We start from the raw sequence: 141785 nt of genomic DNA, 5'->3' as shown, positions 1-141785 counted from the left end.
AAAACGTTGTTGAGTGAATCTGGTTCTAAAACTAAACATAATCCTTCATACCATTATGATAATGATGAAAAAAGGTAATTTGCTTGATAGAAACAGTGTAAGCTAAAGCATTCTTCATACAGTCCGTTTTAGCTGTTTACTCCTTCTGGAAAAGCTTTGAAAGTAACAAAAATGGTCAAAACGTTGTTGAGTGAATCTGGTTCAAAAACTAAACATAATCCTTCATACCATTATGATAATGATGAAAAAAGGTAATTTGCTTGATAGAAACAGTGTAAGCTAAAGCATTCTTCATACAGTCCGTTTTAGCTGTTTACTCCTTCTGGAAAAGCTTTGAAAGTAACAAAAATGGTCAAAACGTTGTTGAGTGAATCTGGTTCTAAAAGTAAACATAATCCTTCATACCATTATGATAATGATGAAAAAAGGTAATTTGCTTGATAGAAACAGTGTAAGCTAAAGCATTCTTCATACAGTCCGTTTTAGCTGTTTACTCCTTCTGCAAAAGCTTTGAAAGTAACAAAAATGGTCAAAACGTTGTTGAGTGAATCTGGTTCTAAAAGTAAACATAATCCTTCATACCATTATGATAATGATGAAAAAAGGTCATTTGCTTGATAGAAACAGTGTAAGCTAAAGCATTCCTCTTACATTCTGTTTTAGCTGTTTACTCCTTCTGCAAAAGCTTTAAAAGTAACAATAATGGTCAAAACGTTGTTGAGTGAATCTGGTTCTAAAACTAAACATAATCCTTCATACCATTATGATAATGATGAAAAAAGGTAATTTGCTTGATAGAAACAGTGTAAGCTAAAGCATTCCTCTTACTGTCCGTTTTAGCTGTTTACTTCTCCTGCAAAAGCTTTAAAAGTAACAATAATGGTCAAAACGTTGTTGAGTGAATCTGGTTCTAAAACTAAACATAATCCTTCATACCATTATGATAATGATGAAAAAAGGTAATTTGCTTGATAGAAACAGTGTAAGCTAAAGCATTCCTCTTACAGTCCGTTTTAGCTGTTTACTCCTTCTGGAAAGGCTTTGAAAGTAACAATAATGGTCAAAACGTTGTTGAGTGAATCTGGTTCTAAAACTAAACATAATCCTTCATACCATTATGATAATGATGAAAAAAGGTAATTTGCTTGATAGAAACAGTGTAAGCTAAAGCATTCTTCATACAGTCCGTTTTAGCTGTTTACTCCTTCTGGAAAAGCTTTGAAAGTAACAAAAATGGTCAAAACGTTGTTTAGTGAATCTGGTTCTAAAACTAAACATAATCCTTCATACCATTATGATAATGATGAAAAAAGGTAATTTGCTTGATAGAAACAGTGTAAGCTAAAGCATTCCTCTTACATTCTGTTTTAGCTGTTTACTCCTTCTGCAAAAGCTTTAAAAGTAACAATAATGGTCAAAACGTTGTTGAGTGAATAAGGTTCTAAAACTAAACATAATCCTTCATACCATTATGATAATGATGAAAAAAGGTAATTTGCTTGATAGAAACAGTGTAAGCTAAAGCATTCCTCTTACTGTCCGTTTTAGCTGTTTACTCCTCCTGCAAAAGCTTTAAAAGTAACAATAATGGTCAAAACGTTGTTGAGTGAATCTGGTTCTAAAACTAAACATAATCCTTCATACCATTATGATAATGATGAAAAAGGTAATTTGTTTAATAGAAACAGTGTAAGCTAAAGCATTCTTCATACAGTCCGTTTTAGCTGTTTACTCCTTCTGGAAAAGCTTTGAAAGTAACAAAAATGGTCAAAACGTTGTTTAGTGAATCTGGTTCTAAAACTAAACATAATCCTTCATACCATTATGATAATGATGAAAAAAGGTAATTTGCTTGATAGAAACAGTGTAAGCTAAAGCATTCTTCATACAGTCCGTTTTAGCTGTTTACTCCTTCTGGAAAAGCTTTGAAAGTAACAAAAATGGTCAAAACGTTGTTGAGTGAATCTGGTTCAAAAACTAAACATAATCCTTCATACCATTATGATAATGATGAAAAAAGGTAATTTGCTTGATAGAAACAGTGTAAGCTAAAGCATTCTTCATACAGTCCGTTTTAGCTGTTTACTCCTTCTGGAAAAGCTTTGAAAGTAACAAAAATGGTCAAAACGTTGTTGAGTGAATCTGGTTCTAAAAGTAAACATAATCCTTCATACCATTATGATAATGATGAAAAAAGGTCATTTGCTTGATAGAAACAGTGTAAGCTAAAGCATTCCTCTTACATTCTGTTTTAGCTGTTTACTCCTTCTGCAAAAGCTTTAAAAGTAACAATAATGGTCAAAACGTTGTTGAGTGAATCTGGTTCTAAAAGTAAACATAATCCTTCATACCATAATGATAATGATGAATAAAGGTAATTTTCTTGATAGAAACAGTGTAAGCTAAAGCATTCTTCATACAGTCCGTTTTAGCTGTTTACTCCTTCTGGAAAAGCTTTGAAAGTAACAAAAATGGTCAAAACGTTGTTGAGTGAATCTGGTTCTAAAAGTAAACATAATCCTTCATACCATTATGATAATGATGAAAAAAGGTCATTTGCTTGATAGAAACAGTGTAAGCTAAAGCATTCCTCTTACATTCTGTTTTAGCTGTTTACTCCTTCTGGAAAAGCTTTGAAAGTAAAAATAATGGTCAAAACGTTGTTTAGTGAATCTGGTTCTAAAACTAAACATAATCCTTCATACCATTATGATAATGATGAAAAAAGGTAATTTGCTTGATAGAAACAGTGTAAGCTAAAGCATTCTTCATACAGTCCGTTTTAGCTGTTTACTCCTTCTGGAAAAGCTTTGAAAGTAACAAAAATGGTCAAAACGTTGTTGAGTGAATCTGGTTCTAAAACTAAACATAATCCTTCATACCATTATGATAATGATGAAAAAAGGTAATTTGCTTGATAGAAACAGTGTAAGCTAAAGCATTCCTCTTACTGTCCGTTTTAGCTGTTTACTCCTCCTGCAAAAGCTTTAAAAGTAACAATAATGGTCAAAACGTTGTTGAGTGAATCTGGTTCTAAAACTAAACATAATCCTTCATACCATTATGATAATGATGAAAAAAGGTAATTTGCTTGATAGAAACAGTGTAAGCTAAAGCATTCCTCTTACTGTCCGTTTTAGCTGTTTACTCCTCCTGCAAAAGCTTTAAAAGTAACAATAATGGTCAAAACGTTGTTGAGTGAATCTGGTTCTAAAACTAAACATAATCCTTCATACCATTATGATAATGATGAAAAAAGGTAATTTGCTTGATAGAAACAGTGTAAGCTAAAGCATTCCTCTTACAGTCCGTTTTAGCTGTTTACTCCTTCTGGAAAGGCTTTGAAAGTAACAATAATGGTCAAAACGTTGTTGAGTGAATCTGGTTCTAAAACTAAACATAATCCTTCATACCATTATGATAATGATGAAAAAAGGTAATTTGCTTGATAGAAACAGTGTAAGCTAAAGCATTCTTCATACAGTCCGTTTTAGCTGTTTACTCCTTCTGAAAAAGCTTTGAAAGTAACAAAAATGGTCAAAACGTTGTTGAGTGAATCTGGTTCTAAAAGTAAACATAATCCTTCATACCATTATGATAATGATGAAAAAAGGTAATTTGCTTGATAGAAACAGTGTAAGCTAAAGCATTCCTCTTACAGTCCGTTTTAGCTGTTTACTCCTTCTGGAAAGGCTTTGAAAGTAACAATAATGGTCAAAACGTTGTTGAGTGAATCTGGTTCTAAAAGTAAACATAATCCTTCATACCATAATGATAATGATGAAAAAAGGTAATTTGCTTGATAGAAGCAGTGTAAGCTAAAGCATTCTTCATACATTCCGTTTTAGCCGTTTACTCCTTCTGCAAAAGCTTTGAAAGTAACAATAATGGTCAAAACGTTGTTGAGTGAATAAGGTTCTAAAACTAAACATAATCCTTCATACCATTATGATAATGATGAAAAAAGGTCATTTGCTTGATAGAAACAGTGTAAGCTAAAGCATTCCTCTTACATTCTGTTTTAGCTGTTTACTCCTTCTGGAAAAGCTTTGAAAGTAAAAATAATGGTCAAAACGTTGTTGAGTGAATCTGGTTCCAAAACTAAACATAATCCTTCATACCATTATGATAATGATGAAAAAAGGTCATTTGCTTGATAGAAACAGTGTAAGCTAAAGCATTCTTCATACAGTCCGTTTTAGCTGTTTACTCCTTCTGGAAAAGCTTTGAAAGTAACAAAAATGGTCAAAACGTTGTTGAGTGAATCTGGTTCTAAAACTAAACATAATCCTTCATACCATTATGATAATGATGAAAAAAGGTCATTTGCTTGATAGAAACAGTGTAAGCTAAAGCATTCCTCTTACAGTCCGTTTTAGCTGTTTACTCCTTCTGGAAAAGCTTTGAAAGTAACAAAAATGGTCAAAACGTTGTTTAGTGAATCTGGTTCAAAAACTAAACATAATCCTTCATACCATTATGATAATGATGAAAAAAGGTAATTTGCTTGATAGAAACAGTGTAAGCTAAAGCATTCTTCATACAGTCCGTTTTAGCTGTTTACTCCTTCTGGAAAAGCTTTGAAAGTAACAAAAATGGTCAAAACGTTGTTGAGTGAATCTGGTTCTAAAACTAAACATAATCCTTCATACCATTATGATAATGATGAAAAAAGGTAATTTGCTTGATAGAAACAGTGTAAGCTAAAGCATTCCTCTTACTGTCCGTTTTAGCTGTTTACTTCTCCTGCAAAAGCTTTAAAAGTAACAATAATGGTCAAAACGTTGTTGAGTGAATCTGGTTCTAAAACTAAACATAATCCTTCATACCATTATGATAATGATGAAAAAAGGTAATTTGCTTGATAGAAACAGTGTAAGCTAAAGCATTCCTCTTACAGTCCGTTTTAGCTGTTTACTCCTTCTGGAAAGGCTTTGAAAGTAACAATAATGGTCAAAACGTTGTTGAGTGAATCTGGTTCTAAAACTAAACATAATCCTTCATACCATTATGATAATGATGAAAAAAGGTAATTTGCTTGATAGAAACAGTGTAAGCTAAAGCATTCCTCTTACTGTCCGTTTTAGCTGTTTACTTCTCCTGCAAAAGCTTTAAAAGTAACAATAATGGTCAAAACGTTGTTGAGTGAATCTGGTTCTAAAAGTAAACATAATCCTTCATACCATTATGATAATGATGAAAAAAGGTAATTTGCTTGATAGAAACAGTGTAAGCTAAAGCATTCCTCTTACAGTCCGTTTTAGCTGTTTACTCCTTCTGGAAAGGCTTTGAAAGTAACAATAATGGTCAAAACGTTGTTGAGTGAATCTGGTTCTAAAACTAAACATAATCCTTCATACCATTATGATAATGATGAAAAAAGGTAATTTGCTTGATAGAAACAGTGTAAGCTAAAGCATTCTTCATACAGTCCGTTTTAGCTGTTTACTCCTTCTGGAAAAGCTTTGAAAGTAACAAAAATGGTCAAAACGTTGTTTAGTGAATCTGGTTCTAAAACTAAACATAATCCTTCATACCATTATGATAATGATGAAAAAAGGTAATTTGCTTGATAGAAACAGTGTAAGCTAAAGCATTCCTCTTACATTCTGTTTTAGCTGTTTACTCCTTCTGCAAAAGCTTTAAAAGTAACAATAATGGTCAAAACGTTGTTGAGTGAATAAGGTTCTAAAACTAAACATAATCCTTCATACCATTATGATAATGATGAAAAAAGGTAATTTGCTTGATAGAAACAGTGTAAGCTAAAGCATTCCTCTTACTGTCCGTTTTAGCTGTTTACTCCTCCTGCAAAAGCTTTAAAAGTAACAATAATGGTCAAAACGTTGTTGAGTGAATCTGGTTCTAAAACTAAACATAATCCTTCATACCATTATGATAATGATGAAAAAGGTAATTTGCTTGATAGAAACAGTGTAAGCTAAAGCATTCTTCATACAGTCCGTTTTAGCTGTTTACTCCTTCTGCAAAAGCTTTGAAAGTAACAAAAATGGTCAAAACGTTGTTGAGTGAATCTGGTTCTAAAAGTAAACATAATCCTTCATACCATTATGATAATGATGAAAAAAGGTCATTTGCTTGATAGAAACAGTGTAAGCTAAAGCATTCCTCTTACATTCTGTTTTAGCTGTTTACTCCTTCTGCAAAAGCTTTAAAAGTAACAATAATGGTCAAAACGTTGTTGAGTGAATCTGGTTCTAAAAGTAAACATAATCCTTCATACCATAATGATAATGATGAATAAAGGTAATTTTCTTGATAGAAACAGTGTAAGCTAAAGCATTCTTCATACAGTCCGTTTTAGCTGTTTACTCCTTCTGGAAAAGCTTTGAAAGTAACAAAAATGGTCAAAACGTTGTTGAGTGAATCTGGTTCTAAAAGTAAACATAATCCTTCATACCATTATGATAATGATGAAAAAAGGTCATTTGCTTGATAGAAACAGTGTAAGCTAAAGCATTCCTCTTACATTCTGTTTTAGCTGTTTACTCCTTCTGGAAAAGCTTTGAAAGTAAAAATAATGGTCAAAACGTTGTTTAGTGAATCTGGTTCTAAAACTAAACATAATCCTTCATACCATTATGATAATGATGAAAAAAGGTAATTTGCTTGATAGAAACAGTGTAAGCTAAAGCATTCTTCATACAGTCCGTTTTAGCTGTTTACTCCTTCTGGAAAAGCTTTGAAAGTAACAAAAATGGTCAAAACGTTGTTGAGTGAATCTGGTTCTAAAACTAAACATAATCCTTCATACCATAATGATAATGATGAAAAAAGGTAATTTGCTTGATAGAAACAGTGTAAGCTAAAGCATTCCTCTTACTGTCCGTTTTAGCTGTTTACTCCTCCTGCAAAAGCTTTAAAAGTAACAAAAATGGTCAAAACGTTGTTGAGTGAATCTGGTTCTAAAAGTAAACATAATCCTTCATACCATTATGATAATGATGAAAAAAGGTAATTTGCTTGATAGAAACAGTGTAAGCTAAAGCATTCCTCTTACAGTCCGTTTTAGCTGTTTACTCCTTCTGGAAAGGCTTTGAAAGTAACAATAATGGTCAAAACGTTGTTGAGTGAATCTGGTTCTAAAAGTAAACATAATCCTTCATACCATAATGATAATGATGAAAAAAGGTAATTTGCTTGATAGAAGCAGTGTAAGCTAAAGCATTCTTCATACATTCCGTTTTAGCCGTTTACTCCTTCTGCAAAAGCTTTGAAAGTAACAATAATGGTCAAAACGTTGTTGAGTGAATAAGGTTCTAAAACTAAACATAATCCTTCATACCATTATGATAATGATGAAAAAAGGTCATTTGCTTGATAGAAACAGTGTAAGCTAAAGCATTCCTCTTACATTCTGTTTTAGCTGTTTACTCCTTCTGGAAAAGCTTTGAAAGTAAAAATAATGGTCAAAACGTTGTTGAGTGAATCTGGTTCCAAAACTAAACATAATCCTTCATACCATTATGATAATGATGAAAAAAGGTCATTTGCTTGATAGAAACAGTGTAAGCTAAAGCATTCTTCATACAGTCCGTTTTAGCTGTTTACTCCTTCTGGAAAAGCTTTGAAAGTAACAAAAATGGTCAAAACGTTGTTGAGTGAATCTGGTTCTAAAACTAAACATAATCCTTCATACCATTATGATAATGATGAAAAAAGGTCATTTGCTTGATAGAAACAGTGTAAGCTAAAGCATTCCTCTTACAGTCCGTTTTAGCTGTTTACTCCTTCTGGAAAAGCTTTGAAAGTAACAAAAATGGTCAAAACGTTGTTTAGTGAATCTGGTTCAAAAACTAAACATAATCCTTCATACCATTATGATAATGATGAAAAAAGGTAATTTGCTTGATAGAAACAGTGTAAGCTAAAGCATTCTTCATACAGTCCGTTTTAGCTGTTTACTCCTTCTGGAAAAGCTTTGAAAGTAACAAAAATGGTCAAAACGTTGTTGAGTGAATCTGGTTCTAAAACTAAACATAATCCTTCATACCATTATGATAATGATGAAAAAAGGTAATTTGCTTGATAGAAACAGTGTAAGCTAAAGCATTCCTCTTACTGTCCGTTTTAGCTGTTTACTTCTCCTGCAAAAGCTTTAAAAGTAACAATAATGGTCAAAACGTTGTTGAGTGAATCTGGTTCTAAAACTAAACATAATCCTTCATACCATTATGATAATGATGAAAAAAGGTAATTTGCTTGATAGAAACAGTGTAAGCTAAAGCATTCCTCTTACAGTCCGTTTTAGCTGTTTACTCCTTCTGGAAAGGCTTTGAAAGTAACAATAATGGTCAAAACGTTGTTGAGTGAATCTGGTTCTAAAACTAAACATAATCCTTCATACCATTATGATAATGATGAAAAAAGGTAATTTGCTTGATAGAAACAGTGTAAGCTAAAGCATTCCTCTTACTGTCCGTTTTAGCTGTTTACTTCTCCTGCAAAAGCTTTAAAAGTAACAATAATGGTCAAAACGTTGTTGAGTGAATCTGGTTCTAAAAGTAAACATAATCCTTCATACCATTATGATAATGATGAAAAAAGGTAATTTGCTTGATAGAAACAGTGTAAGCTAAAGCATTCCTCTTACAGTCCGTTTTAGCTGTTTACTCCTTCTGGAAAGGCTTTGAAAGTAACAATAATGGTCAAAACGTTGTTGAGTGAATCTGGTTCTAAAACTAAACATAATCCTTCATACCATTATGATAATGATGAAAAAAGGTAATTTGCTTGATAGAAACAGTGTAAGCTAAAGCATTCTTCATACAGTCCGTTTTAGCTGTTTACTCCTTCTGGAAAAGCTTTGAAAGTAACAAAAATGGTCAAAACGTTGTTTAGTGAATCTGGTTCTAAAACTAAACATAATCCTTCATACCATTATGATAATGATGAAAAAAGGTAATTTGCTTGATAGAAACAGTGTAAGCTAAAGCATTCCTCTTACATTCTGTTTTAGCTGTTTACTCCTTCTGCAAAAGCTTTAAAAGTAACAATAATGGTCAAAACGTTGTTGAGTGAATAAGGTTCTAAAACTAAACATAATCCTTCATACCATTATGATAATGATGAAAAAAGGTAATTTGCTTGATAGAAACAGTGTAAGCTAAAGCATTCCTCTTACTGTCCGTTTTAGCTGTTTACTCCTCCTGCAAAAGCTTTAAAAGTAACAATAATGGTCAAAACGTTGTTGAGTGAATCTGGTTCTAAAACTAAACATAATCCTTCATACCATTATGATAATGATGAAAAAGGTAATTTGCTTGATAGAAACAGTGTAAGCTAAAGCATTCTTCATACAGTCCGTTTTAGCTGTTTACTCCATCTGCAAAAGCTTTGAAAGTAACAAAAATGGTCAAAACGTTGTTGAGTGAATCTGGTTCTAAAAGTAAACATAATCCTTCATACCATTATGATAATGATGAAAAAAGGTCATTTGCTTGATAGAAACAGTGTAAGCTAAAGCATTCCTCTTACATTCTGTTTTAGCTGTTTACTCCTTCTGCAAAAGCTTTAAAAGTAACAATAATGGTCAAAACGTTGTTGAGTGAATCTGGTTCTAAAAGTAAACATAATCCTTCATACCATAATGATAATGATGAATAAAGGTAATTTTCTTGATAGAAACAGTGTAAGCTAAAGCATTCTTCATACAGTCCGTTTTAGCTGTTTACTCCTTCTGGAAAAGCTTTGAAAGTAACAAAAATGGTCAAAACGTTGTTGAGTGAATCTGGTTCTAAAAGTAAACATAATCCTTCATACCATTATGATAATGATGAAAAAAGGTCATTTGCTTGATAGAAACAGTGTAAGCTAAAGCATTCCTCTTACATTCTGTTTTAGCTGTTTACTCCTTCTGGAAAAGCTTTGAAAGTAAAAATAATGGTCAAAACGTTGTTTAGTGAATCTGGTTCTAAAACTAAACATAATCCTTCATACCATTATGATAATGATGAAAAAAGGTAATTTGCTTGATAGAAACAGTGTAAGCTAAAGCATTCTTCATACAGTCCGTTTTAGCTGTTTACTCCTTCTGGAAAAGCTTTGAAAGTAACAAAAATGGTCAAAACGTTGTTGAGTGAATCTGGTTCTAAAACTAAACATAATCCTTCATACCATTATGATAATGATGAAAAAAGGTAATTTGCTTGATAGAAACAGTGTAAGCTAAAGCATTCCTCTTACTGTCCGTTTTAGCTGTTTACTCCTCCTGCAAAAGCTTTAAAAGTAACAATAATGGTCAAAACGTTGTTGAGTGAATCTGGTTCTAAAACTAAACATAATCCTTCATACCATTATGATAATGATGAAAAAAGGTAATTTGCTTGATAGAAACAGTGTAAGCTAAAGCATTCCTCTTACTGTCCGTTTTAGCTGTTTACTCCTCCTGCAAAAGCTTTAAAAGTAACAATAATGGTCAAAACGTTGTTGAGTGAATCTGGTTCTAAAACTAAACATAATCCTTCATACCATTATGATAATGATGAAAAAAGGTAATTTGCTTGATAGAAACAGTGTAAGCTAAAGCATTCCTCTTACAGTCCGTTTTAGCTGTTTACTCCTTCTGGAAAGGCTTTGAAAGTAACAATAATGGTCAAAACGTTGTTGAGTGAATCTGGTTCTAAAACTAAACATAATCCTTCATACCATTATGATAATGATGAAAAAAGGTAATTTGCTTGATAGAAACAGTGTAAGCTAAGGCATTCTTCATACAGTCCGTTTTAGCTGTTTACTCCTTCTGAAAAAGCTTTGAAAGTAACAAAAATGGTCAAAACGTTGTTGAGTGAATCTGGTTCTAAAAGTAAACATAATCCTTCATACCATTATGATAATGATGAAAAAAGGTAATTTGCTTGATAGAAACAGTGTAAGCTAAAGCATTCCTCTTACAGTCCGTTTTAGCTGTTTACTCCTTCTGGAAAGGCTTTGAAAGTAACAATAATGGTCAAAACGTTGTTGAGTGAATCTGGTTCTAAAAGTAAACATAATCCTTCATACCATTATGATAATGATGAAAAAAGGTAATTTGCTTGATAGAAACAGTGTAAGCTAAAGCATTCCTCTTACTGTCCGTTTTAGCTGTTTACTCCTCCTGCAAAAGCTTTAAAAGTAACAATAATGGTCAAAACGTTGTTGAGTGAATCTGGTTCTAAAACTAAACATAATCCTTCATACCATTATGATAATGATGAAAAAAGGTAATTTGCTTGATAGAAACAGTGTAAGCTAAAGCATTCCTCTTACAGTCCGTTTTAGCTGTTTACTCCTTCTGGAAAGGCTTTGAAAGTAACAATAATGGTCAAAACGTTGTTGAGTGAATCTGGTTCTAAAACTAAACATAATCCTTCATACCATTATGATAATGATGAAAAAAGGTAATTTGCTTGATAGAAACAGTGTAAGCTAAGGCATTCTTCATACAGTCCGTTTTAGCTGTTTACTCCTTCTGAAAAAGCTTTGAAAGTAACAAAAATGGTCAAAACGTTGTTGAGTGAATCTGGTTCTAAAAGTAAACATAATCCTTCATACCATTATGATAATGATGAAAAAAGGTAATTTGCTTGATAGAAACAGTGTAAGCTAAAGCATTCCTCTTACAGTCCGTTTTAGCTGTTTACTCCTTCTGGAAAGGCTTTGAAAGTAACAATAATGGTCAAAACGTTGTTGAGTGAATCTGGTTCTAAAAGTAAACATAATCCTTCATACCATAATGATAATGATGAAAAAAGGTAATTTGCTTGATAGAAGCAGTGTAAGCTAAAGCATTCTTCATACATTCCGTTTTAGCCGTTTACTCCTTCTGCAAAAGCTTTGAAAGTAACAATAATGGTCAAAACGTTGTTGAGTGAATAAGGTTCTAAAACTAAACATAATCCTTCATACCATTATGATAATGATGAAAAAAGGTCATTTGCTTGATAGAAACAGTGTAAGCTAAAGCATTCCTCTTACATTCTGTTTTAGCTGTTTACTCCTTCTGGAAAAGCTTTGAAAGTAAAAATAATGGTCAAAACGTTGTTGAGTGAATCTGGTTCCAAAACTAAACATAATCCTTCATACCATTATGATAATGATGAAAAAAGGTCATTTGCTTGATAGAAACAGTGTAAGCTAAAGCATTCTTCATACAGTCCGTTTTAGCTGTTTACTCCTTCTGGAAAAGCTTTGAAAGTAACAAAAATGGTCAAAACGTTGTTGAGTGAATCTGGTTCTAAAACTAAACATAATCCTTCATACCATTATGATAATGATGAAAAAAGGTCATTTGCTTGATAGAAACAGTGTAAGCTAAAGCATTCTTCTTACAGTCCGTTTTAGCTGTTTACTCCTTCTGGAAAAGCTTTGAAAGTAACAAAAATGGTCAAAACGTTGTTTAGTGAATCTGGTTCAAAAACTAAACATAATCCTTCATACCATTATGATAATGATGAAAAAAGGTAATTTGCTTGATAGAAACAGTGTAAGCTAAAGCATTCTTCATACAGTCCGTTTTAGCTGTTTACTCCTTCTGGAAAAGCTTTGAAAGTAACAAAAATGGTCAAAACGTTGTTGAGTGAATCTGGTTCTAAAACTAAACATAATCCTTCATACCATTATGATAATGATGAAAAAAGGTAATTTGCTTGATAGAAACAGTGTAAGCTAAAGCATTCCTCTTACTGTCCGTTTTAGCTGTTTACTTCTCCTGCAAAAGCTTTAAAAGTAACAATAATGGTCAAAACGTTGTTGAGTGAATCTGGTTCTAAAACTAAACATAATCCTTCATACCATTATGATAATGATGAAAAAAGGTAATTTGCTTGATAGAAACAGTGTAAGCTAAAGCATTCCTCTTACAGTCCGTTTTAGCTGTTTACTCCTTCTGGAAAGGCTTTGAAAGTAACAATAATGGTCAAAACGTTGTTGAGTGAATCTGGTTCTAAAACTAAACATAATCCTTCATACCATTATGATAATGATGAAAAAGGTAATTTGCTTGATAGAAACAGTGTAAGCTAAAGCATTCTTCATACAGTCCGTTTTAGCTGTTTACTCCTTCTGCAAAAGCTTTGAAAGTAACAAAAATGGTCAAAACGTTGTTGAGTGAATCTGGTTCTAAAAGTAAACATAATCCTTCATACCATTATGATAATGATGAAAAAAGGTCATTTGCTTGATAGAAACAGTGTAAGCTAAAGCATTCCTCTTACATTCTGTTTTAGCTGTTTACTCCTTCTGCAAAAGCTTTAAAAGTAACAATAATGGTCAAAACGTTGTTGAGTGAATCTGGTTCTAAAAGTAAACATAATCCTTCATACCATAATGATAATGATGAATAAAGGTAATTTTCTTGATAGAAACAGTGTAAGCTAAAGCATTCTTCATACAGTCCGTTTTAGCTGTTTACTCCTTCTGGAAAAGCTTTGAAAGTAACAAAAATGGTCAAAACGTTGTTGAGTGAATCTGGTTCTAAAAGTAAACATAATCCTTCATACCATTATGATAATGATGAAAAAAGGTCATTTGCTTGATAGAAACAGTGTAAGCTAAAGCATTCCTCTTACATTCTGTTTTAGCTGTTTACTCCTTCTGGAAAAGCTTTGAAAGTAAAAATAATGGTCAAAACGTTGTTTAGTGAATCTGGTTCTAAAACTAAACATAATCCTTCATACCATTATGATAATGATGAAAAAAGGTAATTTGCTTGATAGAAACAGTGTAAGCTAAAGCATTCTTCATACAGTCCGTTTTAGCTGTTTACTCCTTCTGGAAAAGCTTTGAAAGTAACAAAAATGGTCAAAACGTTGTTGAGTGAATCTGGTTCTAAAACTAAACATAATCCTTCATACCATTATGATAATGATGAAAAAAGGTAATTTGCTTGATAGAAACAGTGTAAGCTAAAGCATTCCTCTTACTGTCCGTTTTAGCTGTTTACTCCTCCTGCAAAAGCTTTAAAAGTAACAATAATGGTCAAAACGTTGTTGAGTGAATCTGGTTCTAAAACTAAACATAATCCTTCATACCATTATGATAATGATGAAAAAAGGTAATTTGCTTGATAGAAACAGTGTAAGCTAAAGCATTCCTCTTACTGTCCGTTTTAGCTGTTTACTCCTCCTGCAAAAGCTTTAAAAGTAACAATAATGGTCAAAACGTTGTTGAGTGAATCTGGTTCTAAAACTAAACATAATCCTTCATACCATTATGATAATGATGAAAAAAGGTAATTTGCTTGATAGAAACAGTGTAAGCTAAAGCATTCCTCTTACAGTCCGTTTTAGCTGTTTACTCCTTCTGGAAAGGCTTTGAAAGTAACAATAATGGTCAAAACGTTGTTGAGTGAATCTGGTTCTAAAACTAAACATAATCCTTCATACCATTATGATAATGATGAAAAAAGGTAATTTGCTTGATAGAAACAGTGTAAGCTAAGGCATTCTTCATACAGTCCGTTTTAGCTGTTTACTCCTTCTGAAAAAGCTTTGAAAGTAACAAAAATGGTCAAAACGTTGTTGAGTGAATCTGGTTCTAAAAGTAAACATAATCCTTCATACCATTATGATAATGATGAAAAAAGGTAATTTGCTTGATAGAAACAGTGTAAGCTAAAGCATTCCTCTTACAGTCCGTTTTAGCTGTTTACTCCTTCTGGAAAGGCTTTGAAAGTAACAATAATGGTCAAAACGTTGTTGAGTGAATCTGGTTCTAAAAGTAAACATAATCCTTCATACCATAATGATAATGATGAAAAAAGGTAATTTGCTTGATAGAAGCAGTGTAAGCTAAAGCATTCTTCATACATTCCGTTTTAGCCGTTTACTCCTTCTGCAAAAGCTTTGAAAGTAACAATAATGGTCAAAACGTTGTTGAGTGAATAAGGTTCTAAAACTAAACATAATCCTTCATACCATTATGATAATGATGAAAAAAGGTCATTTGCTTGATAGAAACAGTGTAAGCTAAAGCATTCCTCTTACATTCTGTTTTAGCTGTTTACTCCTTCTGGAAAAGCTTTGAAAGTAAAAATAATGGTCAAAACGTTGTTGAGTGAATCTGGTTCCAAAACTAAACATAATCCTTCATACCATTATGATAATGATGAAAAAAGGTCATTTGCTTGATAGAAACAGTGTAAGCTAAAGCATTCTTCATACAGTCCGTTTTAGCTGTTTACTCCTTCTGGAAAAGCTTTGAAAGTAACAAAAATGGTCAAAACGTTGTTGAGTGAATCTGGTTCTAAAACTAAACATAATCCTTCATACCATTATGATAATGATGAAAAAAGGTCATTTGCTTGATAGAAACAGTGTAAGCTAAAGCATTCCTCTTACAGTCCGTTTTAGCTGTTTACTCCTTCTGGAAAAGCTTTGAAAGTAACAAAAATGGTCAAAACGTTGTTTAGTGAATCTGGTTCAAAAACTAAACATAATCCTTCATACCATTATGATAATGATGAAAAAAGGTAATTTGCTTGATAGAAACAGTGTAAGCTAAAGCATTCTTCATACAGTCCGTTTTAGCTGTTTACTCCTTCTGGAAAAGCTTTGAAAGTAACAAAAATGGTCAAAACGTTGTTGAGTGAATCTGGTTCTAAAACTAAACATAATCCTTCATACCATTATGATAATGATGAAAAAAGGTAATTTGCTTGATAGAAACAGTGTAAGCTAAAGCATTCCTCTTACTGTCCGTTTTAGCTGTTTACTTCTCCTGCAAAAGCTTTAAAAGTAACAATAATGGTCAAAACGTTGTTGAGTGAATCTGGTTCTAAAACTAAACATAATCCTTCATACCATTATGATAATGATGAAAAAAGGTAATTTGCTTGATAGAAACAGTGTAAGCTAAAGCATTCCTCTTACAGTCCGTTTTAGCTGTTTACTCCTTCTGGAAAGGCTTTGAAAGTAACAATAATGGTCAAAACGTTGTTGAGTGAATCTGGTTCTAAAACTAAACATAATCCTTCATACCATTATGATAATGATGAAAAAAGGTAATTTGCTTGATAGAAACAGTGTAAGCTAAAGCATTCCTCTTACTGTCCGTTTTAGCTGTTTACTTCTCCTGCAAAAGCTTTAAAAGTAACAATAATGGTCAAAACGTTGTTGAGTGAATCTGGTTCTAAAAGTAAACATAATCCTTCATACCATTATGATAATGATGAAAAAAGGTAATTTGCTTGATAGAAACAGTGTAAGCTAAAGCATTCCTCTTACAGTCCGTTTTAGCTGTTTACTCCTTCTGGAAAGGCTTTGAAAGTAACAATAATGGTCAAAACGTTGTTGAGTGAATCTGGTTCTAAAACTAAACATAATCCTTCATACCATTATGATAATGATGAAAAAAGGTAATTTGCTTGATAGAAACAGTGTAAGCTAAAGCATTCTTCATACAGTCCGTTTTAGCTGTTTACTCCTTCTGGAAAAGCTTTGAAAGTAACAAAAATGGTCAAAACGTTGTTTAGTGAATCTGGTTCTAAAACTAAACATAATCCTTCATACCATTATGATAATGATGAAAAAAGGTAATTTGCTTGATAGAAACAGTGTAAGCTAAAGCATTCCTCTTACATTCTGTTTTAGCTGTTTACTCCTTCTGCAAAAGCTTTAAAAGTAACAATAATGGTCAAAACGTTGTTGAGTGAATAAGGTTCTAAAACTAAACATAATCCTTCATACCATTATGATAATGATGAAAAAAGGTAATTTGCTTGATAGAAACAGTGTAAGCTAAAGCATTCCTCTTACTGTCCGTTTTAGCTGTTTACTCCTCCTGCAAAAGCTTTAAAAGTAACAATAATGGTCAAAACGTTGTTGAGTGAATCTGGTTCTAAAACTAAACATAATCCTTCATACCATTATGATAATGATGAAAAAGGTAATTTGCTTGATAGAAACAGTGTAAGCTAAAGCATTCTTCATACAGTCCGTTTTAGCTGTTTACTCCTTCTGCAAAAGCTTTAAAAGTAACAATAATGGTCAAAACGTTGTTGAGTGAATCTGGTTCAAAAACTAAACATAATCCTTCATACCATTATGATAATGATGAAAAAAGGTCATTTGCTTGATAGAAACAGTGTAAGATAAAGCATTCTTCATACAGTCCGTTTTAGCTGTTTACTCCTTCTGGAAAAGCTTTGAAAGTAACAAAAATGGTCAAAACGTTGTTGAGTGAATAAGGTTCTAAAACTAAACATAATCCTTCATACCATTATGATAATGATGAAAAAAGGTAATTTGCTTGATAGAAACAGTGTAAGCTAAAGCATTCCTCTTACTGTCCGTTTTAGCTGTTTACTCCTCCTGCAAAAGCTTTAAAAGTAACAATAATGGTCAAAACGTTGTTGAGTGAATCTGGTTCTAAATCTAAACATAATCCTTCATACCATTATGATAATGATGAAAAAGGTAATTTGCTTGATAGAAACAGTGTAAGCTAAAGCATTCTTCATACAGTCCGTTTTAGCTGTTTACTCCTTCTGCAAAAGCTTTAAAAGTAACAATAATGGTCAAAACGTTGTTGAGTGAATCTGGTTCAAAAACTAAACATAATCCTTCATACCATTATGATAATGATGAAAAAAGGTCATTTGCTTGATAGAAACAGTGTAAGCTAAAGCATTCCTCTTACAGTCCGTTTTAGCTGTTTACTCCTTCTGGAAAGGCTTTGAAAGTAACAATAATGGTCAAAACGTTGTTGAGTGAATCTGGTTCTAAAACTAAACATAATCCTTCATACCATTATGATAATGATGAAAAAAGGTAATTTGCTTGATAGAAACAGTGTAAGCTAAAGCATTCCTCTTACTGTCCGTTTTAGCTGTTTACTTCTCCTGCAAAAGCTTTAAAAGTAACAATAATGGTCAAAACGTTGTTGAGTGAATCTGGTTCTAAAACTAAACATAATCCTTCATACCATTATGATAATGATGAAAAAAGGTAATTTGCTTGATAGAAACAGTGTAAGCTAAAGCATTCCTCTTACAGTCCGTTTTAGCTGTTTACTCCTTCTGGAAAGGCTTTGAAAGTAACAATAATGGTCAAAACGTTGTTGAGTGAATCTGGTTCTAAAACTAAACATAATCCTTCATACCATTATGATAATGATGAAAAAAGGTAATTTGCTTGATAGAAACAGTGTAAGCTAAAGCATTCTTCATACAGTCCGTTTTAGCTGTTTACTCCTTCTGGAAAAGCTTTGAAAGTAACAAAAATGGTCAAAACGTTGTTTAGTGAATCTGGTTCTAAAACTAAACATAATCCTTCATACCATTATGATAATAATGAAAAAAGGTAATTTGCTTGATAGAAACAGTGTAAGCTAAAGCATTCCTCTTACAGTCCGTTTTAGCTGTTTACTCCTTCTGGAAAGGCTTTGAAAGTAACAATAATGGTCAAAACGTTGTTGAGTGAATCTGGTTCTAAAAGTAAACATAATCCTTCATACCATAATGATAATGATGAAAAAAGGTAATTTGCTTGATAGAAGCAGTGTAAGCTAAAGCATTCTTCATACATTCCGTTTTAGCCGTTTACTCCTTCTGCAAAAGCTTTGAAAGTAACAATAATGGTCAAAACGTTGTTGAGTGAATAAGGTTCTAAAACTAAACATAATCCTTCATACCATTATGATAATGATGAAAAAAGGTCATTTGCTTGATAGAAACAGTGTAAGCTAAAGCATTCCTCTTACATTCTGTTTTAGCTGTTTACTCCTTCTGGAAAAGCTTTGAAAGTAAAAATAATGGTCAAAACGTTGTTGAGTGAATCTGGTTCCAAAACTAAACATAATCCTTCATACCATTATGATAATGATGAAAAAAGGTCATTTGCTTGATAGAAACAGTGTAAGCTAAAGCATTCTTCATACAGTCCGTTTTAGCTGTTTACTCCTTCTGGAAAAGCTTTGAAAGTAACAAAAATGGTCAAAACGTTGTTGAGTGAATCTGGTTCTAAAACTAAACATAATCCTTCATACCATTATGATAATGATGAAAAAAGGTCATTTGCTTGATAGAAACAGTGTAAGCTAAAGCATTCCTCTTACAGTCCGTTTTAGCTGTTTACTCCTTCTGGAAAAGCTTTGAAAGTAACAAAAATGGTCAAAACGTTGTTTAGTGAATCTGGTTCTAAAACTAAACATAATCCTTCATACCATTATGATAATGATGAAAAAAGGTAATTTGCTTGATAGAAACAGTGTAAGCTAAAGCATTCCTCTTACAGTCCGTTTTAGCTGTTTACTCCTTCTGGAAAGGCTTTGAAAGTAACAATAATGGTCAAAACGTTGTTGAGTGAATCTGGTTCTAAAAGTAAACATAATCCTTCATACCATAATGATAATGATGAAAAAAGGTAATTTGCTTGATAGAAGCAGTGTAAGCTAAAGCATTCTTCATACATTCCGTTTTAGCCGTTTACTCCTTCTGCAAAAGCTTTGAAAATAACAATAATGGTCAAAACGTTGTTGAGTGAATAAGGTTCTAAAACTAAACATAATCCTTCATACCATTATGATAATGATGAAAAAAGGTCATTTGCTTGATAGAAACAGTGTAAGCTAAAGCATTCCTCTTACATTCTGTTTTAGCTGTTTACTCCTTCTGGAAAAGCTTTGAAAGTAAAAATAATGGTCAAAACGTTGTTGAGTGAATCTGGTTCCAAAACTAAACATAATCCTTCATACCATTATGATAATGATGAAAAAAGGTCATTTGCTTGATAGAAACAGTGTAAGCTAAAGCATTCTTCATACAGTCCGTTTTAGCTGTTTACTCCTTCTGGAAAAGCTTTGAAAGTAACAAAAATGGTCAAAACGTTGTTGAGTGAATCTGGTTCTAAAACTAAACATAATCCTTCATACCATTATGATAATGATGAAAAAAGGTCATTTGCTTGATAGAAACAGTGTAAGCTAAAGCATTCCTCTTACAGTCCGTTTTAGCTGTTTACTCCTTCTGGAAAAGCTTTGAAAGTAACAAAAATGGTCAAAACGTTGTTTAGTGAATCTGGTTCAAAAACTAAACATAATCCTTCATACCATTATGATAATGATGAAAAAAGGTAATTTGCTTGATAGAAACAGTGTAAGCTAAAGCATTCTTCATACAGTCCGTTTTAGCTGTTTACTCCTTCTGGAAAAGCTTTGAAAGTAACAAAAATGGTCAAAACGTTGTTGAGTGAATCTGGTTCTAAAACTAAACATAATCCTTCATACCATTATGATAATGATGAAAAAAGGTAATTTGCTTGATAGAAACAGTGTAAGCTAAAGCATTCCTCTTACTGTCCGTTTTAGCTGTTTACTTCTCCTGCAAAAGCTTTAAAAGTAACAATAATGGTCAAAACGTTGTTGAGTGAATCTGGTTCTAAAACTAAACATAATCCTTCATACCATTATGATAATGATGAAAAAAGGTAATTTGCTTGATAGAAACAGTGTAAGCTAAAGCATTCCTCTTACAGTCCGTTTTAGCTGTTTACTCCTTCTGGAAAGGCTTTGAAAGTAACAATAATGGTCAAAACGTTGTTGAGTGAATCTGGTTCTAAAACTAAACATAATCCTTCATACCATTATGATAATGATGAAAAAAGGTAATTTGCTTGATAGAAACAGTGTAAGCTAAAGCATTCCTCTTACTGTCCGTTTTAGCTGTTTACTTCTCCTGCAAAAGCTTTAAAAGTAACAATAATGGTCAAAACGTTGTTGAGTGAATCTGGTTCTAAAAGTAAACATAATCCTTCATACCATTATGATAATGATGAAAAAAGGTAATTTGCTTGATAGAAACAGTGTAAGCTAAAGCATTCCTCTTACAGTCCGTTTTAGCTGTTTACTCCTTCTGGAAAGGCTTTGAAAGTAACAATAATGGTCAAAACGTTGTTGAGTGAATCTGGTTCTAAAACTAAACATAATCCTTCATACCATTATGATAATGATGAAAAAAGGTAATTTGCTTGATAGAAACAGTGTAAGCTAAAGCATTCTTCATACAGTCCGTTTTAGCTGTTTACTCCTTCTGGAAAAGCTTTGAAAGTAACAAAAATGGTCAAAACGTTGTTTAGTGAATCTGGTTCTAAAACTAAACATAATCCTTCATACCATTATGATAATGATGAAAAAAGGTAATTTGCTTGATAGAAACAGTGTAAGCTAAAGCATTCCTCTTACATTCTGTTTTAGCTGTTTACTCCTTCTGCAAAAGCTTTAAAAGTAACAATAATGGTCAAAACGTTGTTGAGTGAATAAGGTTCTAAAACTAAACATAATCCTTCATACCATTATGATAATGATGAAAAAAGGTAATTTGCTTGATAGAAACAGTGTAAGCTAAAGCATTCCTCTTACTGTCCGTTTTAGCTGTTTACTCCTCCTGCAAAAGCTTTAAAAGTAACAATAATGGTCAAAACGTTGTTGAGTGAATCTGGTTCTAAAACTAAACATAATCCTTCATACCATTATGATAATGATGAAAAAGGTAATTTGCTTGATAGAAACAGTGTAAGCTAAAGCATTCTTCATACAGTCCGTTTTAGCTGTTTACTCCTTCTGCAAAAGCTTTAAAAGTAACAATAATGGTCAAAACGTTGTTGAGTGAATCTGGTTCAAAAACTAAACATAATCCTTCATACCATTATGATAATGATGAAAAAAGGTCATTTGCTTGATAGAAACAGTGTAAGATAAAGCATTCTTCATACAGTCCGTTTTAGCTGTTTACTCCTTCTGGAAAAGCTTTGAAAGTAACAAAAATGGTCAAAACGTTGTTGAGTGAATAAGGTTCTAAAACTAAACATAATCCTTCATACCATTATGATAATGATGAAAAAAGGTAATTTGCTTGATAGAAACAGTGTAAGCTAAAGCATTCCTCTTACTGTCCGTTTTAGCTGTTTACTCCTCCTGCAAAAGCTTTAAAAGTAACAATAATGGTCAAAACGTTGTTGAGTGAATCTGGTTCTAAATCTAAACATAATCCTTCATACCATTATGATAATGATGAAAAAGGTAATTTGCTTGATAGAAACAGTGTAAGCTAAAGCATTCTTCATACAGTCCGTTTTAGCTGTTTACTCCTTCTGCAAAAGCTTTAAAAGTAACAATAATGGTCAAAACGTTGTTGAGTGAATCTGGTTCAAAAACTAAACATAATCCTTCATACCATTATGATAATGATGAAAAAAGGTCATTTGCTTGATAGAAACAGTGTAAGCTAAAGCATTCCTCTTACAGTCCGTTTTAGCTGTTTACTCCTTCTGGAAAGGCTTTGAAAGTAACAATAATGGTCAAAACGTTGTTGAGTGAATCTGGTTCTAAAACTAAACATAATCCTTCATACCATTATGATAATGATGAAAAAAGGTAATTTGCTTGATAGAAACAGTGTAAGCTAAAGCATTCCTCTTACTGTCCGTTTTAGCTGTTTACTTCTCCTGCAAAAGCTTTAAAAGTAACAATAATGGTCAAAACGTTGTTGAGTGAATCTGGTTCTAAAACTAAACATAATCCTTCATACCATTATGATAATGATGAAAAAAGGTAATTTGCTTGATAGAAACAGTGTAAGCTAAAGCATTCCTCTTACAGTCCGTTTTAGCTGTTTACTCCTTCTGGAAAGGCTTTGAAAGTAACAATAATGGTCAAAACGTTGTTGAGTGAATCTGGTTCTAAAACTAAACATAATCCTTCATACCATTATGATAATGATGAAAAAAGGTAATTTGCTTGATAGAAACAGTGTAAGCTAAAGCATTCTTCATACAGTCCGTTTTAGCTGTTTACTCCTTCTGGAAAAGCTTTGAAAGTAACAAAAATGGTCAAAACGTTGTTTAGTGAATCTGGTTCTAAAACTAAACATAATCCTTCATACCATTATGATAATGATGAAAAAAGGTAATTTGCTTGATAGAAACAGTGTAAGCTAAAGCATTCCTCTTACATTCTGTTTTAGCTGTTTACTCCTTCTGCAAAAGCTTTAAAAGTAACAATAATGGTCAAAACGTTGTTGAGTGAATAAGGTTCTAAAACTAAACATAATCCTTCATACCATTATGATAATGATGAAAAAAGGTAATTTGCTTGATAGAAACAGTGTAAGCTAAAGCATTCCTCTTACTGTCCGTTTTAGCTGTTTACTCCTCCTGCAAAAGCTTTAAAAGTAACAATAATGGTCAAAACGTTGTTGAGTGAATCTGGTTCTAAAACTAAACATAATCCTTCATACCATTATGATAATGATGAAAAAGGTAATTTGTTTAATAGAAACAGTGTAAGCTAAAGCATTCTTCATACAGTCCGTTTTAGCTGTTTACTCCTTCTGGAAAAGCTTTGAAAGTAACAAAAATGGTCAAAACGTTGTTTAGTGAATCTGGTTCTAAAACTAAACATAATCCTTCATACCATTATGATAATGATGAAAAAAGGTAATTTGCTTGATAGAAACAGTGTAAGCTAAAGCATTCTTCATACAGTCCGTTTTAGCTGTTTACTCCTTCTGGAAAAGCTTTGAAAGTAACAAAAATGGTCAAAACGTTGTTGAGTGAATCTGGTTCAAAAACTAAACATAATCCTTCATACCATTATGATAATGATGAAAAAAGGTAATTTGCTTGATAGAAACAGTGTAAGCTAAAGCATTCTTCATACAGTCCGTTTTAGCTGTTTACTCCTTCTGGAAAAGCTTTGAAAGTAACAAAAATGGTCAAAACGTTGTTGAGTGAATCTGGTTCTAAAAGTAAACATAATCCTTCATACCATTATGATAATGATGAAAAAAGGTCATTTGCTTGATAGAAACAGTGTAAGCTAAAGCATTCCTCTTACATTCTGTTTTAGCTGTTTACTCCTTCTGCAAAAGCTTTAAAAGTAACAATAATGGTCAAAACGTTGTTGAGTGAATCTGGTTCTAAAAGTAAACATAATCCTTCATACCATAATGATAATGATGAATAAAGGTAATTTTCTTGATAGAAACAGTGTAAGCTAAAGCATTCTTCATACAGTCCGTTTTAGCTGTTTACTCCTTCTGGAAAAGCTTTGAAAGTAACAAAAATGGTCAAAACGTTGTTGAGTGAATCTGGTTCTAAAAGTAAACATAATCCTTCATACCATTATGATAATGATGAAAAAAGGTCATTTGCTTGATAGAAACAGTGTAAGCTAAAGCATTCCTCTTACATTCTGTTTTAGCTGTTTACTCCTTCTGGAAAAGCTTTGAAAGTAAAAATAATGGTCAAAACGTTGTTTAGTGAATCTGGTTCTAAAACTAAACATAATCCTTCATACCATTATGATAATGATGAAAAAAGGTAATTTGCTTGATAGAAACAGTGTAAGCTAAAGCATTCTTCATACAGTCCGTTTTAGCTGTTTACTCCTTCTGGAAAAGCTTTGAAAGTAACAAAAATGGTCAAAACGTTGTTGAGTGAATCTGGTTCTAAAACTAAACATAATCCTTCATACCATTATGATAATGATGAAAAAAGGTAATTTGCTTGATAGAAACAGTGTAAGCTAAAGCATTCCTCTTACTGTCCGTTTTAGCTGTTTACTCCTCCTGCAAAAGCTTTAAAAGTAACAATAATGGTCAAAACGTTGTTGAGTGAATCTGGTTCTAAAACTAAACATAATCCTTCATACCATTATGATAATGATGAAAAAAGGTAATTTGCTTGATAGAAACAGTGTAAGCTAAAGCATTCCTCTTACTGTCCGTTTTAGCTGTTTACTCCTCCTGCAAAAGCTTTAAAAGTAACAATAATGGTCAAAACGTTGTTGAGTGAATCTGGTTCTAAAACTAAACATAATCCTTCATACCATTATGATAATGATGAAAAAAGGTAATTTGCTTGATAGAAACAGTGTAAGCTAAAGCATTCCTCTTACAGTCCGTTTTAGCTGTTTACTCCTTCTGGAAAGGCTTTGAAAGTAACAATAATGGTCAAAACGTTGTTGAGTGAATCTGGTTCTAAAACTAAACATAATCCTTCATACCATTATGATAATGATGAAAAAAGGTAATTTGCTTGATAGAAACAGTGTAAGCTAAAGCATTCTTCATACAGTCCGTTTTAGCTGTTTACTCCTTCTGAAAAAGCTTTGAAAGTAACAAAAATGGTCAAAACGTTGTTGAGTGAATCTGGTTCTAAAAGTAAACATAATCCTTCATACCATTATGATAATGATGAAAAAAGGTAATTTGCTTGATAGAAACAGTGTAAGCTAAAGCATTCCTCTTACAGTCCGTTTTAGCTGTTTACTCCTTCTGGAAAGGCTTTGAAAGTAACAATAATGGTCAAAACGTTGTTGAGTGAATCTGGTTCTAAAAGTAAACATAATCCTTCATACCATAATGATAATGATGAAAAAAGGTAATTTGCTTGATAGAAGCAGTGTAAGCTAAAGCATTCTTTATACATTCCGTTTTAGCCGTTTACTCCTTCTGCAAAAGCTTTGAAAGTAACAATAATGGTCAAAACGTTGTTGAGTGAATAAGGTTCTAAAACTAAACATAATCCTTCATACCATTATGATAATGATGAAAAAAGGTCATTTGCTTGATAGAAACAGTGTAAGCTAAAGCATTCCTCTTACATTCTGTTTTAGCTGTTTACTCCTTCTGGAAAAGCTTTGAAAGTAAAAATAATGGTCAAAACGTTGTTGAGTGAATCTGGTTCCAAAACTAAACATAATCCTTCATACCATTATGATAATGATGAAAAAAGGTCATTTGCTTGATAGAAACAGTGTAAGCTAAAGCATTCTTCATACAGTCCGTTTTAGCTGTTTACTCCTTCTGGAAAAGCTTTGAAAGTAACAAAAATGGTCAAAACGTTGTTGAGTGAATCTGGTTCTAAAACTAAACATAATCCTTCATACCATTATGATAATGATGAAAAAAGGTCATTTGCTTGATAGAAACAGTGTAAGCTAAAGCATTCCTCTTACAGTCCGTTTTAGCTGTTTACTCCTTCTGGAAAAGCTTTGAAAGTAACAATAATGGTCAAAACGTTGTTGAGTGAATCTGGTTCCAAAACTAAACATAATCCTTCATACCATTATGATAATGATGAAAAAAGGTCATTTGCTTGATAGAAACAGTGTAAGCTAAAGCATTCTTCATACAGTCCGTTTTAGCTGTTTACTCCTTCTGGAAAAGCTTTGAAAGTAAAAATAATGGTCAAAACGTTGTTGAGTGAATCTGGTTCCAAAACTAAACATAATCCTTCATACCATTATGATAATGATGAAAAAAGGTCATTTGCTTGATAGAAACAGTGTAAGCTAAAGCATTCTTCATACAGTCCGTTTTAGCTGTTTACTCCTTCTGGAAAAGCTTTGAAAGTAACAAAAATGGTCAAAACGTTGTTGAGTGAATCTGGTTCTAAAACTAAACATAATCCTTCATACCATTATGATAATGATGAAAAAAGGTCATTTGCTTGATAGAAACAGTGTAAGCTAAAGCATTCCTCTTACAGTCCGTTTTAGCTGTTTACTCCTTCTGGAAAAGCTTTGAAAGTAACAAAAATGGTCAAAACGTTGTTTAGTGAATCTGGTTCAAAAACTAAACATAATCCTTCATACCATTATGACAATGATGAAAAAAGGTAATTTGCTTGATAGAAACAGTGTAAGCTAAAGCATTCTTCATACAGTCCGTTTTAGCTGTTTACTCCTTCTGGAAAAGCTTTGAAAGTAACAAAAATGGTCAAAACGTTGTTGAGTGAATCTGGTTCTAAAACTAAACATAATCCTTCATACCATTATGATAATGATGAAAAAAGGTAATTTGCTTGATAGAAACAGTGTAAGCTAAAGCATTCCTCTTACTGTCCGTTTTAGCTGTTTACTTCTCCTGCAAAAGCTTTAAAAGTAACAATAATGGTCAAAACGTTGTTGAGTGAATCTGGTTCTAAAACTAAACATAATCCTTCATACCATTATGATAATGATGAAAAAAGGTAATTTGCTTGATAGAAACAGTGTAAGCTAAAGCATTCCTCTTACAGTCCGTTTTAGCTGTTTACTCCTTCTGGAAAGGCTTTGAAAGTAACAATAATGGTCAAAACGTTGTTGAGTGAATCTGGTTCTAAAACTAAACATAATCCTTCATACCATTATGATAATGATGAAAAAAGGTAATTTGCTTGATAGAAACAGTGTAAGCTAAAGCATTCCTCTTACTGTCCGTTTTAGCTGTTTACTTCTCCTGCAAAAGCTTTAAAAGTAACAATAATGGTCAAAACGTTGTTGAGTGAATCTGGTTCTAAAAGTAAACATAATCCTTCATACCATTATGATAATGATGAAAAAAGGTAATTTGCTTGATAGAAACAGTGTAAGCTAAAGCATTCCTCTTACAGTCCGTTTTAGCTGTTTACTCCTTCTGGAAAGGCTTTGAAAGTAACAATAATGGTCAAAACGTTGTTGAGTGAATCTGGTTCTAAAACTAAACATAATCCTTCATACCATTATGATAATGATGAAAAAAGGTAATTTGCTTGATAGAAACAGTGTAAGCTAAAGCATTCTTCATACAGTCCGTTTTAGCTGTTTACTCCTTCTGGAAAAGCTTTGAAAGTAACAAAAATGGTCAAAACGTTGTTTAGTGAATCTGGTTCTAAAACTAAACATAATCCTTCATACCATTATGATAATGATGAAAAAAGGTAATTTGCTTGATAGAAACAGTGTAAGCTAAAGCATTCCTCTTACATTCTGTTTTAGCTGTTTACTCCTTCTGCAAAAGCTTTAAAAGTAACAATAATGGTCAAAACGTTGTTGAGTGAATAAGGTTCTAAAACTAAACATAATCCTTCATACCATTATGATAATGATGAAAAAAGGTAATTTGCTTGATAGAAACAGTGTAAGCTAAAGCATTCCTCTTACTGTCCGTTTTAGCTGTTTACTCCTCCTGCAAAAGCTTTAAAAGTAACAATAATGGTCAAAACGTTGTTGAGTGAATCTGGTTCTAAAACTAAACATAATCCTTCATACCATTATGATAATGATGAAAAAGGTAATTTGCTTGATAGAAACAGTGTAAGCTAAAGCATTCTTCATACAGTCCGTTTTAGCTGTTTACTCCTTCTGCAAAAGCTTTAAAAGTAACAATAATGGTCAAAACGTTGTTGAGTGAATCTGGTTCAAAAACTAAACATAATCCTTCATACCATTATGATAATGATGAAAAAAGGTCATTTGCTTGATAGAAACAGTGTAAGATAAAGCATTCTTCATACAGTCCGTTTTAGCTGTTTACTCCTTCTGGAAAAGCTTTGAAAGTAACAAAAATGGTCAAAACGTTGTTGAGTGAATAAGGTTCTAAAACTAAACATAATCCTTCATACCATTATGATAATGATGAAAAAAGGTAATTTGCTTGATAGAAACAGTGTAAGCTAAAGCATTCCTCTTACTGTCCGTTTTAGCTGTTTACTCCTCCTGCAAAAGCTTTAAAAGTAACAATAATGGTCAAAACGTTGTTGAGTGAATCTGGTTCTAAATCTAAACATAATCCTTCATACCATTATGATAATGATGAAAAAGGTAATTTGCTTGATAGAAACAGTGTAAGCTAAAGCATTCTTCATACAGTCCGTTTTAGCTGTTTACTCCTTCTGCAAAAGCTTTAAAAGTAACAATAATGGTCAAAACGTTGTTGAGTGAATCTGGTTCAAAAACTAAACATAATCCTTCATACCATTATGATAATGATGAAAAAAGGTCATTTGCTTGATAGAAACAGTGTAAGCTAAAGCATTCCTCTTACAGTCCGTTTTAGCTGTTTACTCCTTCTGGAAAGGCTTTGAAAGTAACAATAATGGTCAAAACGTTGTTGAGTGAATCTGGTTCTAAAACTAAACATAATCCTTCATACCATTATGATAATGATGAAAAAAGGTAATTTGCTTGATAGAAACAGTGTAAGCTAAAGCATTCCTCTTACTGTCCGTTTTAGCTGTTTACTTCTCCTGCAAAAGCTTTAAAAGTAACAATAATGGTCAAAACGTTGTTGAGTGAATCTGGTTCTAAAACTAAACATAATCCTTCATACCATTATGATAATGATGAAAAAAGGTAATTTGCTTGATAGAAACAGTGTAAGCTAAAGCATTCCTCTTACAGTCCGTTTTAGCTGTTTACTCCTTCTGGAAAGGCTTTGAAAGTAACAATAATGGTCAAAACGTTGTTGAGTGAATCTGGTTCTAAAACTAAACATAATCCTTCATACCATTATGATAATGATGAAAAAAGGTAATTTGCTTGATAGAAACAGTGTAAGCTAAAGCATTCTTCATACAGTCCGTTTTAGCTGTTTACTCCTTCTGGAAAAGCTTTGAAAGTAACAAAAATGGTCAAAACGTTGTTTAGTGAATCTGGTTCTAAAACTAAACATAATCCTTCATACCATTATGATAATGATGAAAAAAGGTAATTTGCTTGATAGAAACAGTGTAAGCTAAAGCATTCCTCTTACATTCTGTTTTAGCTGTTTACTCCTTCTGCAAAAGCTTTAAAAGTAACAATAATGGTCAAAACGTTGTTGAGTGAATAAGGTTCTAAAACTAAACATAATCCTTCATACCATTATGATAATGATGAAAAAAGGTAATTTGCTTGATAGAAACAGTGTAAGCTAAAGCATTCCTCTTACTGTCCGTTTTAGCTGTTTACTCCTCCTGCAAAAGCTTTAAAAGTAACAATAATGGTCAAAACGTTGTTGAGTGAATCTGGTTCTAAAACTAAACATAATCCTTCATACCATTATGATAATGATGAAAAAGGTAATTTGTTTAATAGAAACAGTGTAAGCTAAAGCATTCTTCATACAGTCCGTTTTAGCTGTTTACTCCTTCTGGAAAAGCTTTGAAAGTAACAAAAATGGTCAAAACGTTGTTTAGTGAATCTGGTTCTAAAACTAAACATAATCCTTCATACCATTATGATAATGATGAAAAAAGGTAATTTGCTTGATAGAAACAGTGTAAGCTAAAGCATTCTTCATACAGTCCGTTTTAGCTGTTTACTCCTTCTGGAAAAGCTTTGAAAGTAACAAAAATGGTCAAAACGTTGTTGAGTGAATCTGGTTCAAAAACTAAACATAATCCTTCATACCATTATGATAATGATGAAAAAAGGTAATTTGCTTGATAGAAACAGTGTAAGCTAAAGCATTCTTCATACAGTCCGTTTTAGCTGTTTACTCCTTCTGGAAAAGCTTTGAAAGTAACAAAAATGGTCAAAACGTTGTTGAGTGAATCTGGTTCTAAAAGTAAACATAATCCTTCATACCATTATGATAATGATGAAAAAAGGTCATTTGCTTGATAGAAACAGTGTAAGCTAAAGCATTCCTCTTACATTCTGTTTTAGCTGTTTACTCCTTCTGCAAAAGCTTTAAAAGTAACAATAATGGTCAAAACGTTGTTGAGTGAATCTGGTTCTAAAAGTAAACATAATCCTTCATACCATAATGATAATGATGAATAAAGGTAATTTTCTTGATAGAAACAGTGTAAGCTAAAGCATTCTTCATACAGTCCGTTTTAGCTGTTTACTCCTTCTGGAAAAGCTTTGAAAGTAACAAAAATGGTCAAAACGTTGTTGAGTGAATCTGGTTCTAAAAGTAAACATAATCCTTCATACCATTATGATAATGATGAAAAAAGGTCATTTGCTTGATAGAAACAGTGTAAGCTAAAGCATTCCTCTTACATTCTGTTTTAGCTGTTTACTCCTTCTGGAAAAGCTTTGAAAGTAAAAATAATGGTCAAAACGTTGTTTAGTGAATCTGGTTCTAAAACTAAACATAATCCTTCATACCATTATGATAATGATGAAAAAAGGTAATTTGCTTGATAGAAACAGTGTAAGCTAAAGCATTCTTCATACAGTCCGTTTTAGCTGTTTACTCCTTCTGGAAAAGCTTTGAAAGTAACAAAAATGGTCAAAACGTTGTTGAGTGAATCTGGTTCTAAAACTAAACATAATCCTTCATACCATTATGATAATGATGAAAAAAGGTAATTTGCTTGATAGAAACAGTGTAAGCTAAAGCATTCCTCTTACTGTCCGTTTTAGCTGTTTACTCCTCCTGCAAAAGCTTTAAAAGTAACAATAATGGTCAAAACGTTGTTGAGTGAATCTGGTTCTAAAACTAAACATAATCCTTCATACCATTATGATAATGATGAAAAAAGGTAATTTGCTTGATAGAAACAGTGTAAGCTAAAGCATTCCTCTTACTGTCCGTTTTAGCTGTTTACTCCTCCTGCAAAAGCTTTAAAAGTAACAATAATGGTCAAAACGTTGTTGAGTGAATCTGGTTCTAAAACTAAACATAATCCTTCATACCATTATGATAATGATGAAAAAAGGTAATTTGCTTGATAGAAACAGTGTAAGCTAAAGCATTCCTCTTACAGTCCGTTTTAGCTGTTTACTCCTTCTGGAAAGGCTTTGAAAGTAACAATAATGGTCAAAACGTTGTTGAGTGAATCTGGTTCTAAAACTAAACATAATCCTTCATACCATTATGATAATGATGAAAAAAGGTAATTTGCTTGATAGAAACAGTGTAAGCTAAAGCATTCTTCATACAGTCCGTTTTAGCTGTTTACTCCTTCTGAAAAAGCTTTGAAAGTAACAAAAATGGTCAAAACGTTGTTGAGTGAATCTGGTTCTAAAAGTAAACATAATCCTTCATACCATTATGATAATGATGAAAAAAGGTAATTTGCTTGATAGAAACAGTGTAAGCTAAAGCATTCCTCTTACAGTCCGTTTTAGCTGTTTACTCCTTCTGGAAAGGCTTTGAAAGTAACAATAATGGTCAAAACGTTGTTGAGTGAATCTGGTTCTAAAAGTAAACATAATCCTTCATACCATAATGATAATGATGAAAAAAGGTAATTTGCTTGATAGAAGCAGTGTAAGCTAAAGCATTCTTCATACATTCCGTTTTAGCCGTTTACTCCTTCTGCAAAAGCTTTGAAAGTAACAATAATGGTCAAAACGTTGTTGAGTGAATAAGGTTCTAAAACTAAACATAATCCTTCATACCATTATGATAATGATGAAAAAAGGTCATTTGCTTGATAGAAACAGTGTAAGCTAAAGCATTCCTCTTACATTCTGTTTTAGCTGTTTACTCCTTCTGGAAAAGCTTTGAAAGTAAAAATAATGGTCAAAACGTTGTTGAGTGAATCTGGTTCCAAAACTAAACATAATCCTTCATACCATTATGATAATGATGAAAAAAGGTCATTTGCTTGATAGAAACAGTGTAAGCTAAAGCATTCTTCATACAGTCCGTTTTAGCTGTTTACTCCTTCTGGAAAAGCTTTGAAAGTAACAAAAATGGTCAAAACGTTGTTGAGTGAATCTGGTTCTAAAACTAAACATAATCCTTCATACCATTATGATAATGATGAAAAAAGGTCATTTGCTTGATAGAAACAGTGTAAGCTAAAGCATTCCTCTTACAGTCCGTTTTAGCTGTTTACTCCTTCTGGAAAAGCTTTGAAAGTAACAATAATGGTCAAAACGTTGTTGAGTGAATCTGGTTCTAAAAGTAAACATAATCCTTCATACCATTATGATAATGATGAAAAAAGGTAATTTGCTTGATAGAAACAGTGTAAGCTAAAGCATTCCTCTTACAGTCCGTATTAGCTGTTTACTCCTTCTGGAAAGGCTTTGAAAGTAACAATAATGGTCAAAACGTTGTTGAGTGAATCTGGTTCTAAAAGTAAACATAATCCTTCATACCATTATGTTAATGATGAAAAAAGGTAATTTGCTTGATAGAAACAGTGTAAGCTGAAGCATTCCTCTTACAGTCCGTTTTAGCTGTTTACTCCTTCTGGAAAGGCTTTGAAAGTAACAATAATGGTCAAAACGTTGTTGAGTGAATCTGGTTCTAAAAGTAAACATAATCCTTCATACCATTATGATAATGATGAAAAAAGGTCATTTGCTTGATAGAAACAGTGTAAGCTAAAGCATTCCTCTTACATTCTGTTTTAGCTGTTTACTCCTTCTGCAAAAGCTTTAAAAGTAACAATAATGGTCAAAACGTTGTTGAGTGAATCTGGTTCTAAAAGTAAACATAATCCTTCATACCATAATGATAATGATGAAAAAAGGTAATTTGCTTGATAGAAACAGTGTAAGCTAAAGCATTCTTCATACAGTCCGTTTTAGCTGTTTACTCCTTCTGGAAAAGCTTTGAAAGTAACAAAAATGGTCAAAACGTTGTTGAGTGAATCTGGTTCTAAAAGTAAACATAATCCTTCATACCATTATGATAATGATGAAAAAAGGTCATTTGCTTGATAGAAACAGTGTAAGCTAAAGCATTCCTCTTACATTCTGTTTTAGCTGTTTACTCCTTCTGGAAAAGCTTTGAAAGTAAAAATAATGGTCAAAACGTTGTTGAGTGAATCTGGTTCCAAAACTAAACATAATCCTTCATACCATTATGATAATGATGAAAAAAGGTCATTTGCTTGATAGAAACAGTGTAAGCTAAAGCATTCCTCTTACATTCTGTTTTAGCTGTTTACTCCTTCTGGAAAAGCTTTAAAAGTAACAATAATGGTCAAAACGTTGTTGAGTGAATCTGGTTCTAAAAGTAAACATAATCCTTCATACCATTATGATAATGATGAAAAAAGGTCATTTGCTTGATAGAAACAGTGTAAGCTAAAGCATTCCTCTTACAGTCCGTTTTAGCTGTTTACTCCTTCTGGAAAAGCTTTGAAAGTAACAAAAATGGTCAAAACGTTGTTGAGTGAATCTGGTTCTAAAAGTAAACATAATCCTTCATACCATTATGATAATGATGAAAAAAGGTAATTTGCTTGATAGAAACAGTGTAAGCTGAAGCATTCGTCATACAGTCCGTTTTAGCTGTTTACTCCTTCTGGAAAAGCTTTGAAAGTAACAAAAATGGTCAAAACGTTGTTGAGTGAATCTGGTTCTAAAAATAAACATAATCCTTCATACCATTATGATAATGATGAAAAAAGGTAATTTGCTTGATAGAAACAGTGTAAGCTAAAGCATTCCTCTTACAGTCCGTTTTAGCTGTTTACTCCTTCTGGAAAGGCTTTGAAAGTAACAATAATGGTCAAAACGTTGTTGAGTGAATCTGGTTCTAAAAGTAAACATAATCCTTCATACCATTATGATAATGATGAAAAAAGGTCATTTGCTTGATAGAAACAGTGTAAGCTAAAGCATTCCTCTTACATTCTGTTTTAGCTGTTTACTCCTTCTGCAAAAGCTTTAAAAGTAACAATAATGGTCAAAACGTTGTTGAGTGAATCTGGTTCTAAAACTAAACATAATCCTTCATACTATAATGATAATGATGAAAAAAGGTAATTTGCTTGATAGAAACAGTGTAAGCTAAAGCATTCTTCATACAGTCCGTTTTAGCTGTTTACTCCTTCTGGAAAAGCTTTGAAAGTAACAAAAATGGTCAAAACGTTGTTGAGTGAATCTGGTTCTAAAAGTAAACATAATCCTTCATACCATTATGATAATGATGAAAAAAGGTAATTTGCTTGATAGAAACAGTGTAAGCTAAAGCATTCCTCTTACAGTCCGTTTTAGCTGTTTACTCCTTCTGGAAAGGCTTTGAAAGTAACAATAATGGTCAAAACGTTGTTTAGTGAATCTGGTTCTAAAAGTAAACATAATCCTTCATACCATTATGATAATGATGAAAAAAGGTAATTTGCTTGATAGAAACAGTGTAAGCTAAAGCATTCCTCTTACAGTCCGTTTTAGCTGTTTACTCCTTCTGGAAAGGCTTTGAAAGTAACAATAATGGACTGGTCAAAACGTTGTTGAGTGAATCTGGTTCTAAAAGTAAACATAATCCTTCATACCATTATGATAATGATGAAAAAAGGTCATTTGCTTGATAGAAACAGTGTAAGCTGAAGCATTCGTCATACAGTCCGTTTTAGCTGTTTACTCCTTCTGGAAAAGCTTTGAAAGTAACAAAAATGGTCAAAACGTTGTTGAGTGAATCTGGTTCTAAAAGTAAACATAATCCTTCATACCATTATGATAATGATGAAAAAAGGTCATTTGCTTGATAGAAACAGTGTAAGCTAAAGCATTCCTCTTACATTCTGTTTTAGCTGTTTACTCCTTCTGGAAAAGCTTTGAAAGTAACAATAATGGTCAAAACGTTGTTGAGTGAATCTGGTTCTAAAACTAAACATAATCCTTCATACCATTATGATAATGATGAAAAAAGGTAATTTGCTTGATAGAAACAGTGTAAGCTAAAGCATTCCTCTTACTGTCCGTTTTAGCTGTTTACTCCTCCTGCAAAAGCTTTAAAAGTAACAATAATGGTCAAAACGTTGTTGAGTGAATCTGGTTCTAAAACTAAACATAATCCTTCATACCATTATGATAATGATGAAAAAAGGTAATTTGCTTGATAGAAACAGTGTAAGCTAAAGCATTCCTCTTACAGTCCGTTTTAGCTGTTTACTCCTTCTGGAAAGGCTTTGAAAGTAACAATAATGGTCAAAACGTTGTTGAGTGAATCTGGTTCTAAAACTAAACATAATCCTTCATACCATTATGATAATGATGAAAAAAGGTAATTTGCTTGATAGAAACAGTGTAAGCTAAAGCATTCTTCATACAGTCCGTTTTAGCTGTTTACTCCTTCTGAAAAAGCTTTGAAAGTAACAAAAATGGTCAAAACGTTGTTGAGTGAATCTGGTTCTAAAAGTAAACATAATCCTTCATACCATTATGATAATGATGAAAAAAGGTAATTTGCTTGATAGAAACAGTGTAAGCTAAAGCATTCCTCTTACAGTCCGTTTTAGCTGTTTACTCCTTCTGGAAAGGCTTTGAAAGTAACAATAATGGTCAAAACGTTGTTGAGTGAATCTGGTTCTAAAAGTAAACATAATCCTTCATACCATAATGATAATGATGAAAAAAGGTAATTTGCTTGATAGAAGCAGTGTAAGCTAAAGCATTCTTCATACATTCCGTTTTAGCCGTTTACTCCTTCTGCAAAAGCTTTGAAAGTAACAATAATGGTCAAAACGTTGTTGAGTGAATAAGGTTCTAAAACTAAACATAATCCTTCATACCATTATGATAATGATGAAAAAAGGTCATTTGCTTGATAGAAACAGTGTAAGCTAAAGCATTCCTCTTACATTCTGTTTTAGCTGTTTACTCCTTCTGGAAAAGCTTTGAAAGTAAAAATAATGGTCAAAACGTTGTTGAGTGAATCTGGTTCCAAAACTAAACATAATCCTTCATACCATTATGATAATGATGAAAAAAGGTCATTTGCTTGATAGAAACAGTGTAAGCTAAAGCATTCTTCATACAGTCCGTTTTAGCTGTTTACTCCTTCTGGAAAAGCTTTGAAAGTAACAAAAATGGTCAAAACGTTGTTGAGTGAATCTGGTTCTAAAACTAAACATAATCCTTCATACCATTATGATAATGATGAAAAAAGGTCATTTGCTTGATAGAAACAGTGTAAGCTAAAGCATTCCTCTTACAGTCCGTTTTAGCTGTTTACTCCTTCTGGAAAAGCTTTGAAAGTAACAATAATGGTCAAAACGTTGTTGAGTGAATCTGGTTCTAAAAGTAAACATAATCCTTCATACCATTATGATAATGATGAAAAAAGGTAATTTGCTTGATAGAAACAGTGTAAGCTAAAGCATTCCTCTTACAGTCCGTATTAGCTGTTTACTCCTTCTGGAAAGGCTTTGAAAGTAACAATAATGGTCAAAACGTTGTTGAGTGAATCTGGTTCTAAAAGTAAACATAATCCTTCATACCATTATGTTAATGATGAAAAAAGGTAATTTGCTTGATAGAAACAGTGTAAGCTGAAGCATTCCTCTTACAGTCCGTTTTAGCTGTTTACTCCTTCTGGAAAGGCTTTGAAAGTAACAATAATGGTCAAAACGTTGTTGAGTGAATCTGGTTCTAAAAGTAAACATAATCCTTCATACCATTATGATAATGATGAAAAAAGGTCATTTGCTTGATAGAAACAGTGTAAGCTAAAGCATTCCTCTTACATTCTGTTTTAGCTGTTTACTCCTTCTGCAAAAGCTTTAAAAGTAACAATAATGGTCAAAACGTTGTTGAGTGAATCTGGTTCTAAAAGTAAACATAATCCTTCATACCATAATGATAATGATGAAAAAAGGTAATTTGCTTGATAGAAACAGTGTAAGCTAAAGCATTCTTCATACAGTCCGTTTTAGCTGTTTACTCCTTCTGGAAAAGCTTTGAAAGTAACAAAAATGGTCAAAACGTTGTTGAGTGAATCTGGTTCTAAAAGTAAACATAATCCTTCATACCATTATGATAATGATGAAAAAAGGTCATTTGCTTGATAGAAACAGTGTAAGCTAAAGCATTCCTCTTACATTCTGTTTTAGCTGTTTACTCCTTCTGGAAAAGCTTTGAAAGTAAAAATAATGGTCAAAACGTTGTTGAGTGAATCTGGTTCCAAAACTAAACATAATCCTTCATACCATTATGATAATGATGAAAAAAGGTCATTTGCTTGATAGAAACAGTGTAAGCTAAAGCATTCCTCTTACATTCTGTTTTAGCTGTTTACTCCTTCTGGAAAAGCTTTAAAAGTAACAATAATGGTCAAAACGTTGTTGAGTGAATCTGGTTCTAAAAGTAAACATAATCCTTCATACCATTATGATAATGATGAAAAAAGGTCATTTGCTTGATAGAAACAGTGTAAGCTAAAGCATTCCTCTTACAGTCCGTTTTAGCTGTTTACTCCTTCTGGAAAAGCTTTGAAAGTAACAAAAATGGTCAAAACGTTGTTGAGTGAATCTGGTTCTAAAAGTAAACATAATCCTTCATACCATTATGATAATGATGAAAAAAGGTAATTTGCTTGATAGAAACAGTGTAAGCTGAAGCATTCGTCATACAGTCCGTTTTAGCTGTTTACTCCTTCTGGAAAAGCTTTGAAAGTAACAAAAATGGTCAAAACGTTGTTGAGTGAATCTGGTTCTAAAAATAAACATAATCCTTCATACCATTATGATAATGATGAAAAAAGGTAATTTGCTTGATAGAAACAGTGTAAGCTAAAGCATTCCTCTTACAGTCCGTTTTAGCTGTTTACTCCTTCTGGAAAGGCTTTGAAAGTAACAATAATGGTCAAAACGTTGTTGAGTGAATCTGGTTCTAAAAGTAAACATAATCCTTCATACCATTATGATAATGATGAAAAAAGGTCATTTGCTTGATAGAAACAGTGTAAGCTAAAGCATTCCTCTTACATTCTGTTTTAGCTGTTTACTCCTTCTGCAAAAGCTTTAAAAGTAACAATAATGGTCAAAACGTTGTTGAGTGAATCTGGTTCTAAAACTAAACATAATCCTTCATACTATAATGATAATGATGAAAAAAGGTAATTTGCTTGATAGAAACAGTGTAAGCTAAAGCATTCTTCATACAGTCCGTTTTAGCTGTTTACTCCTTCTGGAAAAGCTTTGAAAGTAACAAAAATGGTCAAAACGTTGTTGAGTGAATCTGGTTCTAAAAGTAAACATAATCCTTCATACCATTATGATAATGATGAAAAAAGGTAATTTGCTTGATAGAAACAGTGTAAGCTAAAGCATTCCTCTTACAGTCCGTTTTAGCTGTTTACTCCTTCTGGAAAGGCTTTGAAAGTAACAATAATGGTCAAAACGTTGTTTAGTGAATCTGGTTCTAAAAGTAAACATAATCCTTCATACCATTATGATAATGATGAAAAAAGGTAATTTGCTTGATAGAAACAGTGTAAGCTAAAGCATTCCTCTTACAGTCCGTTTTAGCTGTTTACTCCTTCTGGAAAGGCTTTGAAAGTAACAATAATGGACTGGTCAAAACGTTGTTGAGTGAATCTGGTTCTAAAAGTAAACATAATCCTTCATACCATTATGATAATGATGAAAAAAGGTAATTTGCTTGATAGAAACAGTGTAAGCTGAAGCATTCGTCATACAGTCCGTTTTAGCTGTTTACTCCTTCTGGAAAAGCTTTGAAAGTAACAAAAATGGTCAAAACGTTGTTGAGTGAATCTGGTTCTAAAAGTAAACATAATCCTTCATACCATTATGATAATGATGAAAAAAGGTCATTTGCTTGATAGAAACAGTGTAAGCTAAAGCATTCCTCTTACATTCTGTTTTAGCTGTTTACTCCTTCTGGAAAAGCTTTGAAAGTAAAAATAATGGTCAAAACGTTGTTGAGTGAATCTGGTTCCAAAACTAAACATAATCCTTCATACCATTATGATAATGATGAAAAAAGGTCATTTGCTTGATAGAAACAGTGTAAGCTAAAGCATTCTTCATACAGTCCGTTTTAGCTGTTTACTCCTTCTGGAAAAGCTTTGAAAGTAACAAAAATGGTCAAAACGTTGTTGAGTGAATCTGGTTCTAAAACTAAACATAATCCTTCATACCATTATGATAATGATGAAAAAAGGTCATTTGCTTGATAGAAACAGTGTAAGCTAAAGCATTCCTCTTACAGTCCGTTTTAGCTGTTTACTCCTTCTGGAAAAGCTTTGAAAGTAACAATAATGGTCAAAACGTTGTTGAGTGAATCTGGTTCTAAAAGTAAACATAATCCTTCATACCATTATGATAATGATGAAAAAAGGTAATTTGCTTGATAGAAACAGTGTAAGCTAAAGCATTCCTCTTACAGTCCGTTTTAGCTGTTTACTCCTTCTGGAAAGGCTTTGAAAGTAACAATAATGGTCAAAACGTTGTTTAGTGAATCTGGTTCTAAAAGTAAACATAATCCTTCATACCATTATGATAATGATGAAAAAAGGTAATTTGCTTGATAGAAACAGTGTAAGCTAAAGCATTCCTCTTACAGTCCGTTTTAGCTGTTTACTCCTTCTGGAAAGGCTTTGAAAGTAACAATAATGGTCAAAACGTTGTTGAGTGAATCTGGTTCTAAAAGTAAACATAATCCTTCATACCATTATGATAATGATGAAAAAAGGTAATTTGCTTGATAGAAACAGTGTAAGCTGAAGCATTCCTCTTACAGTCCGTTTTAGCTGTTTACTCCTTCTGGAAAGGCTTTGAAAGTAACAATAATGGTCAAAACGTTGTTGAGTGAATCTGGTTCTAAAAGTAAACATAATCCTTCATACCATTATGATAATGATGAAAAAAGGTCATTTGCTTGATAGAAACAGTGTAAGCTAAAGCATTCCTCTTACATTCTGTTTTAGCTGTTTACTCCTTCTGCAAAAGCTTTAAAAGTAACAATAATGGTCAAAACGTTGTTGAGTGAATCTGGTTCTAAAAGTAAACATAATCCTTCATACCATAATGATAATGATGAAAAAAGGTAATTTGCTTGATAGAAACAGTGTAAGCTAAAGCATTCTTCATACAGTCCGTTTTAGCTGTTTACTCCTTCTGGAAAAGCTTTGAAAGTAACAAAAATGGTCAAAACGTTGTTGAGTGAATCTGGTTCTAAAAGTAAACATAATCCTTCATACCATTATGATAATGATGAAAAAAGGTCATTTGCTTGATAGAAACAGTGTAAGCTAAAGCATTCCTCTTTTAGTCCGTTTTAGCTGTTTACTCCTTCTGCAAAAGCTTTAAAAGTAACAATAATGGTCAAAACGTTGTTGAGTGAATCTGGTTCTAAAACTAAACATAATCCTTCATACCATAATGATAATGATGAAAAAAGGTAATTTGGTTGATAGAAATAGTGTAAGCTAAAGCATTCTTCATACAGTCCGTTTTAGCTGTTTACTCCTTCTGGAAAAGCTTTGAAAGTAACAAAAATGGTCAAAACGTTGTTGAGTGAATCTGGTTCTAAAAGTAAACATAATCCTTCATACCATTATGATAATGATGAAAAAAGGTAATTTGCTTGATAGAAACAGTGTAAGCTGAAGCATTCGTCATACAGTCCGTTTTAGCTGTTTACTCCTTCTGGAAAAGCTTTGAAAGTAACAAAAATGGTCAAAACGTTGTTGAGTGAATCTGGTTCTAAAAATAAACATAATCCTTCATACCATTATGATAATGATGAAAAAAGGTAATTTGCTTGATAGAAACAGTGTAAGCTAAAGCATTCCTCTTACAGTCCGTTTTAGCTGTTTACTCCTTCTGGAAAGGCTTTGAAAGTAACAATAATGGTCAAAACGTTGTTGAGTGAATCTGGTTCTAAAAGTAAACATAATCCTTCATACCATTATGATAATGATGAAAAAAGGTAATTTGCTTGATAGAAACAGTGTAAGCTGAAGCATTCGTCATACAGTCCGTTTTAGCTGTTTACTCCTTCTGGAAAAGCTTTGAAAGTAACAAAAATGGTCAAAACGTTGTTGAGTGAATCTGGTTCTAAAAATAAACATAATCCTTCATACCATTATGATAATGATGAAAAAAGGTAATTTGCTTGATAGAAACAGTGTAAGCTAAAGCATTCCTCTTACAGTCCGTTTTAGCTGTTTACTCCTTCTGGAAAGGCTTTGAAAGTAACAATAATGGTCAAAACGTTGTTGAGTGAATCTGGTTCTAAAAGTAAACATAATCCTTCATACCATTATGATAATGATGAAAAAAGGTAATTTGCTTGATAGAAACAGTGTAAGCTAAAGCATTCCTCTTACAGTCCGTTTTAGCTGTTTACTCCTTCTGGAAAGGCTTTGAAAGTAACAATAATGGTCAAAACGTTGTTGAGTGAATCTGGTTCTAAAAGTAAACATAATCCTTCATACCATTATGATAATGATGAAAAAAGGTAATTTGCTTGATAGAAACAGTGTAAGCTGAAGCATTCCTCTTACAGTCCGTTTTAGCTGTTTACTCCTTCTGGAAAGGCTTTGAAAGTAACAATAATGGTCAAAACGTTGTTGAGTGAATCTGGTTCTAAAAGTAAACATAATCCTTCATACCATTATGATAATGATGAAAAAAGGTCATTTGCTTGATAGAAACAGTGTAAGCTAAAGCATTCCTCTTACATTCTGTTTTAGCTGTTTACTCCTTCTGCAAAAGCTTTAAAAGTAACAATAATGGTCAAAACGTTGTTGAGTGAATCTGGTTCTAAAAGTAAACATAATCCTTCATACCATAATGATAATGATGAAAAAAGGTAATTTGCTTGATAGAAACAGTGTAAGCTAAAGCATTCTTCATACAGTCCGTTTTAGCTGTTTACTCCTTCTGGAAAAGCTTTGAAAGTAACAAAAATGGTCAAAACGTTGTTGAGTGAATCTGGTTCTAAAAGTAAACATAATCCTTCATACCATTATGATAATGATGAAAAAAGGTCATTTGCTTGATAGAAACAGTGTAAGCTAAAGCATTCCTCTTTTAGTCCGTTTTAGCTGTTTACTCCTTCTGCAAAAGCTTTAAAAGTAACAATAATGGTCAAAACGTTGTTGAGTGAATCTGGTTCTAAAACTAAACATAATCCTTCATACCATAATGATAATGATGAAAAAAGGTAATTTGGTTGATAGAAATAGTGTAAGCTAAAGCATTCTTCATACAGTCCGTTTTAGCTGTTTACTCCTTCTGGAAAAGCTTTGAAAGTAACAAAAATGGTCAAAACGTTGTTGAGTGAATCTGGTTCTAAAAGTAAACATAATCCTTCATACCATTATGATAATGATGAAAAAAGGTAATTTGCTTGATAGAAACAGTGTAAGCTGAAGCATTCGTCATACAGTCCGTTTTAGCTGTTTACTCCTTCTGGAAAAGCTTTGAAAGTAACAAAAATGGTCAAAACGTTGTTGAGTGAATCTGGTTCTAAAAATAAACATAATCCTTCATACCATTATGATAATGATGAAAAAAGGTAATTTGCTTGATAGAAACAGTGTAAGCTAAAGCATTCCTCTTACAGTCCGTTTTAGCTGTTTACTCCTTCTGGAAAGGCTTTGAAAGTAACAATAATGGTCAAAACGTTGTTGAGTGAATCTGGTTCTAAAAGTAAACATAATCCTTCATACCATTATGATAATGATGAAAAAAGGTAATTTGCTTGATAGAAACAGTGTAAGCTGAAGCATTCGTCATACAGTCCGTTTTAGCTGTTTACTCCTTCTGGAAAAGCTTTGAAAGTAACAAAAATGGTCAAAACGTTGTTGAGTGAATCTGGTTCTAAAAATAAACATAATCCTTCATACCATTATGATAATGATGAAAAAAGGTAATTTGCTTGATAGAAACAGTGTAAGCTAAAGCATTCCTCTTACAGTCCGTTTTAGCTGTTTACTCCTTCTGGAAAGGCTTTGAAAGTAACAATAATGGTCAAAACGTTGTTGAGTGAATCTGGTTCTAAAAGTAAACATAATCCTTCATACCATTATGATAATGATGAAAAAAGGTCATTTGCTTGATAGAAACAGTGTAAGCTAAAGCATTCCTCTTACATTCTGTTTTAGCTGTTTACTCCTTCTGCAAAAGCTTTAAAAGTAACAATAATGGTCAAAACGTTGTTGAGTGAATCTGGTTCTAAAACTAAACATAATCCTTCATACCATAATGATAATGATGAAAAAAAGGTAATTTGCTTGATAGAAACAGTGTAAGCTAAAGCATTCTTCATACAGTCCGTTTTAGCTGTTTACTCCTTCTGGAAAAGCTTTGAAAGTAACAAAAATGGTCAAAACGTTGTTGAGTGAATCTGGTTCTAAAAGTAAACATAATCCTTCATACCATTATGATAATGATGAAAAAAGGTAATTTGCTTGATAGAAACAGTGTAAGCTAAAGCATTCCTCTTACAGTCCGTTTTAGCTGTTTACTCCTTCTGGAAAGGCTTTGAAAGTAACAATAATGGTCAAAACGTTGTTTAGTGAATCTGGTTCTAAAAGTAAACATAATCCTTCATACCATTATGATAATGATGAAAAAAGGTAATTTGCTTGATAGAAACAGTGTAAGCTAAAGCATTCCTCTTACAGTCCGTTTTAGCTGTTTACTCCTTCTGGAAAGGCTTTGAAAGTAACAATAATGGACTGGTCAAAACGTTGTTGAGTGAATCTGGTTCTAAAAGTAAACATAATCCTTCATACCATTATGATAATGATGAAAAAAGGTAATTTGCTTGATAGAAACAGTGTAAGCTGAAGCATTCGTCATACAGTCCGTTTTAGCTGTTTACTCCTTCTGGAAAAGCTTTGAAAGTAACAAAAATGGTCAAAACGTTGTTGAGTGAATCTGGTTCTAAAAGTAAACATAATCCTTCATACCATTATGATAATGATGAAAAAAGGTCATTTGCTTGATAGAAACAGTGTAAGCTAAAGCATTCCTCTTACATTCTGTTTTAGCTGTTTACTCCTTCTGGAAAAGCTTTGAAAGTAAAAATAATGGTCAAAACGTTGTTGAGTGAATCTGGTTCCAAAACTAAACATAATCCTTCATACCATTATGATAATGATGAAAAAAGGTCATTTGCTTGATAGAAACAGTGTAAGCTAAAGCATTCTTCATACAGTCCGTTTTAGCTGTTTACTCCTTCTGGAAAAGCTTTGAAAGTAACAAAAATGGTCAAAACGTTGTTGAGTGAATCTGGTTCTAAAACTAAACATAATCCTTCATACCATTATGATAATGATGAAAAAAGGTCATTTGCTTGATAGAAACAGTGTAAGCTAAAGCATTCCTCTTACAGTCCGTTTTAGCTGTTTACTCCTTCTGGAAAAGCTTTGAAAGTAACAATAATGGTCAAAACGTTGTTGAGTGAATCTGGTTCTAAAAGTAAACATAATCCTTCATACCATTATGATAATGATGAAAAAAGGTAATTTGCTTGATAGAAACAGTGTAAGCTAAAGCATTCCTCTTACAGTCCGTTTTAGCTGTTTACTCCTTCTGGAAAGGCTTTGAAAGTAACAATAATGGTCAAAACGTTGTTTAGTGAATCTGGTTCTAAAAGTAAACATAATCCTTCATACCATTATGATAATGATGAAAAAAGGTAATTTGCTTGATAGAAACAGTGTAAGCTAAAGCATTCCTCTTACAGTCCGTTTTAGCTGTTTACTCCTTCTGGAAAGGCTTTGAAAGTAACAATAATGGTCAAAACGTTGTTGAGTGAATCTGGTTCTAAAAGTAAACATAATCCTTCATACCATTATGATAATGATGAAAAAAGGTAATTTGCTTGATAGAAACAGTGTAAGCTGAAGCATTCCTCTTACAGTCCGTTTTAGCTGTTTACTCCTTCTGGAAAGGCTTTGAAAGTAACAATAATGGTCAAAACGTTGTTGAGTGAATCTGGTTCTAAAAGTAAACATAATCCTTCATACCATTATGATAATGATGAAAAAAGGTCATTTGCTTGATAGAAACAGTGTAAGCTAAAGCATTCCTCTTACATTCTGTTTTAGCTGTTTACTCCTTCTGCAAAAGCTTTAAAAGTAACAATAATGGTCAAAACGTTGTTGAGTGAATCTGGTTCTAAAAGTAAACATAATCCTTCATACCATAATGATAATGATGAAAAAAGGTAATTTGCTTGATAGAAACAGTGTAAGCTAAAGCATTCTTCATACAGTCCGTTTTAGCTGTTTACTCCTTCTGGAAAAGCTTTGAAAGTAACAAAAATGGTCAAAACGTTGTTGAGTGAATCTGGTTCTAAAAGTAAACATAATCCTTCATACCATTATGATAATGATGAAAAAAGGTCATTTGCTTGATAGAAACAGTGTAAGCTAAAGCATTCCTCTTTTAGTCCGTTTTAGCTGTTTACTCCTTCTGCAAAAGCTTTAAAAGTAACAATAATGGTCAAAACGTTGTTGAGTGAATCTGGTTCTAAAACTAAACATAATCCTTCATACCATAATGATAATGATGAAAAAAGGTAATTTGGTTGATAGAAATAGTGTAAGCTAAAGCATTCTTCATACAGTCCGTTTTAGCTGTTTACTCCTTCTGGAAAAGCTTTGAAAGTAACAAAAATGGTCAAAACGTTGTTGAGTGAATCTGGTTCTAAAAGTAAACATAATCCTTCATACCATTATGATAATGATGAAAAAAGGTAATTTGCTTGATAGAAACAGTGTAAGCTGAAGCATTCGTCATACAGTCCGTTTTAGCTGTTTACTCCTTCTGGAAAAGCTTTGAAAGTAACAAAAATGGTCAAAACGTTGTTGAGTGAATCTGGTTCTAAAAATAAACATAATCCTTCATACCATTATGATAATGATGAAAAAAGGTAATTTGCTTGATAGAAACAGTGTAAGCTAAAGCATTCCTCTTACAGTCCGTTTTAGCTGTTTACTCCTTCTGGAAAGGCTTTGAAAGTAACAATAATGGTCAAAACGTTGTTGAGTGAATCTGGTTCTAAAAGTAAACATAATCCTTCATACCATTATGATAATGATGAAAAAAGGTCATTTGCTTGATAGAAACAGTGTAAGCTAAAGCATTCCTCTTACATTCTGTTTTAGCTGTTTACTCCTTCTGCAAAAGCTTTAAAAGTAACAATAATGGTCAAAACGTTGTTGAGTGAATCTGGTTCTAAAACTAAACATAATCCTTCATACCATAATGATAATGATGAAAAAAGGTAATTTGCTTGATAGAAACAGTGTAAGCTAAAGCATTCTTCATACAGTCCGTTTTAGCTGTTTACTCCTTCTGGAAAAGCTTTGAAAGTAACAAAAATGGTCAAAACGTTGTTGAGTGAATCTGGTTCTAAAAGTAAACATAATCCTTCATACCATTATGATAATGATGAAAAAAGGTAATTTGCTTGATAGAAACAGTGTAAGCTAAAGCATTCCTCTTACAGTCCGTTTTAGCTGTTTACTCCTTCTGGAAAGGCTTTGAAAGTAACAATAATGGTCAAAACGTTGTTTAGTGAATCTGGTTCTAAAAGTAAACATAATCCTTCATACCATTATGATAATGATGAAAAAAGGTAATTTGCTTGATAGAAACAGTGTAAGCTAAAGCATTCCTCTTACAGTCCGTTTTAGCTGTTTACTCCTTCTTGAAAGGCTTTGAAAGTAACAATAATGGACTGGTCAAAACGTTGTTGAGTGAATCTGGTTCTAAAAGTAAACATAATCCTTCATACCATTATGATAATGATGAAAAAAGGTAATTTGCTTGATAGAAACAGTGTAAGCTGAAGCATTCGTCATACAGTCCGTTTTAGCTGTTTACTCCTTCTGGAAAAGCTTTGAAAGTAACAAAAATGGTCAAAACGTTGTTGAGTGAATCTGGTTCAAAAACTAAACATAATCCTTCATACCATTATGATAATGATGAAAAAAGGTAATTTGCTTAATAGAAACAGTGTAAGCTAAAGCATTCCTTTTACAGTCCGTTTTAGCTGTTTACTCCTTCTGGAAAGGCTTTGAAAGTAATAATAATGGTCAAAACGTTGTTGAGTGAATCTGGTTCTAAAAGTAAACATAATCCTTCATACCATTATGATAATGATGAAAAAAGGTCATTTGCTTGATAGAAACAGTGTAAGCTAAAGCATTCCTCTTTTAGTCCGTTTTAGCTGTTTACTCCTTCTGCAAAAGCTTTAAAAGTAACAATAATGGTCAAAACGTTGTTGAGTGAATCTGGTTCTAAAACTAAACATAATCCTTCATACCATAATGATAATGATGAAAAAAGGTAATTTGGTTGATAGAAACAGTGTAAGCTAAAGCATTCTTCATACAGTCCGTTTTAGCTGTTTACTCCTTCTGGAAAAGCTTTGAAAGTAACAAAAATGGTCAAAACATTGTTGAGTGAATCTGGTGGAGGTGGAGAAGGAGGTCATGTCAGGCTGCACTAATCAGCTAATTAGGATCAGCTGTGAGTCACAGAAAGAGCCCCAGCTCGTTGTCGCGGCAACGGAGCAGCTGCGCTTAGCTCACAGACAGTTACTGAGAACCCACACCTCAAACAAATGCTTCCTGGAGCAAAACTATTTGGAGTAGCCAAAAAATAATGACATTTTGAGAGACACAAGACTCTACCGAACGTTTGAGTGTAGTTTTTATGTCTCTGTGTTTTAAAACTGCTCTACCAGCAGTTTACAAAACATGGACCCTCTCTTGTCTTCCGACTTTGTCTGCACTCTAGCGCACACTGTAAATTCGAAAAGGACCCCAAAACTAGTCAAACATAATTAGTGATTATGAAAAAACTATAATAGATAACAACAAGCAGTTTTTTAAGGAAATTGTTAAGACTTGTGTCAACATTTTAAAGTTTAAATGGTGTCTCTAGCTGAAAGATTGGAAAAGCTGAAAAAGTTGAAAGTTGAAGAAGTTTTGAAAGGATTTGAAAATTGAATCCATTGGAAACCATGTTAAAAAGGTTGATGTTTTTAATTTATATTAATTCAATTATAAGAGCTAATTAAAGCTGCAAGCAGCGATGAACGGGCCTTCGCCACTTCTCGCACGTTGGGGTGGGGCGGCAGTCGGCCGGGCTCGCAGTTAAAAAGAAGAAAAAAAACGATGGCTCTAACGGGAAGCGAACCCGGGTCAAAATTTTGAAAGTCCTGTGGCTAAGCAACGGAGCTACGTGCTGAGTTGTGATTGCGTAATCGAAAAGTGACCTAAAAAAAGGGGATTCACCCACATTGCGTCAGGGCAGAGGGATCGATATTTTGCAGCATTCTTCAATAAACACAATTTAAGTCACATCAGTAGTCTAATTAAATAACTTGGGACGATGTACAAAGTGCAAGACCTGGATAGTGGTTACTTTGAACAGAAATACATTACGTTAGAGCTGGCGTACTCTCGCGATAACAGCATGAACTGACGCGAGACTACGAACGCGTCTGTGGCTCCGCTATTTATATCAGTCAGTCAGCTGTGTCATTCTGTTCATGTGCCACGGAGCAGTTTCTGGCCCTAACCTGAAAATAGTTTAACACCCCTGCTCTAAGTGTACAGTTATTTAAAAACCTCAGCAAGGAGAGTTACCTGAATCATTTTGTCCGTTAGATCAGCCGGACACGCGTTTAAAAAAAGGAGGAACAAAAAAAAAAAAAGTATGATTTCGTCGGGACCCGATCTCACGACCATAGCATTGAGGGGCGACAGCTTAACGAAAGAGCTATGCTTTCTGATGGGTTTGAGAAGTCAAAATGTCACTCATATATGATTGGTCACTCCCCTGCAAAAATACAGGGAATTGTCAGACTAAAAAAATTATAACTGCCTTTCTGTTTGTTCTAGAGCAAATTGCTCAGAGACTTTTTTAAGTCTCCCTTTAATGAATTTGGTAAAAAATCAGTGGACTTGTCGGTCAAACAGGGTGCCGGCGCCGCTTCGTCAAAATCTTCCAGGGGGCGCAATGGAGTCAATTCTTCACTTTTGATCCAAAACTCCACATCAGGTCTGTAAAGGTCATCACGTAGGATACTCACAGAGGTTTTCAAGAGTTTTGGAGTGTGCCAAGGCTCAGAAGATGTGCTTGAACTTTCATGCGAAGATGACGTCGTCACAGCAACAAAGTTGGTCCAAAACTCCCAATTCTCACTGTGAGCCATCGTCACAGTCTTACGTCTTATATTCCCAGATTTGAAGTTGATCACATTAAAGGGCTAGGAAATGGACATCTAAATGTAGAAACTTTGCATTGACCTAAGCCAATAGGTGGCGCTATACTTTTTCGAAAATCACTGCATGGGAATACTTGCAGGCTTACACAAGCATCACGAATAAACATTTATAGCCAGAAATATCAATGTTCCTTGGAGTTATACCATTTTCCGTTCTGGAAAAAAATCTTCCAAAATTGTCCAAACTGCACGCCCAGGTAGTTTTATGAAAACTCTTGATTTTAATAACTTTTGACCCCAAGGGTGTCAGGAACCAGTTGCCAGATTTTGAAATGGATCGGATTTAAACTCTGAGGAGTTCGTTCGTTTGTAAATGCAAAAATTGAAGGAAATGGCCAAAAATACACAGAATCACTACAGCGCCCCCTAATGTTCAAATATTAAATATAATATAAAAAATTATATTATTATATAAAAAAGTTATAGGCCTTTGAATTTTCAGGACACAAACCTACAAACTTCATTGGTCCATAACTTTATTGAAAAATGAGATATCAACATTCTTTCAATAACTTTTGATCGCATCGAGCCAACGATCATTTTGCCGAAGATTTCGTAAGAATCGGACCAAGCGTCTGGGAGGAGTTCGCAAAAACGTGTTTTTCACAAAATTCCAAATGGCGGCCATAAAACGGTAGGCGCATTTGCATACCATAATTTTTTTTGTGTACAGCACATCCAAGAGAACCTGTGTGAAAAGGTTCCAAGTCGATCGGTAAAAGTAAAAAAAAAAATTAACACTGCGGCCACTTTGGGGGGCGCTAGAGAGTTCTTTTTTTTCTCCTCTAATTGCGGGACCCGAATCATACGTCAATTTTGCGCACTTCTGATGCGCGTGCAAAAATTCAAGAGTTTTTGAACATGATGAAGTCCCCAAAAGTGCGTTTGAAGTGGCGAAATAATAAAAAGAAGAAAAAGAATAAGAATTCTTGCAATTTCAATAGGGCTTTCGCCCGACTTGCAGTCGGCTCAGGCCCTAATGAATTCTTGCAATTTCAATAGGGCTTTTGCCCGACTTGCAGTCGGCTCAGGCCCTAAAGAGCTGAAAAGTCATAGCACCCCTCTCCTGAAGGAGCTGAACATTTTAATATTTGAATGGTCTTAATAGCTGAAAGTGTGAAGGAGTTGAAAGGTGCGGCGGAAGAAATAGTAGAATAAGGCGGAATAAAGATTAGAAGAACAATACTTTGAATGCTTGAAGCATTCCAACTAACTAGAAAATGCATTTCCTGCTGAAAATGCGTTGGAATGCTAAAAGCTGAAATTAATTTCAAAAAGTTGCTTAAAGTACAGAAATGAAACAAGCTGAGATTATTCTAAACATTGCTGAAAGAATAGAAAAAGCTGAAATACATTTAAAAATGGCTGAAAATACAGAAATGAGAAAAGCTGAAATGAACTTGAAACAATTGCAAAAAAACTGAAATGGGAGAAGCTTCTATGAATTTGAAATCACAGAAATAATAAAAGCTGAAATTAATTTCAAAAAGTTGCTTAAAATGCAACATGCTGAAATTATTCTAAACATTGCTGAAAGAATAGAAAACGGTGAAATACATTTAAAAATTGCTGAAAATACAGAAATGAGAAAAGCTGAAATGAACTTGAAAGAATTGGAAAAAACAGAAATGGGGGAAGCTTCTATGAATTTGACAAAATACAGAACTAATAAAAGCTTAAATTACTTCTAAACATTGCTGAAAGAATAGAAAAAGGTGAAATACATTTAAAAATTGCTGAAAATACAGAAATGAGAAAAGCTGAAATGAACTTGAAAGAATTGGAAAAAACAGAAATGGGGGAAGCTTCTATGAATGTGACAAAATACAGAACTAATAAAAGCTTAAATTACTTCTAAACATTGCTGAAAGAATAGAAAAAGGTGAAATACATTTAAAAATGGCTGAAAATACAGAAATGAGAAAAGCTGAAATGAACTTGAAACAATTGCAAAAAAACTGAAATGGGAGAAGCTTCTATGAATTTGAAATCACAGAAATAATCAAAATAGGAAAAGCTGAGAATTAAAAAATACATTTTTTGTAGTAATATAAGGTTTAGTACTATAGTTGTAATTGTTGTACTAGTGGTACTAGCAGCAGTAGAAGAAGTAAGTTCTAGTTTCACTAGTTTTTGAAAGCAATTGTGGTGTACCTATTGTTGAGGTACAGATAATCATTGAGGCTTTTATTTTGAAATAATGGAATTGGGTGGGGGTGGTTTGGGAGACAGAATGTTTGTTATTCAAAGCAAATGGACTTGGTCAAATAGATTTGTACAGCGCTGTTACGGGCGGTCGGACACCACCCTTAACATGACGCAGAGACGCACACAACCAGCTCGCATCAAATTCATCTAGGGGTATTTTATTTAAATATATAACATATCTTTAGGAATTTCCTGATATCCCAAAACAAATCAACAGGTTCGGATGGTTCTCCACCGCCGGGTTGGCTGAATGGCAATCTTAAGCACGGTCCAACTGCGACTCTCGAGGATCTCTCGTACAAATGGTCCAGGAAGCCTTTTGTAGCCCTGTCACAAGCTCCGCTCAGGTGTGGCTCATCTGCAAATTAACACACACACACACATGTGCGCACACAAAAGCATGTAGCAACAAGCACCAGAGCTGGGGGACGTAACAAGCGCTCTTCTAGTTTTCTGACCACTCAAAGCACCTTAACACTACATAACATCATTCACCCATTCACTCACCAATGACAGGACCTACCATACACAGTGGCACCTGCCCAACCAGTAACTAACATTCACACACACTGTAGTCACAGCTAGAGGAACAATGCTGGGAATAAGTGTCTTGCCCAAGGACACATTGACATGCAGGTTAGCCGGGCCTGGGATCAGACCGCCAACCCTCTGATTGGAGGACGCCCGGGCTCCCCACTGACCCACAGTCGCCCTAAGTTAAGAAAACTAAAAAGTTATTGATGGGCCTCAAACATTACAGTAAGAATTCCTTCCATTGGGGTTGTAATACTAGTAGTACTAGTAATATTAGTAGTAGTAAAAGTCATTTTAGTAATAATACCAGTTGAAATACTAGAAGTACTACTAGAAGTACTAGAAATATTAGTAGTGGTTGTAGTACTATTTGAAAGAGCAATACGTATTTAACAAAACAGCTTTATCCTAAGCTTCATGGCTAAATGCTTGAAGCATTCCAACTAATAAGTTGAATGAAGATTAGAAGAACAATACTTGGAATGCTTGAAGCATTCCAACTAATAAACATCATCCGCAATACCACTACAACAACTCCACAGCTAACACAGATAATTCCATCTATATTATTCATTTTCCTTTGTTCGCATGTTTAAAAAAAATTAAACATGCAAACAAATAATTAATAATAATAATTAATAAAATAGACGGAATTAAAAGCAGGCAGATGCACGTAAATAAATATTGCTGTGTAATTAAAACAATATTGAGTCTAGCAGTTACACAAGCACTGTGTCCTACTGCATGATGTTTCTGACCTTCCTATTCTGGTTGCAATGTAATTTAGACTTGTGGAAGGAAAGTTGATTTAGCTCACTGTCTGTAACAGTCACACCCCACAAGACCAACTTAGTAATTGCTCCTGAATGGTAAAACCTAACTGAAAAGCCCTTCAAACAAAGTCTGCAATAATTGAGAGAAACCTCCGGTCTTCCAGCCTTCTGGCACAGAAGATGATGTCGTCGATGGCCCTCCACACTCTCCCACGGGGGGTCAATGATGGGGCACTGAGCCGTCGGAGCACAGAACCTGGAATTGTATTTTAATGCAATCGGGGAAACAGTTTATTCTGCCTTCAATGTCACAGTCCCCTTTTAAAAATAAAGCGTTTTGTAATAATCTACATCTGCAAGTCATGGTCCATGATTCTGATCCACCGCTCTTTCCAGTTCTGTAGTGTGCATTTCTACAACACACCACTAGATGACGCTGTGACCACTACAAATGTTCACTTCACTCTACTAATGGGCAAAGATGAAAAAATAAAACTGAACTAAAACTTAGTGTTGTGCACGCTTTTATTTTAAAGTAATCAGAACAATATAATATACACTTTTTGGAGCAACAGCAAGTTAACACACAGTATATAAATCTGTTTTGTCTGAACAGGTACGAGTGAACTAAAGCACAAAAAATACTTTTCAGTCTGTAAAGCCGATGGATTTGGAGAATTTCAGTCAAAGAAAAACTTTCAGGGATGCAGGTTGAGGACACGATGCCAAAATAACCTTTTAACCTCCACTTTTTTTAATCCATTCCTCTGATTTCAATTGCGTTGGTTTGTAGACAGTTCTCCCGCAGGCTGCATCCAAAGTAGTCGGCCAAAGTTTGGCTCCACTGGTTGTTTGGGTGGCTACATCAATGCTGTGTAACGCCATAAAGAGGTACTTCAGGCTTGTAGTACTGCAGTGAGAAGATCATTCCAGCAAGTAGTGGTTACACGTTTTATGGTTCAAAATGAAAAGGTCCATTTTAAAGTGCATTCTCTCAGTTAATCCGTGCAGCAGTGTTAAGCCCCTCCCAATGTAAAAAAAATCCTGTCATCGCCTGTTAAAACCATTGTCTGAGTTGCAACAAATCGAGAGTGTGAATTGTGTGCAATTATTCGTTCAGCTGAACATTTTTTCATACAAGATCAAGTCATAGAGAGTTTTGGGAATCATATTGCTTGTCAGTAGTTTCGTCATCTTTCAGCAGTCGGACAAAACATTCTGTCATTTGATGATTTGCAAAGACGGTCTAATTCTATTTTACAAAATTTAAAATCTTGTTTATGTAATAAATCATTGATGTGATATCTCATACAACAGAACCCTTTAATGTCATCTCCTTTCCTTCTTACTAAACCAGTGACAATGAGCAACCTGACAAGGTAGGTACATTATAAACAACTAAACCGTTTGCTTAAATGAGAACATGCAGACTCCCCACAGAACGGCCTCTGGGTGGCTTTGACTTCATGACCTTCTTGTGAGGTGACAGTGCTGACCCCCCCCACCACCGTGCTGCCCCATTCATGTATGTACCACACATACCCCACCTGACATGATGAGGTTAAATTACCCTACACATTATATAAGTTACATGCACAGATACATATAAATCATGAGTGTGTGTGTGTGTAGCTGTGATTTCATTCAGACAGAATGAATCACAACACTTTCTGCTTAGTGAAATTTGTATTCACTTTACACGCTTTACATCCAATCAACACAAGATCAAATATAACAGGATGTTTAATTGATCATTTTAAGAACACAGTAGTGTTATGAACACACTACGCTTATAAACATTATTTACCATTCATCTTTAAAGAATAGAATACAATACCATTAAAAGTATTAAGAGAAAAGATACACACATTGTTAATGAATACAAAAAAGATGGTACGGCTTCATGGCATCTTCTTTCTCTTCTGGCTCATGACGGATGTAACATACATACACACACACACACACACACTCTAATACAATACAATAATATTCACCATAACATCTTCATAAAGTGATAAAAATGTCTTGTGTTTACAGCTTCATGCACTGGCCCTCTTCATTCAATAAACATTCAATAAATTAATGCAGGTTGAAAGCTGTTCTAACAATGTTGTGTTTTAATAGTCTTTACAAACTCTTCATTTTTATAGGTTTTCATTTGGGATATTTTTTTTTCATGGTTGAATAAATGGAATCACTTTATAGAAGCTTTTATGCACAGCTTAGTAAAGACAGCATCCAGCAGACACAGAGCATCATCAGCATTCATTTGGAGACGTGCTTCACTGCATTGGAGGAGACTCTGCTCTTTAAACATCACCACCATTGAAGGATTATTCCTGTGTGAATGTTGTAAACCAAACAAGGACATGATCATGAAATATCTCTCCTCTTCTGATATCTTACCTCCTGTGGTTTGCTGTAGCGTCTTGATTTCAACCAGCTGGAAGGAAAAAGAAGGACTGATTTTGTTAGTGTGTGCGATCAAGACTATGACTGTGTTTAAAAAACTGCTCAGTTTTGGAATATTTAGCATAATCATAAATAATAAAAAAACCCACAATAATATTAAAATGTCACTTTTTGAAATATTGAGAGAAATTCATGTAAATTCATGCAAAAAACTTTTCCAATTAAATAATTCGCAGTAATAAAGTTTTATTTTATTCTAAACGTGTTAAATGTAAATGATAAATATAAATATTAAATATAAAATGTAAACGTAAATATAAATAAATAAAGTGTTTGATGTTATATATAAATGTTAAATATATATGCCGCTATGAACTGTGCATTTTGAATTTTGAAAACCCCAAGATATTCAAAATGGCTGACTGCTGCTGAACTGCTGCTGAACTGGGTAAAGCAAATCTACAAACATCTCTGAAATCCCTTCCTTTTATACAACAACATTTTACATGAGCCATCTGGCAGAAGATCTTAAATCTTGTAAGTGCAAACTTGAAAGATCTTGTAAAAGTTTGGGACTGTTCCTGTACCACAGTTTGTTGGGCCAAGACCTAGGACAAAATGGCTGGTGGGAAGGGGAACAAAGATAAAGTGGAAAAAGACAGTGATCAAAGTGTATCAATGGCACAAGTGCAAGAACTCCTTGAACAACAAAAAGCTTTTTACAAAGAACTTTTACAGCAGCAAGAAAGCAATTTCAAAGCATTTGTCTGCACTATTATGGATACATCCAGTAAAAGAATTGGTGAACTGCTTAAAGATCTGCAAGACCTAAGAACAAGTCTGCAATTCACGCAAAAGGAGGTGGATGAATTGAAATCTACATGTAAAGGAACTTAATCAATCTGCAAATCACAAGAATCAGATATTGAGCGACTGGCAGAATCCATGCTGATACTGGATGCTAAATCTGACTCCCTGGACAGTCAGGCAAGGAGAGCCAACTTAATTTTGGATGGCATTCCTGAGGCAGAAAAGGAAAACAACTTGGTCTCAGAGGAAAAAGTTCTGAAAATTATCGAAGAGAAACTCAACCTGGACCCTAAGATAATTGGAGTGGAACAGGCAATGCGTGTCGGAAAGGTGAACATCTCCAGCGATGGCACTCAAGGCAGACCACGACCAGTCATTGTGAGATTCCATAGAATAAAGGACAGAGACACGGTGCTAAGGAATGCAAGAAAATTGAAGGGGACGAGTATCTTCATAAATGAAGACTATCCAGAGACTGTGAGACAGAAAAGGAAGGAACTTCTGCCGAAAAATGAAAGAAGCCAGAGAGCGGGGGGACTATGCCTTTCTGAGGTATGACAAACTAATCATTCGGCAGGGCGAGAAAAAAAATTCTTTTACAGTTCAATAATGGGACATGAAATGGTAAAACATCAAACAGTGACATTATCTTTTCTAATAATAATGGATGTTGTGTTCTCGTGGAGATGTTTTCCCCTACAGTGGATTTCTATCTGGTGTTGCATTTTCCTAAGGTCTCCGTATCATTGTTGCATTTTTCGCACAAACCTTTTTGTGGTTATGGGGACAAAACCAGACTGTGAGGCTCGTAGGCGTGAGTTGTGGTTTTGGTGTAAGAGTGACCGTGTGAAAGGATGGATGACAGGGTGTGTGACTGAGGGTGAGTGTCCATATGACATATTAGTGATACTAGATGTGGCAAGAAAAGGGTGTGTAAGAATACAACTGAGAATACTGGGGGAGTGTTCATATGACATTTGGGAGGTTACAGTAAACGATGGTGCAAGACTTCAACTGACACTATGCTTGACTTAGATTCAGACACAGATCCAGAGAGTAAGTACTTCAAGAATGGGAGAAATTGTGACTACTACACGGAAAATCAGTTCAACGAAAAGTTTGGGTCAGAACACAATATAAAGATAATACACTTCAATAGTAGAAGCCTTTATGCTAATTTTTACAAGATTAAAGACTACCTAGACCAGTTCACCTCACCGTTCAGTGTAATCGCAATCTCGGAGACCTGGATTAGTCTGGAGAAAGGGGTGGAATTTGAGTTGGATGGTTATAATCTGAATTATGTAAACAGAGGCAACAAAAGGGGAGGGCGAGTTGCACTTTATGTTGATAGAAGACTTAAGTACAAGATTGTTGAAAGTATGACGGCTGCAATTGATGATATATGTGAATGTATTACTATTGAAATTGATATGGGGAAAAGGAAGAACATCATTGTCAGCTGTGCATACCGGGCTCCCAACAATAGCATAGAGAAGTTCAAGGAGTTGATGGAGAGTATGGCTACAAACACCGAGCAAAAGGTAACTTTTCTCTGTGGCGATTACAACATCGATCTTCTGAATCCTAACAAACTAACACCGATAGAGGAATTCATGGATGCAATGTACAGCAGAAGCTTGTATCCTACTATTACTAAACCTAGTCGAATTACATTTCACTCTGCAACACTTATAGATAATATTTTTACTAATAACCTAATAGATAATATAGAAAGTGGATTATTATTAAATGATATTAGTGACCATCTGCCGGTGTTTGCAATCTACAGCGGTGCACCTAGGTTGGCTGAAAGGAATGAAATGATAGAAAGGAGATTAAGAACGGTTGACAATCTAAACAAGTTCAGAAATGAATTAAGTGCACAAAACTGGAGAAAGGTTTATGAGGCAGAGGAGGTTGATTATGCTTATGATTCCTTCCTGCAAACTTTTCTGATGTTATATGACAGATGCTGTCCAATTCAGCAAAGCAGAAAACGAGCAAATCGCTCAGATAAACCTTGGCTTACAAAGGGTTTGTTGAACGCCTGTAAAAAGAAGAACTTCTTATATAAAGAGTTTATCAAGAATAGAAATAAGGAGAAAGAAATGAAGTATAAAAGATATAAAAATAAATTAACTGATATTATGCGAAATTGTAAAAAGGATTATTATTGTAAACTACTAGATAAAAATAAAAATAATATAAAGGAGACATGGAAGATCTTAAATTCAATTATAAGAAATCAATCGACCAGCTCTGGATTGCCAGAAGAAATTCTAGATAATGATAAGATTATTAATGACAAAAAGGAGATGGTAGAAGGCTTCAATAAATTCTTTGTAAATGTGGGCCCTAAACTAGAAGAGCAGATAAACCTTCCGCAAGGGGGGGGTGTAGCGCATTATTTGGGCAAGAGGAACCCAGATACTATCTTTCTGAAGGACACCGATAAAAATGAAATTATTGCCATAGTTAATAAATTAAAAAAAAAAACATCAAGAGACTGGAATGGTATTGATATGACAATAGTAAAAGAAGTTATTATTAATATAGCAGATCCCCTAGCACATATTTGTAATGTTTCACTTCAAGCGGGCTTCTTTCCAACCAAAATGAAAACTGCTAAGGTAATTCCGATTTTCAAAGAAGGTGAAAAAAACCTTTACAATAACTACAGACCAGTCTCCCTGCTTTCCAAGTTTTCCAAAATTTTGGAAAAAATATTTGCTACAAGGATGGACAGTTTCATAGATAAACATGGATTACTCATAGATAGTCAATATGGTTTTAGGCCAAACCGATCAACATCATTGGCACTCATGGACTTGGTAGAAGAAATGACAAGCACAATAGATAACAAAAAGATGGCAATAGGGGTCTTCATAGATCTGAAGAAGGCATTTGACACAATAAACCATGATATACTGCTACACAAACTGGAAAGCTATGGGATCAGAGGGGTTGGACTAAATTGGGTACAAAGTTACATAGGACAAAGAAAACAGTTTGTACAGATAGGGGATAAGAAGTCCACCTTAAGAAATATTACCTGTGGTGTGCCGCAAGGATCAATACTGGGTCCAAAACTATTTATTATTTATATAAATGACATAAGTAATGCATCCAGGATCCTGAAAAATGTTATTTTTGCAGATGACACAAATGTATTCTGTGAAGGAGGGAACCTCGAACAGTTGTTGGAGGCGGTCTCGACTGAGTTAACCAAGTTGAAATTGTGGATATAAATAGATTATCACTTAATGTAAAAGAAAACCAAATTTATGGTCTTTGGTAAAAGTAACTCACAAGCAAACACACACATTGAACTAAAGATCGATAATATAAAAATCGAAAGGGTGTTTGAATACTCCTTTCTAGGTGTAATGATAGACCACAAGCTCAGCTGGAGGCCACAGGTCACTCGTGTACACTCAAAATTGGCACGATGTGTAGGGATACTAGTCAGAGTCAGACATATATTGAGTATACAATCACTGCATACACTGTACTGTACACTGTTTGCCCCCTATTTGAGTTACTGTGTGGAAGTGTGGGGTAATACCTACAAAAGCACCCTACAGGCAATATGCACAATTAAAAAAAAAAGCAATACGGATAGTTAATAAGGTGGGGTACTATGAACACACAAACACATTATTTCTGAAATTAAATATATTAAAATTTATGGACTTAAAAGATTTTAAAACGTTACAGATTGTATTTAAAGCAACAAACAGCCTACTCTCAGGAAACCTTCAAAGTTTGTTTAGCGACAGACTAGGAGACTATAATTTAAGAGGGAGACTGAAACTGAGGCAACCAAAGGTGCACTCTACACTCAAAAGCAGGTGCATATCGGTCTGTGGGGTGAAGTTGTGGAACAACTTACCAGATAAGATCAGAGATTGTAAACATATTGCACAGTTCAAAAAACATCTTAAATTATACACATTAGCCAAATATGAGATCTGTGAAAATATTCAGTGACGGAAATTTAAATTGTTTTTATTTGTGAGTGTGAGTATGCGTGCGTGTGTGAGGGTGAGAGAGTGTGTGTGAGAGAGTGTGTGTATGTATGTATGTATGATATTAATCTCCAAATATATACAAATTGAGAATATGGATAAGATAGGGGTGGGTATCTATAAGCTTTTTCTTCTCTCTACTCCTTTTCTTGAACAAAAGGTGACTTTTCTAATTTTGTGGTCTATGTCTATGTTGATTTTTAAATAAATTTAAATATTTTTTTTTTTTAAATGTCTACATGTTCAAGAAATAAAATGCTTCAAATCAAATATGTTACATATAAATACAAATTAAATGCTAAATGTTAAATCTCCAGTTTACATGTCAGACTCGACGACTGAACATTACAGTACGTGTTGTGCTAGCAACCTGCAGGTGAAAGAGGCACCAGCAGATTGTGGCAAACCTCCGCCAATGTTCCCATTGTTTAATGGGATGGAGAGAGCAGTCTTTTAGTCACTTCACGCAGCAAGACAAGATGGCAAGTCCGAATGAATTAGCTCTTGTTATAGAGCGAGCCTTTTCTGGCGTTACGGTAGCTCTCCAAGACTGACCGTCGCCTACATCAGGCACAAGTCTTGTAGCAACAGAAACGACATAACCAATTACCGTAAATATTGCAATGTTCAGTCGTCAAGTCTGACATAGACTGAACATTTTACATTTACAATTACATTTAGCATTTGATATTTGTTTTTACATTTAACACTCATATTTTACATTTATTTACAACATTGATATTTACATTTAACATTTAGATTTAACATTTAGATTAAACATTATATTATTTAACAACTTTGTGTTACTGCCAAATATTATCCTTGGAAAAGCTATTGCATGAATTTACAGGAAATTCTCTCTAGATGTTTGAAAAAGTGACATTAATATTGTCAGGCTTTTTTTCATTTGATTATGCTAAATGTACCAAAACTGAGCAGGATATTAGAACGTCCGACATTTTACAAATGGTGCCCCATAAGACTACGGTTTGGATCTTTACTTGACTTTTTCTCTTTACAAAGCCAATCAAAAACAGCACAGACACAAGCAGATTTTGGACACAGAGGAGGGAAAAGCAACAGGCCTGGCAACGAAAACAGGAAAACCAATAAAACAGAAGATAACAGCTGGATTGACATGCATACAAAACCAGGGTTGGACTGTATGAAACCAGACATGGATTGCTTTACTGGTTGGGGCTGTGGTAGGGGATGATGAACTGAATTTAGGTTGAAGAAAGGAAGAGCAGGAAAGTAGGAAATGGTTTGTGACGGATAGTTGTGTGGTCAAAGAATTACACAGGAAGGGACACTAGATAGAGTCGTCACTGTTAGTACAAGTCTTATACTTAACATATAACATAACATATTTTGTTGATGTATTTAATTTGAAATATTTTCTTAAAGCAGTGCAGAATTATCTTTATTATGACATATATATAGTATTCAGAATTGAAAATATTGCTAATCACAACATACGAATGACTTTCAAGGTCCAGTCTCACAATAATTCATAATTTCCGGTTACTCAAAGACATTTGCAAGTTACTTTGTGGTTATTATTTCACTTAAATGGAACATTTTGTTTTATCTTTCATTAACCACCTGGGGCGTGAAGCCGCTGATGAATAAGCCGCAAGGTCAATATAATCAACAGGATTAGAGGAACAGGTTATGTTTGACTTTCTGCATAAGTGTAAAATGATTTGATATTTATTTGTATTATCATCACTATGAATAATAATGAATTCTGCATTAACGCATTACAACATTCACAATGACACAAACTGGTCTGTATTTGCACATAATCTATCGTAGAAAAGGTATTCTCACCACTCAAAGATGACCAAAGTAGTGACAAGCAGAATGATTCCCAGGACCTTCACGATGACTTGAGCACCAACCAGTTGATCACCTGCAACACAACGGCATGGTCACCTTTAAGATGTTAACACTCAAATCATAATTCCTGCAGTGACCTTCAAATACCAACAGACGTCCTGTCGATAGATGAACGTGCAGCTCATTTCTGCATCCACAATAACACCATCTGCCTTCATCACTGCTGATACCTTCACAGCCTTGAAGACTTGGATGATGATGAGAAAAAATCAGCCGTCTCTTTGTTAAAGCAGTGTGAAGGATCCCCACTAAATATGTGCACACGTTCAAAGGAGAAAATGGACGCACTCCAAAATATATCCAGATGTATAAAGCATTGTGTTGTCAGTGAGCCATTTCCTTTTAATGAATCCCAAATGAACCAGTGAAGGTGCGCGGCTGGTTCATCCTCACATTCCGCCTCCACGCCCCCCACATTCAACCATGTACGGACAATGCAAAGCACCTTTGTGAGTGTTTATACCTCCCGATTCATGGATCTCAACAGGAAACATGCAGACTAACGAGACAAAGGACACAATTGTTGATGCAGGTTAGGTGACAGAAGAAGGTGTGTGACGTCATCACAGGGAACTATGACACTCAGACAGATGTTTTCAGCTTGTCTGTTTGCACCATGCAGCATCTCTCTTTCAGTTGGTGGAAGCATCAATATATAAATAAAGTTGGGTTGTCTGCAGCAATTTTTAGTCCGATATTCAGATATTACTTGGCTCAATATGCAAATTATTAAAAGATTGGTTTTAAATGACGAGACTTTGTTCTGCAGTTTTTCAAAAGTTCACGTTATCGGACGATGACAAAACGATCAGCTGCTTTATAGATGACCAAGAGTGACCCCGTATAGAAGAGAGTAGGTTTAGGTTTGTCACAAACCCCTCCTCGTGAGTCCTGTTGGTGGGAGGAGTCGCAGAGGCTCGGGCCAACACACCTGCTCCTCCATCAACATCAACAACAATAGGATAGAGAGGAGGACGTGACGTGATCTCATCCCCATCGGATCGTTATGTCGCATTTGTGGGTCGATAGGACAACTACTGAATAGTTTTTCTGACCTCGTTTTTGTTCTGTCCCCAGGATCGCCACCACCCCCTGTTCCCGACCAGCTGGCCTCATCACTCATCTGATTTGTTTGAATATATACCCGTTTTGGTTTGCCACCTTTAGCGTGAGTTTCCAGTCTGCTTTTGGGTCCCTTCCCGAACCCTGACAAGGTTTGAGTTGGTTTATATATCTAACAATTGAGACATAAATACAGTTATGTACAAGCACAAATGTAATACAATTATGTGTTTACCTCCTATAGTCAGATGTATCTCTGAGGATGTTTGATCACCAAGCTGATTGGTGGCCACACAGTAATAAACTCCTCCATCAGTGACATTAACGATGTAAAAGGCTCCTTCAGATACTTTGATTGGTCCATCTCTGCTGGTCTTGAACCAGGTGAAGCTCACAGGAGGCTTGGCTCTGCTGGAGCAGGTCAGGATCACCCAGCTACCTGCTGACACCAGACCTGATGGACTGATGGACGCTGAGGTGTTCTTGGGAGCATCTGAGGAAAATGTGACGTTAAACTTGATGCAGCTGACATTGTGTCAACACATGAATCATGGTATGCTGACAGGATCAAAGAACAAACACTCACATGAAACACTGAGAGTCTTTGTCTCCTCTGACGTCTTCACACCCTTTCCTTCATTCACAGGATATCTGGCAGAACAGGTGATGATGAATCCATCATGTTCATGTGACAGAGTGATGCTCTTCTGGATTTTAGTTGTGAAGGTTCCATCTGTGTTTTTCTCTGTCATGTTGTGAGAGTCTGGTTGGAGGTTCCAGGTGAGTTGAGGAAGAGAGTGTGGACAAGAAGTGGAAGCTGAGCAGCTTATAGAGACAGGCTCCTTCTCCTTCAGATCACCTGGGATCTCAATGCTGGGCTTTGGAGGAGAATCTGTGGTTTCAAATCAAATACAGATTGTACACAACAAGACTTGCAACAAGACTTGAGTCTAGAGTCTATGATAAAATTACACTTCTACATTTGACATTTGAGAAGAATGTTTTTTTTACTCCACTATCAGATGTTAATATGAATTATGATTATGAATTGTTTTCTTTGTTCATTAAATAATGTGTTTGTTTGGTGCTTCTAGTTATTTTTCTGATGTTTCTGAATAATATCAGATTCATCGACTACTTCATAACGAAGGAAAGATTAGAAAAACTCATCTGTGTAGCAGAACTTTAACTCCTTTCTTTTCCCAATTACAACACTAATTAATGTTGTCAAAACACAGTGTTTTGCGTCTTCCCGATTTTCTAAGCATTAAATGCAAATGTACATGCAGCTTTCTCATGACATTATTAATAGTAGCGAACAGAAAAATCCATTCATATCGAGGAAGTGTGAACATTTTATTTCCTAGTTGGTGTCTGTAGTTCCCTCTCAGGGAACTCGAGCTGCGTGGAAACACTGTGGGAACGCCTCTGTGTGACCGCGTCATGAAGCACGTGTGAAATCTAACCAATGGCGAGCTAGTACGTCATAGGCGGTCAACGCCAGGACAAGGAAGCTATAAAGGGACCCGAAGGGAAGGACCATTCATCTCTGTGCCTTCATCTAGTGCGTGTGAAGTTACCGATAAGCTGAGCAGTTTCAGAGACTGTTAGGTCGGCTGGCAGCGAAATCCAACATGATCCCTTGCGGCCTGTTGCACTTGAGACCGTTACAGTGGTGGCTCAGAGCCAAGGGGTTCTCCCCGAGGGGAAACCAGCGCCGTCTGATCAAGGTCACTCTGCGTTGCCTGCAGGCTCTGGCCATATGGTGGTCCCTCGGGAAACTCTGCTCATTGCGAGCGGTTTATATCCCAGGGTACCTAAACCAGGGGGCAGACGCCCTGTCGAGACAGGGGCCGAGGCCCGAGGACTGGAGACTCCACCCCGAGGTGTTGGAGCTCCTGTGGAAAGCGGAAAGTTTGCCTTCAGAGAGACGACTCACTGTCCTCTGTGGTTCTCCCTCACGCATCCCGCCCCGCTGGGGTGGATGCAATGGTGCAGGCGTGGCCGAGGTCATGCCTGTACGCCTTTCCCCCGGTTGCTCTGCTCCCAGGGCTTCTGGAGACGTCGTGAGTCTACTGTTAGTAGCCCCGTTCTGGCCGGCCCGAGTATGGTTCGCGGACCTTATATCGCTGCGCAGGCGTCGGGGTCCATCGTTCACCCCCGCCCGGAGCTATGGAAACTATGGGCGTGGCCCCTGAGGGGGCCCGCCTCTTAGGATCTGGTCTCTCGACAGAGGTCGTGGAGACCATCCTCCACTCCAGAGCCCCCGCTACAAGGAAGGTTAGGTAGGTGGAGGCTCTTTGCCACTTGGTGTGGGGAATGACAGCTAGACCCAGTTAACTGCCCGGTCGGTTCAGTACTGGAGTTCCTGCAGGACTGTTTCCCCCACAGGTTTATCCCTGTCTACTATCAAAGTATATGTGGCGCCCCTGTCGGCAACTCATGCCCCACTAGATGGGCGTTCTCTGGGCACCCTGAGGCTGAGGCCAGCAGCCAGCACTAGAGTACCGTCCTGGGACCTGGCTGTCTTACTAGAAGGTCTCTCCGGTGCTCCTTTCGAGCCCATCGCAGAGGTCGCAGTGAAGTACGTGGCTCTTAAGACCCTCTTCCTGCTATTTCTTCCCTCAAAAGAATTGGAGATATGCAAGCCCTCTTGGTGGCCCCCTCGTGCTTGGAATTTGCACCCGGCATGGTGAAGGTGTTCTTACTACCTTCCCCCGGCTATATTCCTAGGCTCCGTCCACTACGGTCGGGCCTATTGCTGCAGACGTTCTGTCCACCTCCGTTCCTGACGTCGGACCAGGCGAAGCTCAACCTCCTCTGCCCAGTTAGGGCCTTAGACTTTTACGTCCGCCCTGTGTAGACTTTCCGAACAGTTGTTTGTGTGTTTCGGACCACCCAATACTGGGGGCCCGGTAACTAAGCAGAGGATGAGCAAGTGGGTGGTTGAGGCCATCTCACTTGCTTACGAATCGGCCGGCCAGCCCGCACCTTTGGCTGTCTGGGCCCATTCTACTAGGGGTATGGCGGCTTCTAAATCCCTTTTGTCGGGTTAAGTATCGCTGAACGACGTTTGTATGCCGGCAGGCTGGTCCTCTCCCCACACGTTCGTGAGGTTTTATCGTCTCGACCTTAAGTCCACGCCTGGAGCGCAGGTGCTGTCGTCTGAGTGTGCGCCCTGACTTCACACCACGTTCACTTGCTCATAGTGGGCCGAGTGGGTATTGGTGTTCCCACAGCGTTTTTACGCAGCTCGAGTTCCCTGAGAGGGAACATCTCCGGTTACGAATGTAACCTTAGTTCCCTGAAGGGAACGAGACGCTGTGTGTCGATGCCATACTCCCGGCTTGCCCGTGGCACTTGATTCGGCCATTCAGAGATGAATAGTCCTGCCCTTCGGGTCCCTTTATAGCTTCCTGGTCCTGGCGTTGCCCGCCTATGACATACCAGCTCGCCATTGGTTAGATTTCACAGGTGCTTCATGTCGCGGTCACGCAGAGGCGTTCCCACAGTGTTTCCACGCAGCATCTCGTTCCCTTCAGGGAACTAAGGTTACATTCGTAACCGGAGACGTTATTTATATTGACATTAAAAGTTATCTTCTACTTGTTTCTGTTTTTATTCTAAATAATAACATTATAGATTGTTTTATGAAAAACAACAGTCTCTTACCTTTAACTGTTATTAGCAGAGGATCACAATGAGCTGTTGCAAGAAATGGTCGGTTCTCAATCCTGAAGTAGTATTTGCCTGTGTATGTTGTCTTTAAACTAGAAAATAAAGTGGTGCAGTTTTTCTGGCTCAGGTCTCCAGTAAAAGTCATCGGATATGTGGAAACTGTCCCACTACTGTTGAAAATCACATTATTTGGATGTTTGTCGAAGTAAAAGTGGTTTTTAAGCCACACTCCAAAGGTTGTTGTTGTGCTGTTGAATTTCTCTTCTGATTTAACTCTGAAGTTACATGGAATTTGCAAACAAGATCCAGTCAGTCCTTCTATCTCTTCTGGTGCAGTAATGGATAGATCTGATCTCCAATAACAAGAGGCAGAAGCACCTGTAAAACAAACTAATGATTAACAGTGGTGATTAAAATGTGTAAAAACACAACAATAACATGAACACAAAGAGAAATCTACTTCAGCAGTAATGTTTTGCGTTGTGTGTTCTTTTTTTTCCCTGAACAGTTTGTTTTGATTTTTAAGTTTTACAACTATCCCCCACAAGGCCGAGCCCAGTGGGACCAAACCCGTCTCTGTCTCCAAATAACTACGTCAGTTTTGTCTCCGTGATAAAAGAGCTCAGGAAGAAAACACATTGTAACATTCACATGAATTTAGGTTGAAATGATATTTTCCAAAGAGTAAATGATTGAAGTGAAATACAAGTGAGTGAACATAAAGCTCACCTGAGAGGAAGAAGACACTCTGCAACACGATGGCTGTCACCATCCTAACAGACTGGTCTGCCATGACACTCACCACCTGATTCACAAACACAACATCAGTGTTCTAGGAAGCGTTCAACATGCTGTGTACAACCACAAGCTCCTGTGTGTGAAGAGACCACAGCTCACAAGTCTGGGAATGAGGACTCATACACAGATCTGTTGGCGTCCACATGATTGGGGACATCACCTTTTATAAAAAAAAACTGGAATAAACTGTTCTCTATAATAGAAAGTTGCAGCGCAGACATGAATCTGCTTCAATGTTATTTTAAACCGTTAAAAAGGAAGCTAAGAAAAAGGAAAACTGTTTTATGGTTTACATTGAACACGTCACTCAAGAAGACCAACCACAGTACAGTGGGGAAATTAAAGTGAAAGAGTAAATACACCCAAAAATAGATTTGCTGCATTATGACACTACATAAACATAATAATGACATGTGTTTTCGTGGCTTGGGCCATGATAGTTTGTAACTTGCAAAATCATTTTGTTAATGAAGCTTACTTTCTTACGACCACAACACAAAAAGTTGCATTTGTGTCATTACAACACAAATAAAAACCTTCATATGCAGAAAGAAATGTACTTTGTCTTTGATTTAGCTGTAAGGATTTAAAAGCAGATCCATCTATGACATGAATATAAATAATGCAACATGAAGAAATCAGCAATCCATGTGTGGAAAACAGGGCATTTATAGATCAAAAACCCCTCCACACTAATTCAATGTCCCACTTTAATTACATTACCAAAGAACACAAGGATTTCCTTGTAACAATAAGAGAATATCTATTAAATGAAAACGCATGTCAGTCCTGTGAGATGGGGATTTAAAATACAATAATTAAAATCTAATACAAATTTATATGAATAGGAATTAAAAGTTACCAACAGCCACCTAGTTTGGGGAGTCTAGGTCTCCATAAAAACAGGTTCTTTTGTGAGAACAACATGGATTACCCCAATAGCCAAAACATTTCCTTTTTCATAGTTTCTCTTTCCTCTTCATCTCAAATATCTATTAAAATACGTACAAATTCTCTCTGCATTGATTGAACAGGCAATCAGTAAAATTTTGGTCAATAATTCAAATGAAATCTTTCGTAACTTGATGACATTTCAATATAAAGGACAGTTTTCTACCTTTTTCTGTGCTACTAAAATGATGTAATGAAGCTGACATTAACTTACATTGAGTGAGTGTTTCTTCTTCAGTGCAGTCTGCTGTCTGACGAGTTCATGCAGAAGTCAAAGGTCTTTGAACCAAGATGCTCTGTGAGAGGAAGGAGGAGGAGCTGGGAGGTGGATCAAAGTATCACTGCTGCTGTTCCTTCAAATGGGAAAAAAATAACAAATTCTAATTGGATTGTACTAAAGCCACTACAAAATTAAAAAATACCACAAGGTACATTAATTCACCAGCCAATAATTCTGCTGGAGCAGGTCAGGTTCACCCAGCTACCTGCTGACACCAGACCTGATGGACTGATGGACACGGATGTGTCCTTGGGAGCATCTGAGGAAAATGTGACATTAAAACTTGATGCAGCTGATATCATGTCAACACATTTTAGTTGTGAAGGTTGTGGTGTTTTCCACCATCATGTTGTGAGAGTCTGGTTGGATCCAGGTGAGATCTAGTCAGTGCTTCCACCTCTTTTAGTGCAGTAATTAATAGATCTGCATCACAAACAGCAAAAGCACCTGTGAAACAAACCAATGACTAACACTATACAGTATATAATAATTCTATATAAGGAGAGCGTTGATGAACCACACTACTTTATATACAACACACTTGACAAAACTAGAAAGCTCACCTGAAACTAAGTAGACACTCAGGAACAGGCTGGCTGTCCCCATTCTCACAGACTGGACCTCCATGACACTCAACATCTGGATTTACAGACACAACAGTGCACTTAGTAGTATGCAGATTTGGATAAAACTTTGTGTTCTTTTGAAGAAAATTCACTATTTATATCCACATATTACCTTGGTGTGTATTTGTTGTGTTTTAAGATATTTTCGAGACACACATGCCTACTCAAAATATGAACCTTGACTTCTGTCCAGCAAAAACAAATGAAAAAACACCTGTGCCAGTTTTTAATGCTACAATTGAGGAACCTTCAGAAACGTGTTTGAGCAAGATAACAAACTCTATACTTAATTATAGCAACACAAAAAGAAGGCCTGAAACCAAATGGACTGTTAGATGTCACATGATCTAAACTTCTCAGAAAAGCAAGCAGTCACATACTTACTGCTCATATCCAGGTTTCATTTTATTATTACCAAAATGTGTCCGTACCGACGTGGGTCTGCAATGCATTCTGGTCTACCGTCCCCTGATGGTGCAGACACTGTTGACTATGCTGTTTGATTGCTTTCCTTCATCCTGAGACTTGAGCAAAGTTTAGTTGTAAATAATGTACCTCCTCAAGTAGCTCACAGTCACTGGTTTAGTGAGAAGGAAAAGAGATTACATTAAGGGGTCCTGTTGTATAAGTATTTAGGTTTTAAATGTTTTAAAGGTTTTAAATCTCTTTTATAGACATAGTCTGTCTGATCACATGACAGAATATTGACTATTGAATACTGAAAGATGACCAAAATACTGACGAGCATTATGATTACCACAACTTTCTCTACGACTTGAGCACCAACTCTTTCATACTGTTGACCTGCAACACAACAGCATGGTCACTTTCTACTTAAGGGAACATTTTATGATATTAAAACATCACAAACCAATATGTCTGCTGCTGGTACCTTCAATTTACCCCCAAAAATGGGAACACCCCAAAAAATAGAATAACATTAATGTTATGATCCTGTACATGATGTTACTTATTGTCTCTCTAATACAACATCCTCTACAGTCACTGGTTTAGTGAGAAGGAAAAGAGATGACATTAAGGGGTCCTGTTGTATAAGATATCAATGATTTATTACAAACTAAAGATTTTACACGTTCCTAAATTTAATTAGTCCCAACTCTTTCATACTGTTGATCACCTGCAACACAACAGCATGGTCACCTTCTTTTTAAGGGAACATTATGACTTTAAAACATCACAAACCAATATTTCTCCCACTGGTACCTTTTTAAATTAATTAAATTACCCACTGTAGATTCTGACTAAACGACTTTCCCAGTTCTTGAAAGTTCTCAGAATTTACTGAGTGTTAGATAGTCCCCACTTCTCCTATCTGTTAGAGCCACAAAGCTAAATAAAGGTTTCGCACCTCATTCAGAGTTGCAACATTAAACTAAACATAAGATGCCAAACAAGTAACTGCCACAATAAGAGGCATATCCCTTTTATTTTGGTCGTCCTGTACTGAATAATATGTCCTCCTGAGGATGATTATTAATAAACTATTAACTGGACTCCTGCTCATGTGGATATCAAATGTTCAAACTGAGAAAATGTTTTTAAAAAAAATTAAAAGGAAAGATAAGTGTCTCACACTGATAAGAAGCCAGTCTCCTGGCTATAGAGACACAACGAGTTGGTTTGGATGCCACGTGCAGGTATAAGAACTGCCTGGCCCTGTTGTGAGAGAGGAAGGTTCTTGGCAGTCTACTGAGCACATAGCTTGTGTGACCTTCTTGCCCTTGCAAGGAAATGAACAGAGAAAGACATTTTTGACTCAGAGCCTTTATTCTTATTTAACGATATTCTGTGCAAAATCTTCCACAACAACTGCAGTTGCAGTCTGGCCATTTCAGTACCTGGATCCTTCTTCTACGCAGCCATGATGTTGTAATTGATGCAGTATGTGGTCGGTGTTACATGTCCCCATGTTTTGTGTCTCTGCCTTTAACTGTGAGTGGGAGTAGTGTTTTGTTTTTTTCATGGATTACAGATGTGCAGTGCTGGTTGGCATGGGTGTACATTTCCATCACGTAGGTGAAACTTTGTTACACACACTAAGTTAGCTGGGTGGGGTCACCCCTGTAGTTTTTGCAATAGAGAGGTGAGCTGGTTAGGGATAGATTGTGTTAGGCAGGGAAAGGGGTGTAGAACAAAAGGGGCCTTTTGTTTATTTCATTACTTTGACCCCAGTCCCAACAATCCCCTTCTCCTCCCTTATTTGGTTGTGTGTGTACTTTTTGTTTTAGTTTGTCACTTACTAAATGTCCCACGAGGACCAAACAAGTTTTGCGTGTCATGCCTCGTTATTTGTTTCAGCTACACCCCCCCCACACTATTTCACTGTCCACCGCTGATTATACAGGGGGCGCCAGCACAGGCTTTTACGTTCCCTACCTGTAAAACGAGTTCCAACCTAGGTGGGAACGTAACAGTCGGGCATTGTCATGTTGGAAAATGCAAGGTCTTTCCTGCAAGAGACAACGTCTGGACGGGCATCCAGTATGGTTTTCCGGCCTTGACCTTTAGCACAGAGATTGATCCAGGTTCTCTGAATCTTTGGATGATATTATGCACTGTAGATGATGATAACTTCTGAGAGACACTGCCACTTTGAGAGGATTTTTATATCAGAGCATGTTGCCAATTGACCTAATAAGTTGCAAATTGGTCCTCCAGCTGTTCCTTAAATGTACATTTAACTTTTCCAGCCTCTTATTGCTACCTGTCCCAACTTTTTTGGAATGTGTAGCTCTCATGAAATGTAAAATGCGCAAATATTTGGCATGACATTTCAAAATGTCTCAATTTCAAAATGTGATGTTATCTCTATATTATATTGTGAATAAAATCAGTTTGAGATTAGTAAATTATTGCATTCTTTTTTCACAAGTTGTCCAGTGTCCCAACTTTTATGGAATCGGGTTTCTACTTGCTTCTATGAAGTGTAGATGTAGGTTATTTTTACTTTGAGCGAGATAGTGGTGTTCATCATCAACACAATGTGTGTGCAGGAGTACAGCCTGGAAAAACGTCCACAGAAATTGCATTGCCAGGGAGAATAAATATACTAATGTATTTTAAAAAAAGGCTATCAACACAGTGGTCTAAAAAGTATTTATTATTAACAGAAAACACAATTGAACTGACTTTTCCACATCAATAAATCCACGTTTGGTCTTGTATGAACAGTTGTTCAGCTGAACTAATAATTGCACACAACCTCTGATTGTGTTGCAGCTTCCCTTCACATGTTAATACTCTTTATTTAGTTTATGTTGCTCATGTTGAAAAGTTACTTCCCCAAAAGAATCAAGGCGTCTTGGGTAAAGTCTACTTCCCCTTTTTAAATTTGCCCGGCGTCGCTCCTGTCTTCTGCTTTTTCTTTGCTGATCCTTTAAGCTCAGGTTCCTGTAAAAAAAGTCAAAGAATAGAACAAATAAGTTCAACATCCAGAAGATAAAGGAACATGTACAAGACCAACTTGCTCTAAAAATATGAAAACGAACCACAGAAAACTACCACACTTCAACCAAGATGTTACCCTGAATATAATCCCAGAGCAAAGAATCAGAACGGAAAGATAATCCTACAATCTGTCACTTGGATGAAATAAAAAGTTGACTTGCTTGAGTGACAACATTGTTGGTGTGTTTTATAATCGTTTTTTTGTATTGCCTGCACGTTTGCCAAGCCGGGATGAGAGGGAGCCAAGTCGATCCAGGTGCACATAGCTGGGATAAGTGCACATCTATGGCTTTCTTAAATAGACCACGGTATCGATCAGATTTACTGATGCAGAAATGGAGAGGACGCTGAACAGCAACTGATTATGGAAATATAGAATGAGGTGAAGCATACAATATGCAAAAAGGGAATACGGCAGCAGTAATTAAACAGATAAAAAGCCTGGAAGACTATTGTGGACCGACTGAACGCATAATGATTTAGAAATATCTAAATCATATTAAAATCAATTAAAACAGATTTCCTTTTTAAATGATTTATTTGTTAAATGTGTTGGTTTTATTGCCGTGTTTGTCTGTGTTTATGTGTTGGTTTCACTGTAAAGTGTGAGTAGCCTACCATTGAAAGCACTATATAAATAAAATGTATTAACCTACTTTGCCTAAAACTGTTTGCCCGACCACTTGCCGTCACTGGAAAATGGGTTCTCGTTTTATTTATTTATTTAGCATGCACGGTTGATACATATGTCCCTCTATTGTTTTAGAATTGCCATGCCTATGAATATAGTGTCGGGATTATCGATCCCTCCAAGTTGGTTAATGAGAAGGATTCACGCAAAACACAATTACATTTAGGAAAAATAGATTCCCATTTATTTAGAAGAGAAAAAGATCCATGAGCAATTCCCGCAGATATATCTGGAGACCCTAAGCACGCATCAAAAGCCAATGTGCCAAGGTGTTTCCCACATCTTAAGAACTGGCTCGTTAAAGGCGGTCATCACACAAGATGTATTTTTGGACTTCTCTATTCTGCCTTATTAGGGGCGCTGTAACTGTTAGTTGTTTGTCCCGCTGTCACCCCTGTCCTCATGGTTACCCGTTATGGTAATTTGAAACTTTGTGTCAGTGATTAATTAAGTGGCATTTTGAGCAAAGGCGATTTCTGTGTCCAGCAGAGAAAACGAACGGAACACACACACACACAATTTGTTAAATTGAAGGCAAATTCGAGGGACACTACGGCTCCTTTACGCACACGCTGCAAGGTTTTGGAGCATCTTTACGCAGACGGATTATTCTAAACCGTAGCAGTTTATAACACGCAGTTTAAAGCACACAAATGTATAGAAAAATGTGATGATGTGACTGAAGGCAGGGAAAGCCCCGACAGTGGCCAGCAGCATTTGAACCCCGTGGTCACACAATGACCCTCATATAGTCCTCTCCTCTCCCTCTTTGGGCTCTCCACTGCACACCGGAGCGCGTCAAAGCGCAGATCCACAGCTCATCCCGACTCAGATCCCTGTGCTTTGGACGCGTGTATAGCAGCAGCCGCTACAGCTGTGTCTGCCTGTGACTGGGGTGTGGGGACGAAATCTGATGGGAACGCATTACCCCCCCCCCCCAATCTACAGAACTGTTTATGTTCTTCAATATTCTATTCATGTTTAGAAGAACCCATTGAAGTTAAATAACTTAATGACATTTGAGGAGTTTGGATTTTTTTGGAAACATTTTTTTTGTGGAATATGGCCCAGCCTCACCCAGATACTGCCTCCAGCGGCCCCCAGGTCATTTGAGTTTGAGACCCCTAATCTATTCTCATACGACAATTAGCATTATTTCCTATATTGTCACAATTTTTGGTACGGCTAGTAAAAGAATATAAAAGACTCATACATCTCACAATTGGCATGTTCCTGTAATATGATGGAAGTTGCTTTCAGATTTAGTGACCTGCTGTTCATATCATAGGAAGGTGCCGACAGATCACGTGACCTGCCGATCTGATGGGAACATGGCGATAATCAGAGACGCATGGCAACACTCACTCTAAAGCCTCGCATTAAGACATACATCAATTTATTTAAGATGCTGCGCTACTTGCAGGTTGCTGTGTCGTGACAGATTGTCAATAAAGTAAAAGAAAAAAACATTTACGGCAAACCCATGGTCATCATTTAACATTACATGGACTTTGCATGTCGCTAAAATCCCAACTGAACTTAGCTTGTGCTGTTCTGAAAAAGGATCCAACAACATTTTGCTCTCGGCGCTACTGCAAAAAAGCGCAGTGCCATACAGACCATCTGTGGGACGGTGAGAGCATCGCTCCGCGCAGTGCTGAATTTTGGCACCCAAAATTGAACACCCTCTCACGTCAGAAAGCACGTCTCAACATCAGTGCTTCTTCATCCAAAACATGGTTCAGATATGGGCATCATGGTGAAGAAAGAAACACAGGTGAATGGAATTTATATATCGCCCTCAATTGTTCACTCCTCAGTGCGCAGTTTTGCCCACCAGCGGACCCCCATCGGTTGGTGCGCAAGGTATTTTTTGATGTGTTTATTATCCGCCGGACCTTCTTTACTGGTCCGCGAAATATTGTCTGACATGAAAACGGTCTATGAGGCGAAAAATGTTGGGGACCACTGATCTTAACAACAGCAATAGTAGGGTTTAAAATCAAACTGATGACAGCAATAGTGACAAGTAATGCAGATTAATGAAAATAAATCCAGAACACATAACAGAATAACACGTTTGTTTGGGATCAGAGCGGCAGCTGATTGAACACATGAGACTCCAGGATTAATCCGAGCCTGGCTGTTAGCCTGGTCTGGAGCAGGTTAGCTGCAAAGAATAAATCGCTATGGTTACTTGTCTGGGTTTAATTCAACCTGTTTTCGTGCAACCAAGTCAAAGCTAAATTCCTCCAGGATAACCTGAATATCCCGGCTTAATCCCGTATGCTGGTTTTGTGTAGAGCTGCAACTAACGATTATTTTAATAATCGATTCATCTGTCGATTATTTGTTCGATTAATCGATGAATCGGATAAAAAAATAAAAAATGTAAAAACATGAATTTCCAACCCTTTATTGAAAAATAGAACTGACTGTGCACTTTCTAAATATGTTTTGCACTAACAGATTGCTCCTTGAACATCCCTAAGTAAGCAAATAAAATGGACTAACACAAAAAACATACACACATCGCATGATGTATACTTTACAGCCGCTAAATTAAATATATTAGGCACAAAATCATGAATCATTGCCGTGGTGCTCCCGTGCCAGGCCATGTCGCTTTTGCATATCAGACATGTCAACCCTCCCGAATTTCAAAGCCCCTCCCGAAAATATCCCGGACCGACCTTTCTCCTGATTTCCACCCGGACATCAATATTGCTGCACCACCTGTCACTGGGCGCGCTGTTTCAGACCGAACAATAATAAAGGTTACACCTTGAAGTCGAGCGCGGCGATTAGAACGTAAAACTACTGGCGCTGCAAAGAAAACCGTAGCAGCACCCCCCCCGTTGCCCGCTAGGACCCGCACCCCCCATTTCAGTGTGAAATATTTAGATCGCATTGGCTTCTCTTCCTCCGCATGTTTCAGAACAGTAGTACGGGTCTCTCCGATGCTCTGCTGCGCGAGCGCTCAACTTTTTTTTTCTCAGCTCTGCGCGGCGCGCGCAACTTTCTTTTAATACTCAAAGATAATAGTCGCGCGACACAACGAATCGATAATGAAATTCGTTGCCAACGCTTTTAATAATCGATTCTAATCGATTTCATCGATTCGTTGTTGCAGCCCTAGTTTTGTGCAATAGCCCTCTGATGCAGATGGAGTCCTCTCATCATTTTGAAATCACACAGCTGCTCGGTCGTTGTTCTAAATGTACCTTTCGCTTGGAGGACAGAGATCCAGTGATGGAGAAGAAGGAGTCCAGTCGTCCCTGTGTGCTGCCCTGTCGGCTCTTCACCATCTTCTTACAGCCGTTACGCATCCTGTCCTCACTGTGTGCACATCATCAAATAAAAAGATGAATGCACAAAGAATGACATGTCATCAGGATGCACAACGCTGTTTCCACCTGAACTTTACATCTTTTCTTTCATCAGCAACAAATACAATCTTCCAAAAACAGAATTCAAATGATGAATAGTAACAGTCAGGCTCCACTGTAAAGACTCTCTTATGAATACTTTAGTATTTAATGGAAAACCACTTTTCATATATAAATTAGCGAGAGCTCAAGTGATGATAGGACACAGCCTCTTTTGGGCCAGCAGTGCGGCCTAGTGGTTACATGTCATTGAACCAGTTTGTCTGGCCGACGACCATCAATGCAAGAAACTCAAGAAGCAAGCAGAGGAGGTGAATCCGGCATTGGGGCAATGGTTCACAATGGTTCACCTGAACTGTTTCTCGTTGCACATGAACTGGATCAGACCGTCCTCATCCGGCTCACTCCACTTCAACTCCACCGTGGAACAATCCACCACTTCTGCCTTCAAAAACAACCCCCTGGCCTCTTTGTACAGCCAGTCCTCTGGAGCAGGGTGCTTCTGCATGAAGGCACACATTACAAATAGAATCAGAACCAAACTCTCTTCCCCGTTTGTCACTTCTGGAATGTAGCACGAGTCAACTTACGCTGGAGTCAATGTTTTCTAAGATCTCCTCGATGCAGCCATGTTGTTTTATCAGGTCGATGGCTCTCTTGGGGCCGATTCCCTTGATGGTGCCGCAGTAGTCGCAGCCCAGCAGAATGCACAGGTCTATGAACTGGGAAGGGTCACGGAGAGATGGAGGAGTTATGGCGGTAGATTATCAGATTTGACAGTTCTAAATCACCAGAAGAGTGATGCAACATTTCTGTGAAAACGGAGAATGTGATGCTTGATTGTCACAGAGGATGAAAAATGAAACTTTGTACGATGTGAGGCATCTTTCATAGAGTCAGAAAAAACGATACCTGTTCATTGGTCAGGCCTATGTCCTGCAGGATGCGACTGAAGTGGAACTCTTGGATAGGAAGTTTCCTAAAACAAAGAAATCGTCAACAATTGAGATTCCTTATGACTAATGGGGAGACAAACAACAACAACGGCATCTTGGAACCTCTTCTATACTAGTTAATGTTTCTCTTTAACAAACATGTAACGCACATTCTATATCGTTAGGTACAGAAATAGGAGTAATTGACATTGTAAGAGCAGATTTATGTTGTGACTCATGAGCTGCTGATTGGTGGGTCAGCCCATATAGGTGTGGATCTATGTGTGTAACGTATGATGTAATGCATAAGATAGCTAATAAATGGACTAATCTGCATCTCAACTGAAAGGCAACAGGACTCTCATTCATCCCTCATGACAAAAAGCAGCGTGTCAATCAAGTTTCCTGTTAAAATACCTCAGTAGCCTAAAGCGTGGGCTTAGCTTCTACAGACATGCTAAAAAAAAGTTTCACCAGAACCAAAACATCAAGCCATCTCCATTCTCCTTGTATCTCTGCTGCAGAGCTTAACAGTGCAAAGGGGTGATGAAGTAACAGCATTACTTTGCTTCACTGGCCGTGAGGTGTCGGAGCAGGACATTGGTCCCAAAGGTCAGCCCGTCCATGTCCTCAGTTGCAGTGGCAAAGACTTTCCCTGATTTAACTAGAGCGGCACAGCTGGCCTCCGCCTCACATGGAGCCTTGAATACAAAGCACATCAAGTTACATTTCAAAAGGATGATTCACCCAGACTTCTCCTGCTGCCAATGTTTCTCTATTGGGAAAAGTCCTCAAAACTAAATCAATGTTCATAGAAATATCCTTGAAGTAAGCGAGTGTAGTAAAATGAGAGTTTATCTAACCTCAATGTAGGGCACTCCCATCAGAGTCAGCAGCTTCTTGCACTCATCATTGTGCTGCTTGGTTACTTTTACCAAACGCTTGCTGAATTTGTCAATGTTCTCTTGTTCTCCTGGGTTGAGACAAAACATAAACAACAACAAAATTCACAATCTCTATTAAATCATTACATATATACATTTGCAATATACAATTACATATAATAAATATCAAGGCTGATCACATTAGTTCACTGGATCAGGGCCAAAACACAGCACAATAAAGCTTAGTGATAGCGACGAGTTTGTTGTGTATTCAAATGTACCAAGTTCCTGAGCTTGAGCAAGCATCTTCTCAGCTTCTGCTCTCCTCTCTACTCTCTTCTCCAGCTGGGGGGAGACAAGAAGAGCAGAGTCAGGGGAAGATAACTACTTCTAATGGCTCTTATCTAAAGCAAGTTGTAAATCGGCTATTTTTATGAAATTGCACTTTCTAGTTCCTTGTTCTTCTGGGTTTGTATCCTCATGGTTGAAATGCACTTATTGAAAATCGCTTAGTTTAAAAGCGTCGGCTAAATGACATGTAGTGTAATAACAAACAAGAGACAGATGATGTAGCTTACAATAAGTTATGATTTCAATTAGGTGGTTAAGAGCTAAATGTAAGAGCCACTGACCTCTCCTGACTTGAGCTGTGGGGGCTTGCCGTCAAAGACGTACACGGGTTTGATGCCATATTCCAGCATGCGGATGGTCCGGTAGAACATTCCCATCAGGTGGCTGAAAAAAAAAAAAAAAGAGCAAACAGATGGGCAAAATATTTCAGCCTCCAGTCCAGACTCGAGGTACTTAGATGTGAAGTCCCTGCAGTGACTTCACATTCTGAATCTTAAAGTGTCTGCATTGTGGGGGTCGCACCTCGTCGTCTCGCCATCCTCATTCTGCAGAACGTTACCGTCCTGTCGCACGGCAATCAGGAACTGGTAGATACACATGGAGGCATCTATGGCAATTTTTCTACCTGCAAAAGTTTAGAAAAGCAGCCAATTATGTTGAATAATGATGTTATAACAACAATGGCCTTTAAACTGAATAACTTGATACAATCTAAACTGGTTTCTATGCCGGTTTCTAGGCAAGCCTTAATTCACCTTTGTTCATTTTAAAAAGGCAAGTGAACTAGATAAGACTTGTTGGTTCACCCATAAGTTCAGTGTGAAATTTATTTGGTAAATGATGCACAGTGTGGTGTGACTATAATTCACATACATTATTATTCAGCTGATACAACTGGAGCTTTTTAATAAAGAATCAAATGGCAGACTGAAAGAGATTCATCCCCCCTTTTAAAATTTCAAGGTCAATCAATCTTTTACCTCAACCTACAATATATATTTTGATATTTGTTAAATTTAGAATACGAAGTAGATCCAATGAGACCAAGTAAGGTAATCAGCCATTCACTTGATGTAGATCCACTTTCTTATTTAAGCCTCATCATCAACATGCAGTTAAAGAGACGTGTGTAATAGTTACCAAAGTAGTTCTTGATGTCTTGCTCTTTGATGGCACCAGGGGCCTGGTCAGCAATGAGCTTAGCAAGTCCATGGATTCCCATTGTGTTGGGTTGATGCTGGAGCAGAGAAAGAAAACACCCAGTTATTATTTAATTAATCAGGATGACAATTGTTGCTGTTAACGTCAATATACGAGACGTGGACATTAACGAGCGAGAACAACAGGTTTAAAGGTTCAACTTTGTATACATTTCTGCTGCTTCGACGGACTTGCTAGCTAGTGGTGGCAGCTAAACTAAATGTAAATTCTGTTGTTCGAGAGTGGGTCTGACGGGGTTTTTGAAGATTGCGATGCAGCGCACACAACGTGTCTTTGCAAGTAAGTTAGCTTTGCTGCACAGAACTGATTACGTAAAAGCTGCAGATAAACAAGCTGTTAATTCATACCACCGGGAAGGCGATAATAGCGTTGCTATAATGTAGATGCTGAATTAGTTTACGGCGTTAGTGCTGAACTCACAGGTAAATCTAAGGCTTGGGTTCCTGTACTTGTCCGTGGGTCTCGGGCGCGAGGAATTGCGTCTCGTTCGCGGGAAATGCAACGGCAGACATCACGTGTCAATCTATCGATTACAGCATCGTTAAAGACGCGGCGCGGCTGTGCATCGATGGCGCAGAATCGACTACACAGGTCTGGGTTCTTACGCGAAAGTGCTCTTAGGCCTTTCGATTGGTTCATTGAGGTTGAAGGAAATCCGGTCAATACAAAGCAATAATAGAGTGGTTTATGTTGGGACTCAAACGTTCATTTAATTAATGATTTCATTTACTGTTAAACATTTCAACCATTATAATATCAATGGGACATGAGAGGAACATTTCGCGGGCTGTGAATAACCGGTAACGTCGGAGGTGTGTTTTTGTGTCTCCGCCCACTCCGGAAAACTCTGCGGAGCCGTCGTTATTTTTTATTTTCTAAGGTGACGTGGAGTCGGACTTCTCTTTCGAAACTGTCCCCATGTGTCAACGACAGCACCTGCTGTACCCAGATACGATCGCAACGAATGTATAATACGTCGCTGCATCGAATCGAGGCCCTGCGAGATGTTCAGCTGTGGCGTTCAATCTTTACACTGAGCTCCAGCATCGGCGCGTACTGGAGCGCGGAGTCGACCGTCGCGGCCTGGAGTCCGAGGAATTCAGCGGACGAACAGGTTTAGTTTTGGCCACAACAATCATACTGGTGGTGCATCGTTTTCCAGCTTCTCTCACAGAGCCCTTTCGCTGCCTCTGCGAGTCTAGGCTCAACAACGCACCTCTTTTGAAGTAAGCAGAGTGGACGGAGATACATTGTTTGTTCTTCATGAGTTAATGACCCCCCCCCCCTTTACTACTAGCTCAACGGGTTTATGAAGCACGACTGGTTCATATTAGTGCCTGGTTGCTTGGTTGTTGTTATTCTTGTTACTGGTCCAGCTAAAATGGTTTTGTTGAATTCTGTCTAAAAACTTCAGAAGGTTCCGTTTGAAACATAACTGCAGATTACTGACAAGTGTCTTTACGTCTTGAGACCCTGAGCAAACCCAGTCCACTACCACGATTTATGCCAAAACCTGCACTCCATCTGGATGGCATCTGCCTCAGATGCATCACCATCATCGGATGCACTCTCACTTAAACTAAACAACATTCAAACTGTTCCCTCCACGTTAACTCTGAAAGTTATGATGCACGACATATTCTTTTGCACCATCATTGTTTCCCCTTCACAAAATTATGCTGCTAATGAACTTAAATGTGCAAGATTAGCATGCTAAAGACAAAATAGGTTTCCAACATATTTTAAAAAAAGGACACTTGTAGTTTTTAAAAGGGATAACATCTCGGGCAATGGCAGTTTGTGTCTCAAACTGTATAAAAGCGGAAAGAGCAACTATAGTTCATTCTATCCCCCCTTCCCTCCTCCCGACTCATACAACTGATGAAATGCTTTGTAACTCGTGGCAGTTACACAGTGTATCAGTTCTGCCAGTGTTCCTCAATTCTCTTCTGTGTGTGGCTAAATGTTGAAAGAGTGATTCTGCATTAAATTCTCCACTGGTCACATAAATGGTCACCCATCTGGTGCAGGTGGCATGAGCATGACATCATTTGTTGACTTGAAATAGGCACACTTTAAGTCCCAGGTCAGCCAGTCGGGTTTAAATCACACCAGCTGTCCCTTTTGAACTCTTCATCTTTGCAGCAGAGGTTATGCAGAGTGGAACAGGTCACCGGCCAGGCGGGTGCCAGAGGACGATGGGCCTGCACTGCTTCTTGATCCTGTCCTTATTCTCATGCTGGGCCGTGGGCTACAAGCAAGGGGACAACGTGACGCTCTATGTCAACAAAGTGGGCCCTTATCACAACCCCCAGGAGACGTATCACTTCTACACGCTGCCGGTTTGCAGGCCCGAGAAGGTCAGTCTCTGTTCTGCACCGCTGCTCTGAAATCCGCAAGGCACCCGGGGATAATTTTGTCCTGCTAAATGTTGGCGCGTAGCTATGGATAACACGTAGATCTCAGCTTGTCTTGTGAAGTTGCTTTTATATGAGACATCCTGTGTTTTTTTCGTGAGCAGGAATAAGCATTGAAAGGGACTTTTTTTTCAGATTCAATTTTTTTTAATTCTATTTTACAAAAGTGTATTAACCAATTTGAATGAAGACAGAATGAAAGAAGAGAAAATGTTGGTATTTTGATACTATTTGATAAAAAAATGTGTTAAATATATTTCGTTGACACTATTATACCTCTGTTGCATAAAGTATTTCATGTTTTGCTGTTGCCTTTGTTAATGGTCTATTAATAAATGACGCGTGACTTTAAAGAGAAGTCATTATTTAAAGGGTGGTCGGTACAAGTCACACCCACGTTACAACAGCAGTAACTTATCACCGTTGGTGGGGTATAATGCTTTAACACCAAGCGTGCAGTGATGATGAGTGATCCCAGTCGGTGGTGTTTTTGTTTACTTTGGTTTTGTTAACCTTGCTAGGACTCCCTCACAGCTAAATCCTTTGTGCACAGAATGGTGACCATTCATGCTATGTGCTGCTTCCAAAGACTCATATTGGCTCATATTGTAACTCTTCATCTTCAGGTGCACCACAAGTCGCTGAGTCTGGGAGAAGTGTTAGACGGGGACAGGATGGCAGAGTCGTTATATTACATCCGATTCAGAGAGAACGTGGAGAAAAAAACCCTCTGCAAGCTCACACTTTCAGAGAAACAGGTATTTATTTACAAGATACTTAGAACTTCACATTCTGTACTACGAGATATTTTGGGTTCTGCTTCTCGACTGTCTTTACATTGTAGATTTAGTATACAATTCAATAAGTAGTTTGATTTTAAATAGAAATTATTGCATCTATATATTAATGACCATTGTATAAAACCCTTTTTTCAAATCCTACAAGCATTTTTGGATGATTAGCGTTGCTTAATATTTCCCCAGTGAATCCTCTCAATTGTAATGTAGTCTTTAAACGGTGAGGCCGTGCCCCTTAAGCGCTCAGGGTGTGATCCTGGATATCTTGTGTGTGTGCGCGCTTCAGGTGGACGAACTTCGCGAGGCCATCGAGGAGCTGTTCTACTTTGAATTCGTCCTGGAGGACATTCCTATCTGGGGGTTTGTGGGATACATCGAGGAGAGCGGCTTCCTGCCTCACAGCCACAAGGTAAAGCACTCCCAAGGGTGTTGTGGTAATCTGTGTAGTATGTTAGATCACATGATGTAAACAAAGAGAAAGAGACAGGAAGTCTCTCAGGTCTAATCTTCATGCAACGCTCGACTCCAATCGCTGTTATGCTTTTTATCTCCCCCCCTCCTGCTCTTTGTGTTTCTACTTCCTCTTTGCCTCGGTCCCGCCCCTCCTACCTCCTCCCTCCTCCCCCATCAGGTGGGTCTGTGGACTCACCTCGACTTCAACATCGAGTACAACGGCGACTCTGTGATCTTTGCCAATGTTTCGGTAAAAGACGTCAAACCTGTTCCCCTGGAGGAGGGGGCCGGTGCCGTGGTGGGTGGGGTCGGAGTGGGCGGAGGAGGCCTAACGGTCACCCACACATACAGCGTGCGCTGGTTCGAGTCCACGCTGCCTCACGCCCGCAGAGCCGAGCGTCTCCGGGACTACTCGTTCTTCCCCAAAACGCTGGAGATCCACTGGCTCTCCATCATCAACTCGCTGGTGCTGGTGGTGCTGCTGCTGGGCTTCGTCATCATCATCCTCATGCGGGTCCTCAAGAATGACTTTGCCAGGTGAGTCAGGGAGATTCATCGAGGTTACATCTGGGGCGATGTATAGGTTTTTAATGTGAAAGTTCAACCTGCACTACACACACATCTCTAATATCGTTATGAGAGGTTTTTATCTGTTAGTAAATCAACAGAAAGTCAATTTATAGAAAATTTGTCAATTGTTTTTGCCATTTTGCTTTTTAAATGATGAACACAACATAATAGCCATAATGTCTATTTGTACAATCTGGCATAAGGAAGTAATTACTTTACAATTAAAAACATTAAAAAAGTTCTAAACTCAACATTATGCCCACCAGAGAGATGCTGGGAATTAAACAGTCCGAGAGCCGGTACTTGTTTTTGCAGACAGAATACAGGCTTCCCCTCTCGTAATGTATGTCTCTTATTCTGAAAAACATGAAACAAAATTATTAAACTTGAGAGGATTCACCCGAGCCCTTATGGACTTTTGAGCTAAGAGCTAAGCTTTTTTCTCGACCTGTGCAGAAACTTTCAGGGTGTCTCCTGCTCGTCAGGTACATGATAACATTGTGGTTGAAAACTTCTTTCCTTCACCCGCAGGTACAACGTGGAGGAAGAGGGCGGCTGCGACGATCTGGACCAGGGAGACAACGGCTGGAAGATCATACACACCGATGTCTTCAGGTTTCCCCCTTACAAAAGCCTGCTGTGTGCCGTGCTGGGAGTGGGAGCTCAGTTCCTAACCCTCGCCACAGGTGAGCATGCCTTCCATAAACGCAGCTAGAATTAAAATCCAAACAGGTACCAGGGACCTACATTTCAGTTTGAAGATAGAGAGCAGACTTGCACTGACCAAATGCACAGGCCCCACACGCTGAGCTGATCACTGAATTGTCTCTGTAACTGAATAGGAATCATCTTCATGGCGCTGCTGGGAATGTTCAATGTGCACCGCCACGGTTCCATCAACTCCACAGCGATCGTCCTGTACGCTCTGACCAGCTGTGTGTCCGGCTACGTGTCCTGCAGCTTCTACACGCAGATCAACGGCCAGCGCTGGGTGTGGAACATCATCCTCACCTCGTCGCTCTTCTCCGGTGAGTTTGCCGATGGCAAGGCTTTGGGATTAGTGCGCACGTTGGTAGAAAAGAGTTCATAGAGAGCTTTGCTGCGTTAGACTGAGATTGATTCAGATCGTCTCCTCACCGCCAGTAGATGTTTCTATCCATCACCATCCGGCCTTGCTTAGGTTCTAATTTCCTTTTGTTTCACTGCTCTCACACTTTTCCTCAGTAATTTGCATTAATCAATTCTATTGAAGTGTGCAAAATATAAAAACAATTTCACACTAATGAGTTTCAACTGACGTCTTGCCTTTGAAACTGTCTACTAGATATAAATCATGGTCTTTTGGAAGTGTTACTTTAAGTATTTTGGTTGTTATTTCTTGCAGTGAGTCTTTGTTTCACTAGAAATAATTTCAATATCATATTTTTTTTAACGTTTTTTATCATTTGTCAATATGAAACTCAATGACACATTTCCTCGGGAGCTTTTTGTGTAATTACTAAAGCAACAGGCGGGATTGGTAAGGTCCCCTCCAGAGTATATGACAGACATCTTTGTTCATAATGTATTCATTTTATAATCTTTTAATGCATTCACACTTTTCCGAATTTTTAAAATATTACCCCTGGCACCTTTCAACGTGGTTTAGTCTTTTTAAACGTGGCATTTAAAACATGCGTAATTTTTAGCAATAGGTTGATGTACGTTTTCTCGTGATCCAGAATGATTAAAAGCCGGTCCTTTATTCTGTCGGCCCTTCATCTCCACAGCGCCGCTGTTCCTGACGTGGAGCGTTGTGAACTCCATCCACTGGTGGAGCGGCTCCACCCAGGCTCTGCCGGCCACCACCGTGCTCCTCATCCTGGGGGCCTGGGTGCTGGTGGGCTTCCCGCTCACGGTCATCGGCGGCATTGTGGGAAAGAACCGAGCCGGAAGCTTCCAGGCGCCGTGTCGCACCCGCAACATCGCCCGGCAGATCCCGACGCAGCCGTGGTACAAACACACGGTGGTGCACATGGCCATCGGCGGCTTCCTGCCGTTCAGGTGAGACGTCTTTGTGTGTGGGGAAAGAGGGGCTTCGACCAGAGGGGGGATTCATAGTCACGAAAGCAGAGGGTGAATGGATTAGACGTAGGATTAACACTAAAAATAAAAGAGTTTATCATCAAATCTTTATTCAACAGGGACTATGAATATTTTCATTGTGCGAATTAGATGTTTAGCAGCATTTGCTATTTCCCACAGTGAGATTCCATTTTGAAGTTAATAATTGAAATGAAGATTTTAGTGTGAACTGTTCTTATGATTATTCAAGCCCAGAGTGGTTTGGATAATGAATGAAACTTACTACATGTAAACATTTATGATGCTATTCTCTCATCTTGGCTGACAATTAAGCACCCACAATGCCTTTTTATTAAGATTTATCCACCCAATAAATTAATTCCTCCTCCCTATCCACGTCCTTCCTCAGTGCCATCTCCGTGGAGCTGTACTACATCTTTGCCACAGTTTGGGGCAGAGAGTACTACACCCTGTACGGCATCCTGCTCTGCGTCTTCGCCATCCTCCTCTCGGTGGGCGCCTGCATCTCCGTCGCGCTCACCTACTTCCTGCTGTCTGGCGAGGACTACCGGTGGTGGTGGCGGAGCGTCCTGAGCACCGGCTCCACCGGCCTCTTCATCTTCGTCTACTCCGTCTTCTATTACCGTAACCGGTCCTCCATGAGCGGCCTGGTGCAGAGCACAGAGTTCTTTGGTTACTCTCTGCTCACGGCGATGGTCTTCTCGCTGATGCTGGGCAGCGTGTCCTTCTGGGCCTCGCTGGCCTTCATTCGCTACATCTACCGTAGCCTGAAGATGGATTAGACGTGGAACATGCTCACAGACATGCTGAGATAAATAAGCACTTCCTCATAGCACACAAGGACAATCCTCATCCTTCTTTCAGTCATACAAAACACACACCTCTGGTGAAGGAGTACAGGGGCCTTTACCTTTAGACAGGATTTAACTAGAGCTGTTAGTGATACGGGATTGTGGTTGGATGGGATTTGTATTTAAGGATTAAATGGGATATTTCGGTACAAAGGGATTGTGTAATTGTGTCCATTACGGAGTGGTGGGTTGAAATGTGTGCGATGTCAGTGGATGGAGTCATTGTTTGATGTAATTTATCATTTACTGCTCTGAATCCTACTTCATGGGCCATCAAGGCTCAGCAGGATCTAGCCATTATTTCCCCACATTGCATCAGTTTCCCAGAGACTGCTGACTCATACGGTCGTGCAAATGTTATTTACTTGGCATTTAGACTTCCCCCAAACAATTCAGATTGACTACAAATCACGAGTTCTGCACTGGCCCTGTGAAGCATTAGAGAATGTTGATAGTGGCAATAGTATCGTTGTACTCAAGATCACCATTTATTCCAATGTAATTATTTTCAATAAAATGTCTTTTAATACAGTATTCCATGCAAACAACTAGATCGATTTAATTTTTCCTTGGGTTCTTTAATACATGGGTATTCTACAGCACTTCTTGTACAACTAATTTAGCACAAATTGCATTAATCAAAAGGGTTTCACTTAAGCTTCTGGGTGTGCCATCTATGACCTACATCACCGGTTGTGATTTTGTATTAAACACTTACCGCCGAAAACAATAACTTTCATTAATTAAAAATAGTAATTGAATAGTTGCGATGGTAGTCTAAAAAAAAGAAAAAAAAAGAAAAAAGAAAATCAGTTGCAAAAACTATTGAAATGAAGGTCCAAAAAAACAATCCAATTAATGTGTTGGACCCGTGTATTACCAAGCGCAAAGAATTCACACGAACATACATTAAATACATGCATATAAAAATAGAGCTTCAAAAAAGACAAGGGGAAACTTCTTTAGAACTGGAGTATGAACAAGGCTTATGTACACCCGGCCCTGCAAAAAATTCTCAATTAGACGCGACTAAAGTAACTTTTACAGAAATGCTTAACAGCTATGACCATTGTGTACCATGGATGTGTTTAAAGACCCGTGACTGTTAACTGCCTCCCCGCCTTTGCCTTCTAGGCTCATGTCCTCTCCTGCGTTATTTGTCGTTGTGACACTGGCTGAGTGAAACACATTGGGGTTGTATTCATAGTGGCCACCGCCGTGGGGGATGGCCCAGCAACCCATTGGGGGCCTGTGGGGCCTTGCATTCTGGGATGAGCCGGAGGACCAGGAGGGGTAGCCGGCAGATCCAGCAGCAGCGGCAGCAGCAGCAGAGCCCATAGCAGCCAGATAAAAGGCCATGTTTTGGGGCGCCGTCTTCTTGAAGGCCGTCTCCATCATCTGCTGGTTGTAACTCTCCTTTAGCCGGGACCGGACCTCTCCTTGATACTAAAAGAAGTGGTAGCTCAAATTAGTGAGGGATTCCTTTAAACCGTTTCAGTTAAAGCAGCATACAGTTTCACAAGTGTTTCGCACCTCCTTTAAGGCTGTAATCAGACTATGATTAAGCCTCCATTACGGACGACTTGCTCTATGTCCAAGCTAATGTTTCTCTGTTACATCTTAACAGGAACTCTGAGCAGGACAATGGCTTGATCATCAGAACAAATAATGAGCTACTTACAGGTGGCATGTGTGTGGTGACGTTGGCGTACTTGGCTCCGTGTATGGGACTGCCTTTGTTGAAGCGCTCAGACACCCAGCTTGTATCTTTCTGGTGCCTCCTTAGCTTCATCCGTCGGTTCTGAAACCATGTCTTGACCTAGAATAAGATTGAGATTTCAGATGAATCGAAAGTGTACGCGGGTGTTGCTGTGGCCGACATTGTTAAATAACTCACCTGTTTGTAGGTCAGTCCCGTCATTTCTGCCAGGTTCTTCATTTCAGCCGGAGTGAGGTACCTCTGAACACTGAAGCGCTGGACGAGAGCACTCATTTGACTCTCTGAGAAAGCCGACCTCATCTTTCCCTTTGGAGTAGTCACAGTAGTAGTGCATGGCTTCTTTGAGGAAGTTGATGTTAAGCATACATAGGTTGTGTTGTTGGTGTCCTCGTTCCCACTGGCAGCAACGGTGCTGGGCTCCTCCACTTGAGAGCCGCTGGCATTGGGGCTCCTGCCGCTTGCCTCATCGTCTCGTTCCCCGGCCTCTTTATTTTCCCAGGTGGTAGAGTCAGTCTGGGGGAGACTGCCTTCCCTGCTGCTGCCTGAACTCCATGAATCTAAGTAGGGGGACAAATTGTGGTCAGGGTTCTGGACATGATACTCAACGTGCTTGTTGTACGGACAAAAAGTAGTGCATTACTAGTTTACTCAAAATATCTGAATGGCGGGATTAACGTTAACAGTCATTGTATTGTTTTTCCCACATTCTATCGCGAGATGTCGCCGGTGAGTTTGCGCTGGGCGCAACGTCTACTCAGTGGCGGGATTTTTTTGTAACGCTTTTGAACTCAAGATGGAACTAGATTCGGCTTCATGCTCAATTCTGGCGCAAGAACTCTGCGGTTTGGGAAGCCCTCCAAGTGATTTATGCACCCATGTTGTACACGTTATACTATTTGATCAAATAGCGCCAGCGAGGTCAGCTGACCCCCTCTGCTAACATCAACCAGCCAACATTAGCTACATGGTAGCTCAGAACTTTAGCCACATAATACGTACTTGGGGAGGCGTGGGCCTCGGAGTCACTGGTCGAATCGCTTCCGGCCTGGCTGGCTTCGTGTGTCCGTGGCAGGGAGTCACCGATGTAAACCCCGGGGGCCTGGTAGTGACCGTGGCCGTTCACGGCTTGCCGCTCCGGACTGTGAGGCGGCGATTCTTCGCGGGTCCTCGGGGCGGCGGCGGCGGCGTAGTAGGCCTGCGTCACCCCACCGTTGTAGTTGCTCCATTCCGTGACCCCTGCTTCGCCCCAGGTGCTCGGGTTCCCGTGGTTCGGCTCCGGGCCGGATTGGTAAACGAGGCCGTACGCGTAGGCATGGTACGATGGGTTGTAGTTGTAACTTATCTGAGCCTTCCAGTCCGCCATCTCTCCGTGCGCCGCGATGAAAACAACAACCACAAAAGAAAAATATTTTAAAATTGGGAGCAGGAGAGTGGCATCTGTAAACTCGGAACCGCCCAGGTTAAACAAACTTTAAATGTAGCGCGCAGCGTCCTACGGGCTGTTTATAAGGAGGCCCGTGGGTGTGGGCAGCGATGGAGGTGGGTGTTTTGATCGTGTGAGCCAATCTCTTTAATTGCCACGACGTGGGCGGCAGCAGTGACATGTTATTGGTCATCTAGGTCAGTTGGATGCTTTCTGTAGTAGCCCACTTTTTAAATCAGTAATCTCCACTTAAATAAAAGTGATTGCAGACAGCTGAACATCTAGAGTTACTTTATTTTAGGTGATACCACAGATCAGTCAAAGTAGATGTTTGTAGATTCATTTGACTTAGCATGAGAATTATTCTGTGATATTTTAAATGTAACGTCTGCTCTACTCAGGGAGATATAAACTTGTTAATGATCCTAAAAGCCTGTGTTAAACGGCGATTGTGTGTTTAAATATTTGTTTGAAGACTTTAACTGTTTCAACTGATAAGTGCTTACATTCTTATTTATGACTTGTGTCTAAATCAAATACATCAATATTACTTTGTACGTGAATTCTATCGTTTATCAGAAGAAACATCCATTTGCCAAATATGTTGGATATACAAGAAAATTGTCATGGTGGGTGATGCATAACTAAAGGGAATAGTTTACAAATAAATTAACAAGAATATAAAACACAAAAAAGGAAATAGTGCACAGTTAAACAGATAACAATACTAAACACAAGTGTATTTGAAAGTGACCAAATGTGTTTTAAATAGAGACCCGGCCTGTGTTGATGAGCCCGACTCGTGACCTCAGCCTCCTGTCGGATGGAAGGGACACACACAGTTGCGTGATCTAGTATTTGCAACTAAGTGACTTATCTCTTGACTACACTTTATTACCTCAAGCCGCTCCTTCTGGTGATGTTTTGTAGTTGTCTTTGTTTAAGGAGCACAACTTGAGCTCAGAAGCATATTTTACATCCTCCTTTCACTCCCAATAAGGACAAAGCAGTATTAAAGTTCACTGGTGTTGCAGTTAAGGAAAATATGACATTTTAATGGAATATTAACTGGTCTAGATGAATAGATTATGCAGCAAGGGCTCTTTTAGCAAAATGGTTTTGTACCAGGCAGTTTTACAAAACATAACTTACAGAAAAAAACTATCAAAGTACTGCAGTACTTTCCCCAGCTGCTTAAGATGCTTTTTAAGACATGGACATGATCGGACTGCATAGTTGTCAGCATTAGTCATGTTTTCATAAGTATTAGTCCCAGATCAATAGAATGAATATAGTGGCCTGTCTCAACCATGAATGATCTATTGACAACTAATATTTCTTACTCAGTGAGATAGTTTAAAAGGAGAAAAGCAAAAAGAAACTCAAGGCACTGGAGCTACCGAATAAAAGCTTCTAAACATAATACTTGGAAGAGCTGTTGACAGATTACTGTCTGAAGTGTAATCAATAAAATCTCACGATTTAAAAGATTTATTTAACTCTCCATTTCCACACTTTGAACACAAGTGTTCAAAGACAAAGCCTCTAGCTTCAAATCCCAACAGCACCCCCCTGCTCCCCCACCCCTTCAATCTGTACAACAGGTTGGACATGTTGATGTGAACTGCTTTAACCCCCATTTGCAATCCTTTTCACAAAGATGAAGCAGATTAGAGGCGCGTTCCCATCCAGGTTGTTGTTTGTGCGCCCCCCTCCCCGTTGCATTGACGCGGCGATCACTCAATTAGTGATGAATTGATGTGTGAGCAGTGAGCCTAATTGCAAATTTGCATTTCTCGTGATCTCTGCCTGGGCAGGGTGTGTTCCTCAGTGCAACAACATACAGGAGGGGGGTTGATGGTGTAGGCGTGTCTGGGGGTTCGGGTGAATGGAGCATTGGTATGTGCGAGAGATTGGCCTTTGATGACCAGGCATTCTAGACTGTATTTTGCATGTGTATCCTTGAGAGGTTCTGCCACAGTAAAAGGTGTACAAGCCAGATTATAAACATTTCAGCACTATTATGTTAGTTACAGTTTGCTTGCAAATCTTTAGTTTTGCTATGACATAAACCTCTGAATATTTTCTTTCCCTTCTGTAATTCAATTGTAACAGTGATAGTGCCAGTGACGACAGGCGTTTCTAGCTGGATTTGGCATCTTGTGGTGCTAAAGTCACATGATTAGTCACTGACCTTGTGTGTGTGTGTGTGTGTGTGTTCAGTAGCTGCATGGGCGTTATGGGCGTGAAGTGCGAGACCACCACTATTTCTTTTGTTGTCTGAAATGTGTGCAAATTATCTCTTAAGTGACCACCTCCTCACAACTGCGACCCCAAAGCTCTTTTCATGGAATCCATCTCAGTAGTTTAATCAGTTATTGTACTGTGTGCTTTGATATTTCAGTGGTGGAAAAGCTACTCTCCAGTTCGTTACCAATCTAAAAGAAGTAAAACCACTAAAGCAAAATACTTGATTACAACACAATTTTGTGCATAAAAAAGTAATATATATATATCATTTGAATTTTTTTTACAGATGAAAAACAATTGTTCTCGGGTGAACAAACAATGAAAGAGTTTTCCTCATAGCCCAACAATCTAGCCTGTTATCTAGCTGTATTTTCAGCTTTAGTTTATTATGGGGGTGGGGAAGGCACAAAGACTCAAAGAGACTCAAGAATCATTGTGTTCATGTGTTAATTTTAATGACAGCAGTCAATATAAAAAATGAACAATTATTTGAACTAAACAGGGAACACTTCTTTCATGACAATTATCCACAAAGTGTGCAGCTTCTGGAAGAACATGCCAGTGTCTCTTCATATCTGAATTCAGAAAGGTCTGGTCCATTTATCGAGATCCACATTGATCAAAAACACACATATCGTTGTCTGCTTTTCAGGTGGTTTACTGGCACATGTGTCTCTTTGTCCTCTGGTGGGAGTGTGCTTACTTGTGTGCGCTCTTGTGTCTGTTTGTGTTGTGTGTGTGTGTGTGTGTCTGCGATACAGAGAGAGAGCATGTAGAGGAATTGTAAATGTGGAGACATAAATATCATTCATTTAATGTTAGGGGAAACATTGACCTAGTCCAAAATCGTCCAAAATCCTCCATTTCGCACAGCGCCCTCCTGTCCAGCAGGGGGCGCTGTCTTTAATCACACGCGACGCACGGCCATCGCCTGCTGGTTCCTTTAACTCAACTCACATGGAACTCATGGCCGGTTTGGTCCCGCGTTCCTGCCAGCTGAATCCCCCTTGCGGAGTACGAAGCCGTTGCACCCGCCACGCGGCTTGATAACTTCAAACCGCTTCAAGTTTTGAAATAGAAATAGAGAGGCGGGTTGTCACGACACGACGCAGCGGTAATTAGCTGTTACTCAGACCGCCCCACCGAGGATCCGTCTACGTAACGTTATCTGACAGCCATAACGTGCTCGGCACACCGCTAGGCACCTCGTTCATCTTATCCGCTCCACTAGAGACTTCATTTAACGGTTAACGGCCACAAACCGGTTAACGGAAAGTTGTAACGACCAGCTGTCAAGATGGCAGAGGAACTTGAGAAGATTCTCTTGCAGCTGACAGAGCCAGACAATGCTGTCATTCAGCAGGTAACGACACACACGACTTTTTTTTAATTTAGCGTTAACGTTAAAGACTAAATAAACATGACCCAGACGACCAGTGTGATAACTAACGGTTTGCTAACGGTCATTAAGTCATGCTAGTTGTCCCAGCCCAGCAGCGGTTAAACAAACGGCTAGCTAACGTTAACTGTCAAACTGTTCATGACATTCTCAACCCCTGTCGTCTAACGTGGTGGAACTTGAGTATGTTAAGTTGGTTCAGTTTAACCTTACTCATCAAAGGGAAGCTAAAGACTGCTTGAGGCTGACTAGGCTGCATCTTGTACAATGTATTGGTGCCCTGTGACAACGTCACAGCTATTTGTGGCAGCCGTTCTCAGTCTGACCTCTTTTGTCCCCCTTTTTAGGCCACTGCCCAGCTGAAACAGGCTTTCAAAGACCCAGCCATCATACCAGCCCTGTGTGCTGTCATGAGTGGCAGCCAAAACCCCCAGGTATTGTTTGTGTGGGAGTGGGGGCAGAGGAGCGAGAGAATGCTGTTTTATCCAGTGGGATTAGCATCATTTCCAGGATAAATTTGTGCAATGCACAGAGGGGTTGTTGTCAGCTCTTTTCCATGGGTGCTTTCGTTGATATAAGATCAAATCCTTTCCTCATGTCACCCCTTAGATTCGTCAGTCAGCAGCTGTGATGCTGAGATTGAGAGTGAAGAAACACTGGAAGAAGATTTGCCCTGAAGATAGAGAGAGGTTTGCTCCATTTTATTGTCATTAAAAAATGCTCTATCCTTCCCATAGTTCTAGTTGTAATTGTGATGTTTGTCTTTCTTAATGCAGCCTAAAGGCTGTAGTGCTGCAGGTCTTCATGCAGGAAACCGAGTAAGCAAATCAGTTACTACAATAATATTGTTACATGTCTGGCCTGGATTTTGTGACATTAAAATGACACTGACATGGATGGCCATATTTAGCCATGCGCATATAAAATATAATTGAATGAGCATTAAATGCATTTGTCTATTCATATGTATTTTGCAGGCACACAGTGCAGCACTCGCTCTCCCAGCTATGCGCAGTGATGATTAAACATGAGACACCGGACCGTTGGCCCGCCCTACTGCAGCTACTCAATCAAGCCACCAAAAGCAGCAACCCTCGTGACAGACAGGTACGGGACTCTCGGTTCCACCTATGGATATCGTCTTATTTTATATTTTTGAATAAACATTTATTTAGCGCTGTTTCAATACATTAATGCCCAGTTATATCTTATATATATATTAGTATTATTTTGTCAATAACAGCCTCTGATAATCAATGGTATGGTTTCCCATGGATTCCCAGGTTGGCCTCCTGCTGCTGAATAAGGTGATGGATGCCAATCCGGAGCCTTTCAAGCCTCACTACTGCCAGCTGCTACAGCTGTTTAGTACTGTGCTGCAGGACTACAACAACCCAACGGCCCTGTACTACTGCATCCTCACCCTCACAGCTATTACTGCATACACTGGAAAAGAAGAGAGTGTGAGCAATTGATACAGTGTTACTGTTACAGTTGTTGGACATGTGGCACAACAATTTTCAAATAGTATATAGACAATTAAACTGTTACGGATGGGATATATTTACAAACCTTTTGATGACTAAGTGACATTTTTCTGCTCTACAGAACCAGATGCGCTCTATCATCCCAAGTCTGATTGTCGCTCTACAGCACCTCATCAAGGCAGATCAGGTAAATTGGAATACATTTAACAAATAGTTGTCAATTAAGTATATTTAGGGAAGAGATTAATATGATGTGTCAAATTATTGGATTTGTCTGTCTGCACAGGGCCAAGCTGGCGAGGCCATGGAGGTGTTAAATGAGCTCATGGATACTGAGATGTCCATCATTGTCCCTCATGCTGCCGCCGTTGTCCGCTTCTGCTTGGAGGTGGGAATTTAATGTCTTTCCTCTCCCCTGTTTTATTATGAATTTGATTAAAACCTTCAGAACAAATATTTATTTTAAGTGCTGAGATTTAAAGTAACTTTTATTCAATATCATTGCTTGTGTCAGGTGGGTAGTGACACCACACTGAGTGACTCTCTGCGGGTGAAAGCGCTTTCTTGTATTGCCTTTCTTATCAAGGTGAAGAGCAAGGTAATCTCCCCATCAACTAATATAATAAATGAGTGTCCAACTCTAACCACAAAAAAGTGTTTGGCTCAGTTATATGATAATAAAATCATTTTCAATACTGTGTAGACAGTGCTGAAGCAGAAGCTACTGAACCCTGTCCTGCAGTCCATCTTCCCTGTGCTAAATGCCGCTCCCCGCCCTGGTGAGCAAGACCCAGAGGATGCAGAGGATGACAGCGGAGATGGCACCGACAATGACAATCCCAAACACTGTGCTGCTCAGGTTGGGAGAAGTTCTGTTCATATGCAATGCCTTCTGTTGTGTAAGAAAATGTACTTGGCAACAGCTAGAGCAGATCAACGTCTGAGTTGCAAGAAAAATGGAAGTTAATAAATTGTTATTGTTGTTATTCCAGATTATTGACACCATGGCTCTCCATATGCCCCCAGAAAAACTGTTTGAACAATTGGTAAGTCTGTGTAAACAATAACAGATGTATAACGTGAAGGGTCGTTTTCGTTTTTGATTTCCTTAGTTTGGATCTTGTAGAATTATCAATGCCGCATTGTGCATTTAAATCACCATGTATTGCATATGAGCCTTTGACTCAGGTCACTGCTTCTTGACGATGTATTTTGCGGTGTCTTATGTTTGAAGATGCCCCTCACCCTGGCCTCCCTTGCCAGTGAAAACCCCTATGAGAGGAAAGGGGGTCTCATGTGTCTCGCTGTGCTAGCTGAAGGATGTGCGGACCACATCCGCACCAAGTATGGCTGACTTCTGAAAAGTTCCCATATATATATATATATATATATATATATATATATATATACACACACTTTTTCCATCTGTTGGCAGACAAATGACAAATTACTCAAATTCTTCCTACTTTTGCTTGTATCTGTGTTAGGATGCTGTCATCAGTACTGCAGACAGTGTGCCAGAGTCTTTCTGACAGTAACCAGGTGGTGCGCAGTGCAGGCCTTTTTGCCCTGGGACAGTTCTCCGAACATTTACAGGTGAGTAGACACCACAAAATGTACAATGTTACTTGCATTTTTATTGTTGTGTTTATATTACTTTTTTTTTTACAGTTTGAACTTGTGGGAATGTATTTATGTATCAAAACGCGAGTATAGTATTTTAGACTTCTTTTTTTTCCACCTATTGTTTCCAGCCTGAAGTAAGCCAGTACTGTGCCGAGTTGATGCCTTTGCTGTTGGGCTACCTTTCATCCTTGAACCAGGCCAAGGTTGGCCATGTCACTAAGGCTTTTTATGCACTAGAGAACTTCATGGAGAACCTTGGTAAGCAGAAAAATGGTGTATACACACCGTATGTATGACACAAACATACATTAACTTTCCTGACATAATTAATACTAAACTAAATATTATCCAAAAATTTTTTGATTTGGTATTGAAAAGGTTCCACCAAAGCTTTTGTCGTCTAAATGCTTCGATACCGGATCTTCATGCTTTCTCTCCTCTTTTTCCCTAACAGGAGCAGATATTGAGCCCTACCTGCCCACCCTGATGGACACCATGTTGTCCGCTCTCAACAATGCTGAAAACCTAAAGATAAAAGAGCTTGCTGTGTCTGCCATAGGTGCCATAGGTAAGAATCTGTCCATTAGATTGATATGTAAGAAGAAGATTAAGCCAAATAATTTCTTGATGGAATAAAAGAGTTCCCACTTGGAAGTAACCTGTCTCATTGTAAAATCTGTCTTTTCAGCCACTGCTGCCCATGAGCTGTTAGTCCCCTATTTCCTTCCAGTTATTGAAAGCCTTAAGGGCTTCCTTACTGCCACCACAGAGGAAATGAGGTCTCTGCAAACTCAGTCCCTGGGTAGGTAAAACACAGGTGTTTGCAGTTCATGATGTCTGTATATTTAGAACAAAATATCGTGGTATTCAAACATCTCCCCCCAGAGGAATAAACCATTAGGTTGGTTTGTCTATCATGAGGTAGTCAAACCTCAGGCTCACCATGGAAGGAATGGCGGTGATGATTGTTGATCCTCTTGTGCTGTTCCTGTAAGGTACTCTCGCCACGCTGGCCCGTACTGTCGGCAACAATGTTTTCGGTCCTCTCGCTGCCGAGTGTGTTAAGCTGGGCCTCAACCTCACCGACACCATCGACGACCCTGACCTGAGACGCTGCACGTACGTATCTAACATTTGTAGCTGCAGTACCCCTCTGAGCCACAGGAGGGAGCATGTATCTGTTATGTTGGTTTTTAAACTATTCTTTTTAATGGTCTCATTCATAATACATATTTAAAATGTATGTATGGTTCAATGCCATTAGTCCCCCAAAAAAACACTTTAAAAAAGTGATAAAAATCCCTAAGTATATACTTTAATATACAAATTATTCTTATGATTCAGACGAAAAGAAAATGTTATTGGAAATAGCATAAATCCTGTACCCTTAACTTGTGTGTGTCTCCCCTCTGTCAGGTACAGTCTGTACTCTGCTGTGTCCACAGTCAGCCCGGACTGCCTCACTCCTCACCTCACTGCCATTACAACAGTCATGCTACTCGCTCTCAGGTCCAGCGAGGGCATTACGGTATAAAGCACACATACCACTCTGAAGCATGTAGACTAATCACAAAATACATAATCACAAAGCATTCCCTGTTTCTTTGTCCTCCCTTTAGGCACACGTTGAGGAGGACAAGACCTTTGTCCTGCTGGACGAGGATGACGACGACAGCGACCCCGACAACGACCAACTTCTGGACGATGAGCCCGCGATAGATATCCACGATGCTTCGGGGTTAGGGGCCACACACATAAACACGTCTATAAAAGTGCATGTATATTTACTACATGTGAACAAAAGGCTGATTTGCCTTTGTCTTATATCTGACCATCTTCAGGTATATTGTAGAAAACTCCTACATCGATGAGAAGGAGGATGCCTGTGATGCTCTTGGAGAGATTGCCTTCAGCACTGGGTAACAGAAGTTCTATTCGGCATTCTTAAAACATTATTTAACTCTGAATTATACCTGCACAGTTAATTAGCAAGTAGTGTTATTAAATAGATTGTTCCTAGTTTCATATTTTAGAAGGTACGTTTGATGAGCTTGATGCAGGTTTGTCGTGTGTACGTATTTCATTGTGTGTATTTCATTTCCCTGGACAGTGTCGCCTTCCAGCCCTTCCTGGAGTCTAGCTTCCAGGAAGTCTACAAGTTGAGAGATGTAAGTATTCCGATCATCCTTCTGCGTGTAATGTGCTATAAAGCACTCTTTGAGGTTTGTGTGTAGCATGCATGATTGTGATCATAATATGGAATTGTTTAACACTTCTGAATGGCAGGTGCCTGTTCTCTCTTCTCACGCCGAAAGTATCTCTCTCTCTGTCTCTCTGTGTGTGTGTGTGTGTGTGTCCATAGTTTCCCCATGAGGACGTCCGCAGGGCAGCATTTGGAGCCATGAGCCAGTTCTGTCAAGCTCAGCATAAAGTCTGGCAGGAGAATCCCACTGAGGCAAACCACCAGGGTACCGGAAATCCAGCATACAAAAACTGTTTGAATATACACCGTTGCCATGGTTAAGGTAGAAGCTGACCGACGGTCAAACCGCTGGAACTGAATTCCTCATCATTCCTGTACATCTTGTGTCTCTCCCCAGCATTGCATAAATTGCTGGATGTGGTGCTTCCTTGCTTCGTGGAAGCCGTGCGGAGAGAGCCCGAGCGCCAGGTTGTGATGGGCATCCTGGAGAATATGAACAATGTCATGAAGTCCTGCAAAGAGGAGGCTTTCAAAGACCCCTCTCGCCTTAAGGAGATCAGCAATGTCATCCGCGATGTGCTCAAGCAAGCGGTGAGAAAAGGGGTCAATGATGATGATGAGGAGGGGGAGATGGCTTTATTTGGTCAAGCTTACTGAACCTCAAAAATAACTTCATATTCATTTTTTTCAGACTGCTTGTCAGGGCGGTGATAGTGATGAAACTGACGATGAAGGGCAGCAGGTTGGCTGGCCTCTGCACATATACACATATTCGCATATCCAAATACTTTGTATATCATGATGAATACTAACTGGTTTATTCCTATTAATGCAACCCCATCAATTTTCCTCCCGTCATTTTAAAATGTAAACCCTCCCAAATAAATTAATTTGCACAATTTAATTTCAATGTATTGAGACATAAATATAGAATCCCACAATACTACCTTTTTAACCAAAAGCAATTTTCCCGGCCACACCGCTGTGCATTTGCTGAGTGTGCTTTTTGTTGCCGTGCTCCCTGACCAGGCGGAGTACGATGCAATGCTCCAGGAGTATGCCGGAGAAGGAATTCCTCTCGTGGCCTCCTGTGTGCCTGCTGACCGTTTTGCCCCTTTCCTCAATGACGTGCTGCCTCTCATCCTGAGCAAAGCTGTGAGTTTTTACCCAATGACAAGTTCTGGAGTTCAACAGAAGCATTATTTGCTCCAAATGATCACAACATAAGGACTTGAGTCCTTTCGAAATCAATCCTTCTATTCGTGTGGCCTCTTTGAATCTATAGTGACATCATGTAATCCCACACTAAATGATCTTCTTCTTCAAAAGAAATCCTCGTGCACGGTGGCCGACCGGTCCTTCTCCGTGGGTACGATCGGAGAGATCCTCCAGGCGCTTGTGAGTGTTTCTGGGGGCCAAAAAGTGGCGAGCAAGCTGTCTAAGCGGCTGCTTCCTGTGCTGGTAGCCGGAGTGAGGGACAGCGATTCTGAGGTTCGCAACAACAGCGTGTTCGGCCTGGGGTGTCTGGCCCAAGCCGCCGGACCCATTGGCGTGTCGTATCCTTCTTACTTGTGTTTCTGGGAGTGTGCATGTGGGTTGTCTTTCATACTTTCATCGAGTCAAACACCAATGAAGGAGTTCCTTAGTGAAGCGTACTACAGGGACTATCCCATGATGCTCTCAGTGTTTTCCAACATGCTGACCAGAGAGTCCAACCTCCGGGTTATTGACAACCTGTGTGCCGCCCTCTGCAGGATGATCCTGACCAACGTGGAGGCCGTCCCTCTTGAGCAGGTAGGTCTGCGGCTCTCACCCCCTCCCGACGAGACGTTTCAGCCACCCAGAGTGATGTCTGCCGACGGTACAAATTGATGGCCAACTCTCTCTGACAGGTCCTTCCCGCCCTGGTGGCTCATCTGCCCCTCAAAGAGGACTTGGAGGAGAACAAGACGGTGTTCAGCTGCCTGACTATGCTCTACACACACAGCCCAGATATGGTACTACACACACAATGGCTGTCATTTGTCTCCATGGGGCGTCCTAGCTAGTTACAAGTTAGATGCAGTTGTACTAAATGAGCGTCGCTTCTGTGAAAACCGTATCGGCCATTTTATTTGAATGGGATTATCAGGCATAATAATAGTGATGCAGGTGTGTTACATTCAGCTTTTTAAAGGTTTGGAATGACCCCAATATGCATTATATAAATCGCAATCAGGCAAATGTTTGTTGCATGTTTTTATAAAGTATTACTGCATCACAATATTAAGGCATACAGCGTATTTCAACTCACTTGATCAGACATTTAGATGAGAGCAGGGGCAAACGTTTAACAAGAGCAATCACTTTTATATGGATCAACGACACTCCCGACTTGAGATTTCTTATCAGACGATGTGTGTATTCTTCTCTTGAACACGGCGTCTTTTTGGTCCCCTCAGGTTGTGAACCTGATGAAGCCCATTGTTGCGGCTTCCAGCCACGTCCTCGGCTCAAAGGATGTCGATAAAGGTGAAAACCCCTCTGAGATGGGGCAGCATTTTCCACGCCTTGATTTCTTAAGATTGCTTCAATGTTTTGCTGCCATCCTTAAACCCATTATTATTATACTTCTCCTCCACAGAGACGCAGCATATTTTGGTCATGCTGATGAAAGAATTTGCCCTGCAGCACTCCGCAAACTTCCAAGCAGCCGTGACCTCACTTCCTGTAGAGCAGCAGGCCAAACTTGGTGCGGTCGTGTCCGCCTCGTAGCCCACACACATCCTTCCACTCTCGGGTGAAAGCCAGATAAAACAATACATTTTTTTATACCATAGGTGGAAAAGGGAAGGGCATTTTTTACATCTCCCCAAAATGATTTGAATACAGGACTTCCACCAATCTTAGTTATTAAATTTGACAATAATTCTTCTGAGTTTTCACTTTTAATTTATTGCTTGTTCAATGCTGGTTTTATTGTTCCAAACGGTTGTGGTTTACCATCCTGCGTTCTCAATGTATTTGGTACCCCTGTTATTCCTAAAAGCTGGTATTCATTTCTACTCTCCTTTCTGCCGCTGTTTGGAAATGCTTCTGACTTTGCTATGTGTGTTTGAAGCAATGATCCCCTGGTAAATGTAACGCTGGACTTCAGTCTGAGGACTGAACTTTTCTCCTAGTGTCCCACCTCACGCAGAGATGCATCTGCTGCCTCCTAAAGCACAGCAGCTCCACCTCCACCTCCTGCCCCCCAGAGGTCACTGACACACTGAGCGAAAACGTCACCCACCGTAATGATAGTGCTTGTAGCAGCGCTGCCTGGGGCTAAATGCAGCAGTAACCATATCTGCTTGGCACTATTAAAAAAAAAAAAATAGTGTCTGACATTTTTACTAAAGTTACCAAATTGAACATGATGTTGGCATGTTCTGCTGCGCGGCCAATGAAAGCGGAACTAAGGACACTCAATAAATGCAGACTTGTGTGTGTGTGTGTGTGTGTGTTTGTGTTTGTTTAAGGGCAGTCTGGCTGCTGGTTTTCCGTGTCCAAGGCCATGGTCCTCTGAACCGGCATCTGGCCCGGCTCCCCTGGGGACACAGAGGGCTTTTTTTTTTTAAGTACACACTTCAACCACACAGATGTTTCCGTCTGTGGAAATGATGAAAGGGATTAAGGGCGCACATTCAACCCCACAACTGAGAAGATGCAACCAGGTGTGTGTTTATTATCAGTTTCATTTGCAGGCTTCAGCCTTCCTCCCAAGCTCACCCTGTCCCCTAGCAACCAGCCTTCCCTACAAAGTATTTCTATTACGCAAGCCGAATAAGAGTTTCACAAGTTGCCCACAGCATGTAGGTGCAAAGCTTCCTCTGGACGCTGATGTAATGTTTACAGTGATCTCATTTCAGTCTCAGAGGTCACTCTGTTCATCCGTCGCCTCTTAGTCCAGAGACTTTTCTACTCTTCTTCCTGCCCCTATTTGGAAAAGCGTGTGTTTGAAGCAAGGACCCCCTGCTAAACGTAACGCACATGCAGGAATAAATCCATCGTACCTGGAACTCTCATCCAACCCCCCCCCCTCACAGCAGACAATAACGGCCACATACGTGCGTCATACATGATACTTAGCTACTGTAGAACTACTTCCGGACGGACCTGCGCACGTGTGCTTCCAGGGCAAGATGTCCATCCCCGTGCGGCAGAAGGAGCGGTCTGTGTGGGCCTCAGTGCTGTACAGCACCTCCTGCAGCGCCTGGTCTCCGGGCTTCTGGGCTTTCACCCTCACCTACGGGGGGAGAAACCAGGCGGTGTTAACGCTGCCGCGCGGACACACCGCGCCGCCTCGGGCCTAGGACGCACCTCCAGGACGGTGATCTCTTTCTCCTTCAGCTTCCCCGCTCTGCTCTTGACCTGGGTCTTCTTGGTGTCCACCCACACCACCCTCTCCTTCACATCTGACCTGGGCGCGCGCATACGCACACACACATGCACACAGACGTTATTAAACATGCACTTACTTTCTAAGACCACCCCCGTCCCCCTCGCCCTGAGCGCAGACTCACTCTTGGATGCCGAGGTCGGCCAGTGTCGTGTCCAGGAAGGGGAACGGTTGGTGCGCCGGGTCTGGCTCCACCAGCACGGGCAGTGTCACCGACATGGGGATCTCCCACTCCAGCTCCACGCGCACCGTCCTGCCGCGGGGCCCCGGGGAGCCCGCTCCTCTCCCTTCTCCTCCGCCCTCGGCCTCTCCCTCCTCCGACAAGCCCTTCGTCTCGTCCGCTGCCAGCTTGACTGATCAGTGCCTCGAAACAAAAGGAATGGGACGCGTCCCTCGGACCTCTCCTCTTCTGAGCTGGTGATCTACTCTGATGATGGAGGCCTCGACAAAAGTGTGTGTGTCGAATGCTTTCCGACCCGCGCTGTTATAAGCAGCCGGTATGAATGTGTGTTATGTGCCACTAAGATGTTAGATGTATTAAGCTGTCAGGGTAGTGGTGGTAGTGTTTGCGCCGCCAGGTGTGTTTGTGGATCATCAGGCTGACCGGGCCACCATTAGTGGAGCACGTCTTAACTCTAAAAGGAGGAGGAGGAAGAGGAATGTGCCCGAAAGCACATCCAGTCTGTGTGGAAAATAATAATGACGACACTCAAATGGTTCACATCAAAGCGTCACATTTTCGAAAAAAGTGCGCTTGCTCTAACCGCGCATAAATACCTATGGCCTGGGGTTATTGTTGTGTGTGTGTGTGTGTGTGTGTGTGTGTGTCCTGTACAGCAGGAATCTTTCCCCACTAAAGCAGCACTCTGGACTCAGCGTGTCACATTCCATGGACAGCCTCAATAAGTCGTGGCTACGTCAGCAGGGACTTGGGTGACGTAAGGGTTAAGGAATGTTCAGAGCCAAAAGGCACCTCGGCCGGCTAAGCATCAGGCCACAGAACCGGATGTTCAGGTTTCGGCTCATTGAATTGGTTCTAACCAGCAAGGTAACACAACGAAAAACGAACAAACCAAAGTGGCTTGTGTAATGGGCCTTTCCCAGCTTTGAGGCTGTGACCTGAACGCATCATGAGCCGGTTCAACAAGGTGACCTTTCTTCAAGGATCCCTGCTGTGACTCATTGGCGACCTCGTATCAGTCACAACCAGGTGCCGCACTGATCTGCCTCTTACCCCGGTGTGTTCAACAGGCAGAACACTTTTAATAATGCCGAATTGTTGAGGCGTGAGGTCAGGGGGGAGTTTTCTGCCAGTGAGGCATGATGCGCTTACTGGAAGCAGGGAGGTGCTGATCTTCCTCCAAGTTGCATCTGATTGGGTCCTGTTTATTATTCTGCAGCACAAACTCCAATCTGAATATTTATTCTGTTCTTTGGTCCAGAACTACAAACTTTAACTTCATGATCAATGTTGTTATTCTGGGATTAATCTAAAGGTGTGTTCAGTGTGAGTTAAATACAAGCATAATATATTATTTATAATAAGTACAGTGATAATATTTTGCTTTAGAAAATAACAGACTGGTAATTTCCTAATAACTTCAGAGTTTATCAGGCATGAATATGTGAAGAGTGCAGAAGAGTAATCAATACTGTTGTACAGATTTTATTAAGTTTAAAAGGATCAAATCCATGTTGAAAATAAAAACTATAACAAAGCTACTGCACTTCACTTAAACTTCAAAAACAGTTTGGGACATTAGTTTATGTAACATTTGTAAACTCAGTAGGTATAAATATTTAAAAATACAGCCATATGAACAAATAACTACATTAAGCTGTTAAAAATCACTCAAGTAATGCAGCTCAATGTTTTGCCCTTCTGAGTAATTTAACAATTCATATAAAAACATTTAACCTGTGTGATCTGTTGTTGAAAAAGGACTCAATTCATTATATTTTTCAATAAAAACATTAACTGTCCCTTAATGGCACTTGTGTTCAGGCGGTCATCATGAGCGCAGCAGGGTTTATGGTGATGTCACCGAAGGGCGTAGACTGTTGGACCGTCACCTGTCGTGCAGACAGCAGCTCTGAGGAAGACACAAGCTTCACACATTAAAACATCACAATATACCACTCAATGTTGCTGCCGATTAGATAAGAAAATCTGAAATAGGATACAATATTCTTAAAACTAGTATCAAAGTGCAACTTTCTAACTGGCAAAGCTCCCCCTTTCTTCCGACCCTTAAAGGGACAGTACTCCCAAAATATATCATCTTACATGCGTGAATATATTTTAACAGCCCTGCTATTGAGTGATTTAACATCCTCATTCTGTCACCATCGTATGAATTCATAGGTAACAGGTCATTGGTGGAGAGCGTCTTGTGATTTCTTGTGATTTCCTCACCCAGCAGCTTGTAGAGGGTGTGAGCTGCAGTGCTGCGGTCGGCCTCCGGGGGCACCAGAGAGTCAAAGGTGGTTCCTCCAAAGCTCTGCACGCTGGAGCAGATCCACCTGGGAGACGGGCACATTACCAACCACCCTTCCTATATTTAGTTACAATTAGTAACCATATTGAATAACGTACCTGAGCATGTCCCTGGCCTCCTGGTCAGTCTGAGCCTCGGGCATCTCAACGCTTTCCTCCTCTATGGGCGCCATTCGGAGATAGGCCTCTTCTTGTGGAGACCTGAACACACGCACACATCTCTTTCTCCGTCTAGCTGTCCGTCTGTCTATCCATCTGACACTTACCATTTGCTGATGGGAGTCATCACGTCGCTTATGGACTTCTCCTCTTGGTCCAGGACTACAGCTGTGTTCACAGACACACACACACACACACACACACACACACACACACACACACACACACACACACACATAAAGAGGCACTCGAAGCACGCCAGTAAGCTGCAAAAAACATGACCTGAAAGACTGATGCTGTGTGGCCGAGAGGGGGAATTCTTACATGAGCTATCAGCAGGTTGCAGTCCTGACTCACTGGATAGCTGAGAGAGAGAGTTTATAATGTGATTTCCTCACTCTGAATGTTTTGAGCTTCTCTCCCTAAACGGGACGATAAGGACCTCCCCTCCTCACCTCCCTCACGCTTGACTGCCTCCTCTTCCTCTCTGACCTCAGTATTTCTCTGTCCTGCTGTGACTCCCCCTCCTCCTCGCACAGACCCCCCTTGTGTCCGGGCAGGGCGGTGAGCGAGGCCCACTGCTTCCACAGGGACTGGAGGTCGGTGTGGAGGGGGGCTGTGGAAGAACGAAGAGGGAGGGAGGGGGGGGGTCAAAGGTTATGCTCTGCATTTTGTCTTTCCCTTACCACAGCTGATGTGAAGCGTGTGTGGAATGCCAGGGCGATGAAATTGCTGATACAACGTTTCAGAGTCGCCATAAGGTCGCTTCAGTGTGGAAAACACAAGTGTGTCCGTCAATAAACCTTAAACATGACATTTGTTTTCTTAGGACATTCTTTAATTTATTTATTTTTGCAGAGACGTTTGCGGATCTGAAACAGATCTTTAAATTCAAATTCAAATGTAACATATTTTTCAAGTCTTATTATCAACATCAAATCACTTTCCATCGTTATTCCTACAAATGCTACATATATTTTGGGGTCAGTGATGAAGACCATGATACTGAACACTACAATCTACAAAGTTCTGTTGTTTTCATAATGCATTTGTTGATACGTTTTCTTTCCTTTTCAAATGTAATCTTCATCACGTGAGGACGAGCGACGGGAGGATTGTTAATGTTCAGTCAGTAGTGTGAGCTGTGCTGCAGCTAGGGGGCAGTGTAGTACTGACCTCCACAGGGGGCAGCGAAGAGCTGCGCAGGAGGGGCGCGCTTGGTCAAGGCGTGCACGTCCAGCAACACCTCCGACTGGGAAGAAGAGCAAAATATTAGCATGAGGTCACAGATTCAAGGAGATTTATTTTGCATGCTTTTACAGTTATGAGAACGCAGTGAGAGAGAACGAGATGGACCGAAAGCCAATGACGGCGTCTCAAAGGAAATCAAAGCAATACAGATGAAGGCAGGGGAAGAAAGGAAGAGGAAAATAAAATCAATGAGGGCTCCCTTCAGAGAGCTGGAAGAGAACCGGAGAGCTGGAGTTTAATTAACGAATTAATTTAATGCCCTGGCGAATAGACACTTTGAAGGCAAATCTTTGATTACAGCACGCGAGACGATGGAAAATCCAATTGGTCGGTGCCGGCGGACCCTCGACCCTTGTTAGTGTTTCTCATGTGTCTGAACAGAGCGACTTGTGTAACGGGGTCAGGGGGTCATGCGGCTGTTCTTATTAAAAGAGCCGGCACCGGATGGATGAACACCCCCTGACCCGCCCCTCCAGCTTAAACAGGTCCAGGAACTCTGCTCAGTCATATGACTAACAAGCAGCAGAACCACGTGGTGCAGATGAAGCCTTAAGGGAACCCAGGTTCCTTTTACATGACTGGAACGTAGCATTGGGAGTTCAGTGTGTTACCAGTCCCAGTGTCTCAGCCAGATGGTTTTCAATCTGTTCCTTCATGGCTCTTTCAGATATCTGGACCTGAGGGTCGGCGAAGACCAGCTGACGCCTGCGTCCTCCGCCGGGCTTCCGAGGAGGAGCCACCATCTGATGGAAGAGCGAGAAACCCACAGCTTTAATTTTTGCAGGACAGGCTCTATAAAAAGGACATCACAATTCACACAAACTGGAAATGATGCCTCACATTTCCAAAACAAAACTAGTTGTCACTTTTTGGAATGTAAATTCAAGTTGCCAAATGTCTCGCCAGTCATCTGTTTCCTACATGTCATAATAGTAGACAGCGGGAAGATCAAAAGGTCTTGTGAATTCGTGTTTTCGTGTCATAATGGGGCGTAAACAGGCACTCTACTTGGATTTAATGGATCTCGAATTTTCTATTACGGACAAGATCGAACAAAGGAACTAAAGTGTGCCCGGTAATGACAGGGCAACGACAACTCACGTTCAGAGGCTTTTATGCTCCTAATTATTTTTCTTCACCTCTTCACTGGGACTTTCGGAGATTCCTCCGTAGGGTGGTGTTGGCATGGCAACCTGCCGTGGGGTCATCTCTAGGGCGACGGCTGCCTGAGGATCCTCCGCAGGGTGACCCGAGTCCTGGTCGAGGAGCCACACGCCGTCCCGCTCAGCTCCCGTCACGGTGTCCTTCAGCCTGCACACACACACACACACACACGGTCTGAGCAAAACATACTGACTACACACCGACTGCAGAAGAGTTACAAACAAAGCGACTCACTGGTCGAAAGAGGCCATGGCTCCTTCAGGTTCCCGTGCGCTCCTGTCTGTCTGCTTCACTTCTGTTCAACACACATGTACACAATACAGTCTCATAACGCACACAAGAAATGTCCACGGATAAACACCAGTCCCCAAAAAAGGGTTCCTCTGTAAGAAGCTTACTCCTGGCAAAAAAACTTGCACCATCAAAGAAACTGGATGTCCTTGTTGTATGGAAACTCCTCACAAGGTCAATGCAGAAGGAAAACAAGCGTTCAGCTGCCTTAGAAGAACAGTTGGCAGTTTCAGACTTTCTTACTGCACTGATCCACCTCACGGATTCTTGAGTTTAGAACAAAGCCTGCTGTGACTGCGGAACACCTTGAACCCAAAAGGTACTCGCTCACCACGCACAGCGGTGAACGTCAGACGGCCGTACGCACCTGTGCGGAAATGCTCTGTTTGATCCATCAGCAAGTCGATCTCTCTGACTGTGGCTTCGGGAAGGTCATCTCCCTCGAAATCCTGCTACCAACGGGGGGGGACATGAGAGTCAGAAGAGGTGACCCATGAAGAGATTGGTACCAGAAACAAACTAACCAATGAGTGTGAGTGTGTGCTTGTTTGGGGAGCACAAGGCCCATATGTGAGCCACATATCTCTGCTAACAACAGCGTTAGCAGGCTGATGTGATTAAGTCTGATCTAATCAAGCCAGAATGGACCTTAGGAGCTGATGGCACTTCGGGAGCCGCATTATCCGTCCCTGAGTGACAGAATGAGGAGGGCAACAACGTGAGGAGGTTCAGAGCGACCAAAGGGAAACACCCAAGCAGGTTTAAGAGCAATATAATGGAGCTGGGACTCCTTTCACGCACCACAGATGTTCAAGGAATCAAGGAATTCAGGCCGGCCGGTTAGGTGGCGGGAACTCTCCGCCCACATTCCACTACATGCCATTGACTTCCTGCATCATTTACAACACTTAAAAGATTTAACATTTGTATGAAACGCTTCTGTATGAAACGCTTCTTCAAAAATGATTTTGGGTTCTGTTTGAGCAGCAAGGGAAATACAACAACACGGACATACAAATTGGCCAGGCGGTATATAATCTGCATGCGCTGCGTTCTCGTCACGCAACACGACTGACAGCAAAGAGCGAGCAGCTGATTTATGACGAAGAGCCACGCTAACGCTGTCGTGGGCCCCCGTCCCAGCGCAGTGATTCAAGGGGACACCTGACGAGTCACATGTTGGCCCGAGAGATTACCTCGGCAGCGGTGATGACAAACTGCTCCTTCTCTTTCAGGGAGATGGCGCCCGGAGGTGACTTGAACCCTAGATCGACAGAGCAGGAGGGACGCAGAGAGATGTGAGGAGAACCGAGGAGAACACAGTCATGTGCAGATGAAATCCTAACAGGGACGTTGAAATACTGCAACATCTTTGTGGCAAAAACCCATTTATGGAATCTAAGCTAATGAACTGACCCATTTTTACAAGCTTTGGCAATTATTTAGTTATCGTGTCCCGAAAACATGTCGAACACGTCACAAATCAGAACGATCTCACTTCTTCATTAAAGTAGCACGGACCTAGAAAAACACTAATGAATCAATGATTGTACCAAATGTTGTAATATAGTACGTTGTGTCCCATTTTCTGAGCGGCCTCTTACAAAGGACATACAGTATATGTTTAGTCTGGAAACACAGACTCTGCCCCCCAAAAAGGACACAGCTTCAGTCTCTCAAGTGTTATAGCATCCGTCTCACCGTTGACGTCGGGCGTGCCGTGGCAACTGAGCACCAGGGATCGCTGTGAACCCGCCGCTTCAAACCCCGACATTCGCTAGAAACAAATACAAACATACAAAGATACAATACTGACACGGAGCATTTCTTGGATTGTGTGAACTGCGCTTGGCTCTAAATGTGCAGCAGTTACTAAAAGCAGTAGAATTTGGCGAATGCTTTAAATTCCATGACAGCGCTTTCATTCCCACACGTTAGCGCTGTCTGTAACCTAAGTCACACGTGGTATTTCCTCTGGGGGGGGATCCTTGCAAGGAGCCCAAAGTTCAGCAGTGCCAGACTGGATTTACAGCACTTAGAATGAGCCATAGGTACCTACTGTGATTTACTGTGACGACACCAGTGGACCCTATGGAGCGATATGGAGTATACGCTGTGGTAGAAAAGCAGTGAGCTACACGTGTGTACATAAGGCCAAGACACAATGAATCACTCTCACTAGCTGGTGGTTTACCGCCCCCCTTTATGCTGAGTATGAACTATTGATCTATATCGTAGATTATGAGTCGTGACGAGACGTAACGTATTGAACATTGGGCGTTATAGAAAGAGACAAAACTCACAAATGGTCTTACATTCGTTAACCATCTGCTCCTCTGACATGGGAATATTTGCTCTTGCTCTTTACAAATGTTAGCGTGTTATGTGTACAGGCTACATATCTTTATTTGAATTAGTAAATGTATCACTTGTATCTTGTGAAATACCTGTTGGGATGTATTTACTGTATTAGGCTCAAACTATAACTACACTTATTCATGGTTAATACTGTACCACTGTCAACACATTTAACAATAGCGACTGCTGACAAAATCCACTTGGCTTGGTGCATGTTTGTAGAGTTAACATTTGATATAGAGTGCAGTTCACATGGTGATGGTGACTGGGTACAGGTACATTATGTGTTTGTTCCTGCTACTCTAGAGAAATATTTGACACATTGGATCAAACCCCCTGTGGTCATATGTCAGAGCCAACACATGCAGTGCATGTTGGACGGGTGTGGCTGCCGTTACTGTACCTGGTGTATTTTATAGGGGCTGGGCAGCTGGTGTGATTCCATGAGACCAAAGAAGGGGTCCTGAGCTCTCTCGGCCTCATCCATCTTGTGCATGCTGTCAGGCACATCCAAGGTCAACCTGCGAGAAAGAGTGAAAGAGCAAAACACAATGTTACTCATGGAAAATATTTTAACATCAATCACATTTAGTACTGTGCAGACCCCACTGTTGATTTATGAAAATAAAAAAAATACTGGAATAAGCTGAACACACAGCATCTTTAAAGGGCAAAATGTGGAGTCTGCAGAAACAAGAGCTGCTACATTATCAGCTGTTACATAACAGCCTATTAAACATTTACGAAGCAGTTTGCATGAAAGTCGCTCAATTTGCCCACCACTCATGAAATAAAACACTACCATCTCTCTTTCAGTCTTTGTTCCCTAAAACAATCCACCTCATAAATATTCCACCAGACGCGTTTAAGCTCTTCAACTTCCCTAAACACCAACAATCTCTGCACAGCTTTAAACCTTTTGGCGCCCAAGGATACAAAACAGTCCACTGCGCATGATCAAATGTGTTGTGTGTGCGCAGACCTGTCCGACTGTGCCATGTCGATGGATATGCATCTTTTGGAGTGCAGCAGGCGGTCAATGGTCTGTTGAACCTCCTCTGGAAATCAGAAATAGGATCAAATTGGGTTTTAAATAGTGGAAAATTCATTATTAAAGAAGAAAGATCTGATTATAAAACTGGGAGAACCATCTCCACCGTGCCGTGCTTGTGAAATACATAACAACCAAATGTCGTACTTTTTCGGGTGCTTCTGATCTATTTCACTGATAGATGAAATAAAAAATTGGGGCTGAATCCTCCACAGACAACAGACATAGCTTCTCCTCCTGCTTATCTTCATGCATTGTATTTCACGGTTTAATCAACCAAACCACAACAACAGCATGATTGGGAATCTGTCAGATGCAATACGAATAGGACCAGATGAGCAGAGACCGTTGAGCTGCTCTTTATTAGCTTTCTAAATCAGAGTCGTTGAGGTGATTTGCAATTGGGAAACATGCTTTGTGCAGCCGAATGACAACAACATTTTTTCGGTTTTACACCAAGACAGCTGAGATTTATCAGCCAAAAGAGACAAACGCTTTGCTGTGTTTTCATATTTTCACCTGAGCATCCCTGAAAAAGCCACCCGACGGGAAATACTGATTCCTGCTGAAATGAAAACGATACTGCTGACTGACTGCTTTTTCTGCAGATGTACCGGTAAGAAGCTGGAAAATTGTTCTCTTGTCCCCCTAATCCTATTACGTCCCCATGTCCGCTGACTTCTGGCGTATGCCTCGGGCTCAGAATGACACTTCTGTCACAGTAACTGAGCTCACAGTATGTTGATTCCAGGCCTCCCTTTTTCTTCCTTTATCCCCGAGAAGAAGGTTACAGTACGACTGACTCTTCCTCTCCTCCCCTCACCGAGCAGGAAGCCACACTGCTTGTGGTAGACAACGACCACTCCGTACTGCAGCTGAGACGACAGGTAGAGGGAGAACCGAGGCCTCGCCAGGTGGGGTTGAGGTGGAGGAACCTGAGCTGTCACGTAGTCCAAAATGTCCCCGCTGAAATGATAAACGTAAAGATTATGAATGCGAAATGTGTGTTTCATGTTAATGAAGTCATGCAGGATCCCTAAAAAGGGATTTAAACTTTGATATTCCCATGAAGGTTTTAGGCTCCTGAGCCTAAAACCTTCATAGCGAACTTGACTGCAGATTAAGATCTATTACCAAGTAATACAAAATTTGAAAAAGAAAAATCCTTAAAATATAAAAGAGAACCGAAACACCGATTTCTTCCAGTTTAACGTCTGTAATAAAATGATTTAACGTTAAATAAATGAGTTTCAGACAGATAAGCTAACTTAGCCACATTTTTACCATGTTCGCTTGATGTTGACTTTGAGAAGCTCTCTGCGATGAACCCTGATGCCTCTGGTTGCTGCTAACCTGAATAACAACACATATTTGGATAAGAATGATATTTAGAATTAAAAAGTTTTGCTGCATTTGACACATATCGTTAAGCTAGTTCTTAATGTGAATTCAACACCTAACTTTAGCTAACAAGCTAACATTAGCTTTCTGTAAACTCACCAGACTGTTGAAAAACATCCAGAGTGGCGTTGGAGGACAATCGGATAGTAAAACATTTTATCTGTCTGGATGAAGCAGATAACGTTACGTCAAAGTTGGAGGAAAAATGTGTAGGAATGTAACGTTATTTAAGAAAGTAAATGGTAAAATAGTAAAAGCTCCGGTAAATTGTGGCGCGAAATTTGAGCGCAAAAATCGCCGAACCAATCAGATTATGAGCTTCATCGGATTTAAAGTAAACAGCTACGAAGCGTTCAAGGCCAAAGGGAATTTAGATAAATACACATTTAGACAGAAATGTAAATAATGAGAGAACAGCATTGTTTTAGATTTAGATGCATTTTGTATCACAGTGAAAGGCATTGTTTACTAAATGGTACCAAGAAACCAACAGAATTAATCATTTTATTCTTCCCTTGAGTCCACTTAAGTGCTCTCACAACTAAAGCAAATGAACAAGGGGACACGTGGTGACAACCTGGACAATTTGGTTTCATTTTCGTTATGCTGTGGCTTTAAACTTCTGGTGGGTCCACTCGCGTTGATATATTTTATGTATTATTCTAAAATGCACCTCGCTCGCTGCGCGAAAGTACCACTCTATTTTTAACTCCAGGAACTGAGAGGCACGTGTGACGTCACCCTGCTTGGCCGCGCCTCCTCCGTGCGCGAGAAGGCAGGCGGTAACGTGCACGCGCCGCGAGGGTTGAACCTGACCGAAAGCCGCTTCAGTGAAGCAACCACAGCTGAAGAGGGAACACACGTCCACATTTATGTTTTATTTTGCCGGAGCGAACCCTTTTTAAAATGGCGTACCACAGTCCTTACAGAGCGGCCCCGCAAAACAACGCGACTCCGGACCAGAGTTTTCTGTGGAACATCTTCCAGAGGTGAGTGTGCGGGGAAGAAAGCTCGTTTCACCGTTTTCTCTTTTTTTTGAAAACGAAATCGTTTTCCTGCCTTTTTTTACTCCCTGCGTCGTCCTTGCGTCGCTGTCTCGTGTCCTAAAAGCAGCGCTCCGCAGTCGCGTTTGCGCCTCTTCGGGTCCGAGGTTACCAGCGCCGCGGAGCTTCCTGGAAAACGCTCCCGCACGGTGCCGCGACACGCATCCCGCAGCCACTCACGTCACACACACACCCGGTGTGTCACGGAGCGGATTATCACGGGCAATCCGCCTCTGCGATCTGAGTTCACGAACTGGGGTCCAAGGACCTCCAGGAGTCCTTGAAGCCCTTTGTTGGGGTCCCCCTCCTCCCCCCAAGCAAAAGAGATTTGAGATTACTCATTTAGAGATGTGATCGATCTCTCTATTGCCTTCGTGGGTGAGTAGAAAAATAAATCTTCTCCAGATGGGGTTTCCTAAATTATTCTTACAGATGTGTGCATATATGACGTAGGATGTGTCTCATTATGCCAGGCTGATGTGCAGGAATACGTTGAAAAGTATGTCCAACGCCATAAGCATAGACTGTTCTTAGTAGTATTGTGTTGACGTCACGGTATCGGTGGCGGTGTGCATCCATTTCACCATTAGCCTGAGTCAAAAGTGTGTCAGCAGCTATAAGAAGGTCACAGTAGTGGAAGAGTGGGGGAATACTTGACATACGATGACCCCTGGTAATAGTAAGCTATAGAGTTATGCAATACTGCAGAGGATTTTTTTTCTTCTCCCGGAAGCACCCTGACAAATTACTAATGTGTGGTGAAAAAAACTCTCTGGAAATCCAGTTGATGTACACACTTTCTCTCATGATTACATCGCAAGAGTTACAGCAATTTGACTTTCATCGACCCACACTGTTGTCTCTGACTGTCAGTGCTGCCTCATCTGCTGTGTCCTGGCATGTATCTGCTGGATTTCCCTCAGTCATGTGATCAGAGTCAATAGGGAATACTCAATTTTGTGTGTCACAAATACGCACACACACACACACCTACCGAGTAATGACTCACAGTTCCCACTGCAGCTTGATCATTGTGTATGAAAATGAAAGGAAGTCAAACTATCTAACTCATGAATGGGTACCGCCCGTGGTCTATTTAAGTAAAATATAAAATGAAACAGCGAGTGAATCATGTGGAAGCCATTCACTCCGTTTATTGCTTGCTTGCCATGAATGGCGTTCGTATGACACAAATGTTTCAACCCAGCCCTTCAAGAGTAAAGAACAACATAAGTGTTTGGCTTTAGATTAACAAACGACACGTTGCTATGCATATACAACATGTTCTGGGATTGTCCCGCACAGCTGACTGAGCACAGGACTTTCTGGAAATCTAATTCAAACTCTCTAAATCAGATCTTGTGCGGCTGGAAATGTGGTTCTTGGGAGAATGAGTGTTCACGAATGGGGTGAGGTTCAACTTAAACTATGTATCCCAACACTTAGAAATAGAAACGGTAGTATAGGAAACTTGAGTGATGCACCAGGATTTCCTTGGAAAGTTTTGTTAAATTGAATGCAGCTTTTGTCTTTTCTCCCGTTAAGGGAGCCGCTGGGACACAGTTTAAGTGGAAGGCAGGACGAGCTTTGTTCCACAAGATGTTTTCTTAATAGGAAACAGTGAAACACAGGAAAGTCTGAGCAGAATAACCAGGCGTTTTTATGTTGTTTTACATACATTCTGTATTTGACAGCGTAAAGACGGACACGCCAGATGTTGAACGGGTCCGTGCTGCGGCCTGAGAAAGAGTTTTAATGAGTTAATTTTTCCATGAGGCAGACCGAGTGAAGGGGGGGCATATTCTGTACACATACTTCATTGAGTTGATCCTTCAGAGTATGGTACATGTTTGTTCCCTGCCTGCCTGCACTAACTCCTCATCCCCTGTGACAAAGCCCTCATTTAGGGACATGTGCTGCACACAGTTTTTCTCCCAGAGGAGAGCAGTCCGGCCTCCTTGTGCTTGTTTTTCTTTCCTGGTGGGGGGCGGTAAAGCGAGGAGCAGAAGACGTGTAGCTGGTCGCCGTGTCGACGGCCATGAAGGCTGCAGGCATTGAGATCCAAACCGCACATGAAGCGTCACAGCTCGGAGCTGAAACCCAGCCCACAGAGTCATCTCTGGGACTGGGGGACGGAGGCGTCCCTGTCTCCTCCGCTTCCTCTTTTTATGCTGGTATTCCGCTTGTGTCCGTTGAGTGTGCGCTATGACAACAAATCCGGCCAGGAGGGTTGCTAAGGAACAACTGAGTCACTGTCTGACTAAGCTACATTTCAAATCAGCGAGGCCCGTTATGCGGGGCACAGTCCAGCATGTTCCTGTTTTTTTTTGTGTGTCAGGGTCTCAGACGAAGCCTTTTGGCTGCGGGTGTAATAGCTGGCATCCTAACAGCTAAATGGACAGCTGCCTTGGTAATTAGGAAGACGCTTTAACAAAGAGAGTGAGCCCAACGGTATTGCTGCTCCCTTGTCAGCCAATTACTGAAGCCAAGTGATGTTACAGCTTTAAGAATGAATGTGTTGTTGCATGAGATGCTTGCTCATTCCAAGCATGTGTTTTCATGACATCTGTCTGTTGCCCGATGGTCAGGGGAGGCATGATGTGTCCAGAAAGACAGAATTTCTAGAGGTCACCATAAAAAAAACATACCATCAACCAATTAATGCGGAAACTTTTGTTATTGGAATTATGTAGAAAAGTTTGGCTAATGGATTAAGTGATTAATTGTTTTAAGTTATAAACCCCCAGCCACTGTAAGGGTTGCTTATTTCAATATCCTGCCTAAATCTAGTGGACCATTGAATAATGAGCTTTTGGAAGCTGAATTTCTTTATTTGCGCTCTCAGTAGAGATGCAACAAGCAGGAAGATATCGTTCACTGTCACTCGGTGAAGGGTTCACTTCATTGATCCCATTCATGTCATCTGATCCTTTGAAGTGATTGGCTGGCTTAGGAGATATTTATTTACTTTGAGTGTCTTTCAAGTAAATTTTCACACCCGATCACAGTTAACTGCTTACACACGGTGTGAGAGCTGATAGTGGGACAGGGGTAGCAACAGTAACCATGGTGCGGGACATGGAGGGCTGCAGGGTTTACATCTCTTTGTAAGTTAGCTTCTCCTTGGTTCTCTTGAAAAGCTAATTTTTAACTATAGAGCGACTACACCATGGTCACATGACTTTACGTAACCACCATTAAGCAAAAGGTGGACGAGTGTTTCCCGTGGTGGCGTTCAGTTGTCTCATTTGGCCACTTGTTAGCAACACTCTTGACCCGTAAAGCTTCACAATTCACATATTTCCCAAAGAAACCGCTAAAACGTCTTAGGCTAAGTTCAGTTAAGTTAACCACAGTCCTGTTTTCAAGCATCTAACCAGCAACCCTTTTCTATGTAATTATACAGTCATAACCACTCGTCCATCACACGCCCCTGTGAGCTCTTTGCATATTGTTTTCTTTTCACTTCTCGTCTTTCATTAAAAAACGACCGTCTTTCAATCTGGTGCTGTATGCTGGTAGCACTTCAAGTTCTATTGACGGCGTGGCCAACATTCAGTTTCACTTTTCGCTCTCTCAGAATCAATACACACACACACACACGCGTACACACTTGGGGCTTGTCTGACTGGTCCCAGGAGACCTCTGAGCGTACAAGCTGCCTTGTGTGTCGTGATCTTAGAACTCCATTCATCCTCAGTGGACTGTTAAAATACTAATACCCGCTCAGGGGGATAAAGTTTCTGCTGGCGTGTGTGTGTGTGAGAGAGTGAGAGTGAGGTGGTCTAATCTCTGCTCCTCCCCAGGGTTGACAAGGACCGGAGTGGTGTGATATCAGACACAGAGCTTCAGCAGGCCTTATCGAATGGTATGTATCAGTGTCTGGCTGTTCTGCCACTCCTTTTTATTGTTTTCCTGTCTCCTCGCTCTTCATTTTTTCTTTAGTCTTCTGATTTTCTGACCCACCCCCCACACCGACTCTCGCTGTACATCATTGCTTTTTCTGCCACTCTTTGATTTAAGTAACTGCCAAGCTTAAGCAGAAAATGGATTGTGATTTTATTTTGATCCTCGCATGGCAGGTGAGCCAAATAAAAAATGAAAGGCGTATTATTTTTGTCCCGGGACAAAGGGGAAGAAGACGAAAAATTTCTTCAAAGGAGATGCGGCGTCCGTGTGTCGACGGCACGCGAGGACTTGTGACAGCCTGTCATTCTGTCCTCCAAAAATAAAAGGATAAAAAAAAGGATAAGATGGTGTGCTAGCTTGATTAAACGCTAGGGAAGAAGCGTGCTGTCTCCGGCGGTTAGACAGCCGATACCTGCAGTAAGAATCCAGCGTTGCCTCCGAGGACGTGTTAGCATCACGTTTGATGAACTCATTGGTTATTCTGCATCCTAAAAGCCTTCTCTCTTCAAATATTAAAAAGAAGACAGTGTTTGGGATCTGCTCCAATCCGTCCCACTCGTCCAAGTATGTAAGCTAGGATCCTAATTTATTTCCTAATCATTAGGGATGGCAGGGTCCTAATCCAGGGCTTGTGATCTACAAAAGGCCGGCAGCCTCATTTGTTTTCCATTTCCAGACCCACAGCCGCGTAGGAACACCAGACCGCTAACAGATCTGTGCTATAAGTGTATAGGACTCGATTCAGTGGCTACTCATTTTTAAATTATTGATATCAATTAAGGATAGACTGGCAGAATGTGGGCTCTTCCCTCATAAAGCATCGAGCGCAGACACCGGCAGGCTGAGATGAGATTTGCCCGCCACTAAATTACTCAAGATTACTTAAACCAACATCTCTGGCAGTAAATAATCTTATGTCAGATAAATAAGAGAAGCTGTTACTAGAAATGTTCTGTTTGTTATTATTTGCTCATGTTAGGTGGCCTTGCCAGTTCCTGTGCCAGATGTTCAAAAGATGTTTGACATTCACACCGCCTTTTTATTTTCACAAGCACATTTCACGCACTGACAGAAGAGAGCAGGCATGTCACTCGGTGAAGGGTTCACTTCATTGATCCCATTCATGTCATCTGATCCTTTGAAGTGATTGGCTGGCTTAGGAGATATTTATTTACTTTGAGTGTCTTTCAAGTAAATTTTCACACCCGATCACAGTTAACTGCTTACACACGGTGTGAGAGCTGATAGTGGGACAGGGGTAGCAACAGTAACCATGGTGCGGGACATGGAGGGCTGCAGGGTTTACATCTCTTTGTAAGTTAGCTTCTCTTTGGTTCTCTTGAAAAGCTAATTTTTAACTATAGAGCGACTACACCATGGTCACATGACTTTACGTAACCACCATTAAGCAAAAGGTGGACGAGTGTTTCCCGTGGTGGCGTTCAGTTGTCTCATTTGGCCACTTGTTAGCAACACTCTTGACCCGTAAAGCTTCACAATTCACATATTTCCCAAAGAAACCGCTAAAACGTCTTAGGCTAAGTTCAGTTAAGTTAACCACAGTCCTGTTTTCAAGCATCTAACCAGCAACCCTTTGACCTTGAGGCGAGGGAAGAAGTCCAGAAGTGCCAACTCATCTCTGGTTTTTAAGATTCCTGCAGCAGGAGCGATAGCAGTAAAAAGCTTGTCAAGTCATTACGACATTCGGTGTTCCCAGACAGGTGTGTGGCTGAATTTCCTCGGGCGGCTTTTCAAAGACTTCTGAACGGATTACTCTCCTCAGAAACTCAACTTTCTGCACACTTCAGACGAGGAAGAATCTGTAATCAGGCCGCGCGGTGGCTTAACTGAAGAGATTTTAACTTTTTATTCTGTCTGTGTGTCTGTGTACTGCGGACCATGCAAATACCTCACCTTATATATCACACCATCAACCAGGCTTCGTCCTCCCCCTCCCTTAGGGAAGCAGAGTATGAAGGGCTGCTGCTGTTTGCCCTCCTTCCCCCTCGGCTGTTTCTGCTGAGCATACGCTCTCTTATTGTCATCTCACCTGTCAAGAATATTTTTCAACTATTTCTAGCCAAAGGTGCTCTTTTATCAAGTGCCTTGATGCTTCCTGGGCTCTGCTCTCGCTGTGAGAATGATGTCATTCCTCCCTGGTGTCACAAACTCTTCTTTTGCATGTATTCATTTAGAAACCAGTGCAATTTCCTGACTACATGAGACCTGATGTAGCATCCTTCTCCTCTCCTCTCTCCTCTGATTCAGTCTCTCACATTCCTCAGGAGGAAATGGCACCAACTAATTTCCCGCTGTGTCCCCTTACCTTTCTCTACATTCAACCCCGCCCTTCTTTCTTCCCTCTCCCCGTCCCTCCATCAGTCGTGGGTGGGACAATGTCCTCCCCTGTTGAGACACCGACTGGCTGCAGCCGTTCCATTTGCTGTACATAAAGAGGTTTTCTCGGCGTCCCTTCACTCTGCAGAGAGCAGACATCATACTCGCCATGCTCGCTCGCCCCCACATCTCCCGCACACTCTGATTAATGCTTTTCCCCCGAGTTATTTATTTAAGCGTGCAGGAGCAGTAATGACCACTGAAATTGCTGATACGATCGAGGGAGCAAGGAGCTGAGTCGGCTGTGCGGCTCAAGGAGCTCGCTCAACAGCTCTTACCTTTACGCTTATTTATTTAATTGAGTTGTCTTTGATGATAGCATTTAGTGTGTATTTCTGTTAGCCAGGGTGGAGCTTTTTGAATAAACTCCCTGCTATCGATCTTGTGATGGCTGAAAAGTGGGTGACTGAGTTAGAAGTTGTGATTTTTATCTCCGGTCTTAAGGTCTTATGGGCTTAGGGCTGCAACAACGAATCGATGAAATCGATTAGAATCGATTATTAAAAGCGTTGGCAACGAATTTCATTATCGATTCGTTGTGTCGCGCGACTATTTGAGTTTTAAAAGAAAGTTGCGCGCGCCGCGCAGAGCTGGGGAAAAAAAAGTTGAGCGCTCGCGCAGCAGAACATCGGAGAGACCCGTACTACTGTTCTGAAACATGCGGAGGAAGAGAAGCCAATGCGATCTAAATATTTCACACTGAAATGGGGGGTGCGGGTCCTAGCGGGCAACGGGGGGGGTGGGGGGGGGGGTGCTGCGGTTTTCTTTGCAGCGCCAGTAGTTTTACGTTCTAATCGCCGCGCTCGACTTCAAGGTGTAACCTTTATTATTGTTCGGTCTGAAACAGCGCGCCCAGTGACGGGTGGTGCAGCAATATTGATGTCCGGGTGGAAATCAGGATACAGGTCGGTCCGGGATATTTTCGGGAGGGGCTTTGAAATTCGGCAGGGTTGACATGTCTGATTGTAAGATATGCAAAAGCGACATGGCCTGGCACGGGAGCACCACGGGGATGATTCATGATTTTTATATTTAATTTGGCGGCTGTAAAGTATACATCATGCGATGTGTGTATGTTTTTTGTGTTAGTCCATTTTATTTGCTTACTTGGGGATGTTCAAGGAGCAATCTGTTAGTGCAAAAGATATTTAGGAAGTGCACAGTCAGTTCTATGTTTCAATAAAGGGTTGAAAATTAATGTTTTTACATTTTTTTTTTTTTTATCCGATTCATCGATTAATCGAACAAATAATCGACAGATGAATCGATTATTAAAATAATCGTTAGTTGCAGCTCTATATGGGCTTATCGTCTTTTTTCTTCTTTTTTTTTTTACATGCACTGCCTTTGAAAAGGGCCCAGTCAGATGACTGGAAGGACTATTTAATTTTTTTATTGGGGTTTCATGCTTTTATGCAGCACATCTTCGTATCGACTCGAGTCAGAACTATTTAAAATAAAAGTGGTCGCCGTGACGACGTTGACCCCTATTTTCACATTGCCTAAGTGTAAACTCTTAGCCATCCTCCTTTTTACATCCCAAAGTAAAACCCTTGCCGTGGCTCATGTATGCGTTGGTTCAGGTCTGTGAAGCTACGTGTGTGTCTGTTAGTGTGTGTCTGTGTATGTACAAATGTGTGTACAAGTGTCTCACTGAGCTCCAGCACAGCCGTTACATGACTGTGTGCGCACACTGCGGTCGGTTCACCCTGTTTTTCCACCGGCAGGCCTCTCTCCTCGCCTCAGACTCTCTCTCTCTCTCTCTCCCCCCTCCCGTCCTCCTCACTTCACTCCATCCCAGTAGTGGCAGTTGGACTCACCAATGAGAGAGCCCAGTGTGTGTACTGGACAGAGGGTGTATTGTCGCACACAAACATCTCGCAACCAATATGGCCACCTCACACAGGGCAGCCGCAGTGTGTCTGGCAAACACGGGTGACCTCACAGCTACCCACTGGTGTGAAACGTGTGTGAGTTTGGAGAGTTCACAGCTTGTTCTTCTTCTCTCTGTCTTTGGTCTTTTCTCTGATTTCTCTAACTCCGTATCAACATGTATTCTGGTGTTACACAATGATTTGTAATGTCTCTGCATGTCCTCGTCCGTCTGTTTAGGCCCTTCATTCTCGGATCATAGCACACTAGAGCTAATAAAACATCCGGGCCTGCATAGAGGCGCATACTAGACTGTTGTATATGCAGAAATGTTTCAAACCTCACGTTTGTGGTTATTGAGTTGGAGGGGCGGGGATGTCCGTGATAGACCCTTCTAATGTTATTTTCCAGGTCAATGGTCATAGAACAAAGTTTAATACAGAAAGGAGAAACATATCAACCATACAATGGCACAAAAGAAAAATATCTGAGGCTCAATTCTGAATTCATCCTAAAAAAAAACACATGTCAAAGTAGAATGGGAATAGTATGATAATAATCAAAGCCATGACTCAACTGACTGACAGTCCTACACCACCAGTGGTTACATAACAAAGAGCCTTGTTTTTTTTCTGCCATCTAGAAATGTGGAGAGACTAACCCAGACATAATCGGCTCGATTATTCAAAACAAAGTGCAAGTACAGATTTAGTTTCAGATGTGCTTAATCTCCCTTGTAGCATACACAGTGAGTGAAACACTTTCCATAGAGGTGGTATAGTTTCTAAAATGATGTCATCAGTTTTATTTAAAAGCTAAAAAGTCCACTTGTTAGCTACACAACATAATTTACAGCACTGCAACACAGATTGATCGTACATTCATGACACCGTGTGTTTGTTGCTTTAGATCAGCGCTCAACTGCTAGTTTAAGAATAAAGACGCAGCTTCAGCTTCAGAACAGCTTTGGACACTTTAAATTTGTTACAGTGAAAAGAAATAACTTTCTCTTTTATTGTATTTTACTTACCCCCTTTTTATTTAAATGAGGCGCTCACTTTCCAAAGAGTTTTATGCTCTTATGGCTCACAGTGCTAAACCGCTTACTGCAGGCATAGACTAACTAATTAATTAAAAAAAGACAAGCTGTCAGAAGCCGCACGGGGGGAAAAGGCTTCACACTGACATCCTGCAGACGCTGTTCACCAGAGTGCAACAAAAACTAAATGTCTAATGTCTCGTGCTGCTTCTCTTCTGGTTTTTCCTACTGTTGCTCTCCTGCCGTCTTGTCCCTGCGTCCTCGGACACACCCTTCTCTCTATCTCTATGGCAGGGCCTCTCTTTAATAAAAGGGAGACGGCTCTGATAAACGTCAGCGTCTTGAGTGTGAAGAGGACCGTAAAGTATAAACTATCGCCCAGTCAGTACTTTTGTTTCACCATCAGTCCACCGATGCAGCAGGAGGAAGTGACTGTACAAAAACATTGGATTCATATTTCATCCCGCATCATATCTAAGCACCTTCTATCGTGTCTCGGAAAAGGATATTTTGATGATGTCTGATTAAAGATTGACCTCTAAATTTTTTCTGTTCACTAATCTAAAGGTTGTGTAGGATTAGTAAAGGATCGCCATGTCCTGATTGTGGTTCAAACACCTACTTCTAGCTGAGAAAAACAGGTTATTTCTTAGATGCATATTTAAGATATCAAACCCAGCTGCTTTGTTCACACAATACTTTGCCTTGCAGTACCCATCTGCTTCTGGCCGGCTACCTGATTCCCGTCATGATTGCAAAGTTGTTGTTTTGTTTCCTGGAATGTTATTACAAACTCCCGAAAAAAAGGAGCGTATTGAGATATGTAATCAAGACGTGGTGTTCCTCAGGCTGCTTTGTGTAATCTACTCTACTACTTATTAACTCTATTCTTGTTCTGTTGTCACAGTAGAGACCAAAGTGGTCTCACTGGGTTGGCATGTTTTAACCCGGTTTTCTGTCCCACAGGCACATGGACTCCTTTCAACCCGGTGACGGTGCGCTCCGTCATATGTAAGTAGCAGCAGACCGAAGTCGTCCCTCGCTGTCCTCGGACGATGCGGAGTTTGTTTTGTTTGTGTCCTCCTCCTCTTCTCCATGACAACGATGAATTCATTACCCTTTGGCCAACTCATTTTTGGCTTCAGTAACTGCTGCTTCAGAGCAAACCTGTCGCCATTAATAACCGAAGGAAGGGCGAGGATCAGCAAGAAGCAGAAGAGTTTGTCTCAAAAGACACCTGCCGATTGCCTCGGACTCCAGATATTGATCCTTTATAAATTAAAACAGTTATAATAGTCAGCTGAGGTTAAAAATGTCAAACTGCAGTGGCGTTAAGGGATAGTGTGGCAGCTTTAAAAAAAAAAAAAAAAATTGAACCGTGCCGTGGGGTGTGGCAAAGCACTTTTTCTCTTTCTCTCTGTTATTACGTGATCTTATGAGCCAGGAGTCAGTCTCTCTACAATACATACATACATACATACATACATACATACATACATACATACATACATACATATAGTTTACTCTAGCTGTGTGCATGTACAGTATGTGAGTGGGACAGAGAGTGAACCACGTGTCCCCTCCCACCCCCCTCCCTCAGCCATGTTTGACAGGGAAAACAAAGGCGGGGTGAACTTCAGCGAGTTTGGCGGCGTGTGGAAGTACGTCACAGACTGGCAGAACATCTTCAGGAACTACGACAGAGACAACTCGGGCTTCATCGACAAGAACGAGCTCAAACAGGCGCTCACTGGATTCGGTACGCTTCAAAGTATGCTTTTTTTAAAATTACATTCTGGGATAATGTTGGAGGGCCTCATACCTTTTTCTAGGAATGTTCCTTTCTTTGGTGTCACAAGGTTAGATTTTGTGTTTTTATTATGGGTGTGTGTGTTTTAGAGTGATCAGCATGCCATTTACTGAATGAATAGTTTGCTAATTTGTGTCTACGGAGACTAACAGATGCTCAAATGTGTACACTGATGGTGTGTTGTCTGCTGTTGTGTGCAGGCTATCGTCTATCGGATCAGTTCTACAACACGCTGATAGAGAAGTTCGACCGCCAGAGGAAGGGACAGGTGGCCTTTGATGACTTTGTCCAGTGCTGTATTGTACTACAGGTATCCGGCTCATACTATATCCAAAATAAACTGCATACAGTTTCCCCCCCTAAACACACGTGTGCACATGCAAGAGTATTGGAAGTCATTTGGTTTACTACTTGCATCACAACAAGCCTACTCTTGAATTTATGAGATTCAAAGGGAAGTTTTAATTATGCATGATCAAGAAACACATTACAGTCCTCACTTATAGATTATGAATCCCCAGCTGGAGTTCCACTTGAGCCTGTATGTTCTGTTTGAGTGGTTTTACTCTCGCATACAATGGCAACAGAAGCCGCCATGCGTAACTGTAACCTTTGACTAACACAGGCAGCTCTTCAGGTACACCAGGTTGGGAACATAACAGCAGCTTTCAGACCTACATATGAATAAACAACCTTGAAATCAAGCACTTACTTTTCAGTGACCCACTGTGGGATGTCTGTTAACCGAGGCGCTAAATGCATGAAATGTGATGATGATGATGTTGTAGAGTCGTGAATGAAAGTGTTGAAACAATACCACATTGTATCTGTATAAATAGATGCTTATAGAAGTTACATTTGCTATTTTTCCGTCTTTTCCACAGAGGTTGACCGACGTGTTCAGGCGTTACGATACAGACCAGGACGGCTGGATCCAGGTTTCATATGAACAATATCTATCCATGGTCTTCAATATAGTATAACGCACACGGATCATCACAAAAGAGCACAACTGGACACAACTGTGCCAAAGCTACCCATGCCTCCCAGATGTCCGGAGTTTTTTTAAACCTAATTTTTTTTGCCTCAGTTGGGCTGTGTCACACAAATTTATAAAATAAACGGGAAAATACTCTAAATACCCTCCACGTGACAGTATTGCTCTGGAGGTACAACTACAATGCTTCATGTACTTAAAAAATTAAAAATCTTGTAGTGTTTTGTTTGAGGACAAATCTGAACTACGTCTCTGTTGGGGAAGGGAAACTTATGGACACAACCTGTCCCTCTGTCTGTCAGTCTGTCTGTAATTGTCGACAAAAATGTTCCACGTCTTACCTTTTTAATTGATACAATAAAAAAAACCTGGGTAAAGATTATGCATTGTAAATATGATTTAAGATGCATTGCATGCTTGTCAGTGAGATTCAGCTCTACGTTGAAGCATGCATTCCCTTTCTCTCGTCCTTTCCTCAGCCCTAGTTTGCTCAAAGTCATGTTTACAAGAACGATGAAATCAGGTGACGTTCTGCTTTGCGATTCACTGACATGCCAGCTTATATGCCATATTTGTACAAACTTATTAACTACAAGATCAAATATTAGAACATATCATTTTTGTTAGAGGGTAAGCATAACACCCTTTAGTATGGCTTATTTTTTGTGCATGATGCCTTAACAAGTGTAAAAAGAACACGAAAGACGAATCTTTGATTAAAAAAATAAATAAATAAAATCATGTGTTGAGTTTTGTTTTCATCATTTTTACAGAAGCATGACGCTTTCTTTCATTGCAGATGAAGCCGTTGACCCGCAAAGTGGCTCAAAGTCGCCATCTGCTGCACGTCCGCAGTGCACCAGAACCTTTGATTCTCTGCAGTTGTTTCTATGGGGAACATAAAGGTGTTGCACCTGTTCAGTTGGCACGCTGCCGAAAGTACAAAACGCTAGTTTAAAAACAATATTGAGCGTGCTACGACATAATTCGTATATATATATTACGTCTAAAACAAGTGATAGAAATGGCGTTAAAACAATCGTAATTTGTGCAATGGTATGTGCTAAGTTAGTTATTAACATTGAAAACTATAAAGGAGAGTTTGTTGGTGTTGAACTCGGCAGCGGGAGATGGGGACTCGTGCAGGTACGTGTGGATGTGTGCAGTAACTTAATGTAGCCAGCGGGGGGCAGCAGAGGCCGCCATAACGTCAGAAAAGACGTTCGACGCGCATCTTTCACGAAATCGTGAAACCGGGACGTCTGTTGGGACTCCTCAAACTAAGAAGTCATCATTGAGAGACAACATGGAACACACAGGTGTCTACTGCGTTATAATTCAAACAGTTTGTGTTAACGTGCATGTTGACGTGTCATGACAGAGCAATTACCAGTATTGCATTGCTCAACCACAATGGTATGCAGCCATTATTCTTATTTTTATGTTCAAATTCAAAGATATTGATTAAAAAAAAATGTATTCTCTGAAAACGACAGCACTAAAATGTGGTGCTGGTGTTGAATCTGCGTTGCTCTGGGGCCTCACTGCTTGTTGTTGCTGGGACTCATTTAAGTGTAGCAGTGAATTAAATATCAAATAAATAACACTACACACAGGGCAGTGAAAACGCAGTTACACTGCCTTGCACGCACTGCTGAGGTGAAGCAGTGTAGAAAGCGCTGCCTGACACAAATGGCCCTCCTCCGTCACCATCCTGCTTCTCTGCTCCCTAGAATAACCCTCACGAGCCCACTAGCTTTGTTTATTCCATGCTTTTTTCTCTTGGATGCAGTTGCCTCTGGTTGATAATTGGATTCCCCGGGATGACCGTAAACGATGTCAAGCCAACTACCTGCTACGACCTCAAGCCACAATCCCCGGAACACCACCGGAGTAGGAGCCAAGGGCCTCACCTCAACCCACCCGTTTCCAACGTCTCGCTGTCTGTCTCCGTTCGTGTCGTGAAGTCTGTCCCCATGAAAAGATTTACATTCCATCTCCGTCCCTCCTGGTGTGGAGGTTAAACTTAATGTCTCCGGGCCGGCCTCTTTCGAAGTGTTGTGGTCCATATTGGTTTCAGTCTCTGCATCTCTATCATTCTCTGTCATTAGTTGCGGTACAGACTGTGGTCACGGAGAGCAGGGGGTCCGTGGTTACCGTGGTGATAAACCGGCCCAAGGTGCGTAATGCGGTGAACCAGGAGACAGCGAGGCGTCTGCTTGGAGAGCCGGAGGCCTCTCGCAGTGACCGGGGGCTCAAACGTGGCGTTCCTCATGGGAAAAGTGAGACAATGTTAACAAATGGAATGGATGAGGCCAACCACCCGTGTTCAGCATCAGTCATTTTCCTCTTTCTTTTCATCTGTGCCTTTAAAAAAACGAAGAAAAAAAACGGCTTTGCGATTTTTTTTTGTGTGTTAACGTCATGAAATCTTAAGAGCAGTCCACTCTAATTTGCATACATAGAGAGAGAAGATTAGCTTAGCACACCCCAACAACAAAAGACAACTTACCAGCCCATGTAGACTTCAACAGCAATTACATCACATTACATGTCATTTAACTGACGCTTTTATCCAAAGCGACTTACATTGCATTAAAACCCATGTGTTACATTTTGCCTGGGGAGTAATAAGGGGTTAGGTGTCTTGCTCAGGGACACTTTGACATGGAGCAGCTGGGATTCAAACCAAGTGTGAAAACACTGTTGTTTTATGGGGTAAAACGTTGGGACTATTTCGTCGGTTGGAGTCATTGTCTTTGGAAGTTTGAGAATCTCAAGTGTTTTAATAATGCTTTAATGTTAATCTGTACGGACTGAAACGTGTTTTCTTATTGTAAAGGAAGGACGGGTTGACAAATAGCCGTGATGCAGTGGTGGAAAGTCATGAGATAGAAACTCCGGCCATCTTCCCTCCAGCCTTTACACTCAACCTGTTGTTTCTCCATCTCTTTCTTCCTTTGCATCCCCCCCCCCCCTCAGCCCCGCTGCTCCCCAGAGTCCTTGAATCTGGCGGAAGCACCGTTGGTGACCTGACCGAGCGCACAGACACACACAGACACACACGGGATGAATCCACTCGCACACCTGTGAGGCGGCCTGCACTGTGTCAGGCGGTCGAAGCCAGAATCCCGCCACGGCTCCTATTGCCTGTGAAAATAATCACGGCGCGTGAGCCCAACGGACTCCCTCCCCTCAGTGGAAATAATGTCTTCAGCCTGGATCAACCTGTCCGCCTTCACAAAGTGCACCGCGGTCCCCGGAGAGACAAGTGCGTACTTTGTTTTGGTACTTCAGAGGTTGGAGTCTCTCCAGATGGCGGCTGCTGAAGGGCCACCAGTCTGGGCCCTGAACAGACAACAGTGTGTGCTGCGGCGCAATTACCCGGCGCTGAGCGGCCCGCCAGAAGTGGCTCCGCTGTTATTCCCGCCGTGCCTGTAATGCGCTTTTAATCGCCGCGCCACGCATTCCTGTCAGCGCGCTGTCCCGCACCGCTCTGGAGGCGAGTGGCACACAGCGGCTGTGGCGCGAGACGGCGGGCAGCCGAGAGAGGCCGCGCGGTTTGACCGGAGCGTCACCGGAAACACCAGGAATCCATTTAGTTTAAATTAGCGCCAACACGAACACTCCCAGCTCTCGTTTTACAGCGTCAAAGTGGGCTTTTTTTCGTGTCATTTGTGAAATTAAGAGCAATGACTGTCAGCAGGTTTTTTTAATACGCCGGGTCATGTTTTCAGAGTGTTTGGGATCCGGAGGCCTTTTGGATGTTTGTTGTCCGACGCGAAGTACTCTGCTGAAGTGAGGAGAGGCCAGGCAGACGTAGAGACGTAGAACGGTATCACACAGTAAACTAAACAACCGACCGATTTAAGAAACAAATCCGCAGATAAATCCTTAATCCGAGTAAGAATGAAGTAAAATCTGATATGAGACTGTACAGTAAAATCCTTCTCTCACATGAATCATGTGTGGTTATGAACTAATGACAGCGTAGAAGTAGCAGGGGACATTTCTGCATTGATTCTATTTGCATTCCTATTATAATGTTGAAACGTGAGCAGGTTCTTAACTGTGGCCTCAAATTTAAACGCACACGTGTGCGAAGCAAGGGTTTTCGAGCTTGTGTCCCCTGCACATGGAGCGATGACTGTTTGCGGCTCTTCATCAGTGCTTCTGGATGTCCTATTGCACCAGGTTAATAAAAGACATTACAATTAGCTTTTCAACATATACTTTTTTTTCAGGTTTACACCCTGAAGCTGGAGGGCGAACGTAACCGTCCGCATTCTTCTGGTCCCATCGTGTGCGGTTTAAAGTGCTGGAGAAAAAACGCGTATATTGACCCCAGAAGGCTTCAGCTACGTCTCCCCCGTCGCTGCTCAGTTCAATCCGTCTGTTCCCGGATCGCGCTTTAAGGTCCCGTCATTAAGGTCCCGTCAGTGACAACTGGACCGGCTCCTCGCGGCTTCTGCTCCTTTTTCTCCCTGCGAGGACAAAGGGCTTCGGGGGGGAGGGATCTCCGTCACGTCGCTGCTCCCATAAACAGCGTGACGCACTGGTTCTCTATAATTGCCCTGCGTTGACCCACAGCTGCAATCAAAGCTCCCAGTTGATGGGTGTTGCTGGCCCACGTTGGTTTGTTATAATCATTTACATTGCTGCTGCGTTACAGGGGGAGAGGAGAACTTTATGGGTCTCCGCCTGAGCCTGTGACATAGTGTTTGTAGGCCTCTCGGGTAATGTTGTAATTACCACATGAATCCAACGGAAGGGGCTGTGGTTGCAGTATGTTAGTGTTCCATTAATGAGGATATGGTGCGTGTGCGTGTGAGCACATGCGTTTGTGACTGTGCATTGGACTGGGGCTCTTAAGGGAAGAGAGGCCTTTGTGTGCCAGCGAAGCCCGAAGCAAAGCTGCTGTCCAAATTGCAGGCCTCGGACTCCGGCTCCAACTCTTGTTGTTTTTTTTTCATCCTCATCATTTTCCCTTCCTCTCCGACTTTCCAGCTGCCATACTTTGTAATTTTGTGGTCTCCTGCAGGAGGGAATTTGTGCGCTGGTTATGATCTGAGAGAGCCGGCCAATCACACAGCCTCCCTCAAATTGGAGCAAGATGTCACCAAGGGTCCTGGTCCGATTGGTGAGCTACTGAGGGGTATATCTGCGTTTCCTTATGATCTTAATTGAGGGCTAAAGGTTTCCCTGCAAAAATGTAAAACCATGAGACGTGGTTAGTAGTGATTTTGAATACTTTTGAGCGGTTTTTGAATGGTATTGAGTCAGAGAAATGCCTCAGCATTGTCGCCTCCGGCCCACGGCTACTCTCGACTAAAAAAGAATAAATAAGGTACCATAAGATACTAAAACTACAGCCTCCACAGTGGCATGCAAAGTCCTCTGGATTGAGCGGACCTCCTGTGCGGAGCGTAGCGATGTGTAACCGAATACCCCGTGCTTCTTTTGTTCAGCAAGGGCCAGAACTTGGATCATTTGTTACTCTTTTGTTTGACAGATTTATTAGACCTATTCCACGGGAAGCAGTGCTGCTGTCGTGTAGGTTCCCTCTGTGTTGATTCCACTGGGCTGAAGTCCTCTACATTTGCATGTATCGTGTGTGCGTGTGTTTTGATGTATGAACAGGGCTTGTTTCTTTCAGGGTTCAGCCCGTTGGGAGCCGTGCAGTCAGCAGCTTTGCTGGAGGAGAGAGATGTGCAGATGTCTTCACTGCTGCTGCAGGTATGGCTGGTACTCCGGGGTGCTGCTCTTGCACTAGTAGGTGCAGTGGTAGGAGAGCCACAACTAGCTCAAACCACGAGACTCACTAAAAACCAGTTGCTTCGTGTGCGTCTTTTACCATCGCAGTGGTCACTAGTGAGTTTATTAGCATCTGACTGTCACGTTCCTCTGATGGAACCCAAACGCAGACCAGACGGGTTTGAGGTGAAAACAAAGAGTCTTTATTGACACAGTGCAGGAGTAGACCAACGTGTAGAATGGCGAGTCCAGGTGAGGTGGTGGGGTGGAGGCGTCCCCGTGGCCAGGTGCGGTTGACGGCTTTCCCAGGTGCAGAACTAGAAAACAGGACAAAAGACAAGTTAGTGTTCCTCAAGGGGATTCTCGGGATCTCAGTAAGTAGCGGTGGTAGCGAATGCAGGCACGCGTACTACTTCGTCTAACAATCCGGCAGGGACTGGATGTCGGTCTCAGCTTAACTAGGGTGGCTAATCTTGATCAGGTGTGTTGGCTTGATTGGCCGCAGGCCTGGAACTCTCCGCCTCTCCACGTTGCTTGGCAACCATGAAAAACAACATGGAAACATGCTCAGGGAGCTGGGGTCGTGACACTGACAATCACTCAAAACACTAACTACCTGTGGTACTGCCTTGAATAATCCCACTACAACTCAGTACCTTTAACTGGTAAAAGCTCACTGCTTCTACTCATCTGTTAGTATCCATGTTGCTTGTATTCAGGTACTTTGAATACTAGTACATTCAGATACTAGTGATACTAATGCGGTCCCTCCTACTGGTAATTGTCACGGTTTGGTCTCTCTTCCTGTTTTAGTTTGAAGTTTCATGTTCCTTGTGGTCCTGGGTTAACTTTACTTCCTGCCTTGTCCTGTGATTGCCTGATTCCACCTGTGTCCAATCACCTGCACCTCCCTTGTGTATTTAAGCCCTGTGTGCCAGTTGTCCTTTGTTGCGTCATTGTCTACGTCAGTTGCTGTTGGTGCACGTTCTGCTGTTTGCACCCGATCCTGACAGTAATATTGCTCATATACAGGAAGAGTTCCTCCACAAGCAGTACCAGCGTGTTCTGTTCTGTGTGTCGGCTCATCTAATTATATCTGCCCAAGTGTGTTTTTCTTTGCATCCGCGCATACGTCGCCGTCCGTGCCCCGAAGCCAGGAAATCCGCGCTGCTTCTATTTTTCGAACTTTGTTGCTCCGTCCTCCGTCTTATCGCGCCAGCCTCCTCTTGTCTGCGCGCGGTGACGGAGTCGCGGTGCGATAACAGCAGGCGGCCGGCGACCTCTTTGGCATCGCGGCCAGAGTCTGCTGGGCAGTGGTGATAAGTAAGGAGAGGAAGCCACCCCTGTGCCAGGTTTCCACTGTGGGGGCCAAACAGGGCTCCCATATTATTTATGTCGCACAATTTCCTCAGAAACAAACACTTTCCTCTTTTTTTTGGCCGTCTCGTGACTCACTGCCGCGGTTTGCCCGCCGTCTCGGCCATTGCTTCAGAAGAACAAGTAGTACTTTGGATTCTTCTGGCGTAAACACTTTGGGCTAGTACGGATCCCGGCAAGTGGCGGTGTGCGTTACCATGTGGCAGGGGCCTCGTGTCGGGCCGGCGCAGCATCTCTCGCGTGGCTGTCACTGCCGTTGCGACGCTGCTGAAGGGTTTAAAATACAACTGTTGTACTATAATTTACCGGCTGTACTGGATTTAGAGTGTAAACTGCAGGGCTTATCATCGCAGGCCTGTCATTTACAGGAGGGCACCCTGGCAGTGCCCTGCTTATTCTTTTGCTCCGACGGGCCGCCCTCGCAGACCGTCTGGGGGCGAGTCCAACAGCTTGTTACCCTGAACGAAAACGCACAGATTTCTTAAAGTAACAAATTGAAAAAAATAGTCTTCATGGTGATGGTACCGAATAGTCTCTCTACTGACCAATGCTAAACGGCTGCATTCATTGTAATGTCTCATTTGCGAGTGTTTCATTGAATGCGCGACACATTTATCTACTATGAAGAGCCTCTCCCCAAGCGACACCTCGGCCCGATGAGCTCAAGTAGGAATCCACTCGGCTGAAAGCTGGAGGAGCAGATCAGGGACGTCCCACACGGGGGAAAACGCATGATACGAGGGTTGTAATTGTCTCCTGTTATTGCAACAATATTTTGGTTACATGCTCAAGGACCTTTTGTGGTTGGCGGTGACTCACACACTTTCTCAAAAGGGCTCTCTCTTTTTTGCCTGTTGTACACTGACACTGGCCGCCTCGCTCAGCACCTCTGGCCGAGTGTATTGCTGTATCAAACCTTCCCGGCTCAAAACTGCGGTTGTGAGGCAGAAATGGGCAAAGCTGCGGTTTTGACACATTGAGTTGCTCATTCCCTCCCAGTAATTAACTACCTGCTTCCTCCAGCTCGTTTGTCAACACATTCACGTCTTTCCCTCAAAGTTTATTTGGTTCTTGTCAGATGTGCATTTAGCAGAGTGATTATTACTTTGACTGCTGATTTTCAGATGTTGTACTCTGTGTAGTTGTGTGCTGCAAAATCCTCATCTTGACCTTCCCTGCAGTTTGAATCCTGGTGTAGCTGAGCACATTAATAGGATTTCATTTCTCATAGGAATGACTTTACGGTGGAAAAAGTCTGCATTTTCCCAATATTAAACAATTGAAAACCGAAGTTCCTTCCCAGTTTACATCAAAAGTAGCTCTGCTCTGTGGGATGCCCGGTGTATTTAAAGATCCTGTGTTCCTTACAGATTATTTCCTTTTAATGGTTGTATTCTGTAACCGTTTTGGGGTCGGGCACAGATGGCAGCAGCCGGAGGGAATCCCCGATGGCTTTAGAGTAAGAAACTGCACTGCTGTGATGTGGGCCAATGGCAACCACAAGGATCTGACAGCTTTCTGGCACGTGATTGGCTGCCGAACCTGTGGCTTCCTGTCCGGGGCCCCTCCGCCTCGCCGAGGAGGAAATGAGAAGGAGGAGATGGTTGCGTCACAGAAGTCTGGTATTAGTGTCTGCTGCTCGTTTGGATTTTGAGAGACCTGAATGAAAAACCACCGTGCTTACCTAATTCCCTGATGTTATTTTGGTTCTTTAGACCAGAGGAACATTGCAAAGCAAAAAAAAGAAAAAAGAAGTTGGCACCGGAAAAGGAAAGCTAAAATAGTTTGGTAATTCTTTTTCTTTGAATGGTGAGTCTAAATCAGGCGAGCACCGGCGTGGGTAAGGATCGCCGTGTAGTACTCCGCTGATTTCCTTGTTTGAAGTGGGGACCCCTCAAACACACACACACGGGCACACGCACGGCAATCAGTCACGTCGGTGTCTCCGTCCTTTTTGGTCTTCACGGTTTCAAGCTCCGTCTCTACCGGGACGAGGAACCGACGAAGAGTGCCAAATATAGAGAAGCCACATGTTGAATGGAAGTCAAACCTCCATCCAAAGCTGACATAACAGCGGCCAATTCAAACACCCGCTCAGTCAGTTTGAAACTGAGTGACATCGTCCAGTGATTACATCATCTGGCCTCAAAACCGGCAGGCTTTTCCATCAAGGATTGAGTCGCAACATCCTTTGTGGATAAATTGATTGGAAAGATATGGGCCAACGATTAATGTTAATCTGAAGATACCACGTCGAGAATGAATATTGAAACGTGCTTGTGCTGGGTGATATAAAGTTGATGCATTCCTACAGACTAAATATCGACTCAGACTTTGGATATCGGAATGTGGCAAAAGCGTCCCCCGTTTTTCTGCATATTTTTCTGAGTATCATATGTCCTCTGCTGTCTTCATGGTTGAAGGCCCCTCTTGCAGCCTTGGTGGTCTCGTATAATGGGGCTCTGCAAACTAAATAATACACAGCGTTAACTCCGTGGGCTAAATACATGGATCAGTTAACTGTGTCTGACCACGCCCAATGCAGCTATTTGCCTCCATTGCTACTGAGGATTCAAAGTCTCCGATTGAAGGTCTGCTCTTTCGTCTCTGTCCATTTTAAGTCTGGTGTTGTCCGGAAACCGTTAATCCACATCAGACTTAATCGCATTGCCCTCATGGGAGGCCATTGTAGTGTGTTTTTCTTTGATGTGGTGCAGATACCAGCAGCACCAGCAGCAAAGCACAACACCTCAGTGTGTCGGGTTTCACACTCGGTTCTCAGGCTTCATGTGGCGGTAGTTGCTGGATGTGATCTCCTCCCATCGGACTTGGTTCCAATATCGTGGAGATAAAATCCGACTTTTACATTTGGACCTCCCAACTTCACAGGGAGGTCAGAGGTCAGCGACAGAGCGGAAGTCTTCTAGCTGGTAGGAATTCGGCAAAGGGAAGGATGGCTGCCGTTGCTACCTAATTTGATGATACCTTCTAAATAATGCTCGTAATATAAAGACCGATGCTTTAGTTTAAACACACAGATTAACCTCTTTCGAGTGTTGACTTGCCACTATTTTTTAGCAAAGGAAACTGCTGACATTATGTTATGTCTTTATTAAAAAAAGAAAAGAAAACTGCTTTTCAAAAGGCCATTTTGGTTTACACGTGGTAAACAAATGTCACTGAAAGAATCTCTCTAGAAATTATTTCAATGTCAAAGGTCATTCACGTGGATGCTGATTGAGGATAGTAGGAACCAAAATACCTCAGACCCATGTGTCTCACTGAGCCCGTTTGTGATGACTCACATAAAATCTGGGACCTCAGACACATCATGTCAAACTCTGTAAGCAAGTAGATAAAATACAAGGTTCCCTCCTTCACGTCAGTAAGATAAGCTGTTATGGCCCCGCGAGGCAGGAAGAGAACCAGCTCTTAGATTTAGTTATTAAACAATAGGCTCTGCTGACTCGCACTCAACCTTGTTAATAACAAGCCGCAGTCTCGACAGTCTCTTATCTGCTCTGAACAAGGCGGCAGAGGGCCTTTCCGAACGTGAATCTTGTTACTGAAAAAACACAATGAAAAGTCCAGACCTTTGTTAGGCGGACGCTATCTGATTATCTCGTGTCAGGATCACTGCCAAACGTTCTTTTCCTCTGTGAAACTCGGAATAGGGGATCAGAAAGCGCCGCTCTCCGCCTCAGCCGTCGGCCTTTTAAAGCCAAACATGCCTCTTGAGTTAAAAGTGCTTTCGGCGAGTGTCTTTCCAAGCTCTCATGCTCCCATTCATGTGGCACAAAGCATCACAGACTGAACTGTCGGACGGGGAGCACGGGGGGGGGTGGGGGGTGGAGGTGCTGGAGACGAGTGGCGTGGATAAGAAGGGAGATCCTTCCGGTTGCTGATAGCGATGGTGCCAACAGCAGCACCAAAGACAGACAGACAGACTGGAGGTCGACCTGGCTCTTTATCTGTCCCCGGTAGAGTCAGCCTCCGTCTTCCTCCCGCTGCTTTCTGGCCTCCTGTCTCTTTGTCATTGATTTTCGCTTCCTCTTTCTGTCTTTTACTGTAATCCAGGGTGATAGGACTGGACACCACACGGAGAAGCTCTCTGCATGAATCCACCATCTGTTGCTGAGGGCTACAGCAATTATAACAGATTAAATAGATGGCATAAAGCAATGGCAAGATTGTAGAAATGGCTAAAATGATGATACAATTATTTGAATGGACAAAAATAGTTAAAACAACTAGCTAGACTTATTTTTCAAATGGTTAAAAAAGGAAGTAATTGAAACATGTTTAAATATATAGCTAAAAGCGTAATAACAGTTTAAATAACAGTTTAAATAACAAAAAATAGTTGGCTATATTTTGAAATATCATTTATTAATCTAAAATTCATGGATATGTTGTTCAAATACAACTGTTAAATAACTAAGACTGTGATGAATGAGCCAGTTTAATCTGATTAGGGCTGTGGGTGCACATCAGACAAAGGTTGAGATCCCCTGTACGGAGGATTGTGTGTGTGTGGGTGCATGTGTGTGTAGTGACATGTGGTGCAAGACAAAGCTCCGCGGAGCAAAACCGGCTGAAAATACTCTCCGCTGTTGCCTCAGTAAATATTGAAAAGACCTTGAACCTCTCTCTCACACACACACACACACACACACACACACACACACCTGCGCTGTGAGGGTCTGTGCTATTCTTCCAGTGGAGATGCAGCAATGGGAATTCGGCTGTCACTTAAGCGCCATTTCATCAGCGGAACAAGTTTGGCTGGGATACACTCCTGTAAGCTGTTCAGAAATGTAGTTTTTGCCTCCCCCACCAAACCCCGTTCGTCTGTCCGTCAGAGTGTGTCTGAACCAGGACCGAGCCCCCCGGACGCCTTCATTCCATGTATTCCTTTTTAATTCATTTGACCGGCTCGGAGAGAGAGAGAGAGAGAGAGAGAGAGTGGGCGTATCAATAGAATCACAGTATTTCCACGACGCCCTGCAGAATGAAAGAGAAAAGAAATAAAAACCCCTGAAAGCCAGCAAGATGATTTGGGGTTATGAAAACATGTCCGACACATGTGCTCTCAATAAGGGGCGGTCAAATAGAATCAGCGATTTGGAGGAATTAGGGAGTTGGGATTGTGGCGTGGAACTTGGGAGCGCTCAACGGTAGAAAGCAGCTCACTTCCAGCTGGTGCTCTTTAGAAATTAGGCCAGATGCCAGAGGCTTACCATACCTTGCAGAGTACGCTCTGGTTTCTCCCTCCTACGCCGCTTTTCTCCGCTGTGCACTCGGTAATAATGTAAATGTGTCCGGGGGGACTGCGAGTGAGGAGGGGTTTTTGAGTTTTCACGTTCTGACTGCAGGACAGAAAGCAGAGTTACACTTAAGGAGTGAAACGGTTCCCCCGATAGCTGTAACCTAGATTAATGCCAGCAATATATTACGTATTATGCGTTTTTTTGGCAGTTTTCACACAACTGTAAGCGTCCTGGGCTCAAAACTCTGGTAAAATGGGCTGCGTTTCCTTTCACCTTTTTTGCCTGAAGTGGATTCAGCCAACCCAAAAATGCCCCAAATCAAGAACTCAGACAGCTTAGCTCTTCATCTCGATAAAAGAAGAATACATACTAGTGGAATAAAAGATTATAATAATAATAGTCCCAGTGCATTCAGTCGAGATGCATCGGACTGATTCAACGTCCACCAAAGACGTATTCATTACTGAACTAATCATCCCATCTTCTGACTGGACGACCGATTGGAGCCCACAACTTTTCAGAAACGGTCTTGTCAGTAAGATCAACAGCGAATCTGTTTTCTTAATTTCAACGCCACGCCGAAGCCAAAACTCACCTTCAGCCCTCCCCTCCTCTCACTCCGTCAAGCAGCAGTCGGATAAAGTATTGCTCTCATTTCAATACAGCATTTCCTATTAATGCATAATGAACGCTGTAATGGCAAAATATAATGATGGCATAATGTTTTATTAGATTAATGTCTAAAACCAATCGTGACTTTAATTCTGAGGAAGTTCCAAGACACCAGCTGTGTGGGAACTATCTGAGCAGAAGAATCTCAGAGCACCTCTCCTCTTTGAATCCATTTGTCTTTGCATAACACGGCTGTTGCAAACTCTTTAGCATAACAAAACCAAGGTGTTAACCCCGCCAATGTATAAATATAGCCGTGTTCCTCTCAAACATTAAGAAGAAGCTTGCCACTGCCTGTCAATGTATAGCTGTTGCAGACCTCTTCTTCCTTGCAAGAAATAAACGGAAAATACAACTTTGATTCACAAGAGACTTTACAACTGATTCCCGATTGCATGAGAAAATCTTCCACAACAACGCTCCTGTATCCTTAAAATAAAAAATAAAAAGCCTTTCCGTGTCTCTCTCTCGCTCTTTAGATGTTGAAAAGAGATTAGCCTAATTCTTTTAGGAAGTTCCTCTTCCCACAGTCAAGCCTGGGCCTAATTGGGCTCTGTGAGGGATGAGGGATCACTTAGCTCTGGTTTAACATCAGAAGCGAGCGAATAAGTAGCAGCTCACCAACACATACACACAGGGCATCAAAGTGTGGCATCATGAGGCGTAGTTCTTTCCATAGGACTGATTTGGGATATTACCCAGCGCTTTCATGTGGGTGAGGAAGCAGAGCGGAAGCAGCCGGGAAGGGCCGGCGATACGGTTTTAATAATCCGAAAAACACTTTGAACACTTATTTGCTGATTAACCCGTTATCATTTGCAACGTTATGCAGAGAAGATTCGCTTCTGCAGAGCCAATCACTGCTGATCCGTTAGAAGCTGCCGCAGCGCTCCCTCCCTCACACCGGTACATTTGTCACATGACGGCTTCATATGGCATACAGTACGCACAATATGATGGAAAATTACGGAAATATTGTTTCACTGATATAGACTTTAGGGTTTTTTGAGATTTAATAATGAAGCATGTCAGACATGAGACGTCATTTGTGATCCATTACAGTTACATTTTTTTCAATGTTGATTTCCTTACTAAAAAGATAATGCACACTAGAAAGTCATATA

At 39.7% G+C, this 141785-nt stretch overlaps 8 protein-coding genes across 11 annotated transcripts; 3 read left to right on the top strand and 5 right to left on the bottom strand.

Moving 5' to 3' along the window:
* Window positions 1–54789: 54789 nt before the first annotated feature.
* LOC119199008 (myelin-associated glycoprotein-like) lies at window positions 54790–70100 on the bottom strand. Its single transcript, XM_062559366.1, has 9 exons — window positions 70094–70100; window positions 69647–69722; window positions 69018–69054; window positions 67784–67859; window positions 67049–67432; window positions 63963–64268; window positions 63612–63869; window positions 62246–62327; window positions 54790–55602 (listed from the first exon to the last, which is right to left on the bottom strand). Exons 1-9 carry the CDS (start codon window positions 70098–70100, stop codon window positions 55533–55535), a joined length of 1296 nt encoding a protein of 431 aa, XP_062415350.1. The 3' UTR covers window positions 54790–55532.
* A 2715-nt stretch (window positions 70101–72815) lies between these two features.
* Window positions 72816–81176, bottom strand: fen1 (flap structure-specific endonuclease 1). Of its 2 annotated transcripts, none has more exons than XM_037456076.2 (12): window positions 81069–81176; window positions 80568–80664; window positions 79950–80052; window positions 79709–79811; window positions 79358–79421; window positions 79056–79165; window positions 78757–78893; window positions 78170–78236; window positions 77848–77979; window positions 77608–77759; window positions 77093–77207; window positions 72816–73120 (listed from the first exon to the last, which is right to left on the bottom strand). In XM_037456076.2, the coding sequence occupies exons 2-12, from the start codon at window positions 80647–80649 to the stop codon at window positions 73043–73045; spliced, it is 1143 nt and encodes a 380-aa protein (XP_037311973.1). In that variant the 5' UTR covers window positions 80650–80664; window positions 81069–81176; the 3' UTR covers window positions 72816–73042. The 2 variants fall into 2 exon arrangements, with proteins under 2 accessions (XP_037311973.1, XP_037311974.1); XM_037456077.2 differs by lacking the exon at window positions 81069–81176 and adding an exon at window positions 80996–81014.
* Window positions 81177–81286: 110 nt separating this feature from the next.
* On the top strand, window positions 81287–88630 carry tm9sf1 (transmembrane 9 superfamily member 1). Its single transcript, XM_037456075.2, has 9 exons — window positions 81287–81874; window positions 82794–83008; window positions 83692–83823; window positions 84149–84271; window positions 84494–84852; window positions 85417–85571; window positions 85728–85913; window positions 86655–86928; window positions 87359–88630. Exons 2-9 carry the CDS (start codon window positions 82802–82804, stop codon window positions 87750–87752), a joined length of 1830 nt encoding a protein of 609 aa, XP_037311972.1. The 5' UTR covers window positions 81287–81874; window positions 82794–82801; the 3' UTR covers window positions 87753–88630.
* Window positions 88631–88874: 244 nt separating this feature from the next.
* nanog (nanog homeobox) lies at window positions 88875–91008 on the bottom strand. Its single transcript, XM_037456078.2, has 4 exons — window positions 90541–91008; window positions 89719–90098; window positions 89503–89640; window positions 88875–89267 (listed from the first exon to the last, which is right to left on the bottom strand). Exons 1-4 carry the CDS (start codon window positions 90902–90904, stop codon window positions 88875–88877), a joined length of 1275 nt encoding a protein of 424 aa, XP_037311975.2. The 5' UTR covers window positions 90905–91008.
* Window positions 91009–94161: 3153 nt separating this feature from the next.
* ipo4 (importin 4) lies at window positions 94162–103395 on the top strand. The gene is made up of 30 exons (XM_037455523.2): window positions 94162–94577; window positions 94961–95047; window positions 95223–95302; window positions 95390–95431; window positions 95591–95720; window positions 95897–96076; window positions 96222–96287; window positions 96387–96488; window positions 96615–96698; window positions 96804–96959; window positions 97093–97146; window positions 97335–97444; window positions 97588–97696; window positions 97855–97984; window positions 98181–98294; window positions 98415–98528; window positions 98722–98845; window positions 99143–99254; window positions 99346–99464; window positions 99568–99645; window positions 99837–99894; window positions 100089–100194; window positions 100327–100520; window positions 100621–100671; window positions 100959–101084; window positions 101259–101485; window positions 101591–101723; window positions 101822–101926; window positions 102371–102440; window positions 102553–103395. Exons 1-30 carry the CDS (start codon window positions 94512–94514, stop codon window positions 102681–102683), a joined length of 3258 nt encoding a protein of 1085 aa, XP_037311420.1. The 5' UTR covers window positions 94162–94511; the 3' UTR covers window positions 102684–103395.
* si:ch211-196f5.2 (uncharacterized protein LOC556372 homolog) lies at window positions 103392–105841 on the bottom strand. Its single transcript, XM_037455534.2, has 4 exons — window positions 104474–105841; window positions 104271–104370; window positions 104067–104196; window positions 103392–103498 (listed from the first exon to the last, which is right to left on the bottom strand). Exons 1-4 carry the CDS (start codon window positions 104566–104568, stop codon window positions 103425–103427), a joined length of 399 nt encoding a protein of 132 aa, XP_037311431.1. The 5' UTR covers window positions 104569–105841; the 3' UTR covers window positions 103392–103424.
* A 177-nt stretch (window positions 105842–106018) lies between these two features.
* On the bottom strand, window positions 106019–114833 carry rec8b (REC8 meiotic recombination protein b). 2 transcript variants are annotated; one of them, XM_037455527.2, is made up of 18 exons: window positions 114621–114833; window positions 114405–114473; window positions 113944–114086; window positions 113052–113127; window positions 112473–112590; window positions 111413–111488; window positions 110908–110975; window positions 110079–110160; window positions 109655–109715; window positions 109396–109567; window positions 108868–108999; window positions 108182–108257; window positions 107461–107621; window positions 107330–107369; window positions 107113–107173; window positions 106946–107047; window positions 106766–106872; window positions 106019–106442 (listed from the first exon to the last, which is right to left on the bottom strand). In XM_037455527.2, exons 1-18 carry the CDS (start codon window positions 114674–114676, stop codon window positions 106351–106353), a joined length of 1692 nt encoding a protein of 563 aa, XP_037311424.1. In that variant the 5' UTR covers window positions 114677–114833; the 3' UTR covers window positions 106019–106350. The 2 variants fall into 2 exon arrangements, with proteins under 2 accessions (XP_037311424.1, XP_062415173.1); XM_062559189.1 differs by lacking the exon at window positions 113052–113127 and having other exon boundaries at window positions 114621–114714.
* A 439-nt stretch (window positions 114834–115272) lies between these two features.
* pdcd6 (programmed cell death 6) lies at window positions 115273–128329 on the top strand. Of its 2 annotated transcripts, none has more exons than XM_037455532.2 (6): window positions 115273–115510; window positions 119371–119432; window positions 125748–125792; window positions 126382–126552; window positions 126792–126901; window positions 127476–128329. In XM_037455532.2, the coding sequence occupies exons 1-6, from the start codon at window positions 115428–115430 to the stop codon at window positions 127572–127574; spliced, it is 570 nt and encodes a 189-aa protein (XP_037311429.1). In that variant the 5' UTR covers window positions 115273–115427; the 3' UTR covers window positions 127575–128329. The 2 variants fall into 2 exon arrangements, with proteins under 2 accessions (XP_037311429.1, XP_037311430.1); XM_037455533.2 differs by having other exon boundaries at window positions 115275–115510; window positions 126382–126540.
* The last annotated feature ends 13456 nt before the right edge of the window (window positions 128330–141785 follow it).

Source organism: Pungitius pungitius, chromosome 19 (assembly GCF_949316345.1).
Source record: "Pungitius pungitius chromosome 19, fPunPun2.1, whole genome shotgun sequence".
NCBI classification, from domain to species: domain Eukaryota; kingdom Metazoa; phylum Chordata; class Actinopteri; order Perciformes; family Gasterosteidae; genus Pungitius; species Pungitius pungitius.
Note: the sequence above shows the minus strand (reverse complement) of the source record. Positions and strands in the feature narration are given on the sequence as shown.

Bases quoted from the DNA above. Each gene is read 5' to 3' on its own strand.
- fen1 (XM_037456076.2), bottom strand. From the start codon at position 80,649: ATGGGAATCCATGGACTTGCTAAGCTCATTGCTGACCAGGCCCCTGGT. The intron at 79,422-79,708 runs GTCAGTGGCTCT...GTCTCCCCCCAG, and splicing joins CACAGCTCAAGTCAGGAGAG to CTGGAGAAGAGAGTAGAGAG. The intron at 79,166-79,357 runs GTACATTTGAAT...GTCTCAACCCAG, and splicing joins TGCTCAAGCTCAGGAACTTG to GAGAACAAGAGAACATTGAC.
- rec8b (XM_037455527.2), bottom strand. From the start codon at position 114,676: ATGTTTTACTATCCGATTGTCCTCCAACGCCACTCTGGATGTTTTTCA. The intron at 111,489-112,472 runs GTACAGTAACGG...ATTTGTTTCTAG, and splicing joins GCCCCTATAAAATACACCAG to CGAATGTCGGGGTTTGAAGC. The intron at 107,174-107,329 runs GTAAGAATTCCC...CTGTGAACACAG, and splicing joins GCAACCTGCTGATAGCTCAT to CTGTAGTCCTGGACCAAGAG.
- pdcd6 (XM_037455532.2), top strand. From the start codon at position 115,428: ATGGCGTACCACAGTCCTTACAGAGCGGCCCCGCAAAACAACGCGACT. The intron at 115,511-119,370 runs GTGAGTGTGCGG...GCTCCTCCCCAG, and splicing joins CTGTGGAACATCTTCCAGAG to GGTTGACAAGGACCGGAGTG. The intron at 119,433-125,747 runs GTATGTATCAGT...TCTGTCCCACAG, and splicing joins TCAGCAGGCCTTATCGAATG to GCACATGGACTCCTTTCAAC.
- nanog (XM_037456078.2), bottom strand. From the start codon at position 90,904: ATGGCGGACTGGAAGGCTCAGATAAGTTACAACTACAACCCATCGTAC. The intron at 90,099-90,540 runs GTACGTATTATG...CCCCCTACTTAG, and splicing joins CGAGGCCCACGCCTCCCCAA to ATTCATGGAGTTCAGGCAGC. The intron at 89,641-89,718 runs GTGAGTTATTTA...ATCTTATTCTAG, and splicing joins CGGGACTGACCTACAAACAG to GTCAAGACATGGTTTCAGAA.
- si:ch211-196f5.2 (XM_037455534.2), bottom strand. From the start codon at position 104,568: ATGTCGGTGACACTGCCCGTGCTGGTGGAGCCAGACCCGGCGCACCAA. The intron at 104,371-104,473 runs GTGAGTCTGCGC...GCGCGCGCCCAG, and splicing joins GCCGACCTCGGCATCCAAGA to GTCAGATGTGAAGGAGAGGG. The intron at 103,499-104,066 runs GTCCGTCCGGAA...CTGTGTCCCCAG, and splicing joins CTGGAAGCACACGTGCGCAG to GGGAGCCGGGCCAGATGCCG.
- ipo4 (XM_037455523.2), top strand. From the start codon at position 94,512: ATGGCAGAGGAACTTGAGAAGATTCTCTTGCAGCTGACAGAGCCAGAC. The intron at 97,445-97,587 runs GTATGGCTGACT...TATCTGTGTTAG, and splicing joins GCGGACCACATCCGCACCAA to GATGCTGTCATCAGTACTGC. The intron at 101,927-102,370 runs GTACTACACACA...TGGTCCCCTCAG, and splicing joins ACACACACAGCCCAGATATG to GTTGTGAACCTGATGAAGCC.
- LOC119199008 (XM_062559366.1), bottom strand. The intron at 64,269-67,048 runs GTAAGAGACTGT...TTGAAACCACAG, and splicing joins TCTGCTAATAACAGTTAAAG to ATTCTCCTCCAAAGCCCAGC. The intron at 63,870-63,962 runs GTGAGTGTTTGT...CATTTTCCTCAG, and splicing joins AAAGACTCTCAGTGTTTCAT to ATGCTCCCAAGAACACCTCA.
- tm9sf1 (XM_037456075.2), top strand. From the start codon at position 82,802: ATGCAGAGTGGAACAGGTCACCGGCCAGGCGGGTGCCAGAGGACGATG. The intron at 83,009-83,691 runs GTCAGTCTCTGT...CTTCATCTTCAG, and splicing joins CGGTTTGCAGGCCCGAGAAG to GTGCACCACAAGTCGCTGAG. The intron at 84,272-84,493 runs GTAAAGCACTCC...CTCCCCCATCAG, and splicing joins TCCTGCCTCACAGCCACAAG to GTGGGTCTGTGGACTCACCT.